The sequence below is a fragment of the Pongo pygmaeus genome, chromosome 4 (genome assembly GCF_028885625.2).
Source record: "Pongo pygmaeus isolate AG05252 chromosome 4, NHGRI_mPonPyg2-v2.0_pri, whole genome shotgun sequence".
Lineage (NCBI taxonomy): Eukaryota > Metazoa > Chordata > Mammalia > Primates > Hominidae > Pongo > Pongo pygmaeus.
Genome location: NC_072377.2, coordinates 140,628,761 through 140,750,656, shown reverse-complemented (window position 1 = coordinate 140,750,656; position 121,896 = coordinate 140,628,761). Strand labels below are relative to the sequence as shown.

At 41.9% G+C, this 121,896-nt stretch overlaps 2 protein-coding genes and 1 long non-coding RNA gene across 5 annotated transcripts; 2 read left to right on the top strand and 1 right to left on the bottom strand.

Annotated features, from left to right (window-relative positions):
- The first annotated feature begins 8,813 nt into the window (after positions 1 to 8,813).
- SMIM32 (small integral membrane protein 32) lies at positions 8,814 to 9,896 on the top strand. Its single transcript, XM_054488182.1, has one exon. The coding sequence runs from the start codon at positions 8,834 to 8,836 to the stop codon at positions 9,143 to 9,145; it is 312 nt and encodes a 103-aa protein (XP_054344157.1). The 5' UTR covers positions 8,814 to 8,833; the 3' UTR covers positions 9,146 to 9,896.
- An 8,772-nt stretch (positions 9,897 to 18,668) lies between these two features.
- Positions 18,669 to 69,165, bottom strand: SMAD5 (SMAD family member 5). Of its 3 annotated transcripts, XM_054488179.2 has the most exons (8): positions 68,413 to 68,521; positions 48,600 to 48,683; positions 47,191 to 47,762; positions 40,247 to 40,498; positions 37,964 to 38,083; positions 28,708 to 28,929; positions 26,726 to 26,982; positions 18,669 to 24,050 (listed from the first exon to the last, which is right to left on the bottom strand). In XM_054488179.2, the coding sequence occupies exons 3-8, from the start codon at positions 47,591 to 47,593 to the stop codon at positions 23,907 to 23,909; spliced, it is 1,398 nt and encodes a 465-aa protein (XP_054344154.1). In that variant the 5' UTR covers positions 47,594 to 47,762; positions 48,600 to 48,683; positions 68,413 to 68,521; the 3' UTR covers positions 18,669 to 23,906. The 3 variants fall into 3 exon arrangements, with proteins under 3 accessions (XP_054344154.1, XP_054344155.1, XP_063521289.1); XM_054488180.2 differs by lacking the exon at positions 48,600 to 48,683 and having other exon boundaries at positions 68,413 to 69,165; XM_063665219.1 differs by lacking the exons at positions 48,600 to 48,683; positions 68,413 to 68,521 and adding an exon at positions 67,412 to 67,623.
- On the top strand, positions 66,482 to 71,869 carry LOC129036683 (uncharacterized). The gene is made up of 2 exons (XR_008502622.1): positions 66,482 to 68,021; positions 71,601 to 71,869. It is a non-coding gene; the product is annotated as an uncharacterized LOC129036683 (long non-coding RNA).
- The last annotated feature ends 50,027 nt before the right edge of the window (positions 71,870 to 121,896 follow it).

Below are 121,896 nucleotides of genomic sequence, written 5' to 3'. Positions count from 1 at the left end.
GTCCTCCCTTCCCTGAAGCAATTAATATTGAGCAGTCTGGCTGCTGTCTGGCTGCAAGGAAGGACCACAGGAGTTAGGAAATGCAGGGGGATGCCTTGGTTAATACTTGACAATAGCATGCCCAAATGTATATGCCCATTCGCAGCTCCAAATGCTAGGTTCAAATCTTTGGGGTTGGGGGGCAAAACTTGAATTTTTAAAAGCATGCCAGGTAATTCCAAAGGGGTTGGGGGAGAATTCCCATGAAAAGAAATCGAGACCAGTCCCTGGAGAACTGCTGTCCCCAGCCCTTCAGCTCCCATTGGGGAGCTGTGGGTGAGGCTGCTTTTCTCGCCTGGATGGGTGAATTCAGGGGTGGGAGGCCCAGGCTGGATGGCGGCTTTTCATATCTTAAAATGCCCTGAGCAACCTCGAGTATCTTCTTGTTTTCCCTGTTTGGTTCCAGCTGAGATGTTGAGACCATCCACTTACTAGTGAAGCCCAGCACCACTTCTGGAGGAGTGTCATCTTAAAGGCTTTCTCCAAGAAGTGGCCAGATGACTCCAAGCCATCCAGTCCACTTCTCCCATCCACAGGCAGCCCAAAAGCAGCCTCCTAGCGGGAGGGGGTGGGAGAAGCCCCTTCCCCAGCAGAACTGGGGTACAGAGAACCCCATATGCCTCCCCAAAGGAAGCCTTCAGGATGGAGGCTTCATGTCTGACCTGGGAGCCTGAGAGGGGCATGTTGAATTTCTATTGCCTCAGCATAAAATGGCAATGCTAATGTAGTTTCCAATTTAGGTTTTAAAATGCCACTTTAAAGGACAGCTTCAGTTCTCTCACTTAAAACTTTTTCAAAATAATCACATTTCCTCATGAATCAGGACATGTGCGTATTCGTCCCTTCCTCCCCATCAAGGACTCACAGAGCATAAGGCATCCTCTTCCACAGAACTTTGATGACCACTGTGCGCCTCTTCTTTGGACAGAGGGCTTTCTCTGCCCCAACCCCACATCCATAGCCCCTTCTGCCTGGGTCCACTGAGCAACCAGTGACACTTCTGCCACACTGCATGAGAGAAGACTTGCTGCCCAGTGACAAAGCGGGAGGGAGGACTGGGAAAGAAATAAGAGCTGCCCGGGCAGCGGCCAAGGGCAACGTTTGAAGCAGGGGGTGCTTGGTGGTAGTGAGGGACTTATCCAGACAAGAGAATGGAGATCCCTCATAGTTTTATCAAAAAGAAACCAGGTAGTTGGGTTTTCTTTTAGAACTTTGGGAGGAAAAGAAAACATAATTTCACACCCTGAAGAAATATGTGCCTGAATTTTGTAAACTTGGATTTTCTTCCTCTAATTAAGGGTAGAAATCCTCCCTACCCTTTCAGTGCATGTGGGGGGCAGGGATGGGCATAAAGAGTGAATGTTGTCCAAAGGATGTCTCTCCTACCCCAGGCTCCCATTAATCTGGGAAGCAACCTCAGGATTTGTGCCCAGGAAGACAGAGCCCCTCATAGGAAAGAGCTTTCTCTAGAGAACTGGATTTGTAGGGTTGACCTGGTGTTTGGGGAGGGATGGGGTGAGGAGGAGGGGGTGCCTGTCCTTGCAGGGCCAGGAGTAATCCCCTGAGAGGGAAGTCAGGCTTCTAGCTGCCCACCTAGGTCCCCAGCTCAGGAGCAGAATCTACAGGCAAAGAGCTCAAGCCTGCACGACCTGCTGCCGGCTCTCCCAGCCCCAGTCCCTCATGGGCTGGCCCAAACTGCTGACTCCTGAGGATGCAGAGAGCTCAAGCCTGCACCTCCTGCTGCCTGCTCTCCCAGCTTCAGCCCGCCGCAGGATGGCCCAGACCGCTGACTCCTGAGGATGCAGAGAGAAGGCAGGTTCCCAGTCCTAGAGCTTATTGCTGACTCAGACCAAGTCTTTCTAGCTGGTCCTGCCCTCAGCCATGGGTGGGGGTTACAAGTCAATGGGGCCATTCCCTGGCCTCCCAACTGGCCTGTTCCTGAACCCTAGGAAGGTAGATCACAATGGCCCTTTCCAGTCCTTCCTTTGTGGCCAAAAGCCAATCTGGATAGTTTTGTTTTGTTTCATATTTTGAATCTTTGTCAGATTTTTAAACTTTTCAATTCATTTAGATTCCATTTTTCATTCTAAATAAATATTCACTTTAAAACCTAATTATTTGCTCTTGTTCTCAGAGAGTGCCCCCAAGATGTACAAGTTCCAGATTCCAAAAAACCTAGAACCGCCCCTAAGGATGGACCACGGGGTGAGTGAAAGGCAAGAGGCTGCTATAGTCTCAGTGTCCAGCAATGGGGCTCTGAGCCTGGGCAGTAGCCAGCCCTGTGGAAATATTGATGGCAAGGAGAGGTAGAAGGCCCAACAGAGACGACAGCCCAGCACACACATGGGCCTGACATTGCTGACCACAGACATGAAGCTCTAGTCACAAGGGGGGTCTGCTTGACACCCTGGGCTCCGACTTCAGCCCAGACTCAGAGGCCTAACCCCAAGAATGAGGTTCACTCATTCACTCTCACCCTGGGAAGACTGAATATGAGGCACACTTAAGACCAGCAGTAATCAGGTGGGGACTGCCTGGGTCTCATCCACTAAAGAGAGAGCAAAAAGGCAGGGTTAGTTGGGACCAAAGGCTGGGAGAGGGGGCTCCCTCAGAGGGCTGAGTCACTGGGACTTCAACCCTGGCACCCACCCCTTCCTCTAGGATCTGACAGCCTTTTGCAAAGGCTCACCAGCCCCAACCTCAGCAGAGGAAAGATGACTCCATGCTTGGCTAGCAAGGGCAACAGTGCCACCAGCTTCATACGTCCCACCTGGCAGGGGGCTCCTAACAGGTGGGGTTTGCTTAGGAATTCCTTACGGCCTGACGGAGACACTTTCAGCTTGAGGCTTTTCTTACCGAATCCTTTCTTCCCTCTCTCCTCTCAGGGGTCAAAGCAGTACTGTGACCTGAAGCTCTCCCTGCTGCCTCTTGTTCGTGCCCCTTTTTTACCCATCACAGCTGTTTCCCCTAATACATCTTCTGCATGTGCTTCTTGGAGGACCTGAGATGACACTGAGCCAGACTGAATTTTTCTTCTTGCCACAATCAGAATAATTAAATAAGATTAAAAGACAGAAACTTTGTCGTTGTGTGATTCATGATGTTTAATGCTGTACCCATGCACTACTTAAAGTAATATGGCATCCCACTTGAAGTATTCTTGCCAAATTTTAGAAAATGCAATCCTAGACAAAACCAAACTTTTTCTGAAGGAGCTCTTTTGCCCTGGCCTCACTACCAAGTCCCAGACCTTTCCATGAAGCAGTCCTGCATCAGTGCCACAGATGAGTCGGGGCCTCTGAAGTGACTAAACACACCTGCCTTGCTACCTGTCTCCATTTCTGGGTCTAAGGCACTCCTTCTGGCTCCCAATCTCTCCATAAGTGTAACCACAAAGGCCAGGCCCCGTATCCTGGAAGCCTAGGGACAGGGACGTGAGGATGCTAGCCAGACCACCAGGGGCCCCTGAGCCTGGCAACTGATCCCAAACAACAGTCCTGTTTCCAGTCTTTGGCCATATACTGGCTCTATCCCAGCTTTAGCCTCCTTGCCAGTCCTTGGCCAGAGTGATGGCTCATCCCTTAGCAAGCAGTGACCCCGCCCGTGACCCCATCCAACACACCTAGTTGGGCCCAGGCAGCAGGAGGAATGTGGTTTCACCACCATGCAAACCTCTGCCCTTCCCAGAGAAAGCAAGATGATTGGGTCCGGGGGGTGAAAATCAGTCTATCAGTCCCAGAATCCTGCAAGCCTTGGGTCTCCGTAACCTACTTGGCTTGAGGTTACACCGCTAAAGGGACCTGGAGAGGCAGATGAAGTCACATGTCATTGGGACCATAGAAAAAAATGTTGAGGTGCTAACCAATGAGTGGTGAGACCTGATTCAAAAATAAATGGCACAACATTCACCTGCCTGGTGAATCTTGAAACTGACTCCATCCCATCATCTGATCTGACCAGAGACCAGCAGGCTGACAGGACCACGGGACAGAACTGGAGACACCCTTTCTGGGATAGGAGACAAAGCCCTTTCAGAGCTCTCTCCTTGCAGAATCCTTTCTCCCTCACACCCCATCCTCTCTCCAGTTACCCCACTCCACTAACCAAACTGCAGCCACTTTGAAAGCCCTGGCAAGACCATTCTCCAAGCCTCCTACAGATTATTCTCATTAGGAAAGCTGCTTCATTCTAGAGTCTGGGCTTGGGCTACTTGCTATTTAGTTCTTAAAATGGTTATTGTAGGCTGGGCGTGGTGGCTCACACCTGTAATCCTAGCACTTATAGAGGCAGAGGCAGGCGGATCACCTGAGGTCAGGAGTTCAAGACTAGCCTGACAAATATGGTGAAACCCCATCTCTACTAAAAATACAAAAAAATTAGCTGGGTATGGTGGCTGGTGCCTGTAATCCCGGCTACTTGGGAGGCTGAGGCAGGAGAATCGCTTTGAACCCGGGAGGCGAAGGTTGCAGTGAGCCGAGATCGTGCCACTGCACTCTAGCCTGGGCGACAGAGCGGGATTCCATCTCCAAAAAACAAAAAATGGTCATTCTAAAATGTAACCTTAAAGTCACCAACCACTATGGTTGCCAAAGTCATCTAAAACAAACAAACAGAAAGCCACTAACAGGGGCAATGATTTAAAATACAAACAAAACAGTTTTGCAAGCAAGGGCATCATCAGCATTCACAGAGGAAGTGGCCATTCCATTCTCCAGCAGACTAACACCCACACAGGGAAAACCCACACCAGCAGCAACGAACTCCAATCTTCAGACAGCAATTTTTCACCTTTGATCTTCACCCCCAGCTTCTGCGTGACGCTGAGTAGTTTAATAATAATTCCCTTGGCGTGTGGAAGAAACAGAAATAGCTCCACCAGGCACCACAGGCCTGCGCGGCACAGTTTATGAAATCCTGGGGCTCTAATGCTCCCAGTCTCCCAAGTTTCCATTAAACAGCTGCCAAATGGCTCTGGCTGGCAGGAAAGGCACCCTTGCCTCGCCTCCCTTGGTTTCTCCGTAGACAGGTCAGCAGGGAAGAAACGTGTGTCACTTAACAACTACGTAATGGGAAAGAGGTTGCCCTGAGGTCTCACCCCTGTGATCTCTGCCTGTCAAAGCCAACCTCTAAGCCCCTTTTTATAATCTTTTCCAAAGACTTAAATGTATGGGTACACAAAGCTCCCTTAATGGAAGGTCGCTTTGGCTTGTATAAAGAGCTGTGTAAACTTCATCTCTGCATTTACTCAGTACCAGCCTTGTTTAATTTCCTGCCCGGGGATGTGCAGGGAACGTGACTGCCCTCTCAGGGCCCTGAACATCTTTCAGAAAAGAAACAGTACCCTCCCTACTTCAGGGCCCCCCAAAAAGCAAGATACCTCCTCCAACTGTACTAAAAGGGAAGGCAGTTTGACCACATGCTCTCTGTTGAGTTTCTCTTTAGAAAAGGCAGCTTCAGACTGAGTGGACAAGCACAGACCACAGCCGGAGGGTCCCCTGCACCATGACCAGCTATGTGATCTTGCAAGTGACACCACTTCCTGGGGTTCTGGCTTTCTCCTTGAGAAAATGAGGGTGATAGAAGTGCCTATCACAGGTTGCTGTGGGGAGAAAGATGAATGCTAAGCCCCCGCCTAGTGCTCAGCTTGTGGTAAGAGGGCCAGGAATGGTAGCTACTAGACTCACTCTGCCATGGCAGATGGTTCATTATAGTGGCTAAGTGCACGGACTCTGGAGCCCCACTTCCCACATCTGAGCCCCAGCTTCTTCATTCACAGGTGGGAGACCTTGCATGTGTCATTTCTATAAAATGTCACATGGGAACAGCAGCAGCTGTGGGGAAGGAATGAGCAGTGTTGGGGACATCAGGTTCAAAGATTTCCCTGCCCACCACCATCACCATCCCTGTTTCACCACCATCCCCGTCCTGCCACCATGACCAGCGGAGCTGCAGGGACCTTCCATCCACACCAAACCCTTTGCAGACACCCTGCTCCACACCATTTCCTGGATAATCACAGTCTGTTTCCAGAGAAGGACCAGAAAACACTTATTTACCATCACCCCTCATTTTATAGCCCAAAGGGCTGAGGCCTGCCCCAGATTCCACTTAGAGCCTCCCAAATGAGCTGCCTTGCGTCAGTAAGCCCCCCTCCTGGGTTCATACCTGCGGTTATGGTGGACCTGAGAGAAAGTGGGGAAGGTAGGCCATGCCACTTCCCATATAGACCCCAAGAGGAAATTCCAGGCCAAACCCCAAACTGAGCTACCCAAGTCCTACATTCATGCCTTCCCAGGACCCAGGAAGTTACTGACAGCAGGAGCGTCACCTCCATCCCAACCCCCTCCATCCAACTCATGAGCTGAGTCTCCCCCTGGCTGAAAGTCCTGGTGAGGAGGCCTGTTCTGGCTTCACATAATGTTCTCTACCATGCTGCTGGCTGAGAAAAATGCTGTCTGAAACAGGTCAGGTCTTCAGAGAAAGGGACTTCTCCCATCTCCTGAGTGGCCCACTGCCACTGCTGCTGCTATATCACTGATACACAGTGGCTGTCCTGTGCTAACACGGATAAGCCCTGGCCCCCCTCAGAGCCAACTTTGCCATCTGGAAAATGCGGCATTGACGGCAGCCATGTGGAGGGGCTCAGCATCCTGCGCCCTGGAAGCAGACCGGGCAGCCCCCCAGGACCAAGGGGGGCTCTGTCTGGGATGGTGATTGGTAGATGGGGCAGTGCTGAATCCTGTCAAGCCCTGCTGAAACCCCCACAGGTCCATCTATGGGACTAAGTGAAAAACACCAAAGAGGGCATTTTTGTACCTCATTTGGCAAACACTGTAGAGTCAGGACTTGGAACCACAGTTTCAACTTCGACAAAGAGCTCACGGAGGTGATTCTGCCAGGCTGGGCAGGGATTTGCGGGTATGAGCTCTGGCCAAGGTCTGCCTTGCACACCCTGATTGTTATTGTTATGCTGGTGGCCAGGCATGAGGTGCAGTGGGAAGAGAGAATAACTAACTCATCTTTCTATTGGCTCTCTCACCCAGTGTCACCAAGCTCTCCCCATGTATTGCACCCCTGAATGGGAGATGAGGAAAAGAGGAGAAAGACACAGATGTGAACTTGGTTGACCCTTTGAGGGTCTCTGACAAATGAGCAGACAACAGGGCTGGGACTAGGGTGAGGGGTGAGGCATCTAGGGGCAAAACTGAAGGAGAAACCTACTCCCAACCCTGCACTTGCAGACTCTGAGAGCAAGTGTCTCATTCAGTATTGTGCCCTAGGCTTCTCACCTACCTCCCCCTAATTCTGGCCCTGAAAGAAAATGACAGGCCAGAGGTGAGGGGTAGGTGCTTGTTGAGAAGTGCAGGGGCTGTGGTGGTCCAGGGTGTTTGTTCCCACTCTAGTCTAGGGGTCCTGGAAGACTTCGCAGAGAAAGTGAGCAGTTCAGACTCCTGGGAAAGGAGACACCTCCCCACTCAATCCAACAGATTGCACACCTCTGTCCTGGCTACCTCGCCTTTCCAGGGCTGCCAAGGGCAGGGGGGCAACTGCCAGCGCCATGTCCTCCTTTTGCCCCTCTGTGCCCAGGCAGAATAGGCAAAAGGGAGCTGAACATTCTTGCACACGGTGCGAGATGCACACAGACCGGCAGGACGCAGCCGGAGAGGACATGGGGCCCATGGAATCAGTCCCGGCTTGAACATGCTTGTCTGGGAGCGCGTCTGCACACCCTTGGAGGTGGTGTGCCCGGCTTGCGCTACCCAGCAGCCAGTGGGCACTCGGAACAAACCAGGCCATGCCTGGAGGGAGCCTGTCAAGGAGGATAATGAACGCAGGTGTGCACGCTCGGCTGAGCTTTGTCTCTGAGTTGGTTTGCTTACCTCAACGGTTTGTCCCTGTTTGGCGTGTGGCTCTGTTCATAGGTCTGTAACTGTGTCTTTGCCAGTCAGTCTTCCTGTGACCCTGTGCTTTTCTCTCTTTCTCTCTCTGTCCCTGTCTCTGTCCCTCTGTCCCTGAGTGATGTGAGGCCTGGCCGGGGGCAGTCGCAGCCGCGTTCTCTCTTGCCCTCATTGGTTCGCAGCCGCTCCCCCAGGCAGCAGCCGCCAGTCCCGCCCCTCCCCCGCACCCCCGCCCGGGACACGAGCGCGCTCAGAGCCGCCAGAAAGCTCAGTCTCCTGCTCAAAACAGGAGCGCAGCAGCCGGAGCGAGTGGGGACAAGCTCGCTGAACACCGGGCGTCTCGACAGGGACCCGAGGCTGCAGGACTGCTCCGAGACGCTGCGGTGGCGGCGGCGCCGGAGGACGCGGAGGACTCCCTGGCCACCCGCCCTCCGTGCGCTCTGCCACCGGGCACTCAGCAGAGACCCCGGGCTCCGGCTGCACTCGCTGAGTGCGTCTCCCCACCGCCGCAGCCCAGAGGCGCCCAGCACCTGGAGCTCACTGGAGCTGAGGTTCCGAGCTGAGCGGGCTGTTGTAAAGCCGAAAGGCGAGTCAGTGACTGGGACCTCTGTGCTGGTGGCGACGGCGAGAAACGGTGAGCCCGAGGGGAGCGCGCACAGAACTGTCCAGCTCCGAGCACTGGGGTCCGCCAGCCGGCGGGGAAGGCAGCTGAGCGCGGAGGCGAGTGAGCGGACACGTCCCGGGGTCTTTGCAATCCCCGCCGGCCCCAAGGCACCGACTCTCGGTCAGTTGCGCGCGGCAGGGCGGGAGGGGCGCGCCATGGAGGCGCCGGGTCGCGCCAGTATGCTCCAGGCCAAGTGAAGCGGTCCGGCTGGGGTCGGCGGGACCCGCGGGCCATGTACGGCGACATATTCAACGCCACGGGCGGCCCCGAGGCGGCGGTAGGCAGCGCGCTGGCCCCAGGAGCCACGGTCAAGGCAGAAGGCGCTTTGCCGCTGGAGCTGGCCACTGCGCGCGGTATGAGGGACGGCGCGGCCACAAAGCCCGACTTGCCCACCTACCTGCTGCTCTTCTTCCTGCTGCTGCTCTCGGTGGCGCTCGTCGTCCTCTTCATCGGTTGCCAGCTGCGCCATTCGGCCTTCGCCGCGCTGCCCCACGACCGCTCGCTGCGCGACGCCCGCGCGCCCTGGAAGACGCGGCCGGTGTAGCCAGGGACTGAGCCACGGTCGCCGGACGCCCCGTCCCGACCTAGCCAATAGCAGCCAGCTTAAGCCTGGTAGGGAGGGCATAACGCCGGGGATCGCTGGCCCCTGGGAACACTGCGCCCTGACCCAAAGACCCTTCCTGAACTAGAGTGGCAACTCGAGAGGAAAGGGAGACCGAGGCGTCGGGAGCCTGTGTAGGGTCTCGATCCCAGTACCCGTAGGTACCGTGATTCTGATCCCCTGGCCAAATCTTTCTTCCTCTGGACAGAGGGTCCAGTCGGGAAACCTTCCCGAAAGACGGCGGTCGAGTCGGGAAACCTTCCTGAAACGCGCGCCAGCCCCGGGCGCAGGAGGCTTGCTCGCCGCCTGCTGACTTCCCTACTTTGCACACGGAAGGGGCAGGAACCGCGAGCGTGCAACTAGCCTGGAGCTACCTGTCTGGACTCGCAGGCCCTGTGGCTGTTTCCCCACAGCTGCTACTGCCTCTCTTGCTCCTTGACACCGAGGAGGTCCCCACTAGGATCCGAGCGTCGTGAACTCACCTGAACTTTGGAAGGTTGGCACTCGGGGGCCGCATCCCCCTGGGAAATGACTGAACGCGGGGTTTCCGTGGGTCCCGCCTGGGTCTAAGGACCCAGTTTCTTCTGTGGGCACGGGCAGTGGGAGGCCGGTGGAAAGGCGCAGGGGCCCATCTACGTGTCTCACATCTTCAGGGGCCACATTTCTACAATAAAAACTCACCCAATTAGACCTAATGCTGAGAACGTGCTGGTAATTGTTTGCGCCGCTTTGGAAAAGGGGATAAGGGTAGATCGATCCCGAGCAGCAGACCCAAGCGAGAGCCACCTCCCCGCCCAGGACATTTTGATGATACTACCTCCTGTCTTCAGCTTTTTCCCAGGGTCGGTCAATTACTTCCTTGGGGAAGTTTTTTTTTTTCAGGATGGTCTCCAGGGAAAATTGCTGCCTGACCTGCTGAATAAATTCCCATTAACAGGGCTCCTGGGGACCCTTTCTGCAGGGCAGTTCCTTCCACCTGGCATCTTCCCTTTTGCTCTGAGCTTCCCTGGGCCTGAAACCCCTGAAGAGCCATATCTGGACCAGAACCATCTGGTGAAGGAAGAGCCCTGAAGGTCAGGTGGTGGGGCAGCTGCCCAGCACTTCCTCCCAAAGGAGATAGGGGCCTGCCCTGGAGAACCTGGCAGGAGGGAAATGGATGCATAAACCCAGTTAAGGGGAAATCAACTTCAAAGAACTTGAGAGGGACTAGAAAGGCTTGTAATAACCTTAACCAAAGTTAACCCAATTCTAGGGAGTCTTTTTATGGGGCTTTAAAATAGTTTCAGGAGTCACCTGGCTCAATGGAGCACTAGAGCTTAGAGAAGGTTTGACTGAAAAAGAATTTGACAGACTGTCTAATCCAGTCATTCTAACACATGCCAGGGTCACTTGGGCTTTGGCAATCTTTAGAAAACTAAGGACTCTTGGCCCTGGCCAAACGCATACAGGCACAAAATTCTGCAACAATTCAAAGTTGTGACACTGAAACTGGTTCCTGAGGCCAGATTAAGGTTGAGGAAGAGAGACTGGCCAGGGCTCCTGAGGCCCAGCGCAGCCCAGCCCAGCCCAGGCCAGCCCAGCCCACCACTTCTCCTCAGTCAGTGTCCAAGATTCCCTCCTGGCTCCTATCCCAGGAAGCACTGGAGAGGAAGCATAGAAACCAGAAAAGCCCCCCTAGGCTTGATTCTTCACGCCTTCCAGAACTAATACCCGCCAGGTCTTAATGATGCCAATTCTACGATCACCTCACACAGCATTTCAGTTTAGTCTTCAGAAAGGTAGCCAAACCTCTGCAGCCTATAATAAAGGCAACCCAAGCTAATCTGCATGAACCTTGGACTAGATGGAAATAAATGTGAGAGATATGAGGGCCCCTGGCTGGCATACAAAATCACATGCTGCTGAAATGGGGGACCCTTCAGCCTTGGTCTGATGGCTTCTGAGGGGGTAGGGGGACCCTTCAGCCTTGGCCTAAGGGCTTCTGACGGGTAGGAGACTAACGTAGAAGCAGAGTATCCCTCCACCACATGTCCTGATGGCCAGATCTGAAGGTAGTATGCAGAGTGGTCAAACGTACAGGCTCTGGAGTTCAAATGCCTGGCTTTAAATCCCAGCTCCACCTCTCACTAGCTGTATGGCCTTGTGCAAATAACCTATCTGAGCCTATTTCCTCATCTGCAAAATGGGCATTATATCACCTAGCTCTACAAGTTTGAATAATACAGTATAACCAAAGTTATTATAACCAATAACAACATGCTAGCATAATGCTTGCACCAAAATGAGCATCCAAACTATAGCTATTTGTAGAACTGAGCTATAGGCTTGAAGCAGCACTGCTGCTGGGAGGAGACCCCACCAACAGGATGTGCTCTCACTAGGGCCCACTGTCTTCTGTGACCACAAACAAATGCAAGGACTGGTTCCTTCATGGGAGAACATGAGTAGATGACTGGCTTAGGATTCACCTGTAGTTCCTGGGCCAGAATCAGCTCAAGCCAGAGTAATCCAGGAGGCTTTTGGGCTCTCTCTGATGTCTCTACAGGATTGCAGTGGCCTCAGCCACCTAAGCCGCCGCTTCAAATGAGTAGACACTTTGGGAATAAGTTTCTGGGTAATCGAGCCTGCATAGACCTGGAATCTAGAAAGCACACAGGGTCAGTAAAGGTATTATCTGCCAGCACTGTGAACCCGAGTAACTTGGTTCTCTTTTCTAGGATAGTTATTAGACTGAGGGGTAATGGGTTCTTCCTCATGTTGAACCCAGCCCCAGACTCTCTTCTGGGAAGCAGGGATGTGGCTGAATTCAAATCTGCCCTCTACAATATTTAGAATAAGTGGACTACAACATGGTGATTGGATATTTAGGTGGTGCTAAAATTGAATGCATATGTCTTCCCAAAATTCATATGTTGAAGCCCTAACCCCCAGAGTGGCTGTATTTAGAGTAAGAAAGTAAAGTTATATGAAATAATAAGGGTGGAGCCCTGTTCTGATAGGATTAGTGTCCTTCTGGGACCACAGATTGCTCTCAACTCTGGCCAGGCGCAGGCACAGAGAAAAGGCCATGTGAGGACACAGTGAGAAGATGGTTATCTGCAAACTAGGAAGAGGGCCCTCACTAGAAACCGACTCAGCTGGAACTCTAATCTTGGAGGACTTCTAGCTGACGGAACTGTGAGAAAATAAATTTCTGTTTAAGCCACCCAGTCTATGGTATTTTATTGAAGCAGCCCAAGCTAAGAGAGATGACTGTCTGGGAGTAGACCTGTGCATACACATCCTCCTGCCCTTTGCCCTCCCACCAGTTCCAAGATGTCTTGAAACCACCTTTGGAGAGCAGGGCACGGCAGGCTAAAAATAGGAATAGGGCCCATGTCACAGGTGTTTGGGTTCCTCTGCTATAACCAGCCACAGTGAGCAGCCAAAAGGGTGGAGGTAAAGACATTTTTGTTGGTGGGGGTTGGGGGAGAGGCTGGAGATCACGGTGGGGAGGTAGTTGCACATGCTAGGAGCCAAGGAGAGGTAGCATAGTGGTGACCAAGAGTCTGAGTCCTGGAGCCAATGACCTGAGCTTGATCATCCACTCCATGCCTTCATTGTTATTTTTGTATTTCTGATAGCCCGTTTCATCATCTGTAGAATAGAGATGACAATACCTGCTTCAAAGGATTTTCAATATGGAGTGAAACATTATCAGTAAAGTGTTCAGCTCATGTTTGATATGTAGTAAATGCCCTGAATGTGAGCTATCATTATTAACCAAGATGGCCATTTCAGAAGCGCATGCAGCAGTACAAACTACTTTCTGTCAGTGACCTGTCCTTTTTCAGCCACGTGCTATCAGGAAACAGTAAAGAGTTCTGTACTTCCCAACAGGTATGCCCAGAGTTGGAGGACAGCTACTCTGGGTCTTTTCTCACTTTGCACTTTCCCCCAAACTATCTCATCCGCTCTCATGGCTTCAGTTGCTTTTCAGATGACTCTCTCCACATTATCCCTGAGCCCACTCAACACCTCCATTTGGGTATCTCATGGGAAACTTCGAACTCAACAAGCCTCAAACTCATCTGTCTAAATTAGACCCTCCTTCAGTCTTCATCTGAATAGACTGCACCAGCGTATGGCTGCCCAAAGTAAAAAATGCATGGTGGTCATTCTTTACCCTAAACTCTTCCTCATCCTCCAATATGTAACTCATCACCCCCTAGGCACCACTCTACTCCATCTACTCCTGTCTATGTCCACCATCACAACCCTAACTCAAAGCCCTACTTCCATTTTTGTCTCTCCTCACTCAATAAACACATCTGCCTCCAGCCCCAGCATCTACACCAATGGCTTCTCTTTGCTCTCAGGATTAAACACAAAAGCCTAATAAGGACCAGAATCATCTGGTCCCACCAGCCTCGTCTTCTCTCACTCCTCTTACATTCCAGTGGCCTTTCAAACCCTAAGGCCCCTCTGCCTAAGCTGTTTGTCTCTCCTCCTTCCTCTGGCTGATGCCTTCTCATCCTTCAGGTCTCCAGTTACATGTTTCTTCCTCAAAAAGGACTTGCCTAAATCCTCGGGTAAGATTATATCCTCTCATAACCCCATATCGCCCCCCCAATCACAGCTACTAAATAACTGCATAATTAGTAGCCCAATGCTTCTTCCCACTAGTAACATGTAAGTTGTATGAACAGAGAACAGGGACAACATGTGTCCTGTTCACTGCTGTTTCCCAATGCCTAGCATAGTTTTAAACAGAAAATAGGCAATAAATATTTATTGAATGAAATATAGTGGGAAAACAGAGCTAAAGTAAATTTGAAAGGTGTATTTACATCTGAGCACATATCCTTTGAGTTTCCACCTTAAACTAACCTTGTATCAGGTGAAATATTGAGTTGAACACTCCTTTATTGATTGGTCTTCCAAGTGGCTGGTTTCCTAGGGGTGGTAATCCAAAGTTGTTAGCAACTAACATTTTCCGTCTCCATCTGTGTAACACTTCAGTTATTACTGTATCTCCTGCAGAGACTAAAGAACAAGCAACTTAAAAGTTTGTACCTTTAGCTATTTCTGCTTGAATTACTCCTTTTCTGCAGAAAAGCACAGATCATTGCAGTAACATTCACATGCCTTCTGAATTGCCTTGAATAAGAACTGGTTAAATCACTGCTTCACATAACAACTTCCTCGTCTTCCTGGACTTTGATCAAAGATTATTTACTCAATGAAACCTTCCCTGGCTGCTATATCTAAAATTATAATTCCACCTTGTTCCCCAATGCTGGTAACTTCCTTTCCTGCTTTATTTTTTTTCTCTTTGGAGCTTACTAGTAAACACACCATATATTTTATTTACCTTGTTTGGTGTCTTCATTAACCAGAATGAAGATCCTTAAGGGAAAGAATTTTTGTTTTAACCGTTCTTATTCCTCAGCCTGACATCTAACAAGCCCTCAAATATTAGTCAAATGAATGAACAAGCTCATACGGCTCAGGGCCAGAAAAAACAAAAATATTCAGAAACACAGAAGTAGAGTCTATAGTTTAAAATATCCCTCATTTGTGGGTCCTGCTTCTCCACCCTCCAAAACTGATTAACCTAATGAACTCGGAACTACTCTGTTATAGCTTCACTTCCCATGACGACAAGAACTATGATTCCAGCCCTACTGCCTACCATAAAGCTGGACCTGTAGTAATCACTGAATTGGCAAGTTATTATTAATTAGGTTACAGTCCAAGCTGCTATAACAAAGCCATCCGCCACTCAAGTTTCTTTCTCACAGTACTCTTTCAGGGGTAGCACAACTGCCATCCTCATCCCTCGGCTTCCATGTCCACTTCAAGGTATCTATTCTAGATCCTGCCTTCATATCTGCATTCCAGCCACTGAGAAGGAGAAAAGAGCAAGGGGTGCATTCCTCTTCCAGATATAATGCAGAAGTGGTGCCTATCACTTCTGCTAATATCCTACTGGCCAAGCTTAGTCACATGACCATACCTAGCCAAAAAAAGCTAGGAAATGTGGTATCCAGCTGGACACAGGTGTTCTGCAATGAAAGGGCAAATGGGCATTGGTAAGCTTACAGCAGTTTATTAAACAGACAATAAAAGGAAAGGACCTTCTTTTCAAATGAACATCATCTCTCCAGCCTTACTAGTTACACATTACTAGTTTGTGCCTGCATTCTTCACCTTCACTGAATTCACTAACTTGATCTAAACAATTCTAAGTTAATGAAAACCATATTTCACACAATTTTATGTAAACAAAAGGCAATTAGGGAAAGTTTACTGTTAATTACACTTCTGAACTGATGTTGGCAAAACTGTAAAGTGGACAAAATCTAAAAAGCCCTCCAGACCCTTTGTTGTTTCTTCTTCCTGAACTTCTCCCCCTACATCACCCACACACACTCTTCAGCAAAATTAATCTTTTATTCTGAAGCACAAATATGGTTCACGTATTTGTTTTATCATACGTTCTCTCTCTCAAAGGTATTCGTTGTTCCCACTCCCACCTGAGTGCAATGAAAGGCTTGCCCCTTATGTACAACAGTTACGGAAGGATATTATGGGGTCTAAACCAGGGTACTAAAATCACACTACAAAATTTTTAACACCCCAGCTTCTGTAAGCTCTGAAATTAAAAGTACACTTTTTGGGGTTATTTTCTCTTGTCAAGTGTATCAAGGAAACTATGCTCTTCCTACTTTATTTGGGAAAATATTAAATGTAAACAGGTTAAAGCTCTAACTTGACTATTAATTTTGCAGGTTCTACAAGCAACAATTCCAAGAATTTGATAACTTTGGAGCAAAAGTCCAAAAGTTCAAAGAGAAAAGATATGAGTGCTTTCTTAGCTGAATTTCCCCTTCTTCTCAATTATACTTTAGCCAGCCCCCTCAATATCCCACCCCACATCAAACCACTTCTCAGACATAAAGAGAGCTAATAAAACATTGAGCTAGAAGCAATTCAACTAAGAAGTAAATATTACATTATTTAAAAGGTAAATTCTAATACTTAAAAAATTCACATCTTGCTTCAGTACTCTCATTCATTCAACAAATATTGGCATGCTTACTTATAACATATCAAGAACTGTTCTAGCAGTGGCAACACAGGTCTGTCCTCACAGATCTTACATTCCCATGAGGTAAGACGGTCAATAAACAGGGTAAAGAAATACATAATATGTTGGATGGTGATAAACGCTATGCAGAATGAAAAGCTTTCTTAGGTACAAAAGAACTCAAGAAACACTTTGGAACCAAACCAATTTCTCTGAGAACCCTTTCAAAAAAGGACCTAGAGCTCCATCTATAATCAGCAAAGTATCTGTCAAAGAAAGCCAAGGATCAATGTACAGTGACTACCAGGAACAGGTTAGAAGGGCACACTCATAAACCTTTGCTACTGGTTTTGGGGTTTCAGTTTTTACTTTTCTCACTGTTAAAATTCTCAGCATTTATCTCAAATGAAAGTATTATTTAAAATGAAATAATGGAGGAGGTTTATTAGATGGAGAAGGGGTAAGTGATTAAGACAAAGTATAAGGATCTTTTCAAAATCCATCTCTAAACATCAATAAACTGCCTCAGAAAATCTCTCACTAGGAATTATACACACACCCATTTGATACAATATGGATAAGTCTTCACACCACCAGTCTAAATCCCTCTTCCCACTTCCCATCCAACATACTTTAACATGGAGATGGTTAAGCAAGCCACCCATAGTTCTTCTTTGAATTTTCCCTATAGCCTCATTACCCTTTTTTTCAACAGAAAAACTGATTTAGATAGAAAGAACAAGTTATTTTTGTTTTTGTAAAGTTTATTACAGACTTACAAATTCAATGACAAAAATCAGTAATATTTAAAATGTTAAATGGGAGGGGTGTTTTAAAAATGCTTCCTTCTTTCAATCATAAATACTACACAGCTCTAAATAAATCTTCCTTATAAGCATTGCTGCAGTCTACTGACAATCTTAAAAATGTTTATAAAACAATACCTGCATCAAAACTGCTGTAATACAAAATAGTATTAGCCACTGTCCCACCCCCTCATCACCTGAACTGTTTTGGCTACAGCAACCTGAAAACTAATTATCTTAAACCCAAGAGAAGCCAACATCCTCTTAGTGCTCACTGAACCTTCTTCCGCCAGGACAAGTGTGCTTTTTAAAAAAATACACTTCTAAACCAACCAGTGATGTTGCTACAAAATACCTTACAAAATGCCTTTTAAGTAAAAAGACATAGGAAGGAACTGATTCTCAGAAATTGGTAGGAATATCCAATCTTTTGGCTTCCCTAGGCCACAGTGAAGTATAATTATCTTGGGCCACACATAAAATACACTAACACTAACGATAGCTGATGAGCTAAAAAAAAGAAAAAAAAAACTCGCAAAACAATCTCATGATGTTTTAAGAAAATTTACTGATTTGTGTTGGGCCGTATTCAAAGCTGTCCTGGACCACATGCAGCCCATGGGTGCAGGCTGGACAAGCTTGAATAGAGAGTCTTTTTTTTTTCTGGAAAAAAAAAAAAAAAAGAACAAGTGCTTTTATATTTATCCTCTAGGGTTAATATGTAGTTAGGGTTTTTCTACATTTCTGGCAAGGGCACATGATTTTTCACCATTCCATTATTTTATTTTATTTTATTTTTTTTGAGATGCAGTATCGCTCGTTGCCCAGGCTGCAGTACAATGGCAAGATCTTGGCTCAGTGCAACCTCCGCCTCCTGGGTTTGAGCGATTCTCCTATCTTCAGCCTCCCAAGTAGCTGGGATTATAGGCACGCGCCACCACCCCCGGCTAATTTTTGTATTTTTAGTAGAGACGGGGTTTCACCATGTCGGCCAGGCTTGTCTTGAACTCCTGACCTGAGGTGATCCACCTGCCTCAGCCTCCCAAAATGCTGGGATTACAGGCATGAGCCACTGTGCCTCGCTCACCATTCTTTTCTAATTAGAATGAGTTCGCATGTCTTGTATATGTAATTCAGAGGTTGGTAAAAGTGTGCACCATAGTGACAATGATGCAAAGTCAGTCTGTGATTTAAAATTTTTTCAAAAAAGAAGAAGACAAAAGAAAATAAAAAATTGTAAATTCTCAAAGTGGATAACCAAAGGTTGATACACCGGGGTCAAGCAACATAAGAAGTAATTATTCTGAATCAAAGAACTAGTGGAAATGTAAAAGACAGTAAAAATTTTAAGATTTGAGTTCTTATGTTCTAAGTACTGTTCTAAATACTGTATTTGTATTACACTTCAATTAATCTTCCCTCAAATCCTTCCTATGAAGTAGACTTTTCCTTTACAGGTCAGGAAAGTGAGGCATAGAGTGGTTAAGCAACTTGTCTAAGCTATGAGGCCCATGACTCAAACGCAGGCAGGCCAACTCCAGAGCCAAAACAAAACAAAACAAAACAAAACAAAAAAAGACACATTAAGCAGGTTTTGAGGTTTATTAAAACAAAGAATTAGCAAACAATATGCAAAAACAAAGTTCTTAAGAGTTATGGCTTTGAAAAGCACAATATAGTAAAACCTAATACATTTTTATAAGTATCAAAATAACAGAATTGAAGCATGTTGCTAGAATTTCAGCTTCTACAACGTAAACAGAAGCAAAACAAATACAAATAAGCAGCAGACCTACAGTGCAGCCATCAGCTTGGTCTTCATTATCTGCATATGAAATATCTTTTTAAGAAAATGTGGGCAGGTAGATAGAAACATTCTATTTCCATGATTACAATCCTCTTCGATTTTAAAATAAGTGAATTTCAAAATACAACTTACGCCAACCATGTTAAAAAAAAAAAATCACTTGCCTAACCATTATCTTCTAGAGTTCCTATAGTTAAAATACTTTATGAATAAATCAATGCAACATCGTCTTCAATGATATTAGAAGGGAAAATCTGACCCTAAAAGATTTTTTTTTCCCCACAAAGAACTTGGGATTCTTTGGCCTTACTGGAGTTTTGTTATAGCTAACACCAGTCTGTTTAATTAAGAAGGCACTATTAATGAGGGGTGGAAAAATCTACCTGTACACAAAATTCTGTACTTTAACAGCATCTTCAAATAAAACTTTAAAGGATAATGGTTTATGATCATTTTAAGAATTTTAAGAACTGAGTTATTTGGACAAGAACCATACAAACCTTTTTCACTCTGCCATGAATGATCGAAGAATCCTGCTCTAGGACTGGATCTTTTCAGAGAAAATAACTTATCACCTGTTTTACTGCAATTGCTACTAGCAATTATTATATAGCATGTGCTCTTCAAAACAGAAATAAAAATTGATGTGTGAAATCCCTTTCATTGGTTTTGGTAAACCATCCAATTTTGGGCTGTCGTTTCAATTATAATACAGTTGTATTTCAGGAGATAAGATAATCCAATATGACAAAGGCTTGATAAATATTGTCACTCTGTAATCAGGACATACTAAACTGCAATTCAGCGAACTCCAAAGAACTTTCCAGGTTTCTGTCCAGCAGGTAGAATTCTTTGTTTATGCAGAAGAAATGCCTTCAATTCTCACGTTCGATTCATGCATCTTGTGTGATAAGAAAAGCTCCTAAGAATCTTACTTTTATCAATGAGAAAAATGCTGCTGCTCTGGGAGACCTGAGATTACTCCCCAAAAAGCTGCCCTAATAATATCTGATACCACCTATAAACCACCACTTAGGAAAACTCTCTCCATAAAAATTACCAAACACTTCTAAAACCACCAGGCTACCTACTACCCTAAGATACTTGCTCATCCAGCTGAACAATATAACGATGACACACATTTACATTCATACCCAAGAGATTAGGTGAGGATTTAACTAGTAAGACAAAGAAGGGATCTGACATTCTTTAAAGTTAAAATATAAGTCCAAAATACAAGTCATCACAAAAGACTGAACTCAGTAATTATCAAAAAATTCTTCCTTCCTCATGAAGTAAAAAGGATATTTATATATTTTAAGTGGCAAAGGTGATAATGATCCAAAGTACTATTAAGCAATTGACTAGAAAAAGTATAAAGAAATAGATCTAAATTGGTACATCAGATGTTCTCTATCACAGAAGTACAGCACTTTGATAGGTACTATCAAACTTTTTAGAGTTTCTCTGCTGTTGGAAGAATTTCATTTTTCGTATAAACTTTCTCTTCCAACAAAATGCTACCACACAGGGGAAGGAACTGTTCCCCACAGGTACCCTCAGGTAATATGGAAGGTTTTTAACATGAACCCCAGTTCTAATCTTGACAACAGATTTCAGGTATGAGTACTTAATAATCACTTCACATCCTGAAGGATATCTTACTCTCAAATGTTATGAAAGGTATAAAATAGCTACATCCTCTATCTGTGCCATTAGATGTGGCTTGTTGAACTGTCTAGTACTCTCACTCTGGATTTCACCTCAGAAACCCAACCAATTCTATTTTTTTAATATAGCAACAATACAATGTGAAAAATTATTTATATTCTGACACACATATCTGACATTTTGATTGACGTCTTCCTTAAATTTCGTCTTTAAAAAAGGGTTAGTTTTAGCAGATCAATAACGTGCCTACTAGTTTACATTTCATGTCAGCCAGGCAATACTGACCAGACCAATACTGACCAGACCATAAATATTATGTAGAGATGTTAAGCAAATGCATCTCTTATATCTTGCTTTTTGCCAATCAATATCTTTTTGTTGCTTTAATTCATTACTGAGATTTCATTCTATTCTGCTTTTTGCATTACCAAACTGGTTGCAATTGTATTATTCCCAGATTCTGTCTTTTCAGCCAGCATAAATATATTGTACATGTTATGTGATTATTCTAGTGGTGCTAGAATTTTACTATAAAACATTCTGTAGATTAAATTAAAACATATAACCGTAATTTGCTAAAATGGTTTCCTTCAGAGGTACTTTCCTTTCACTAGCCAGTTTTTAAAAATCTTACTAGCAAATTTTATTTCCTATATATAGATACATGAAAATCCTTAGGGACTGTAAGAATAGCAGGACTGAATAAAGTTTTCATTTAAAGTCCAAGGGTGGGGAGTTGACAACTTTTAGGAGATACAACAGGCTTATAGTTCTCTGTCAAAATCTTTAGTTGTCAATAGCTTTAGTACTGTCATTCATGAGACACAACTCCTAAGAGAAAACAAAGAAAAGGCCAATCACATAAATCTTGTTAACTCAAGACCGTGACATAATGACCCCAAATAAAAACAATTTTTAATTAACTCACAGTAGAAAACACCAATAAAACAACTCTCTAATTTCCACTAGTTTACTGCAGCCCAATGAAGTTGATTACATACATCCGTCATTCAATTGGAGTAATTTTTTCCTACAAATTTGTTCCAGAGATCATGCTTATCATAAGCCTGGTAAGTAAAAGAATGATGAAAATGCCAAAGTTCTATCAAGTAAGCAAATATTCTCCTTCGTGTGGCCAACAGAACTCTGGAAGAAACAGAATGCATGTCATGTAATACTTACATTTAAGGCTCAGGTGACTGTCAGAAAGTATTTCTTTTACCCAGCAAAAAACTGTGAGCTGAAACACAAATGGCAGTTCATCTGAAAGAACTAAAACCATCCACTGGCTGCACATTGAAAAAGCAATAAATAATGACACAGAAAACAAAAGAAATTGCATAATTCTTTCCTCGAAAATGCTTTTTTTTTTTCTTCACAAGAGCAGAAAGGACAAAGTGGAAAGTCAAACCAAACTAACATTTTAAACAGAAGAATGATATGACTCCATATACTTTCAAAAGGCACCAGAAAATAAAGCTTTCACTGATAGGTAAATTAGGTCATTTTTTTTTCCAAAATAATTTCTTCATTCTCATGTCATAACTAAGTGTCCATTTGACAGCTCCCGAGAAAAACACTGGTTCAAAGTTCTTTATCCAAAGCCAAAAACATGATTGATTAAATGGATATTTTAGAGTTTTTGTTCATGTCTTTTCTCTTTAAAGATTGTGTTTTGGGAGACTAGCTTCCACATAAGTACTTAAAAAATGGAAAAAGAGCATCATCGATAAATGAGAGAAGAGTCTATATTCGTTGATGGGTGAGTGTTTTGTTTTGTTTTGTTTTTTGAGATGGAGTCTCGCTCTGTCGCCCAGGCTGGAGTGCAGTGGTGCAATCTCGGCTCACCACAACCTCCGCCTCCCAGGTTCAAGTGATTCTTCTGCCTCAGCCTCCTGAGTAGCTGGGACTACAGGCACGCACCACCATGCCCAGCTAATTTTTGTATTTTTAGTAGAGACAGGGTTTCACCATATTGGCCAGGCTGGTCTCGAACTCCTGACATCGTGATCTGCCTGTCTCAGCCTCCCAAAGTGCTGGGATTACAGGCATGAGCCACTGTGCCCAGCCGAGTGTTTTAAAATCAGCTATCCCTACATCCACTGCTGATTCATTTAGTATCAAATCAGTAGCCTCATCCTTGGGGCCCAACTGAAGAGCCTCCTATGGCTCCAGTGCATAGGTCCTTGCATAGGGAGGCTGATGCAAGTAAGAGCAATGGGATTAACTACATGATTCTCCAGCACTGATAACACCCATAAAACTGTAGGGAATTAAAAAGGCACCGTAAGTTGGAGCTATAGAATAAGTCTTATAACCTAGGTTGAAAATAAAACAAAAACCAGAAAAAAGCATAACTTCCTACAAATGTAATCTATAAATTGCAGTGTTTGTTAATACAAAAAAGGTACCAAGGACGTAAGGATAAGCATCTAAGTCCAAGTCACTTGAGTGTATTTTATCAAAGGTTACGCTAAAAACTGTCACCCATAAAAGTGCAAAATAAAAGATTAATGCATGTCAAAAATAGAGTTCTTGCAACATTGTCCAAAAGCAGCAAACATAGTTGAACAAGGCTGTGCATGCACTGTCACTAGCTATAGTAATGCTTATGACAGATTTTGAGTAAATGACATATACTTGAGATCAGTTATTTGCAATAATTTTTTTAAAAAAGGAAATGTCTTACAAAAGATATATAGCATGAAGTCACATTACACTGAAGAACACTTATCTGTATTAAATGTAAATTTTATGTCATCTAGAAAACTATCATTTTGCTTTTACTGAACACTACCAGTTACAGCAGTGCATAGTGTTCCTTCAAATAAAACTTTATAGTTTCTTTTAAGCCCCTACCATACACTTTTGCAAAACAATGAATTGTACTTTTTTTTTTTTTTAAGTTGGTGGGACAAAGAAACTGGTAAAAGTACACCTTCTGGAAGATCGAGAGTAGGAGGGAAAACTTACTCTTCACTGTATATACCCTCTTATAAGCTACTATAACTTGTCATCATGTGATGCATTTTCAAATAAATTTAATTAAAAATTGTTAGGGCAATAAAGTAAAAGCATGTTCCAGTTTAAGATCAATGCCAAATTCCTGAACTGGGGCATAATACTTACTCTGCATCTTTTACAACACTTCTGAGAGTTAATCACATGAACATGAATACGAACAAATGTAGACTCATCACAAAATACAAATGTATTGGTCACAATTATGTAGAAAAAAAATAAGCTGTAATATCTGTTTTCAATGTAAGCTCACAGTATCTGTACTCAAAGTTTCTCTAAAATTAAAACAAGTCCACTAACAATATAATTGAAAAGAATACTTCTGCATTATGAAACAGAAGATATGGGGTTCAGAGGGGAGCCCATCTGAGTAAGGACTTTATCCAGCCACTGAAGAGGCCCATGAAGATGAATCTCAATCCAACATGGGGTGCTGGTTACATCCTGCCGGTGATATTCTGCTCCCCAACCCTATGAAAATGAATAGATATCATCACAAATCCCTCTTTAAACTGTCAACCACTCTAAACCAATTTTACCATCACAAAAAGATAGCTTTTAACAGTAGAGATATGTAGAATTTACGTAAAGAGAATAACTATCACAAAACCAGTCTTAGTATTCACCATGAAATTAAAAGCAAGACAACAGCTACATTATTTAAAGATTCATGAATTCTAAAATAATATATAATTCCCTTAAAAGAAACCCTTGGAGCCAGTTATAGTTCATAATTTTTTTAAATCTTAGAAACGTAACACAGTACAGTATCTCATAATTAAAACAAATATTTCTGATCTGAGATACATTCTCCCTTAATGGGATAAATGCAAAATAGAAAATCACCACTAGAACACCACAGTAATAATTACTGTAGACAAGATATATTGAAGAATGCAAAAACTGTGGGTAAAATATAAAGGAGAAACAGTGTATTTACATAGCCCCAAAGAATCTGCCTGCAAATATTTATAAATACCATTTTCTCTTAATTTCTTTGTAAGACTTAATGACTATTTAAAGGAAAAATTTTAACTGTATTATAAGATATATAATGTGCAGATGTAAAATTTATGAATAGCGCAAAGAATAAAAGAAGGTAATTAAAACTCTTCAACAGCAAGGTTTTCATATTTTACATTTTAAAAATAGTACAATATTAACTCTACATAGATAGGGGTATGTTAAAGATAACGTGGTAATTCCTGGAGAAACCACTAAAAAATGTAAAGAGATGTCACTTAAATGCTAATAAAGGAATCATATATAAAAAATAAAAATAAAAATCATAAATAGCCTCATGTAAGATCATGTCAGAGTTTCTTTTCTTTTCTTTTTTTTTTTTTTTTTTTGAGACAGAGTTTCTCTCTTGTTGCCCAAGCTGGAGTGCAATGGCGCAATCTCGGCTAACTGCAACCTCCGCCTCCCAGGTTCAAATGATTCTCCTGTCTCAGCCTCCCGAGTAGCTGGGATTACAGGCACCCACCACCATGCTCGGCTAATTTTTATTTTTTAGTAGAGACAGGGTTTCACCATGTTGGCCAGGCTGGTCTCGAACTCCTGATCTCTGGTGATCCGCCTGCCTTGGCCTCCCAAAGTGCTGGGATTGCAGGTGTGAGCCACCGCACCCGGCCCAGGTTTTTTTTTTTAACCGAAAATTTTTTATTTTCTAGTTGTTTGAATATCAGATAAGGCATCATAGATATTGATCAATACATGCATGTATAATTTAATGTGGCAGTCACATAGTGATTATCCTTTAAGGTGGGAAATTACTGGGATGAACTGAGCTGAAACCTTTAGCCTAAAACTCCAGATAAAAATTAAAATAGAAATTTTTCACTTTTATTTTCCTGGATTTATCAAGTTCTCTGGTTTACTGCTTATGGTAGTCCTGGCCCAGGAAAACTGGGTGGGAGAGGGAGGGCGGTCAGGGGAGTGAAGAAGATTGGGGAGTGGAGATTAAAATAAATATGCAAAAGTCACATTACTGTACAAGAAGGGAGAAATGCCTTCAGGGTAACCAGTAAACTGATGTATACAATAATCTACAGCAAAGTATCATGAAAACACTGGACTGGGGCTGAATACCAAAAAGAAAAAAACCCATGCACAGCGTGTGACAGGTGCTCTTCTTGTGCTAAATTCTTAAGAACCATGTAGATATAGTACAGATTGCTTAAATACATGACTAAAATTATCTTCAAATTTTAAGCACAAATCTTTGGAATGTCAATACAGTCAGGTGAAGAGAGTAGATGAAAAACTTGAAAAGTTCCTTTGAACTTTGCAAATCCTTAATATTAAGGTTGGTGGAAAAGTAATTGTGGCTTCTGCCATTACTTTTAATAACAGTACTTAGCTAGAAATCAAACAATTTTAGTATTCTAAAGAATTCTGCCAAGTCACCCTAATGAAATCTAGTAATAATAATCAAAACTGTTGAAGCTAAGAGACTCAAATAGCAATTTTAATATTAAATGCTGATATGGTTTGGCTGTGTCCTCACCCAAATCTCATCTTAAATTGTAGCTCCCATAATTCCCACATGTTGTGGGAAGGATCCAGTGGGAGATAACTGAATCATGGGGGCAGTTTCCCCCATACTGTCCTCATAGTAGTGAATAAAGTCTCATAATATCTGATCGTTTTGTAAGGGGTTTCCCCTTTCATTTGGCTCTCATTCTCTCTTGCCTGCCGACATGTAAGACACCACTTTGCTCCTCCTTCGCCTTCCGCCATGATTGTGAGGCTTCCCCAGCCACGTGGAACTGTGAGTTCATTAAACCTCTTTTTCTTCATAAATTACCCAGTCTTGAGTATGTCTATTAGCAGCATGAAAATGGACTAATACAAATGCTTTCTAGAAATTTAGTCTTTTAACTAAAATTTTCTTATAATCTCAGCCCCTATTCAATATCAAAATCAATATCAATCATGCATTTTATGTCTAGATTACAAAATGAAATCTTAGATCTATTATGTAGTTAAAATTACAAACTCAATAATTTTATTTAAAAATCTGTTAAATCAGGCCAAAAGCAATTATCAACTTTCATTTAACAAATAATTTTTAAAAATTATAACCTAAAGTCATAATATACATATTTATAGTAACTCAAATTATGTTAGAGGTCACAACTCACCTTGACAAAACTCATCCGAATGGTACACATTTTGGTGAGCTCATATACTGCCTCAAACCCATGGTTGACAGACTGAGCCAGAAGCTGAGCAAACTCCTGATTGTTAAAAATTTTGAGGCTGCAGCTGCTGGGAATCTTACAGACAGTGGTGGGATGAAAGCCATGATGAAAGTTGCAGTTCCTACTCTGTACAAATATGCTGCTGTCACTGAGGCATTCCGCATACACCTCCCCACCAACATAGTACAGATGAACACCTTAAAAAGACAAACATCACAAGAGTCAGCTTAAAGAATCATTATAATGAAACCAAATAGATTGTATGGTGCAACGAAAGTACTCATTAATCCACAGCAAACTTCCAGCAGTCTTTAGACAGAAGTTACCACTAGATGGCCTTCTGCTGCCAAAGATAATCAAGAGGTTAATGTCTGCCTGCATCTGCAAGAGTGAAGCCTCAAATAGGCAGCATATTAAGTTATCCATTTTTAGGTTGTTCTCTCTTTCCTTTCCCAACAATCATTTATCATCTCTATGAGAGAAAGAGAGGGCTAAAAAAAAAAAACCCAAATCATCTTTTGATGAGTCCTTTCAAATAAATGCTCAGTGCTATCAACTATCATAAACAGTCATTTGACAGACTTTTGCACTCTTTGTGCTAACAAAGAGGACAGCAACACTAAAAAAAACCCAAAGTTACATATATAATTTCAGGTCACAAGAAGAGCTTTGAAATGGCAGATTTATCTTACTTAAAATTTTTTTATATTTAAAAATATATATGTTCCTTTGCAAGATGTGAGGGCAAAAAAAAGAAAAATTTTAAAAATACATAAATATGTGGAAATAGTTTTAACATTAAATATTCAAATTATATAACTAAAGCTAGTCACCTAGTATTTTCCCAACATATCCCTCCACCACCCCAAAACTAACCCATGAAAGAAAAGGTCCTAGAACTATATGCTGGGGAAAAAGAAAAAACTGATTCCAGAATTTCAAAATTCACAAAATAGATTTCCCTTAAATTACTTCTACTGTGATGGAAGAAAAAAAACAATCAATGCCTAGAAGTGAGGCAATTCACCGAAAAAACTAAGGCAAGTTGGCAGTAAACTCAAAAGACAATGAAAACTTTGTTTCGCAACTTATTTTTGGCCATAGGATTTTTTTGAATCACTGCTATAAGAAATCCTATCACAATTATATTTATTTACCTTTTATTCCTACTTTGGACCAAGATGCCCTCAAGTTAAAGCAGCAAAATGCAGCAAGGGGTAAAAACAAAATGTCTCAAGAAACAGGCAATACACTTTACCTGGGATGGGTTTCCTTCCTGATCACTTGATGCATGAGACTTTGACATTTTATTGCAGTATGAAAAGGGCCCGGTTTATTATGGCAACTATCTTGCAGGATGAATTATTAATAAAACCTTATTGTCTAAATTTAAAAGATGGGAGCAGTGGTGGTGAAGCCACTGGAGTATCATTCACACTAGATTTCCCATTTCTAATTCCGCTCCTCTCACATCATGGTAACACTTACGAGTCATCTCAACCCAAAATACTCCACAAATACCTTAATTATAAAATTCTAATCCTTCACTAGCATTCATACACAATATTCCATAAATATGTGTCATGTATTTACAATGAGGCACTCTTCTAGCTACTGGGGATACTGTTGTGAACAAAGCAAGTTCCTGTACAGCTTATGTTCCAGTCAGGGTAACACTCAAAAAACAAAGTGGTATTATGATTTCAGATCCTTAGCACTGGGAAGAAACACTAAGCAGGACAAAAAAATGAGGGAAGATCATGTCTTTATTTGATTAATATATTCTTCAATATCGGCAACTTAAGGCAGAGGCCATGTATCAAACTTCTTTGTATGTTTCTAGCACCTTTCACAATGCATGGTTCATGGCAAGTACAACAAATGATTGAATTCGATTAAATGTAGGAAAATGACAAGATTACCTTTTCCAATATGTCGCCTAGTGTTTTCAATTGTCGAATTACGATTAACGTTTGACAACAAACCCAAGCAGAATCTACTTTTGTTATTTGAAGGATCTGTGAATCCATCTACTAACACACTAGTAGAAGATGCATGAAAAGCTTCTCCAACACGATTGTTTAATTCATAGTAGACTATTGAACACCAATGTTTAGGCTCTTCATAGGCAACAGGCTGAACATCTGTGAACAAACCAGACAAAGAGTTTAATAAATATCAGAAACTCAGATTGTCCATGTGTTTATCTTTTAACCCAAGTATTACATGAAAAAGAAAATTTTCAGATATTTCACAAGTCTCACTGTCCTTCCTAGCTGTGAATCTATATCAGAAAACAGGCACTAGAAATCAGCTTGAATATGACAATTTAAAAAATTATAGAAATACCAGGATCGGCAATAGTCGTAGCTTGCTCAGGCTATAAAATACCATAAGGCTGACTGGCTTAAACAACAGAAATTTATTTCTCACAGGTCTAGGGGCTGGGAAGTCCAAGATCAAGGTGCCAGAAGATTTGGTAACTAGTGAGGACCTGCTTCCTGGCTTGCAGACAGCTGCTTTCTCACTGTGTGCTCATATGGCCCCTCCTCAGTGCATGCTCTTAGAGAAAGATCTGTTTCTTTTCCTCTTCTTATAAGGGAACTAATCTCATTATGACAATCCCACTCTCAAGCCTAATTATTTCCATCTTAAAATACCATCACACTGGTAGTTAGGACTTCAACATATGAATTTTAGGGAGATTCAATATGGTCCATTAGCATTCCACCCCAGCAACCCAAAATTCACATCCTTCTTACATGTAAAATACACACATATATTCTATCCCAACAGCCCCTGAAGTCTTAACTCATTTCCGCATCAACTCTAATGTTGTAAGCCCAGTATCATCCAAATATCATCTACATATGATATATGAGACTTGAGGCAAAATTCCTCTCCAGCTGTAAACCTATGAAACCAGGTAAGTTACGTGCTTATGGTGAGATAGACACAGGATAGACGTTCCCATTCCAAAATGGAAAAACAAAAAATAAGTGAGTGATGATGGGTCAAGGAAGTTGAAAACCTAGCAAAGCAAATTGCATTAGGCCTTAAGGCTGGAGAATAAACCTCTTTGGTTTGATGTTCTACCCTCCCAACCCTCTGGGTGGAGTGAGGGGGTGCCCAGGCCTTGGTTCAATATATGAATTTTGGGAGGACACAATTCAGAACATAGCAGCAACAACACATTTTTAATTGTTTTTCTAACATAAACTAATTCAGGTTTAAATTTGAGACAAAAAATTCTTTTTCAGAGACATGAAGGATTTAACTATAATCAATATCTGTAAAATTATTTTAAACAAAAAAGTTAAACTAAAAAACTAAGTGAGACTCAGCAAATTAGGAATAGAGGGGAACTTCCTCAGCTTGATACGGAACATCTACAGCTAACATCATACTTAATGGTAGGAAACTAGAAGGTTTTCTGCTAAGATCAAAAACAAAGCAAAGATGCCTCCTCTCCCACTTTTCAACATCATACTGGAAGTCCTTGCTAATGCCGTAAATAAATAAAAGGTACACAGATAGGAAAGGAGGAAATTGTCTTTGTTTGCAAATTACATGATTGTCTATGTAAATATAAGAAAGAACTGACCAAAAAATTCCTGGAACTAGTAAGCATTATAGCAAGGTTGCAGGATACAATGTTAATATGCAAAAGTTGATTGATCTCCTATACAGCAGCAATAAACAAATGAAATTTAAAATAAAAAAATTATAATTTACATTAGCATCCCCCAAAATTAAATACTTAGGCATAAATATAAAAAAATAGGAACATGCTCTGTGAGGAAGACTACAAAACTCTGATGAAAGAAATCAAAGAACTAAATAAATGGAGAAATACTGCACATTCAAGAATAAGACTCAATATCATCAAATAGCAGTGTTTCCCAGCTTAATCTATAGAGTAATAATACCAATCAAAATCCCTGCAAGCTATTTTTTGGATATAGACAAAATGATTCTGTACTTTATATGGAGAGGTAAAAGAATCAAAACAGCCAACACAATATCAAAGGAGAAGAACAAAGTCGGAGGACTGACACTACTTGACTTTAAGACTTACTATAAAGATCCAGTAATCAAGATCATGATAAAATAAAAGAACAGACAAACAGATCAAAGGAGCAGAATAGAGTTTAGAAATAGACCCAAGTAAATACAGTCAACTGGTCTTTGACAAAGGAGCAAAGACAATACAATGGAAGAAAAAAATAATCTTTTCAAAAAATGATACAGGAAACAACTGGACAGCTACATCAAAAAAGTAAATCTAGACTAGACCTTACACTCTTCACAAAATTGACCCAAGATGGATTACAGACCTAAATGTAAAATGCAAAACTATAAAACTCCTAGAAAATAATATAGGAGAAAATCTAGATGACTTTTGGTATGATGATGCCTTTTTTTAGGTACAATTCATGAAAGAAATAATTGATAAGCTGGCCTTCATTAAAATTTAAAACTTTTGCTCTGAGAAAGACACTGTCTAGAGAACGAGGAGACAAGCCACAGATTAGGAAAAAAAAATCTGAAAAAGTTCTATCTGATAAAAGACTATAATTCAAAATATACAAAGAACTCAAAAACAATCTGATTAAAGTATGGCAAAAGATATGAGTAGGGAGCCCACCGCAGACTTACAGATCGGTCAAGTAAGCATGTGAAAAGATGTTCAACATGTTATATCATTAAGGAACTGCAAATTAAAACAACAATGAGATACTACTACACATCTATTAGAACGGCCAAAATCCAAAACAATGACAACATCGAATGTTGGTAAGGATGAGGAGCATCAGGAATTCTCATTCGTAGTTGGGAATGCAAAATGATACAGCCATTTTAGAAGGCACTTTGGCCGTTTCTTACAAACCTAAACATACTCTTACCATAAAATTTAGCAATCATGCTTCTTGTTATTCAAATGAGATGAAAACTATATCCACATAAAAAATCTGCACATGAATGTTTATACCAGCTTTACTCATAATTGTTCAAACTTAGAAGCAACCAAAAGGTTCTTCAGCAGGTGAACAGATAAACAAACTGTGGTACAACCAAGACAATGAAATAGTATTTGGTGCTGTGATGGTTAGTACTGAGTGTCAAACTGATTGGATTGAAGGATGCAAAGTACTGTTTCTTGGATGTGTCTGTGGGTGTGTTGCCAAAGGAGATTAACATTTGAGTGTGGACTGGGAGAGGCAGGGCCACCCTCAATCTGGGTAGGCACCATCTAATCAGCTGCCAGCATGGCTAGAATGAAGCAGGCAGGCAGAAGATGGAAGAGCAGACTTGCTGAGTCTTCCGGCCTTCATCTTTCTCCTGTGCTGGATGCTTCCTGTCCTCAAACATCAGACTCAAATTCTTCAGCTTCTGGACTCTTGTACTTACACCAGTGGTTTGCCAGGGGCTCTTGAGCCTTTGGCCACAGACTGAAGGCTGCACTGTCGGCTTCCCTACTTTTGAGGTTTTGGGCTTAGACTGATCCACCCCTGGCTTCCTTGTTCCTCAACTTTCAGATGGCCTATTGTGGGACCTTACCTTGTGATCACATGAGTCAATTCTCCTTAATAAACTCCCTTTCATATATATTACATATATCCTATTAGTTCTGTCCCTCTAGAGAACCCTAATAGAGATGCTAAAAAGAAATGAGCTATCAAGCCATAAAAAGACACGGAGAAACTCAAATGCATATTACTAAGTGAAAGAAGCCAGTCTGAAAAAGCTACATACTGTATGATTCTAACTACGACATTTTGCAGAAGGCAAAACTATAGAGACAGTAAAAAGATCAGTGGTTGCAAGGGGTTATGGGGAAGGAGAGGTGAACAGGCAGAGCACAGAGAATTTTTAAGAGGTAAAAAATGATTCTGTATCATATCATAAGGGTGGATACATGTGTTAAAAACCCACAGAATGTACAAAACCAAGAATGAACCCCACTGGATAATAATCATGTGTCAATGGAAGCTCACTGACCATAACAAATGTACCACTCTGGTGAGAGATGCTGATAATGGAGAAGGCTGTGCCTGTGTGGGAGAAAAGAGTGTGTGAGAACTTTCTGTACCTTCCACTTAATTTTGCTGTGAACCAAAAACTGAACTAAAAAATAAAGTCTATTTATAAAGAAAAATAAAAAAACAACTAAATGAACATTATCTTTGGGTAAATAGAGGTATATGTTTAAATTTTACATGCCAGAACTGCCTACAGAAAAAGGTTTATACACAATATAAAATACTGGCCAAACTCATTAATATAAAAGTCAGTAACTCATAATTGACACAAAGCGTAGAAGAGATACATGGAAGCTCTACATCCCAGCACCTTTCCTGGAGCTGAAATCAAGCAAAGAAATCATGGATCCTCAATTCTCTTTCAAAAAAGGCAGGAATATGGCCAGGTGTGGTAGCTCACACCTGTAATCCCAGCACTTTGGGAGGCCAAGGTGGGCAGATCATCTGAGGTCAGGAGTTCAAGACCAACCTGGCCAACATGGTGAAATCCCGTCTCTATTAAAAATACAAAAATTAGCCGGGTGTGTTGGCGCATGCGTATGATAATCCCAGCTATTTGGAGGCTGAGGCAGGAGAATTGTGAGCCGAGATTGTGCTGCTGCATTCAATCCCGGGTGGTAGAGTGAGATTCCGTCTCAAAAAAAAGGGGGCAGGAATAAAATAACACCAAGGAAAATGTAAGAGTAATCACATGGTCTATGTAGGCTATTTAAAATAATTGGTTAACTTTTTTTTTTTTTTGAGATGGAATCTCGCTCTGTCATCCATGATTGAGAAAGGTGGCATGATCTTGGCTCACTGCAACCTCCACCTCCCAAGTTCAAGTGATTCTCCAGCCTCAACCTCCTGAGCAGGTAGGATTACAAACACCCACCAGCACGCCCGGCTAATTTTTGTATTTTAGTAGAGATGGGATTTCACTATGTTGGCCAGGCTGGTCTCCAACTCCTGAGCCTCAGGTGATCTGCCTGCCTCAGCCTCCCAAAGTGCTGGGATTATAGGAGTGAGCCACTGTGCCCAGCCAACTTTTTTTTTTTAATAGAATAGTTTAACTTTTAAAACTCAATTCTGAGTTTTATATGGCAAAGAATTCAGATGAGAAGAAAGAGAGGAAAATAAATCAATTCTGAGTATTCAATGGCAAAGAATGCAGATGAGAAGGAAGAAAGGAAAATAAACCACTGTAAGCCCAAAGAAGTCTTAAGAGCTCAGATTTTAAAGTTTATACAAAATTTATACATGTAGAGGCCCATAACCAAAGACAGGTACAAATGAGTCGCATGAAGTTATAAGAGTAACATCAGGAATATTAGAGCTAAGAACGAGCAGAAGCTTACAGAAAAAAAAAAATGCTAGGCAAAACTAAAAAGGCAATTTTGGTTAAAAGGAAAAGAAGAACCAGAAAAGCACTGCCTCTGCTCAAGGCAGAAGACATATTGTTGCTAACAGGTGGTTCCAGGCATTGCCGTTTAACTTTGATTTTCTTTTTGTCACTTTGTCAAAAATAAAGGAGAAAATACACATAATCTGACTGAAATGAGAAGAAATTCTAGTGAAAAAAGTATCTACAAGGGTGAGAAAATGTGAGTGATCAAGTGCCTCTAAAGGGGCTCAGTTGTTTGGCTGAGACAAATTACATTCAATGGACATCTAACATATAACACTATTAAATGGCACTATGATCTCTGGAAAATCAGGAGAAAAGAAAAGGAGGTTAAGTGGAGTAAATACAGTCCATATTTTCAAAAGGAGAATAAAGTGGAGTAAATACAGTCCATATTTTCAAAAGGAGAAAAATAATACTATTTATTGTGTACGGCCTAATGTTGTGTGCTAAGATCATTACATGTATTGTCTAATTTAATCAACATATTAATAATTCCAGCATATCATCCCTATTTATTTTGTAAATGGGGAACCTCAGGCTTAGAGATTTAAAAACTATCTATATTGCAAAGCAAATAAGTAGAGAAACAGGAATTCAAATCCAGAAATTCATGTTCCATTTTTATGGTAAATGAAGGTAGATTTTATGAATTATAGGCAAATTAATATAATGAGATTTCTTGATAAATTCTAGACATTATATAAACATTAACAAAACTATTAGGGGTCTGGAAATTTAACTGCTCTTAGGAATACAGAGCACTCAATATAACACACATTCAGTATTATCACAAACATAGAAAACACATAAAAACACATTGTTTTAAGAGACGTAAAAAATAGCAGTACATATTTCTAAACTTGGGACAAACTAAGGAGGTTAAGGTCTCAAACCAAAGTGGAATTAAAGCCACAATGACACCATAAAGATATACAATTTTTCATTTGTCAATTATAAAAAAAAAAAAAAGACAAAAAAAAATACAGAACAACCCACAGTGAGATATCTCTTCATACCCATTAAAATGGTCAATATCTAAAAAACAGAAAACAAGTGCTGGTGAGGATGTGAAGAATATGGAATCCGTGTGCACTGTTGCTGAGAATATAAAATGGTACATCCACTGTGGAAAACAGTATGGCTATTCCTCAAAAAAGTATAAATATAATTACCATGTAATCCAGTAATTGTACTTCTGGTATATACTCAAAAGAAATGAAAGCAGGGATCTCGAAGAGATATGTGTATGCCCATGTCCATAGTAGTATTATTCACAACAGCCAAAAAGTGAAAGCAATCCAAGTGTCTATCAATGGATGAATAGATAAACAAAATTTGGTATATACATACAACGAAATATTACTCAACCTTAAAAAGAAATGAAATTCTGACATTGCTACAATATGGATGAGCCCTGAGGAAAAATAAGCCAGTCACCAAAAAAAAAAAAAAAAAAAAAAAAAAAAAAAAAAAATCTCGTATGATTCCATTTATATGAAGTACTTAGAGTGGTCAAAATCATAGAGATTAGAAAGCAGAGTGGTCGTTGCCAAGGGCTGGGAGAAAGGGAGAATAGGAACTTTTTATTTAATAGGTATAGTTTCAATATTACAAGGTGAAAAGAGCTATAGAAATGGATGGTGGTGATGGTCACACAACATTATAAATGGATTTAATGCCACTGAACTGTACACTTAAAAATAGTTAAGATGGTAAACTTTATGTTATATATAGTTTGCCATAAAAAAACAAACAAACAACATAAAAAAAAACAGGGCCAGCCTGGGCAACACGGTAAGACTCCATCTCAACAACAACAAAAAAATTGGCCAAGCATGGTGATACATGCCTGTAGTCCCAGCTACTCAGGATGCTAAGGTGGAGGAGCACTTCAGCCCAGGAGTCTGAGGCTCCAGCGAGCTATGATCACACCGCTGCACTCCAGTCTGGACATGACAGAGCAAGACTCTGTCTCTAAAATAAATAAATAATTTAAAAATTAAAAATAAAACAAAACAACAAAAAAATAGGGGGAAAAACCTTTATAGGAAAGCTTTAGTAATCAACACTATGAGGTATAGATATGTAAGTCAACAGAGTCCTGAAATAAACCCTGGCACTTACAGTCAATTGATTTCTGACAAAGATGTTAATTCAACAAAGAAATGATACTCTTTTCAACAAATGGCAAAGCCAACTGGATTTCTGTATGCAAAAAACTTAATGTAGACATTTACCATATACCACATACAAACTTAACTCAAAAGGAACCACTGACCTAATGTAACAGCTAAAACTATAGAACTTCTAAAATAAAACATAAAATAATATTTTCATGACCTTGGGATAGACAAAAATTTCTTGAATCCAACACCAAAAGCATAATCTAGAAATGAAAAAACTGACAAAATGGATTTCATCAAAATTTAAAGCTATTACCCTCAAAAAGACATCATTAAGAAAATGAAAAGAAATCCACAGACTGAAAGAAAATATTTGCAAATCATGTATCTGATAAAGGATTCATATCCAGAATATACAAAAAATTCTCACAACTCAGTAAGACAACCCAATGGGCAAAAGATTTAAAATAAACACATCAAAGAAGATACATAAATGGCCAACAAGTACATTTAAAAAATGCTCATCATTACTCATTAGTGAAATGCAAATTAAAACCACAATAAGCACTGTACACCCACTAGAATGGCTATAATTAAAAAGCCAGACAATAACAGGTGTTAGGAGGATGCACAGAAAATAAAACCCTCATACTCTGCTGGTGAGAATGTAAAATGGTACTGCCACTTCAGAGAAGTTTTACAGTTTTCTTAAGTAGTTAAACTTACCATGTTATTCAGCAATTGCACTCCTAGATATCTATCCAAGAGAAATAAAACCATATCCACAAAAAGACTTACATGCGATTTTTTTTGTTTGTTTTTTTGAGATGGAGCCTCGCTCTGTTGCTCAGACTGGAGTGCAGTGGCACTCCACTCTCGGCTCACTGCAACCTCAGCCTCCTGGGTTCAAGTGATTCTCCTGTCTCAGCTTCCTGAGTAGCTGGGATTACAGGCATCTGCCACCATGCCCAGGTAATTTTTTATTTTTATTGTATTTTTAGTAGAGATGGGGTTTCACCATATTGGCCAGGCTGGTTTTGAACTCCGGATCTCAAGTGATCCATCCACCTTGGCCTCCCAAAGTGCTAGGATTACAGGGGTGAGCCACTGTGCCTAGCCGCAAATGTTTATAATAATAAAAATATGGAAGCAATTCAAATGCCCACGGACTGGTGAATAAATGTGATATATTCATATAAAGGAGTACTGTTAAGCAATAAAAAGGAACAAACTATTAATACATGCTACAACACGGATGAACCTTGAAAACATGCTAAGTGAAAGAAGACTACATTATTACATGATTCCAATTATCTAAAATGTTCAGAAAAGATAAAATCTACAGGTACAGAAAACAGATTAGAGGGTATGTGGAGCTGAGGATAGGAGTGAGGATAGACTGCAAATATGCAGAGAAACCTTTTTAAAGAGTTATGGAAATGGTCTAAACCTAGACTGTGGTGCAAAACTTGGTGTATTTACCAAAATCTTTGAACCATACACTTAAAACAAAAAAATTTTATAGCATATAAATTATACCTCAATAAAGCTGTTTTTAAAAAAGTAGCCAATAAGTTAAAAACAACTACTACTACAAAATAAATGAAGTGAGTACTTCTCTTACCCCTGCTGGATATACTGGGCATAATCTGAGGAATCATATTATTGCTTGTATCCATAGGCTGGGAATTATCTTGACCCATCTGATCATCAGGTGGCATATAGGCAGGAGGAGGCGTATCAGCTAAGAGGAAAAAAATAATAGTTAAAATCTTCATTCTGCTCAAAATTATTACTCTAAAAGCTTTAGAAAATTCTTAAGATTACCAGCAAGCTTCATTACTGAACATCACACACAAAAAAATGTAGGATACTATCCTAGGGCAAGGGAAAAGGAGAACAGACAGCACACCTAATAGCAATTGAAAACCTACTACAAATCCACGTTTATTTAGGCCAGATCCCTGGTAATCCAGGATACAAGGATCAGTCCTAAAATTCACTAAAACAGAATTCAAGGTCGAGAATTTTGCCTTTATTTTTATGTGTTCAGAGAAACTGCAGCTATTACATATCAATCTGAAGGACGGATTATCCTCATTTGGGTATATATATACTACAGAGACACTTTTAAATTATTAAGATCAGCACATACTGTATACTGTCATTTAAAACTGGAAAGTAAAACTACGTCCCTTCAAAATTTGCCATCAACACTAACAGCAATCGTCTAACGCTTGTGCAACATCCAAACATGGCTGTTGTGTCCTATTAAATGGTTAGGTAATTCACTTAGGAAACTAAATGTTAATCAGAAAATCTTTTGAGTTTCAACACTCATAGTTGAAAATTTTGCAAAAGCTACAGCTATACTTTTTTGTCTCAGTAACTATAAATAAGAACTGAATTTGTCTTTCATCCCAATGTTTTGTACAGGATGTATTTTGAGACAGAACTACAATCAGCACTGAATCTAAGACAAACTATGAAATTTGTTTTTGAGCAAATTCCTAATAGCAAGTTAAACAGCTGGCACTTAATTTCTCTTCAAAAGAAAAAACTAAACCAATTGATATTTTGCTGCAGTAGAGAAATCACAAAGAATATACTGTAGGTCCTTGAATAATGTTTTGTTCAATGTTGTTTTGTTCAGCATCATTTTGTTATGACGCTGATGAGAAAAAATAATCCATTCCCAGCCAGGGCCACATCTGTGTGAGTCTGAACATTCTCCCCATGTTTGTTTGAGTTTTCTCTGGTTACCCAAGTTTCCTCTCACATCCCAAAGATGTGCACATTAGATGAACTGGCATGCATGTCTAAACGGTCCCAGTGTGAGTGCAGGGGTACGTGTGAGTGCACTCTGTGATTTAATCATGTCCCATTCAGGATTGGTTTCCACCTTGTGCCCTGAGTTGCTGGAATGGGCTCTGGCTACCCATGACCGTGAATTAGAATAATTAAGTAAATAACAGTCTTGTTTTTATTGATCTTTCTTAAAGATATGCACAGCTCACATTTATTTCAATGTTTAATATTAGAAGAGTTTTGGGTATTTATAAATTTAGTGATATTTTTGTGACCAGAAATATACCACAAGAACTTAACTCTTGTTTATATCAACTAGCCTATGATAAAACTGGCTTTGTAATATGCTGTTTCAGCTAAAGTCATAGTTTCCAAGAAGTTATCAATAACATTAAGTGAGGACTTACTGTACTTACGTATGACTCTGCCTGACAACAGCAGGTGTTCAAATATTTCTTGACAGTGACATAATGATATGTCCATACATGACATGCCATTAACAAAATTTAGAACTTTACAAAATCTACTTATCTTTCTCCAGTGAAATCAGTTCATCAGTTATCTAACTAAAGATAACCAGGATTCATTTTAACTTCTAAAGTCTTAAATAATTTGAAAAGCCACACAGTAAAGTTGAAAGAACACAGACTTCAGAGTTAGACAAACCTGGGTCTGAACCTCTAGTTCTTAGCCCTACCCTAGGTAAGGTACTTAAAAGTTTAAAATTTACTTTAGAATTTCTTTTTCCATCTGTAAAACAGGAATATCTATCTCACATAGTCATTCTGAAGATTAAATTTAATGCCATAGCTTTCATCACAGTATCAGTTATATAAAAGACAATAAATGGTACTGAGTGTCATAAAATATAAGAAAATATTTAAGTCAAATAGGGCTACTTCCATTTTTTAAACATATGGTAATTGGCAAAATAAAATCTAAACTCTTCTGGAAATCAAACAATTACCCAAAGAATAAAGAGTCAGAAACAGCTATACCTTGGCATGTAACAGTTCACCCAGAGGGCCTACAGTAAGAACAATTGTGATTCTTAGGATTTTTTTTTTTTTTTTTTGGTATCAATAAAATAAAGTCTTACCTGGGAGCTGAAATGGACTTCCTGGTCCAGAACTTGCTGGGGAGTTGGGATATGTGCTGCTAGCAGGAGAAGGGGGATAAGGGCTGTTTGGAGACAAGGGAAAAGGAGTGTTGTTGGGCTGGTGGAAAGAATCTGGAAACGTGGCATTTTGTGGCATGTGTGGTTCATTGTGGCTCAGGTTCCTAAACTGAACCAGAAGACTGTGTTGTGGATTGAATTCATTATGACGAGGCACTAATACTGGAGGTAAGACTGAAAAACAAAAATCAAAAGTCATTTGTCAGGAATGACTAAACAAATGCCCCATCCACACTAAGGGGTTGGTAGAAAGGATTCATTTAAGACTGTAAACCTATTAAAACAATTTACTTTTAGAAAGGGCTGTTTTATAGAGCCCTGAATCTCTATTTATATAATAACTGAATCCAAAACTCTGTAAGCATTTAGCCTGCATAAGGTACCCTGGAAGACAGAAAATCCAGAGAAAGATACCACTCCTGTTCTATGAGATAAAGGATATTTAAAAACAACCATAAAACAGAGAATTTAACACAATAGGAGTTAAACAGATGTGAGTGCTCCCAGCTAGCAGAGAATCAAACAAAATACTGTAAGAAAAAAACATACCTGACTGAACCTTAAAGATACAGAAGGATTTCACATGGGAGTACTAGGACTGGGAAGAGGTAGAAGGGGAAGGTGGCAGAGGAGATGAGAAAGTCAGTTGGCCTATGCACTGAACAAGGAGTTAAGACTACAGAGTGAAGTTGGAACCTGTTATGTGAATGCCCTAAAAACGTCCACATTTCCAATTATGAACACTTTGATCTTTCTTAGTTTGAAAGATCTCATGTTTTACGTTGTACAGTACAGTTTTCCATATTGAAAATGGTAATATTCTCTAGGTAAAAGCCTTCCAATCAAAATCAGTCTTCTAAATATGACCATAATGAAAATATACACAACAAAGTCTAAACATTTTTAACAGATACATTTTTAAGAGATAAACTTTATTCAAATATTCACTTTCTCTAAAGACCCAAGTGACCAATCACATTCAAATATCTGATTACCTTTCCCTGCAGGAAACTGAAACAAACCTGATTCTTCAAACATATACAACTCATCTCATTAACAATTGTCCTATATCTGTCAATGTAATTTCACTTAGAAAAATCTCAACTTGATTCTGATATCATTCAGCATCAACAAAATGAGTTTGTTTTTAAGCTACCTAAGTCACACTTCACCTCCCTGAAGTAGGGATGTACACAACAATCCAGTGTTTCTGTTAAGTCACTATTTGTGCTATTTTTGTCTATTGTTTCATTTCATTCTACTGCATTAGTATACTAAATATGTGGTTAACATCTGACTACAATTGTTTTGTTCTACTGTGTGTTAACAACTGCTATTCCCCTTACAGAACAGTGAGGCAGCTGCCATTGGAGAGAAGGGCATTAGGCAGCAAGAATTTCTACATTTAGCAGGCTAGCAATCTGAGAGACTTAGTGAAATAACTACTCAGAAATTCAGTTCAGTAAGAATTTCTTTGCTTTTTTTTTTCTCTAGAGGTATGCTAAAATCACTGGCTTCTCTTTCACTTGTACATTATCTATGCACATGATTTTTTAAAAATTATTTTATATCATCCAAAATAATGTTAATATGTGGACAGTTTAAAAAAAGACATGCTATTAGAGATTATAACAAAAACTGCAATTCCTAGCCCCCTCCCATATACTGTTTCTAGAGAAAACAAATTTAAACTCTTAGCCATCTCTTATAACATTTACTTTGTGTACTGCTAAATAATATGCTTATATTGCTATTATTAGTCAAGATATTATTTGTAGACTTGCTCTTAGGGCAAATGAGGCAGCTTTCTTTTATTATTCTATCCCACTCCCATCCCCAAAATAGAGTTAAATATAACATTTTGCTTAAATCAATATCCAGTATTCATATATACATACATGTAATTCATTGCTGAATCAAGTGTACTATGAGTCTACTTTTTCTTGAACAGTGTTTTTACTAAAGTTAACCATTGCCTTGTTTCTTCAGTTGTTTAATTTTAAGTACATTCCACTAATATTTCCAGAATTCCAACAGATCTGTTAAATGCCGATCATTACTACTTCTTGGATACAAGAAATAATCAAATAATTTATTCACTCCATGTCTTCCCTTGGATCTTCCATCTTTTTTTTTTTTTTTGAGATGGAGTCTCGCTCTGTTGCCCAGGCTGGAGTCCAGTGGCGTGATCTCAGCTCACTGCAAGTTCCGCCTCCCGGGTTCACGCCATTCTCCTGCCTCAGCCTCCCGAGTAGCTGGGACTACAGGCGCCCGCCACCACGCCCGGCTAGTTTTTTGTATTTTTAGTAGAGACGGGGTTTCACCGTATTAGCCAGGATTGTCTCGATCTCCTGACCTTGTGATCTGCCCGCCTCAGCCTCCCAAAGTGCTGGGATTACAGGCGTGAGCCACCACACCAGGCCTGGATCTTCCATCTTTTTGTTCCAACCTATATTGGTTACTGCTCAAGTCTCCTACAAGTCTGAAGTCCTTGGACTTCCCTTCTCTACTGCTGGATCACATTTCCTGGACCTCATCCTCTATTAGTGTCCTAAGAGAAAGTAAAAAGTTGAATTTTCTTGACTTCCTGCATGTATAAAAATTTATTTTTTTTGCTTGTCGGCAGGCAGATAACATTTCCTTCTGAATTTTGAGGGTACTACTTTACTTTCTTCTAGAATCCAGAACTGCATTGAGAAATCCAGTATTCTGATTTCCAGTCCTTTATATGTTTCCTGTCTTTTTTTTCTGGAAGTTTTCAGAATCTTTTTTTTTTAATCTATGATATACAAAAATTTCATGTGGGGCTTTTTTTATCCTTTGTTCTGATTACTTGGTCACTAAGCCCTTTCAATTTTCAGTTTGGGGAATTGTTTGATATTATCTCTTGGAAAATTTTCTCTCTGCCATCTTCATCAATGCTCTATTTCCAGAATATATTATTCTATTAGAATTGATATTTAATTTGAAACTGATTCCAGGCCACTTAATGTTTTAACAAGTACTTTTTAATGCACCAACTCATCTAATGCTCATAACAACCTATTAGGTAGGTAGTATTATTACCATTTTACAATGAGGAAACTAAATCTCAGAAAGGTTAAGGCCTGAGGTAGTATTTGGTAAAACCAGGATTCAAATCCAGAAAGCCTGGCTCCAGAACCCACAGTCTTAATCACTAGACAATACTGTCTATTAGATCGGGGTCCCTAACCCCCGCAGTTCATGACCTCTTATGAACCAGGCCATACAGCAGGAGGTGATGGTGAGAGAGAGTGAGCGAAGCTTCATCTGTATTTCCAGCCACTCCCCATTGCTCTCATTACCGCCTGAACTCTGCCTCCTGTCAGATCAGTGGCAGCATCAGATTCTCATAGGAAAGCAAATCCTATCGCCAGCTGCACATATGAGGGATCCAGGTTGTGCGCTCCGCTCCTTATGAGAATCTAATGCCTGATAATCTGTCACTGTCTCCCATCATGCCTGGATGAGACAACCTAGCTGCAGGTAAACAAGCTCAGGGTTCTCACTATTTTGACATTATGGTGAACTGTATAATTATTTCATTACATATTACAATGTAATAATAGAAATAAAGTGCACAATAAATACAATGTGCTTGAATCATCCCAAAACCATCCCCCAACCAATTCTATTGGAAAGATTGTCTTCCATGAAACTAGACACTGGTGCCAAAAAGCTTAGGGTGCACTGTATTCAACACCTAGGACCACCTAGGTTGGCCCTCTATTTTTCTTATGTTCATTATCTCTTTCTAACTATCCTCCATTTTTTTATCTTTTTGCAAAACTTACTCCACTATATTCTGTGTGAGCGTGCCTAAGTTACTTCCCTTTTAAGTCTTTGTTTCCTTATCTATAAACCCATAAGTAAACTGAAAGGGTTGTAAAATGTCAGTACCCTTTCTAACCCCATGAAGGAATCACTATTCCATCAGTGCTCAATAAATATTAATTGCTATCACTGCTACTACTACCACTACCACCACCTTCTACTACTTTATTAATACTGGTAATATGAAGTGATCCATTCTGTGTCATAGCTGCTTAATCATGGGGGGTCAGCAAGCTAATCTAGCTGGGTAATCTGCCCCTTCCCCCAAGAGTTTGGGCTCAGGGCGAAACATGAGGTCTCTATAGTCTCTTTCCAATAGTTGAACTAGTAAGACATGAAATTTTCAGTTATTTAAAAGTATCAGAGCTATGCCCCAGTCTTTTCTATAGAATGAATCATAGCTGAGAAAAATGTATACAAAAAATAAGACACTTCTATTGGCTAGCTGATTACTAGTCACACTTTGGCTATAGGGGAATACATAAAATTCCTAGACTCACTCCTAGCAAATAGCAAGCTTGGGAGTTTTTCAGCCTATACTTCTGTATTAAATCCTCTTATCTTCCTTTCTTCATTAATTCCTTCAGATATCAGCTTTCCTTGGACTCAGTAAGAAACTGAGAATCATATCATACCAACTGTCTAAAGACACTCTAAAGCTCTTAAGTTGAACTTTCACAGACAGCATAATCACTGCTATCTGCTATCCTTTCTACTAGTCTCCACATTCAATGTTATTTTCAGTCTTTTTACCACACATCTCCACGTGAAACCCAGATAGACTCTAAACCACTATGATTCCCACCTCCAGGTATTCAAACCATTGGGTAATTCTCCCTGCTTGAGTATGAGTATGACCTATCACTTCCTTCTAACCAACAGAATATGGCAAAGGTGACAGGGTGTGTACGATTACATTCCACAAGAATATAATGCCCTTCTTGCCAGAAGACCCTCTCTTCCTTACTGGCTTTGAAGAAGCTGTCATGAATGTGAACTACCTATAAAGAAGGCTATGTGAAAGCAACTGAATCTGTCAACAATCACATGGGCTTGGAAGCAGATGCTTCCCTAATTGAGCTTCTGATAAGACCTTGGCCGTAAACAACACCTTGATTACAGCGCCTTGCAAAGGACCCAGCTAAATGTGACTGGACTCTTCACCCAAAGAAACTATGAGGTAATAAACATGCATTGTGCTAAGCCACTAAGTTTGTGTCAATTTGTCATGCAGCAATAGATGACTAATGCACTCACCTAGCAGCTCAGCTTATATCATTCATTACAAAAAAAATTTACTGAGCATCACCTACCAAGTGCCAGACAACAATATACTATTCTAAGCACTAAGGATACAGTAATGAATGAAACAGAGGAATACTCTGCTCATGTCAGTCAATCAACAAAATAAATATCTAATATAGAGTCAATTAGTGATGCAGATATTTGAGCAAGGACTGAATGGAATGAGAAAATGTGCCATGGAAAGATCCTGGGGGAGAATAAGTAGAAAGCAAGAGTTAAAGCCTGGAAACAGGAGTATGGCAGGTCCAAGGAACAGAGAACTCTGAGGATAGGTCATACAGAGTCTTACAGAAATCTCTTAAGTGTGACAGCCTTGAAAGTGTTTTCAGTAGGAACTGACATGATTTAGTATGTTTTTAAAAAATCATTCTGGCTGTTGTGTGGAAAACACAATGGATTAAGGGGAAGAAGAGACGCAGAAAGACCAATTAGAACACTACTTAAGGTAAGTGATGATGATGATGTACTGTACTAAAGTAGTGGTGTCACAAATGATGAGAGGTGACATTATTAAGACATATTTTGAAGGTGCAGCAAACAGCATTTGCTCATATTTTAAATATAGGATTTAAGTAAGAAGAATAAAAGATGACCTTGCAGTTTAGGGCATTAGCAATTACATGAATGCTGTTGCCATTCACTTCAATAGGGGAAACCAGAGAAAAAAACTGCGCTTAGACATATTACATTTGGTATGTTTAATAAATAAATATTCAAGTGGAAATGTCAAATAAGCAACTGGATACACAAGTCTAAAACTCAAGGGAGAAGTTGACTTGAGTTCAAAATGTGAGCATCAGCTTATAGACAATCTTAAGACATGTGACAGCATGAAAGCACATAAAGAAATAATATAAATGGAGAAAAGGTCCATGGACCGACTCCTGTGAAAACAACAGAATACACCAGCAAAGAGGGACAAGAACAGTCAGTGAGGTAGGAGAACCAGGGTAGCATACTGTCTTAGGGGCCAAACAGAGAAAAAGTTTTGAGTAGGATGGAAGGAGATCAACTGTATCAAATGCAGTTGAGCGGACAGTAAGATAAGACTCAAAAATGACCCCTTGACCTATAAAAAGGCAGTCAACTAGTGATCTTGACAAGTTAAATGGTAGGAAAGAAAGACTAACTAGAGAAGTCACAAGAAAAAAATGAAACATAAAGATAATAAAAATGGAGAATCCTCTAAAAGGACCAGTGGAAACAGTGCAGTGATAGGGGTTGGGTTATGTGAATGAAGTGAAAAGCAGAATTTTTTTTTTAAGTTTTATTTTAGGATGGGTAGTATCATGGCATGCTTGCATGCTATCAGAAATACTCTGGTAGAAAGGGAAAATACAGTGCTGGAGAGAAGGATGATAACTGTAGGAACAAAGTTCTTCATTTGACAAAAAGGAATGGGATATAGTACACACTTGGAGCTTAGGCTTTAAATAAAACAGAGACAGGTCATCCACAGGAAAAGGCAGAGCAGATATATGGGTGCTTACAGTGAATAATGAATTAGAGTAAGCCACCTGAGAACTGTATCACCTACATATAAAAAGCTAAACTCAAAATCCAATAGTCCTTCCAAGATTAGAATATTTAAGATGGAAACACAAAGCTAATACAACCTTTTCATTACTAAATCTAGTTACATGCATATCAGGAAAAGAGGTTTTTTGTTTTTGTTTTTCCAAATTCTTCTCAGGAATAAGACCTACCTGGACTCTCCACTCTCTTATAGTGGTATGGGTTGATACAAACTTCTTTTTGCTTAGATCCAAAAGGAAATTCACAAATATCCAACGGCTTTAGCTCATGATGACTCTGCAAATCCGGCCAGCGCCAAACACGACAATATATAACATGGGGTAAGCCTTTTCTGTGAGAAACCTGCAGGCGTCCATCTAAAGATCTGGGAATAGTGACACATTTACTCGGCTGTCCTGGACTGCTCAAGGCTTTCTCCAGTTCCTCCATGGCACCCTTTTTCTTTTTTAGCTTCTTCACCAAAGCATCAACTGCTTTTTCTGCCCATTTCTCCTCCTCATCACCTTGTTTCCAGCCCAACAATCGCTTTACTGCTGGACTAGTAAAAGAAAACAAGCTGGCCATTGACGTCATTTGACACAAATCTTCAGAGACCTTCCTGTAACTCAAAGTCAGTGGCTACTGAAAGAACAGATCACAGCTGAAACGTCATACACAGGTCCTAAGCGGAAGTTCCAATTAAAAAGGGAGGAGTAACATTTATCTTCACAAGTGCCATATGCTTCTTTCATTGGGTCAAGTCCTGAAAGAGAAAGGGGGAAAGGATCCTAGTTTAAATCAATTCAATTTATATAAATTTAAATTAATATAATCGAAAGGTATATTTTATTAAATAAGAACAGAAAAGCATTACAAAGTAAACAAAAAATTGATAAATTTTCTCCAAAAGTTCTGTGACCACTCAATTCCTTCTCCATAATATGAACAAGTAAGACACTGGCAATGTCAAATGATACCCAGAAGCAAAACCAGGTTGCTCTACCTCCTATGTATTATCTAAAAATAGCTTCTGGACTCCCTTTGATTAGGCCACTAAACCCTAAAACACTCTTCTAAAATTTGATTCTGAAGTACTTTTCTTCACTGAAATCCATGTTACATGCTATGTCAGTTTTGAACGTGATTATGTCCTGATCTGAACAGAAGTCTTAAAAGAAATCCAGCTCTTCTCTAAGGTCATTATTCTCTTTAAATGTTTCCCAGACTGAGAAGGTTTGGACAAAAACCATGATACTACTGAAGTCACATTATTAGATGCAAATTGTATTCACGGTTGTATAAGATGTACCAAACCCTCAAATAAATCATTATAACTGCCAGTAAAATGGCAAGTATCTATTTGTAAAACTAAGTATGTTGAATAAATTTAAAGAGAATAAATTCATTTTAAAAGGGTCAGTTTCTAATTTTATAATTCCTATTGGCTTATTTTAAGTGACATTTTAAGCATATTGGTTAATGAGCCTGCTCCAGGTAAACCACTGTTCTGCACCATTAAGAAGCTCCTGATGATGACAGGAGGAAGTGACAGGCACTCCACTGATAAGAGCTGGTAAAAGCCAGGCTCAGTGGCACACACCTGTAATCCCAGTTACTCAGGAGAATCACTTGAGCCCAGGAGTTCAATCACGTCCAGTCTGAGCAACATAGTGAGATCCTATTTCTAAATAAAGAATAAAAAGAATGTGTAAGATCTCCTGCAGATCGCTACACAGCCAACCACAGATGATAAATACCTACTGAAGTAACAAGAATAACGTTTGGAAAAACGGTGTAACCAAAGATGCTTCCTTTCTTGTGTCTACAATTGCCAAATGCTATAGCTTTGTCTTTGAAAAATTCTAGCATCAATATTATTCTGGACTGGGTTGCATCTTTCCAGAAAAGAATGTATGTGCTCAGCTAAAGCCCAGACAATAACATAAAGTAAATAAACATAATGTAAACACAGAGTAAAGTAAAACTGACATACACTCAACAAATAATTATTGATTCTTCGTTACGTCCCATGTATTGTGAATAGCCATGATGGGGCTTTTTAAAAAAGTTATGCCAAGTAGGGTTTAATCTTAACAGTCAATAAATTGATTCATTCAAAATATACTTACTGAGAGCCTATTAAAGTACCAGATACAGTTCTGGATACTGATCAACTACTGGTAGCTATCCAGTCTGCTATGCTGGAACCATGGTGGGGAAGGGTACAGGGAAGTAAAGATATCCTCCTTATGTATGGATATGCCTTGTGTCTTGTCTTGCCCCAGCCCTATGTAGGATGATTTTTGCTAGGCAAACAAAACTGGCCACATTAAAACAGAGAAATATAACAAAGTGAATGAAAGCATAATTGTCACTAACAGGTCACAGAGTATAAAGTGTTATGTACTAAATGAACTGTAAGAAGGGCTGACCTCAGTTGCATCTACATCAAGGATGTATGATAAAATCCATGTGGGTCAGGAAGTAAAACCATGGTTTGGTTGTCTGAGATGAGATGGGAAATGTCAAAGGCAAAGGGACACAAACAAAAAAATATATATATAGGCAGACATGAACAGAGCATTTCCTAGGCTAGATAAGAGACAGGCCTGGCTGACTGATACCTTATTCATGAACACTAGAATACAATGAAGGGCTAGATAGGGTGGTGTACATATGTGTGAGAGAGTATGTGTATGAGCAACAGAGAGACAGTTAAGGAAGAGGGAGGCAAAAAGAAAGGAGCTTCAAGACCAGAATTCAGAATACAATATCATACATGATCAGGCCCTTGGCTTCTCCTTACTCATTTCTTAACCATTATCCTACCTAATTGCATTTAACCACACTTGACTTCTTTCCATTTCTCAAGTATTCTAAGGTTATTTCTACATGAGGCCTTTGCATCTGATGTTCCCTCCCCTAAATTCTCTTCTCCCGTAACTTAACGCAGCATACTCACTCAAATTAATTCAGTTGTTCAAAGGTCACCTCCTGAAAGAGGAATTCCCTGACCACTTGATTGAAAATAGCATGACAGCCCATTCTCACAACATTCTCTATCCCCTGACCCTGCTCATTTTATATAGCATTTACCCTAATCTGATATTACATTATCAACTTTGTTTATCTACTTTATGTTTTCCCCAATGAAATGTTAGTATGCAGGTAGTCTCATCTGCCCTCAAAACCACTGGATGCCCTGGACCTAGAACAGTGTCCATTTATCAAATAAATGAGTAAGAAAAACAATTTGTAAAAATATATATACCTTTCTAAGGATGTCTATATCAAACTTAAAACAAAAAAAAAGCTATTTATGGATATCTATGATATCAGAGAATAAAAATATGCCTGGAAATGAAACACACCAGACTCAGCCTCCCAAGTTGATGGCATTATAGGCTTGAGCCACTGTGCCCACCAGATTCTGTTCTTTACTAGTATCACTTTTTCAAAGCCTATTAACTTTTCTGTAAAATAGAGATGATGGTTCCTAAGTCACAGAAATGTTGAAGTAATAAATAATGTCTATCTAACACAAGCTTTACAAACTCAACAGTACTATTCAAACATGAATTATAATCATTAGTATTCAGAAGAAAGAAGAACCAAGATTTAAGAGACTGGCTAGATCTAGTCCTAATCTAATCTTGCCCACTACTCTTCCACTATACACACCTTCTGATCCAATCCAAATCCCTGCCCCTCTGCCCATCTGTGTCTTCCAAGAGAAATCTTAGTCATTCTTAATGATGAGCTCCAATCTATCCCCTTTTGTGAAGACTTCCTTTACCACCCAATGCTGAAGAGGCTACGGTCACTGAATATTTATAATCAAAACTAATTAATAAGATATAAATAATACCATAACTTCCCAAATATAGTACAAAATCCTTCTAAGAAGTAGTCTTCAGCACCTGGACCATTCCATGTGCCATACCACACACTATGATACTTAATGAATGGTCACTGATTTTTCTATTAACTGTACCTTGAAATTAAGAGATAATTTCAAATTTTAAACCCACGTTGACTAAGATAATGATAAAATGAGGATTCTACCCACAGAATTAAAAACATTCAGAAGGTAGCTTTGTCAGTAGAGATGGTGGTAAACTCCACTGGGAAAAGGTCATGACTGGAGATACAAGTTTAGCCAGGTAAAGATGAGAAACAGATTTAAGACTTTGCACAAAGAGCTACAACAACAACAACAAAAAAATAGGTTTTCAACAGAGTGAAAAGAACAGTAAGTAAACACCTAAATATTAGGAAACATTCACTGTTAGGAAAGAGTTTCCTGATAGCGAGTTACTGATAATGCACTATTAAAAAGACAGAACTAGATACAATGGTACTGCGGAATATTAAACATATGGGAGAGTTTAAGGAGAATGTAAACAAAGAAAAGGCCAGTGACTTTGGTGAATGGGTATGCCACTAAACTTCAAGAGATTAGTTTCAAAAAGAACAATAGGTGTCAGTTTTAAAAACCTAGAACTCTTACTAGTAAAACTAGCACAGGGAGAGGAGCAAATCTCACATTCAACTCTTTAAATATGGAATGACTAAAAAATTTAGCACTTTTGATGAAATTACTTCTAAAAATGTTTTCTATACTTCCCAAACTGGTAAAGCGGTATGTGCAAGCTACCCGAGTACTTGTTATCTACGTCTCAACTTACAACGTTACAAAAGGAAGAAAAATTCATCATAAAAATTAGTAAATAGTCAAAAGATCTGAATGGATCCTTCACAAAAGAGGACATTAAAATAGCCACTGGATGAGAAAATGGGCTCAATAGCATTAGTTATCACATGAATGCAAAAAGAAAACAAAAACTACCACAGTAAAATCTCACTCGGTACCTACCAGAATGGCTACACTTAAAAAAAAAAAAAAGATTAACTGTTCATGATAATACAGAACAACTGGAACTCTCATATATTGATAGTGGGAATATACATTAGTCCAGTCACTTTAGAAAACTGTTTAACAGTATCCACTAACACTAAACATAGATCCCTATGACCCAGCAATTACATTCCTAGGTATATATCCAACAGAAATGAGTGCTGTGTCCACCAAAAGACAAGTACATGTTCCTAACAACTTTATTTATAATAGTCCCAAACTGGAACCCAAATATTCATCAGCAGTAGAGTGGGTAAATACTGGTAATAAATTCATAAAATTGAATACTTCACAGCTACAGAAAGAACTAGTATATGTAAAACATGGAGAATTCTCATATATTCTGAGGGAAAGATTACACATTATTCCATCTATACAACATTCAAAAACAGGCAAAACTAACCTATGCCATCAAGGCCAGAAGAGTACTAAGAAGGGTCATGAGACAGCCTTCTAGGGAGCTAGAAATTTTCCATATTTTGATCTGGGTGATGATGACATGGATGTATACATATGCAGAAGTTCATTAAGCTATACACTTTAAATTTGTGTGCTTTACTAGATGATTATTACAATTTTTAAAAATATCTTTAAAACATACTTGTGACTGATCACTTACAAAATTAGTTTCTATTCACAAGTGTCTCCCTCACCATAATGGCTTATGAACCATGAGTGAGACTACAGATTTTGCAAAAATTCCAAGATTTCCAAAGTTTATAAAAATGATGGGAAACAATCTAGGATCTAGGATTTGATTTTACCCCACTTACAAGTTAGTCTGTTACTGTCTTCTGGATATTGCCAAAGGACATGAGACTCCTGGGTTAGAGACTCTGTTACTCAGGGGACAGCAAGCAGCATAAGCATTGACATATTTGAGGTTTTCTTTGTCCCCAAGACCCATGGGGATAATGTGATGTATTTTATAGTTCTGCCTTTTTGTGAATGTTGTATAGAAGAAATAACATGTAATCTTTCCTTCAGTATTATAAGATTCTCCATGTTTTATATGTATTAGTTTGTGCTTTTTTGTAGTCTTGATGTATGGATGAGGAATACTGAGCTTGGGGAATCTACCACTTTTATAGTAATCAGTAAGCAAGACATTCTTTGTTGGGGGGGAGGGTAAGAATAACTTGACTATCAAAGAATTAACAGAGGTCCTTGAAAAAATGTATATATATTTTTATCAATATTTTTGCAAAAAAAAACAACTTAAAGCTAACGCCACAAATGTCAAATTGAAGGCTGTCATATCATGATACTGAATTATTTTGTGGGAAAAATTGTTTATCCATTCACACTTGATCCATTATTTGTTCATTATAACAATTCATGCATGTTTACAGTTACTATAAGCTAATGTTTTCCCAGAATTTTAGTTTCATTCTTCAAGATAAAATCAGACCTTTTACTCACCATTTAGTATAAAATGGTGGTCTACATTTTTCAGGGGTTTCATTTTAAATGAAATTCTCTAAAGAAGGCATAGAACATGGGCTGCATTATTACTGACTAAAGAAACAGAGGGGCATGAATGATCTTAAAAGGTTACTTACAGAGGCAGATTTCTGGACATTTTACTTTCTTAGAATATAGCAACAGGTACTTCAATAACTTCAACAGCTTCCTTTCTTAAAAAAAATCAATTGCTTAAGCAAAGGAATCATAATACTCCTTTGATAATGGTAATAATAATAATAAACCACTAACATTTATTGAGCACTCACTATGCCAAGTACTGTTAAGGACTTTACATTTAGAAACCAAAAATCATTAAATTTCAAAACAGCCATATAAAGTAAATTCCATTATTCTCATTTTACAGATGAGAAAACAGGCAAAGGGAAATTAAATGTAACTTGCTTAATTATACAGATAGCAAGAAACAGAGCTGAGAATTGAACCCTGGCAGTACAGCTGCAGAATCCATATTCCAAACCACTGTACACACTGCCTCCTAGAAAGAAACCCTCCTGCCAAGGAATTTTCTTCCCTTAAAGGTCTATAATTGTTCTCCATATTCCTTTGACTTCTCCAAAACATTCAAATTGTCAAATATTATCATAAGACTGTATAGTTTAAGAGATCAAGAATAATCCAGCTTAATTTGCTCATTTTCAAACTTATTTTTATACCACTTAATGTATGTCATCACCCTATCAACTTTAACCCAACCTTCTCTCATTTGTGCTAGGTCAATCAGCAGGAATGAAAGGTTTAGCTATATGCTTACTACCACTGCATAAAAATGTATTTTTTTTATGGTGGTCTTACTCCAAAGCCTTTCTAATTATCATTAGGACATTTTTAGCACACTTATCACTGGAACACAATGATCTCAGAAATGATGAGACAATGTACCACTTTTTAAAAAATATTTTTCCTAAGTATACTCACCTATAATCATACCATTAACATATGGTTATGCTTATATTTGTTTCCTCTGCACATATATAGTCTTGCCCACAACTGCCCATAACAGGATATACCATGATACTACTTGGTATTCTGCATTTTCTATTTTAACACCACAAGCATTTGCTCTTCCCTCACCCCAATATATAGATTTTTTTTAATGCCTTTAATGGTGCAATCATATTTTACTCATCTATTTTCTTAATATTTAACATCTAGGTTTCTAAAGGAACTAAACCACCTATAGTAAAAGTAAAATTGTTAAACTGAGATTAAAACTTCTTTATAGTACCCATATAATGGATGCATTTTGTCCTATAATCTTTTCTGCAGACTATACCATATTCAAAATAACACCTTGGTTCAAAATTTGAAATAAAATGATCAGAGAGCTTGGGTTACAGCAATAGATTTACTTTAGTATCCTCACATAAGTACTCGGTTATGAAAAAATTTCTCATTATGTATACAAAAAAATACGTTCTGATTTGCATATATTAGCATATGCTACATGAGCCAAAAGTGAACCTGTAATACCTCTGAAAATTTTATGAGTCTCTTTCCTGAAAAGTTGATTCAATTTTTCATGCCCCCTTTGCCTTTCACTAAATAAAATGAATTTAGAAACACTGAGAGCACCTATCTTCAATTTAAATCAGCTGTGTGTCTAACACCCCATAATACTCTTCTACATCATCTCTACACTTATTCCAGTAATAGAGAAAATCCCAAAAGACTGTATTTAGCAACTGCAACAGTCTTCACACATTACAGATTACTGGACAGCTAAATTTTGGTCCTCTATAACTCCTTTTCTAAATGCTTTCAGAGTCTACTGAGACACAAATATACATAATAACCAGTGCTAAACTTAAGCTCACACTCATAGCCTTATTTATACAACACATATTTACTGAGTGCCTATAAATCCAAGGCACTAAGCTAGATAATAAAGAGTTGAAATATAAATCAGCTCCAGACTAACTCTAAATAGTTACAAATTAATAGAACAACTGAAATGTGCCCATAACTATCTACGATACACAGTGGAGAATGGAGTTGCCCTAAAGATACAAAGGTTGCTAAAAGTCAGGATATGACCCTTTGGGGAGAAGGATGAAGGAAGACAATTTTATCTTAAGCATAAAAGCTTCTATGTCTTTCACAAAGTGATACTTTATATAACAGGATGAGGAGCTACAGCACCGGATTTGAAGCCTAATAAACTTGGGTTCAAATTCTGGATCTAACACTTAAACCCAAAATCTCCATTTTTTCCTATTTTGTATCGTGAATACCATGGCCCTAAAAGGTTCTGAGAATTAAGTGAGAAACACTTAACTCAGTACACAGTGCATACTCAATAAAGGACAGCTGTAGTTATTATTGTTGTAATAATCATGAACATTGCTGCTATCAGGCTGAGGATTTTAAATAAATGGTTGGACTCCTTTATTTCAACAAACATACAGTCATGTACTTTAAGAGTCCGCATTATTTTACGAACCCTGAAGGAAGAAAAAGCTGCAAATTAAATGGCATAATGCTTTCTTATAACTTAAAATTTTTCTTCACAGTATCATCCTTCTGCCATCAAGAATGTAAGTACGAAGAATGTTCCGACACTGCTCCAGGACTGTCTTTCAAGCTACTGACAACCATCCTGCAAATTTTGATAATGGTGCCTGTTTGGTGTTCCTAGAGGATGTAAATGAAGATGCGAAAACAACAACTAAGAAAATATTTTAAATGGCAATTACTCAACACGAGAAGTTAAAACAATGTGCACACTGAGACTGAAACGACAGCAACAGAAACAGCAAGTCAGAGCCATGCCTGTACAATGACAACTAGATCAAAACTGCCACCTGGCCAAAAGCAATACTCAGATGCCATTAACTGTAAGACAGTTAATGTTATGTTACGAGGTGAAAAAAAAAAATTACATCTTAGAAGAAATATGGCAGCTTTTTCTTTTTTCCTCTCTCAAAGTCCTTTCTGATGTTCCCCATCACTTGCCACCAGTATCTATCATTCTACCCCCTTCTTTGTTCTCATTCTTTTAACTCTTTTTTTTTCTTTTCTCTTTCTGCATTTCTCATAGCTTCTCCTATATTCCTCAGTGTTGCTTTTGGAGAAACTTGATAAACTACCTAACGAAAATGAACTTTCCTTCTGTCTCAAAAAGAATCCAATTAGCATGGAATGCATGATTTGTATCCTTGGTACTTTCAGGTGCTCCAGGGTTTGCTTACTTCTGAGTTCTCTAGTAAGTCAAGGGAAGATGCATTTGACAGTCCACACAGGTGAAATAATGACCTAGACAATCTGGCTTCTGAGCAGATTCTATTTGCACCTCTGTAATCCTCATCCTGAGCCACCTAACATACCTATCCTAAAGTACACCAGTGGGAATAATATATATCAATATATACCAATATAATAAGATATATTAATATATATCTAAACATATTAAGAGGTAATATATTTAGTTCCTAAGAAAACCAAAAAGTCAATAGGCTTCAAGGAACTTAAATCGTCAAGCTATTTTCTTTTGCAATAAACCTCCATAGAAACCTATTGTAAAACAGTTGTTTATAAATGTTAATCTTATTTCAATAACATAATCAGGGATAGAAGACAAATTCTGCTTTCTCTTTTTTGCTCTTACTAGGGCCGTATTAAACCAAACTTTTAGAATGCTAAGTGTCGAACAGCCTTTTCTTTAAAAGCTAAGTCTTGTTACAATAATTCAGAATAGGCTAACCATGAGCATCATAAAAGAAAAACACAAACTAAACTGAACAGTGTCCATGAAACCTTTCAGAGAATTTCTACTGCTAGCTTGAAAACCAGAGAATCCTCCAAAATCTGAATCTAAAATCTCATTAGGAAACCCACGGGACAATTTGTGTTAGGTGAGACAGTCAATTTTCATCAAAACTGCCGTATGAATGAATGGAATTAAATCTGAGTGATCAAACACTTTCAGACTCAGATAAGGAACCCATTATCTGCTATTATCTTGGCCTTTCATAGTACACCTCTGGTTTATGAGGTATTTAGAGTACATACATGCAACAGAAAGAACAGTATAACTGGAAAGTGGAAGAAGAAAAAAGTGAAAAGATTATATACTGGTGAATATGACTGATTAAGAAGGAATTAACTGTGTTGCAAATGGCCAGTAACAGACAAGAAGTTGGTTGAGGGGGTTTAGCAACTGTGCAAAAAAACACCTGGTTTGGACAGATCCTACCCCTCCCCTGCAAACTCAAACACACTGCACCTAAGTGAATAGAAGCTTAAGGATGAGGCAAGAATAACTGCTTGTCATATAAGCACAAATTTTGAGAGTGACTACCAAAATACTGAATACGAGATAGAAATATAACAATCTATCATTCGCAGTCCACTTGGCAAGAAAGTACAAGGACGAGGAAAACCAAATCACTCAGCCAAATGAGGAAGGGAGGCTAGCAGGTGACAATCAGGTAGTCTGACTGTGAAGCAAAAGGGAAAGGCACAACCACAGAATGAAGGTCAAACAGGGAAAGACTGTGAATACAAGGCTAAGGAGTCAGACTGCTAGAAGTAATTCTATGTGCAGTGTAGAGTTCTATCTAAGCTGAAAGACATGTTCGAAGAGGTATTTCAAGAAGACAAAAATTCCAACAACACAGGACCAAGTAAGAGACTAACTAGGGGGACAAAGGGTAGATGAAAACCATGGTAGTAAACTAACTGAGAGGAACACACACACACCGTGATAAAAAAAAAAAAAAAAAAGAGAGAGATACGAGGGATGTCACAAATAAACAGAAGCCTAACTAGAAAAGTTAAGGTTTAAACCCTGAATAATGAAAACATCACTTACCAAAGGGAAACTCTAGTTATGGCCAAAACAAGGCAAGAAGGTGACAGTGGAGGGACATAAGGAAACAAATACTGGCATGCATCCAGGAAGATGTAAAATTAAAGCTCAAGGAGAAAAGGAATAAATATGTAGATATTGAGGATCATATGAATTGGAGAGATGAATTATGATATTAGACAGGAGATATTTGATTTATTCAAAATTTACTGGGTGCCCACTAGTGTATGTCAGGAATACTCCATGCTAGGAACTCAGGCTTAAAAGACACTAACCGTAATCTCTGCAAGATCTTAGAGAGTAATGGAAAAAAGAACAGGTGCTATAAAGAGTTTCATATGCCATTTAGCCTATCACTTAGTTTTATCCTAGATTTATTTCCATATGATAGCCAACAGAAATAGGGCATTAAAATTAAGTTTAAAAAAATGTACACCAAGCACAGAGAGCCAATAATTGAGCAGACAGGAATGTATACTCCTTCTTACACTAGAAACTGGAGAGACTTAACAGCTATGAACCCATTATCTGCTATTATCTTGGCCTTTCCTAGCATACCTTTGGTTTATGAAGACTTGACTTGATAATACCCTTTTATTGATGTATTTTGTCATTTCTTAGAGAAATGACCTCAAAGCTAGAAAGAAAACCAAGGTAATAATAATATTTAGAAATTCCTGTGTATGTGAGGTTCCCTGATTCTTCTGAAAAACTGCAACCACTGACTGAACACAGAACGTTACTAGCATATCAAAAGAGATGCAGTGGTACCTCAGCCATAAATGAAAACCTTATAAAATTACGGTATATCATGAATTACAAAAGAAGCTATCACATTACAAAACACACACACACCTCACCTCTCTTTCAGCTCAAGCATCCCTTCTTCAGGGAAGTCTTCCCAAACCGTCCTGGCTAGAAGTCCCCCCCTTATATGCTTACCGCATCACATACTCCTACTTTGTAGCACTTACCACACCTATGTTTTTACATTTACCTTTCCAATCTGTCCCCACAAGAATGTAAATTCCACGAGAAGAGCTGTATCTGTTTTCACTCATCACTGTAAGCCTAGTGATACATATGCTCAATAAATATTTGTTTAATGAAAGAAAGGGGATGTGATATTAGCCCTGGTGGTGGGGTTAGATGTACTTTTCACTTTCTGCTTCATCCAATTCTATATTTTTTAAAATAAACATATTTCTTGTAGAGTCAGAGGAAAAACAGGTTTCAAAACTAAAGTGCAGCTATACCTCAGCCATATTACGAACCCTTACTAAAGAGAGGATTTACATTATCATGAGTCATTCCTGCTTCAAAACAATTCTCTCTAATATACTTGCGGTTATACAAATTTGGAGGTTGAAACTAAGAAAAATCAAATCAGAAACTAGGTACAAATACTTCCATAACTATAGTACTCTAGGTAAATCAACAGAAATACAGAAATGATTATCATAAAGTACACCTACTTCTTTAAGTACATGTGCATTAACTGACTCAGCAGCTATAACAGCCATGAATCATTAAACACTTATTGAGCACCTACTATCTAGCAGACATTGTAGGACATGCAGGGGTTTATCAGCACTAGGCAAGGGTGAAGGAACAAATGAGAAGGCCTTTTTCTAAGTCCCATACAAAGGTACTATATGAGTGAACAGTGGGAATAGCAAAAATGCAAACAGGACAGAATCTCCCTTCACAGAATAACGTAGCACAACAGACATCAAACTATACCCCTATATGTAAGTACAATGAGATACACTCAAGTTATTACAGGAACACAGAGAGACAGAGAAAGGGCATGTAATCCAGGTATCTAGCACTTTTCACAGTGTGTCCTCTTACTACAAATGAGCTGTTGCTCCTCAAAACAATGAAATAAAACTCCAGAAGCATTATTCCTGCTCCCAATAAATATTAGTAAGAATTCATTCTTCAAAAGCATTTATCTTCCTATACTGGAATGTCTTTTGAACCTCAGATATTACAAATGCCATTTTCTGCTTATACCACTTCTCTTAATCCCTGGCCACTAATTTTTAGCTCTATCGTTATTTAAGTCTCAGCTTTAGCTCTCATCCCAGATACCTTCCCTGATCGCCCCATAATCCTATATAAAGTAGATTTTCCCTAATCTCTAATCCAATACTATGTTCATTTTCTTCACTGTATTAACTGATTCATAATAATTTGTTTATTTACTTTATTTCTGTCTCTCGCACTAGAATATAATCTTTAAAAAACAGTACCACATACATTACAATAACTTGTCAAATTCATCCAAGTCATTCATCCAAAAGAATATTTATTAATGTAGCATTTTAGGAGCTGGGAATACAGAAGTGAATAAAAGGGACCAAAACACTTGTCCTCATTTAGCTTATATTCCAGCAGGAGGAGGCCAACGAGATATAGTAAATGATATGTTTGTCAGGTGAAAAGTGCTACAGAGAAAAATTAAAACCGGGAAAGGTGGACAAGAAGTCCTGGAAGAGAGGTATAATTTTAAACAGGGTGGCTGGGCTGGGTCTCACCAAGAAGGTGCCAAATGAGTTAAAATTTTAAGGAAATAAAAGAGTGAGCCAACAGGCATATATCTGGGGGAAAACCATTACAGGTAAAGGCAAGAGGCAATGCAAAGATCCTAAGGCAGGAGCATGTCTGGCATGCTCCTGGCATGAAGAGCATATACTGGCTAGAAGACCAGTATAGCCTGAGAATACAGTGTACAAAGGGGAAAAGGTAAGGAGTGGGGTCAAAGAGATACCAGAGAGCCAGAATGGCCATGCTGGATATAAAGGCTTTAGCTTTTACAGTACTCCAAGGAAACTGTGAACTCAGTGGAGAGCTCTGAGCACAGACATGATAGTTCTCGACTTACACTATTAAAGAATTATCCTGGTCCGAGGTGGGCAGATTACTTGAGGTCAGGAGTTCAAGACCAGCCTGGTGAACATGGTGAAACCCCATCTCTACGAAAAGTACAAAAATTAGCTGGGTGTGGTGGCACGCGCCTGTAATCCCAGCTACTTGGAAGGCTGAGGAAGGAGAATTGCTTGAGCCCGGGAGGCAGAGGTTGCAGTGAGCCGAGATCATGCCACTGCACTCTAGCCTGGCCGACAGAGCTAGACTTCACCTCAAAAAAAAAAAAAAAAAGAGTTATCCTGGGCCAGGCGTGGTGGCTCATGCCTGTAATCCCAACACTTTGGAAGGCCAAGGCAGGAGAATCACTTGAGCTCAGCGGTTCAAGCCTAGCATGGGCAACATAGTTTTTAAAACTCCGTTTCTACAAAAAAAAAATTTTTTTTAATTAAAAAACTAGCCAGGTGCAGTGGCACATGCCTGTGATCCCACCTACTTAGGAGGCTTAGGTGGGAGGATCACTTGAGCCCAAGAGGTCAAGGTAGCAGTGAGCCAAGATCATGCCACTGCACTCCAGCCTGGGTGACAGCACAAGTCTCTGTCACAAAATAAACAAATAAATAAATAAATCCTGGCTGGTATGTTGAGAATAAGCAGGAGGAGGGGTGGACAGCAATGATAAAAGCAGGGAGACCAGTTTAGAGACGCAGTAATCTAAGGTAGCGGGGAAAGATGACGATGGCTTACACCAGGGTGATAGCAGTGGGGTGGTGAACAGCAGACATACGAAAGACAGTAAGCTTCCTGATGAAGGAGATCATGGGGTGTATGAGAACAAATGAGTTAACAATGATTCCAAGGTATCAGCCTGGACAACTGGAAGAATGGGGTTTGACATCAACTGATTTGGAAAATGCAAACAAGAAAGCTAAAGGAAGATTCAGGGTTAAGTTTTATACACATTAACCATACGAATAAAATGTTGCTAAGCTTCACAAGGCTTCTATTTCAAATGAATTCATGTTGAATCAATAACCCAAAGGTCCTGTTCTTACCTCAGGTTATGGAAGTACTACATCCTGACCAACTTTCATAATAAACACACACACAAACCGACTTCAATACCCACCCCGAGACACACATACATACAGACACACATACACAAAGACACACACACACACACACACACAGATAGCTCATAGCCAGATTTCTAAAGTAAACTCACAGAAACAACTTTCACTTTCTGCTCCAACATCTCTATGACTGCTGCAATCTGAAATAAAAAGGCAAGCAAACCAATCCCCCAAATTTTCCTCAACACTATCGGCCAAAACAAAATCTCCTGAGCACATCATCCCATGAAAATAAATGCCCATATGGGTCACAACCCATTGTATTGTAATTCAAACCTGTACAAAATAATTGGACATGGGGTTTTTAAATCATCAAATTCCTTAGAACCATCCCTCAAAATTCAGATTCACTAAGCTTGGCAGAAGGGCCTTACCGCCCACATTTTTAACAAGAATCTCGGACCATGCAGGAGGCTTGGGAACCAAGGTGCTCAGGATCCCCTGCAATGGAAGAAAGACACTTCCGTACATACAACCTAAGGGTAACTTTTGGGGGCAGGGGGGAAGTGGGGGTAAAGCTTTAAAAATCTCTTACCCTTGTGGTTCTAATTATCAATAGTAGTCACCAAGTGTCAGCAAATAGACAACCACCACCACCACTCTCAAACCATCCCTAGATCCAGGTATACAACTGCTATAAAACTTGTAAGCCACATTCACAACTGCACGCAGAGAGGAGAAGGAAACCAAAAGCATGTTTGCTCACAGCTCTTCTAGATTCAGAAATCCTATTCTTTATAAGAACATCTACAAGAAAGACAGGATACAATTACATGGGCGCCAAAATTATTTTCACAGAGAAACATTTAAATCACCACTTTCCTCAACTGTGGCTCCCGATTTCCAAAGACATCAGAAGTTCTCATAGCAGATTTCAAAGCCCTTCAGGAGCTGAACTCATGATTCCCAACACTTCTCACTGCATAATCTTGCCTATTCTATGCCCACAGAATTCTCTACTTTATTATCTCCCACAGCCAGACTTTTGTTTCCCAGTTTTTAATCACTCTTTAAGCTTCACCTGCTCCTCTAAGTCCCCTAATTAAACAGAGCCTGATCTAAATGTATCACTCACCCCCACAGAGCCTGCAAGATTTCCTACATTGCTACCAGATGTGTTTGAGTATGCTTGTACAGGCGTGTAGGCACAGGAACAGACACAGAGCTGGTCAATCTTTGTAGCAATTCCTTTAAATTATAAAATCATCAAGTGCAGATACCAAATCATGACTGTAAAATGTGTCTCTGGAGCACAAAGAGCTAACCTGTGTACACGACATATATTACAGTGCATTATGAAGATGTTCTCCAGAGAGCTCATGTGCACCCAGAGTTCAAGTTCCCTGCTTAGAAGAAAAGGGAATAAACATGGCTCTGGGTACCTTTTCAGCTCTAGTGTCATCATTCACTTAATTTACACTTCCAACTCCAAAGAATGAGAAATGGTCAATGAGTAAAGTAGACAGAAGATGTAACTAAGAAGAAAACAGAAGAAGACTGGCTTTTAAATATTTTTACAGAACCCCCTCTTCCTGGGAACACACAAACCAGAATAACTAGAACTCAAGTTGTACAGCCTACCAGATAGGATACTAGGCAGATCCTAACACATCATGAAAACAAACCTGAACAAAACAAAACTTGCCTTGAAAGCACCAGCCATATTCTGAGATCACAGTTAAATTTGAAAAATGTAAGCCTCCTCCCAAGACTCCAGTTGCTATGCTCAGAGAAAAGGTGGGAATGGGACACTAGTTTTTTTCTGTTATTTTCGGTATAACAAAACAACATATGTAGATATCAAAAGAAAAAAACCCTGCTAAAATCTTAACAGGTCAAATCATTTTCAAACTTCTATATTGTACCAGTTCATAAATTACATATACGCTATAGGAAGAGATGGGAGGGGGGGTCCCAAAAAATTCAAGAGCAAAACCTATTTACAAAATGTATGTTAATAACTTGCTTCCAAAAGTGAATTACAATTATAGTATTGCACATACAGAACTGACTTAATAAAGAACTCTTTCTTGCAAAATATCATCTCAACCAAGTTAGGATACAGTAAAAGGAGGAAGAAAAGTCACTGAAAACACCACTCTACTAGAATTGGGCCAAAAACTTCCCCATCTAGCTGTCCAAGACAAAAAAAAAAAAAAAAAAATCAAAACTAAATAAAGAGCCCAGCCAGGCACGGTGGCTCACACCTGTAATCCCAGCACTTTGGGAGGCCATGGTGGGCCGATCACTTGAGGTCAGAAGTTCGAGACCACCCTGGCCAACAAGGTGAAACTCCATCTCTACTAAAAATTCAAAAAATTAGCTGGATGTGGTGGTGGGTGCTTGTAATCCCAGCTACTCAGGAGGCTGAGGCAGGAGAATCGCTTGAACCCGGGAGGCAGAATTACAGTGAGTCAAGATCGCATCACTGAACCCCAGCCTGGGCGACACAGAGAGACACTCTCAAATAGCCCAGAACTAGCTGATTATTTATGAAAAACCTAAGAACTCTGTAATTACCCCATCTTTCCAGGTTGGAAAACAACAAAGGCTGTTAGAATATTAAGGTGGCCTATGAGATTAGTCCTAACAACAATCTAGTTTTTAACAATTCTTCCAAAAGAGTTCTAAATCTTTACCTTCCATTTAGTAAACAAACTTCTCAGATTCAGAGCTCTGGTTAGAGGTAACGGGTATGTGACAACACCAATGAACTGCAAATTCCAGTGACTATTATTCTATTAACTTCAGAAGTGGAAAAACAAAGTATGTTAGGAGTTCAAGACCAGCCTGGCGAACATGGTGAAACCCCGTCTCTACTAAAAATACAAAAATTAGCTGGGCATGGTGGTGGGTGCCTGTAATCCCAGCTATTTGGGAGGCTGAGGCAGGAGAATTGCTTCAACCCGGGAGGCGGAGGTTGCAGTGAGCCAGGATTGCGCCACTGGACTTCAGACTGGGCGACAGAGCTAGACTCCATTGGCCGGGGGAAGACATGGGTCAGCTTCCAAGGGTCCTTCATCATCTGTTTTGATGGGAAAGCACCCTATATTGCACCCCAGCTTCCTTGGGCCCTACCTTCCCAGGTATTCTTTTCACTAGAATATCCAGACTGGTGGAGATAAGAATCATTCCTCAGGCTACTAGTATCCCTTATAAAAGGGAATCTTACTCAATGTCTTTGACCTTATGAGTAGACTGGCAAACCACAGGCTATAAGCTGCTTGTAACATTTGAAGAAATAAACTATTTGCCTTCTTTGTGGTTAGTGTACAGAGAGACAGAGAGAGACAGACAGACAGACAGATACAAGGAATATAGACCCTCTAGAAATAAAAATAGGGAAGACTGATAAACCAAGAGAATAGACACCTATATCCTCAAGCGTACTCAAGTCAGCTCTGAAATTCACCCAGATGTGTGGCTCATTGCCTAGACCAACATATACATCTGGTAATAATAAACACTGATATGTCATAAACAAAAAGAGTTTCCTTAACTCTACAAAGTACTAGTAATATTAAAATTTACATAAAGACGAAGAATATATACGAAATAGATTTTTTTAGATGGTATTTCAACTTAAGTAACTGTATTAAGAAATGAAAAACTGGTATTTTACTGCCTAGTTTTCAAAACACTAAAATCTTTAATTTGACCAAGTTACAAATCTGTTTTCAGCAGACGGAGAAAACACACTGCCTCCGTTCAATGCAAAGGACAAAAAAGATCATCACTGCAAATCATAATGTTTGGGTTCATGATGAAAACAGGAAACAGACAGGCTGCCCAGGTATAATTATGGTTGTAGTCTAATGTGCCTTCAGGTTCAGCCAAGAATTAAAACCCAGTGAAGAGGGTAAGCAGAATTTACTTGCCTCTACTTTGCTACAGAATGCAACTTTTAATAATACTCCCAGCAACATGTTACATAACCAACAGTAAACAACAATCTGATTCAAACCTCATTAGTAACAACATTCTGCCACTGTCTCCCACTGAAATTAATAGCTGACTTTGCCAGAGGGGAAAGAAATGCAACACATTATCAATCTACCCATTTCTGTGGCGCCTACCACAGTGAACCAGACACGCAGATAATACTACCAGATCTGTACAGAACCTACGAAAATATTTTATTCTTTTTTTCCAGTTTGCTGCTCTCTTCCTCCTTTTAACTAGCCCATATCATGTGGATGCCTTTAAAACCTGAGAGTAAAGTCAATTGAGAAGGTTCATCTAACTTTTCTTGCTTATTTCAGCTATGAGCTGAAAGGAATGGAAGCACAAAATGATGAATGAGGTATTTTTAACAAAGATACATGGGTAAATTAACAGCAGTAATGTAAAAAAGACTGAGGGAGCAGCAACGTGGAGAGGGAAGGAAAGGAAGATGTATAGGAACAATCATACAAATAATCATCAAAATTAAACTTTATAAATCTAAACATAATATCTACAACCTTTATGAAGGTTAAGTTTTGTTAAACTGTCTCTTCTAAGTTTTGTATTTTTACAATTTGCACCGTAGAGAAAAAAATATTAATAGTTACCAAAGGAATAAAAGACAAAATAATTTGCTATACATCTGCAAATAGCTCCTTAAATTTGGAACACTAATTTCATAACGACATTTGGATCAATAAATGTGAAACTGTCACACTGAGCGTAGGTACTGTTTTCCCCACGACGGACACTACTGCACTGGCATCTAGCAGAAACTGTAAGCTATTTGGAATGTTACTAAACCTACTGGGACTAAGGTTTTCAACCTTTTGTCTTTCAAATTAAAATTAAAAACCAATTCACTCTGGGCAATTCAGGTACTCTAAGGAAATTCAAGTACTCTAGTTTTAAATACGAATTTTCAAAAACGCAACCCAAGTACCCTTTCCTCTCAACTTCTGTGAGGCCAAGCCACGACCTCCACCTATTCAATCTTTGCTGCTAGATAAGAACCCTTTTGGTAGTGCTAGGCAACAGGCATGATATGACAAACCTAGACATCAAAACTTTTCCACAGAAAGATAAGGTAAACAAGATATACTTAGCGCCACACCCATTTAAATGCACAAGCAGCCAAAATTGCTCCCTCCCCCCGCAACACCCCCCGCCCCAAAGCTCCAGCAGGTCAGGAAACATTGTCTTTACAATCAAGATAAAGATCTGGCTCAGGGTGTTCAGCCATTCCTCACCTACAGGCTGGCCTAAGCTCCATTCTCCAATGCCATCACCACCAGAATCGGAACATTCTGTTAGGAAGCCGGCAAACGTCCAAATACCCCGAGTATCCTCGCCCGAGTTCTGCAACCAAAAATCTGTTTTGGCTACTGAGCATGCTCAGACTTAAGACGGGCGCGCCACATGGGAGTTTTCAAAGCTTAGGCTCCAAACTCCACGTAGTAACAGCAGCTGAAAGGGGGAGAGGGGAAAAGGGGAGGGGAAGAGACTGGAATATTAATTTGAGCCCTGATATTGAAGTATAGGATCCGGCCAGCGGCTGAATATGGTGAAGGCAAAAAGACGCTGCTTTGGCATTCTCTTTGCAGCACAGAGAAGTTTACATGAAGTAGAAGAAATCCTTGCAGTGGTGAAAACTGACATGGCAAGTGGCGGAAACCAGGTCTAACTACCAGCTGATTGCAGTAGCCGGTCACAACTGCCCAGAGTGTAATTCCCACCGATAAGCGAGGATCCTTATCTTTGAAACACAAAGCGACGGCGGCACAGATTCATCAAGCAATTGGACAGCTTCGCAGTGCAGCAGCCCAGGCTGCCCGGCCGAGCACCGCAGTTCTATCAGGGGTGTGTATCCAGGGTGGTACATCAGATGAGTTAGGAAAGCAAACCGCTCCCCAGGACAGCGCGGGGTCAGGGGGTCCCCTCCAGGGTGTCCCAGACGCCTCCCTCCAAAGTCTGGGCGGTAACGGCGGGGCTGGGACCAGGGCCAGCCCCGGCCCCGCCTCAGGACGCCCCGGGCAGCCGGCGAGGCCTCCGCAGCCGCTGGGCCGCACCGTGTCCGCCGGCCGGGACCCCGGCAGGCCAGGACTCGGCCTACCTCCCGCCCGACAGGCCCCGGGTCGTTTCCGCTCCGTCCGCGGCCGAACGCCCCCGCCTCGGCCCGAGTCCGCCGGGGCAGAGCCTGCAACCCCGGGTTCACCTAGCCCGCGCGCGCCGGGGACCCTCACTCACTCACCGGCCAGCTAGGCGCGCTCTCCCGACGCCGTCGCTGCGCTTCTCCTCGCTGCAACTTTATTAGCAGCTCGGCCGCGGGACACGCGCACGGCGCCCGTTCGCCCAGGACCCGGATGAGGGAGGGAGGGAGAGGGAGCCCGGGAGGACGCCCGCTGGGTTCGGCGCATGCGCGCCAGAGGCCGGGTCACAGCTGCGGGACCGAGGGAGGGGTGTCTTGCCCGGGCGGCTGAAAGAAGCCTCCGCGCCGGGCTCCTCGCCGGCCAACGCCAATTCCAATCAGCTGGAGACCTTCGAGTCGATGGCCAGGCCTGGGAATGGGAATCAGATAGCTCCCACCACCACCACAGTAGGCGCTAGTAGCTTCCACTAACCAAATCAGCATACGTTGTAATAAAATTAAGTAATTGTCCTTGACACAGACAACTGGAGATTTTCTGTCATATACAAAGTGTAAACAAAAACATCTTCAGATACGACTTAGCTACTTTTATTGATTTGTAATACATATCTGAATGAAGAGTCTTCTTACTGTGCAAAGTAGCTTCAAAACATGTTTCTGAGCATCTTACAGCTTCTTACTAGATGCAGCACTAAAACCCCTCCCACGGGGCAATCCTGGAACCCTTGAGGGCCTGTGGAAATGGAGCGAGTGCCCACCCTGGAGTTCCAGGAGTGGGACTGTCCATACACTGGATCGCAACCCCAGTTGTTCAAGACACATACCCTCTCCACCTCCTTGTGGGGAGGGAGATCCCGTCGGGACCCAGCCCCTGGACAGGCGGGGCCACTGAGGTGCAGAGATGCCATCCATAGGCTTATATACACCACCCCATCTCCTGGACTCTCTTTTCTTAGTAATTGGAGCTCTTCTCAATGCTTTTTCCTCCAAATTTCCGAAACTGTCAGTATTTCCCAGAATATAATATTGGTACCACATAGGGTACCCGATTTGAAGGGTACTAGTAAGAAAAAGCTTTTGAATAATTTTGTTTTTATTTTAAAAGGTCAGTACTGGCTCTCCAATGTTCTATTGTAGGTTTTCTTTTTAAAATAAGTAAAAATCAAAATCGGGGTCATTTTGGAATGCTCTTTCACACCCTAATCCAATCCATCAGAAATTCTACTAACTCTTTCTTCAAAATTTATCTTAAATCTGACCATTTCTCACACCTCAATTGCCACCTCCATGGCCTGAGCCAGGGTAATCTCATCTGACACACAAATGGTGCAGCCGCTGTTTTGCTCCAGGCTCTAGAAGTTTATTTCTGTGGAGAAGAAACTAAATAAATGTTTCAGAAGTCTCTGCATTAGGGGTGGCCATCTCAAATGGTGACAGAGGCCTAGTAAAGGAGTGAAGGGGAAGTGGGGGAAGAGACCAGAGAGTGAGCGTCTAGTTCCAGAGACCAAAGGGGTCACTGCTATTTCATTCCAGCCAACTGTTACCATAGGGAAATGTGGGAATAAGGACCCAGTGTTGGCAGATATTCTGATTTTTCAAGCAAAGCTGGAAATTTAGATTTTTATGCGAAAATCTCAATTATATCTGTTTAGCAACTTCTTTCTAGTTTTCTCTCTGTCTGTCTACATCCCGCCCCCCACCCCCCCCCACCCCCCCCACCCTGCTCCCTTCCTCTCACTCTGTTAGACATTCTGGAGGCCAACTACATGCAAGCCAAACAAAACAAATCCATGGTCCCGATTTAGCCTACTGGCCACCAGTTTGCAATTTCAGGTCTCCATCTTAAACTTCTTTACTACATCATAAACTTTGAGAAAGTAAAGTCTGTGTACTTTAACTCTTTGTCACACTCACTGATTATTTGTTGTTAATTCAGAAGTTTCCAGCCCTTGGAAGGCAAATATTTCTGGAGCCTGCATGGGTTTACAACTCCCAGAAGTGCATGTAATCCTGCCTTAGAGGATACGTTTTTTTTCCAGAACTGATGTTTGCAGAGTGCTTTGTTGAACATTGTAGGACATAACAATTTGGTTTAAATATTTTGTATAGTAGAGATACTCCTCACTTTAAACAGCCAATAAAATCCTTCCCAAAACAAATTATTTGCTGTTTTGCAGTCACTGTACATGTGTCAGAAGAATTTGTGATTACAAGATTCCTTTTCATAATCACATATGTAATCTCATAGCCAACAGTTTTGCTTCCTAAGTTATGTGTCCACATACTGATCAAATCAACCAGAGACTCCAACCTCTCCAACTTGCTGTTTGAGCTCAGTTTAGGTCTAAAGTTGGAAGAGATAACATAGAAGAGAGGACTGGAGATTTTAGTACCACACCAGCAGCCTTCCGAAGGTCTAAGAAATTACCTAGACCTCAAAGGCTATAGAAAATCAGAGGGATCACTAAATATCTGTACAGTCAAAAACATTATAAAATAGCAAATGAACAGTCATCCCAGAACCATAAGAATGAAGTAAGGAGGTCCCTGTTTTTGGCAATCAAATGGGATCTAAGAACAAATGTAGAACAGGATGATCTGAACAGATAGACATAGTCAGTGGGGCATCAAAACAGACAAACTGCTTTTTTCATTTAGCCATTCACCTGATCAAGAAGACCAGATAAAAGCAACTCCAATACTCAATTTTACTTTACTTGTAGAGAAACCTATTTCTGGACAATTTAGTCCTATAATTCTCAACCAGGGGTGACTGCACCCCCAGGAAACATTTGGCAATGTTTGAAGATGTTCTCGGTTGTCACAACTAGGAGGGTGGTGCTACTAGCATCTAGGCGGTGGAGGCCAGAGACACTGCTGAACATGCTACAATGCACAGGACAGCCTCCTTCTGCCAAAAATTAGTCAACCCAAAATGTCAGTTGTGCTGTGGTTGAGAAACCCTGATTTAAATCCCAAATAGTTTTTCTTGGGTTGGGTTGATGTTTACGGAAGAAATGATCCTTTCTTTTGAATTTTTTCAATAATCGTTTATATTATCAATTTGATGTAGAGAATTAGCCCAAATGTTTAGCCCATGACCTACTCCCACCTTGAGTTTTTCAGGTCTAAGAAGGAGGCAACTTTCGGGAAAGGTGAAACAATATATGGAAGATGAAGAACTGGAATAATTTAGAAATATTTCTGTATTTTTTAATTTTAAAATGTCTGGTAATTGAGACAAATTGTTTTTGGTTTGAAAATCATTAATAAATATCTTAATTTCATAGTTTACTGTAGCTCAGAAGGCTCTGCCTACGTGACTACTGCATACCCTACTGGGAGAACTGGAAGAATGTGATGATGGTAGGAGTCACCCAGCATAGAAGCATGAGTGAATGACATCCCAGAGATCTGCAAAGGATCCTGGTAGTCACTTCAAAGACTTTTTCTCCCTTCCTCAGACAATCATGAGACATGGACATCAGAGGAAGAAATGGCGAAGTTTGTATGACTCCTCCAGCAGAGTCCTTGGAAACAATAAAGCTTCCTTTCCAAATTCTGAGAATTCTGTGTTATTCTTTAATTGGCAGACTGCCCACTGCACCCAATTCTTAATATTGGAAACAGTGCAGAAGCCAGAACTCAACTGAGGAGTTCTGAGATGAGTGAGGGTTCAAGGAAATGATGTGCAGAGGCACACCCCACAATCCAGTAAGAAAAAGTTCATCATGTTTGTCAGAAGAGCTTTCATGTCAGTCTTTAACAGAATGAGCCAACCTTCCATGCTGACCAGAGAATATGCAAAAGTAATTTTATCCAATATTTGAAAGGAGTTTTTTCCAGTAAAATTTTGGTGTTCTGGTGTGAAATGCTTCCCTTATAATCCACAGACCCTTTATTTTCATAGCTCAGAAGTTGAGATCATAATGTATTGAAAAATGAAAAAGTAAAAGAATGACAGCTGCCTCCACTCAAAGCACAGGAATCTGGCAGCCACAGACTCCTTGAAGCTTCAGGGATGGATATCAGAGAATCCGTGACCCCACCCCTGGGAATTAATGTGCACATTTTTGTGTATCTACCTACATACAAATTTTCTGCAGAAAAAGCCTATAGCTTTCATCAGATTCTCAAAGGTTTCCTGACCTCCACATGTTTTCAGATGCTTAAGACAGTGGTTACTTTACACGTGGTATAAGTTTAATGTGTCCATTTTAAGGTATCTTTTCTTCTCTTTTTCAGAGCAACATAATTAGGAGACTCCTCTCTAGGGAAGGCAGCTTAATGTAGAGTCTAGAAACCTGGCTTGCCTGTCTCCAGCCATCTGCCACATTAAAGAAGGCCTCCTATGGCTGGAATCCAAGACACAAAATTAAAAGGGTTGCTTGCACCCAGAGTCATAAAACAAAGAGGCTTTCTGAAGCAGGCCTTGGAGCGAACACTCATTTCTTCCTGACTTAAACAGCATCTGTTTCTCCTGATGGCAAACACCCCCCAAGTTAACTTGAATAACCTCTGGGGTTCTACCTTCTCAGTTTTCATCCTCAGAGACATAGTCTCAGATGAGCCAAACCATGTGTGTACCCCACCACAAATCCAGAGCAGCAGGTGAAAATCTGAAAGTGTTATGGAATTGAGGAGAGGGGAAAGAGATGAAAACTTCATGTTCTCTAGGAAGCTCTTTAACTACATGAAGTCTTAATCATGAGAACTCTGATGCCAGACTTCTTCATTTGAACACAGACTATCTCACTACCTGTATGACTATGCACAAGTTTCTTAACCCAATCTCTGCCTCAGGTTCCTCATCTGTAAAATGGGGATAACTGTAGTATCAACTTAATAGAATCATGAGGATTACATGCATAGAGACTTGCAGAGTTCTTAGAACAGTTCCTGACACAAAGTAAGTGCTATACAGGTGTTTATTTTAAAAACACATGTATTCTCCTGATATGCCAGCAATTTCTAAGAATGAATTAGCAAATCTATTTGTCAAATAAAATGTGTATTCATTTTACAGTACAATAGACCCTCTTCTCTTCTTACTCCAATAGGTAATCTCATTCACTCCCAGGCCTCTAGTACCATCTGTTATAGACAATTCCCAAATTTCTAGTCCCATCTTGAACTTGGCTAATGAACGCCAGACCCATAAGTTCAACTACCCTCTTACTATCTCTACCAGACTGCAGTAGTTTTGGATTTTGTCTGCCCCAATACCTTCCAATCATCTTTTTCCTGCTTCCTTTGTGATATCATTTCCTTACTATATTAACTACAGTACCAGACACCTTACCCCAGAGATGGGCACATGACCAGGGAGGTTATCATAGTGCCCCAGCTACCCAGGCCAGTGTGATTGGTTGATAAATGGACATATGACCTAAGCAAAATAACAATATCATCTTTTAGACTGATGTATGGATGTTGAGAAAGAAAAGCCCTTCTTTTTACTATCATTGCTAAGCTAAGGGTGACTCTGAGGCTGCCTGGAGCCATCTTACCACCATGTGGAGGGAGTTTGCTTGGAAATGAAGCCAAAAGAGAGAAACAGATCAGATAAATGGACATATGACCTAAGCAAAATTAACAATATCATCTCTTAGACTGATGTATGGATAAGAGAGAAAAGTCCTTCTTTTTACTGTCATTGCTAAGCTAAGGGTGACTCTGAGGCTTCCAGGATCCATCTCACCACCATGTGGAGGGAGTTTGCTTGGAAGTGAAGCCAAAAGGGAGAAACAGATCAAAGAAACAGAAGCTAAGTCAAATCCCTGATGAAATTTTTTGAGTTCCTGGATCCAGCTGTACCTGAAGCTCTGAAGATCCTCCTTAGACTTCCCAATTACATTCACCAGTATATTCTGCTTTTGCTTAAGCCAGTTACATTTCTACCACTTGTGATTCCTGTCATTGGCAGTCTCACTGGATTTATCAGGTCAAAATTTGAACTCCTAATTTTCATACTCTCTCCCCAACCTGTTCCTGCTCCAGTCTTCCCCATATCAATAAATGGCAGTTCCATCCATGTAGTTGTTCAAGCCATACCTAGCCGTCATATTGGAAGATTGGATTACAGGTCTTTAACCCTCAATCTCCCCCTGTTGTGGAATTATACATTCATACCCTTTGCCATGCAGTATGTTCCACTAGAGAAGGTGAAATATTCTTCCTTGCTCCTTTGAAATTTAATTTGGTCTTTTGTGCTTTTGCCATCTACCATTTAGAAGAACAGACTCCAGGTAGCCATTGATCCAAGGAAGATGAAAACACACATGGAGCAGAGTGGATCCCAACCCACAGTCCAGAGCCTAGCTCAACAGACCTGCAAGCCTGAAGCACAGGTACCCAAGCTGATTCACAGACCCAAGAGTGAGAAAAAGTAATGTCTGTTGTTGTATACCACTGAGATTCTAGGTTTGTTTGTTATGAAGGAATAGCCAACTAAAAACATTCTTCACTTACCTTGTCTCTCACCCTCATTTACTTATTCATTTATTAAATTAATGCCCTTATTCAATAAGGCAATAAATATTTATTGAATACCTAATATGTGCCAAGATGTTTGGGGCATGAGGAATAAGACATTAAACAAAACAGACAAAAGTTAAAGCTGTAATAAACAGATAATTATTAATGGTGAGAAAACAAATAAAACTTAATATGTCCCATGGTAACAAGTACCTGGTAGAAAAATAAAACCATGAATGGAGGTTGGGGGAGAGAGTGCTGGGATGAAAAAGGATGGCTGCTGTTAGACAAAGCAGCCAGAGTTAAATAGGGCTGCCCTTCAACTTTCAATCCAGTGCCAAGTCTTATCAGTTTTACCTTCAAACCATAGCTCAAATCCATCCACTTCTCTCCATGTCTACTATCTACAGATAGACCCAGGTCATAGTCCGGGTCACCCTTATTTCTCGCCTGGACTATCTTCTGCCTCCACTCAGTCTCACTCTACCCCCTCTATCACCCAACAGGTATTCCATGTTGAAAATATAAATAAGATTATGGTTACTGTCACAGGAAAGCTCTTCAAGATCTTCCCATTGCACTTCATATCAAATCCCAACTTCCTCCCATGGCCCTGACCTGAGTGATATGATCCCTGCCATGGTGCACTTCTCACAGGTCCCTTGCTCACACTGACCTTCTTTCTGTTCCTCACATATCACAAACTCTTCCCCAGATTAGGATCTTTGTACTTGTGGTCCCCTAGCTTGTTCTCTGTCTCCACCTTGGAAGCTTCTGAAATGTTTTGCCTGCCACTCTTGACTTTTCTTGCTCCTTCTCATCAACCTTGGGTCTCAACTTCAATGCCAATTTCTTATAAAGGCCTTCCCTGGCCATGTCTGCTTTCCCCACTGCACCCTACCTAGACTGGGTGCCCTCATCATATGCTGCCAAAGCATCCAGCTCTTTCCCTGCTGGGACTCACCTCCCACATGTCATGGCTTGATCAAAGTCTGTATTCCCCACTGTAATTAAGCTCCTCTTCACAACTGTCCTCAACATGTAGATCAGGGCCTGGTGTGCTGTAGGCCTTCAATAAAGGGGCATTGAATTTTCTGCTTCAATTTTGGTCTTATGTGTGCTCCTAGTTAAAATCACTTTGCTCCCATTTAATTTTTTTAAATTTCCTATTCAAATATTAGTATGTAAGAGGGTGTGACTCTCTCCATCTCCCAAGCAGAAACTCAGCCCTTAAACTTACCATTCATTCATTCAATTATTCATTTAACATAAAAATGTTTATATGGTACCTACTCCGTGCCTGGCACTGTGTCAAGTCCTGGGAATACAAAGGTGAATTATACTTTCCCTGCGCTAGTGAAGCTAACAGTCTTCTGGGGGATGTTTGGTTGTCTTCTGTCTTCAAAATCCTTAAACGCTAGATGGAAGACTCTCACACTAAAAATCAAAAACCTATCCTTTCAAAGCTGGAAGCCTACATATTCTCAGTGGAGGAGACTCTTCTTACCTTTAAGGAACTCCTTGTTTTGTAAAAGGCTCCCACCTGTAATAGACCATTTAATTATGAAAATGGAAAACAAGGACCTTTTTCTGAAATAGAATTTTTAGCACTGAGGGGTTAACTATTCAGTCTGATCATTGGAAAGGCTGTTATAAGCAAAGCTGTATCCCCCTCAACTACATTATCTGAAATGTTTCATTGCTAAGTATGGATTTTTTAAAAATTGCTTAATAGTTTTTACACAAATAATGCATGTTTATTGGGAAAATTCAAATTATAGCAAAAAGGCCCAAAAAGGTAAAAATTACTTAAAATCCCATGAATCAGAAATGACCATGGTCAATACATTGATGGAACATCTTACAAGACATCTCTTTATGCACACACACACACACACACACACACACACACACATAAATAGCTGATATTGATTAAGGACTTACTTTATGCAAAGTACAGAGCAACACGCCTTTTATATTTGATGAAATGCTACAATAATCTACAATGTAGTCATGGTTACCAACGTTACCATTCTCCTTTTTATAAAGGAAGAAACTAAGGCACAAGCCATTAAAGAACTAGCTGTTGTGAATGCACACATTCCTATAGCCTGTGTGGATTTACAACTCTCAGAAGTGTTTTTAACCTGCCTTGGAACCTGCCTTTTTTTAGAAACTGGTATTTGCAAAATGCTTTGTTAATCATTAAAGGATATAAGAGAATTTGTTTGAAATATTTTGTACATGAAGCCCGTTTCTTACTTTGTTATAGTCTGTAAAATCTTGCATTCTCTGCTTTCTACAGCTCAGTCCCTTCCAACCTCTCCTAGCATCTCCTATACCTCCTTCCTTTTCCTTGTCATTAAACTGGTGTTTTTGCTGTCCTTACTCTTCCCACCTCCCACCTGGCCATCACGTTGCCATCAACACACCTTTGCTTTTATAGTAATCACTAAAGGAGATGTCCCTTCCTGTAGCCAGTGCTACCTTTCCTTCCCAGGCCACCTTACACTTCTCCTCCTCCTTCACGACCTGGCTGATCCTCAAGGATCTTTTATTGATGCTTGACATTCTGGGAGGTGCATAAAAAGGAAATGAGATGTGCAGTGTTGAAATGGAGAGAGGTGAGGGGTTTCACAACCATTTTACAGATAAGAAAATGGAGGTTCAGAAAAATGAAGTCACTTCCTGAGTTTATACACATAGCGATGAAACTAGAATTCAAATCCAAGTGAACCTAACTCTCAAGCTCTTGCTCTAACCATGACACAATACTGCCTGCTCTCTTGACTCACTCTTTTTGAGATGCAGAACCATTCTAAACTTTTTCACTCTAACAAAAATGGTACTTATGAATCCTGTGATCAATGTCAGGGAACCACAATACTCTGTAAACCAAGCTGAGAAAACAATAGGTTACTAAGTAAGAGAATGAACAAATAAATGTGTCAATGTGCACAACTGCAATTTCTAACCTGAATTTGTATTGGGTGATGGTGAAGTCATACAGAGAAAGTAAGCCATAAAACTTTGTATTTATTCTAACAGCCAGGTAAGGGCCCTGAGCAAGCTCAAAAGGCCCTGAGTGAATGGAGTTAGTGTTTCGACATGTTTATCTTGAAGTGTAGTGAAACCTATTCATTCTATTTGTATAATGACTAATGCTTCTGTGGATGTATCATTTACAATATGGTGGCATTACTAATGTGCCACATTAGGGTGATTTAAAGTGTTGAATCAAATCAGTTAAGCTCTTCTAAGTCAACTCTAGCTACCCAGCTCATGTGGTGTAAGGTTTCCACTGCAGAGAGGGACCATGCTAAGCAGTCCAGGGATGTTGATCTCATCTGTGTTGCCTCCACAGACCTGCTTTTATAGAGAACTGTTGCATTGTGTACTGAAAACTAAATTTCAAACGTTTTAAAAAGAGGGTAGAAAGTCAACAAAGTCCTTTGCTTCAAATGTGTCACAGATGGAGCAGAAAGAGCCCCCTGCCAGGTCATTCTGTCAGAAATGAGAATTTGTACGACTTCTGAGCTCCAAAGTGGTCTTGGCTATAATGTCTCTGAGATCAGAGCAAAAACCATCTGGGGACTGCTTCTGGCTTCTAGGACCATTGGAAAGAAGTCTGTTCTCATATAAGAGTGAATATTTACTTTACCTGCTTAAGATTGCTAGATGAGTTTCCATTATATGCTAGGAACTATAAGGTAAGAAATTATTCTATACATTTCTCTATTTATTCATGAAAAATAAGGATATTCAAAGACAAAGATATCAGTGGAAAAGAATACGCACCGGCCGGGCGCAGTAGCTCATGCCTGTAATCCCAGCACTTTGGGAGGCTGAGGCGGGCGGATCATGAGGTCAGGAGATCGAGACCATCCTGGCTAACATGGTGAAACTCTGCCTCTATTAAAAATACAAAAAATTAGCCGGGCGTGGTGGCGGGCACCTGTAGTCCCAGTAACTCAGGAGGCTGAGGCAGGAGAATGGCGTGAACCTGGGAGGCTGAGTTTGCAGAGAGCTGAGATTGTGCCACTGCATTCCAGCCTGGGTGACAGAGCAAGACTCCGTCTCAAAAAAAAAAAAAAAAAAAGAATACGCACCTCTCCCAGTGAACCTCTTTCCCTATCTCTTCCTTCAGTCAGTTCTCTGTCCTGATCTCTAGTATCATGATTACAACTCTTTTTTGATTCATTTATTCATGCAACAAACATTTGCTGAGTGCTTGTTATGTGCCCAGCCCTGGGGAATGCCCTATAGAGTAAAAACAGGCAAAGGCTCTGCTCTCAGGGAATAAAATCAAGTCAGGGAGACAGACATAAATCGCTTAATCTCTGGTTTGCCTAAATAAGATGATCCCAAAACACTCTATTTTTCTGATCATCGTTGGCTGAGCTAATTTTTAAACTCTATTTTTTTTCTCTCTTTCTACTCCTCTCATCATCAATACCAGGAGTTCATTTTTTGAGGCCTACAGCAAGCCTCAGAGAAACAGATATTCTCATGGCTTTCTTGTTGTCTTTGTAACATTGACATAGCCACAGACAAATTGGAGTAACGAGGCAGCCAGACACCCAAACACCTACATCTACATTGACTCTTGAAGGATTTAGCACCTGGGGTGCTGATGATTACCATGATTCATAAGCAAGTCATGTCGTCATTGAGCTGTGATATTTCACTTTGAAGACCCCAACAGTTCTAGAACTACCAGGATGCGATAAACAATTTAGTCAGCAGGCTAATGCCCTGTAGCTAAATTACATAGGAAAACTGACACTAGACACAGGTTGTATGCTGAGCAGTTTGTGGCTGCTACCTTTATTTTATTTTAATTTTTTTGAGAGGCAGGGTCTTTCTGCGTCACCCAGGCGGGAGTGCAGTGGAGCAATCACAGCTCACTGCAACCTCAACCTCCCAGGCTGGAGCGATCCTCACACCTCAACCTCCCAAACTGCTGGGATTACAGGCGTGAGCCATTGTGCCTGGCCTGGCTGCTACCTTCAAAGACTCTTAGCACCCTTAAGTAGGAAGCCTTAAAAAGTACCTTAATGAAGTCCTTTTCTCCACAGCACACATGAAGGCAAACATACCAAAAGAAACTCATTCCTTATCCTTATACTTGTTTTCTTCTTACTCCTTATAATGGAAAGGAAGGGGTGAACACAAGTTAGCAGTAGTAGAAGAGGCATTTTGCAAGGACACATGAGAGTTTGAGGTGACAAGGAATATGGTTTCCTTGACCATAAAGACATACTTTATGGCATCAGTCTACTGAGGCTGGGTTGTCCAGCAGTTGGGGATCCAGTCAGCCCTAGAGTGGCCCTTCTTCTCTTTTTTGAACTTTTACAGAGTTCTTTGTAGTTAGTTGTGTCAAAAGAAACTCCTAAGTTTGACATTACCCAAAATGAAGCACCCCTATTGGTTAGAAGTTCATGCCAAGCCTCCTTAGAAAGCATTGGTTTATCTCACGCCCAGCCCTTTTACAGTTTGGTAGGGACATCAGTCCTCATCTAGGCCATTATGGACAGAGCTACAGGGATGCTACCACTTGAACCACATGGCATAAGCCAAAACCACTGATCCAGGAATGAAGTGGCTCAGGTCACTTTCCTGATAAGATGACTATGGGCATGGTAGACACCATGGACTTCCTGGACTCCAACACTGCCAGCCCAGCACACAAAGTGAGGTCTGGGGATCTGCTTGGCATGCCTACCTTACCCCATAGAAGACATTCCATGATTCACGTATCCACCCAAACACTCATACTCTTATAGACAGTTTAGTATGTGGCAGACTTTGTGACAGGTGCCAGACACAGTGGTGAACAGCAGGCCTCCTGTCCCTGCTCACACAGATCATATAACCTAGTGGGAGGAATGGGTAATAATTGGATAACCACACTGTATGAAAAGGAGCATGGGCTGCGAGCGAACCAAAGGACGATGAGGGCTGCTCTGACACGTAGGTGCTTGAGGTGAGACCTAGTGGGTGAACAGGAGCTCATGAAATAATGGAAAAGTCTGGGTGGGGATGAGAGTGGAGGAAGCCTTGTAGACAGAGGGAATAGTGTACATGGAGACCCCAGCAACATGGGGAACATGGTGGTGACAATGAGAACTGAGGAAAAACTGATATGTTGGACAGAGAAAGCCAGGGGGAGATGGGCCTGGAGAGGTGGGCAGGATAACCCATGTAGGCCATGGGTGGCGTTTTGAAATTATCCTAATGGTGCCTTACATGTCAGGGCTGTTTGCTGGATTCTTCTGGGCCTCAGGCAGTTGCCTTCATAGTGAGGAGGAAGGCTGGAGGTATCAAGGAAGAGCTGGAGGTGCAGAGGGGAAGTAGATAGGAAAATGGAGTTGCTCAAAGGACAAGCTCTCCCCCAGCATTTCAGCAGCATCAGCCCTATCTCACTTGTGACTCCGACCCCAGGCCAGCCTGGGACCATTCTGCCACCCCAGATTTACCACAGCTGATACTCCCAAAACCTTGCACAGCTCCCTGTTGTGCCACAGGCTAATAACTCTAGGGACCAAGGTCCCAGTCCACATGCACACCTGCTGCCAGGAAGGGCAAGAGTGAGAAGGAAGGTCAGAGGCACTGAGAAGCCATGTCTGGGGCACACAGACCCCACAGGAGGATGGAGACCCACACGCTACTTTTACCTTCCAGCAGATGTTAGATGTTACTTCCCCTCGGGGGGCCCTTCCATGACTCCTGGATGAGAAGACAGCCAAAGCACCTGTGGGAAGACTCACTGCACCTGGAATTATTTCTGTAATGTGGGATAGGGGTTGGGATGTGTCTGTCCGATTGTTTGCTGTGGTGCCTGGCACATACTAGCACATAGTCTACCCACAGTAAATGTTTGTTAATTGAATTATAAAAGCAAAACATATAAAAGACCCTTTTATTTTCTCTTATTACCTTGAGAGAAAAACCTGGGAAGAACACTCCAAATTAACAGTGAAAACCATCCTACTTCTTGTGCCCCGAGTTAGGTAGATGAGTCCATTATAAATGCTTTAAATGGGTAGAGAAGTTCTGGACTAAACTGGGGCTCGTGCAGACTTTGCTCTCAGTTGCCTATAAGACATTGATTTTTGTATTGGTTTGGATTTTTTCTTGTTGTTTTAACTATGGAGACTTCATTTATTTTGCCCTGGCCGGTGCTTCAGTAAAGGTTAGAGTCCAGAGAAGTTTTCACTGTGCAGATACATCTCTTGGCTCTTTGTGTTTATACATTTGTGTGTATGTGCGTGTATACGTGTGTGTCTGTGCACGTGTGTGTCTGTGCACCAGTGTGTATGTCTAGGGTGTCTTCTCCTCTCTAGTAACCTAGGAAGGCCCCCAGGTCTGGCTCACCAGTCAAGAGTAACAGATTTGGTCCAAGGCCATAGGGAGAGTTATGTAGATGTTCCCTTATGAAACACTGTGAAGAGCATTTTACTCACCTCTGGACCTAGAGGAAAATCCTGGCTCTGGAGCCCCAATTTAAATAACAGTAGGGATGAAGGGCCCCTGTTTAATTGGGCTGTCCCCCAAAAAGAAAAGAAAGAAATGTGCTCATTCGCCTGCTCTTTTCATGCGACCAGGACCTGGAGACTGAACCTAGGATGGGGCCAGGTTTCCCTCACCTTCTCTGCATGGGGAAGGGGGCCTTGGTGCTCTGCCTACCTGCCAACTGCTCTCTCCTGGCCCTCGAGAGGGTGGGGCCCTGTTGTTGTGTGCAGAGCCTTGGGTGCTTTTGCACATGTACATTTTTCTGGTGAGAGAGTCCTTTGTCTTGGGGATTATGATCCCCAAGAAGCTAAGAACCTCTTATCTTTATAAAGAGTATTCTTTACATTTTATCTCATCTTCCCGAACTCCAGCTGAGCATGGCCTCATTTCTCTTTGATCATCTCAGTACCCCCACAAAGACAGCTGTCACACAGTGGCCCACCAAATCTGTGAATGGAGGTGACAAAGTAGGAAACTCCCCGTAGGGATAAAAGGTGGCTCTGCCTGGGAGAATACCTGTCCCTCTTTGAAGCAGAACTCGCAACTAGTTCTGCTAGGCCCTTTCCACATCCAAGCCGAAGCTCTGCACTGTTAGGCCAAAACGCTGCAGGATTCTAGTACCGGGAGAGCATCTTCAGATATCCACGGCATCCTTCCTTGTCCCAGGCAGCACAATGGATGCTGGTTCTGCTGGGAGATTGGCAATTGAGGAAGAAGTGGAGAGGAAAGGGGGCAGGGCGTGAGGTGGGGAGTTGAGGGTCTGCTGCTCCTCTTCCAGGGCTGGGGAAATTGAGAGAGTCCTTCCCATTTCTCTCCCATGTACTCACAGCCTCCAGCCTGGGGAGTCTGATCAGAGGGGCCTTTGAATTTGATGTCAGACAAAGAAAATAAAATGGCGACGTGAAGCACTGAGCCAAGAAGGAGGACCGTGTGAGGAAAGGAAAAGTTAGGGATTCATGCGACGAGTGTGAGGAGGGCCCTGCCTGGTAAACAGGAGGCTGCATGTTGGGAGGGAGTGGAATCAGAAAGGGGTGTTCGGAGTCAACAAGCAGGAAGGAGTTGGGGTCTGTGAGAGTGGCAGGAAGGCTGGTTACCTGGCAGAGAGAGAGAGAAATCTCCAGACTGTGAGCTTAGAGCTCTTTGGGTTGAAGAGGGAAAGGGTCTCGGTGTCTGAGCCCATGGGCAATGACCTAGGTTTCCTGAGGAAGGAAGAGGGCCCAGGAGTCCGGATGAAGAGTATGCAGTATTGAACCAGACGCTGGCATTTTAGATTCCCGTCCAGTAAAAATGACAAAGATTAAACCAGATGACCCAGTGTGTACTTCTGTCATGTTCACTTCAAATCCTTAATTTCTCATCATTTTTTAATGAGCAGGCATTTGAGTCACTCCAACTCTTAGTTTCTCCCTCAGAAAAGAACTGAATAGTTTAGTAAAGGAAATGTTCCAGCCCTCTGAGGAATCCTTTGGTCTTGATAAGTTCACCCTCCATCTGTTTCCAAGTAAGATATACAGAAGCTGTGTGTGTGTGTGTGTGTGTGTGTGTGTGTGTGTGCGCGCGCGCGTGTGTGTGCAGGGGGTAGTGGTCATGGTAGTCACACCTATTTTCTTTTTTTGAGATGGAGTCTCACTCTGTCACCCAGGCTGGAGTGCAGTGGTGCGATCTCGGCTCACTGCAACCTCTGCCTCCTAGGTTCAAGTGATTCTTCTGCCTCAGCCTCCCAAGTAGCTTACAGGTTCCCAGGATTACAGGTACTTGCAACCTCACCCATCTAATTTTTGTATTTTTAGTAGAGATGGGGTCACCATGTTTGCCAGGCTGGTCTTAAACTCCTGACCTCAAGGGATCTTTCTGCCTCGGCCTCCCAATGTGCTAGGATTACAGGCATGAGCCACCGCACCCGGCCCTGGTAGTCATACCTATTTTCATAAAAATAATTCATTTCTCTTTCTCATTATCCCCTTCCCTCCTCTTCTCTCCATTCTTCCTACTGCCCCTAACTCACAGTACCATCCTCTCTGGCTGGAGGGTCTACAAGAGTCTCCTCCATCTCTTCCTGACCCTTTCCATTCATCTTCCACACAGGAGGCAGAACGACATTTTCTTTTTTTTTTTTTCTTTTGAGACGGAGTCTCACTTTGTCTCCCAGGCTGAAGTGCAGTGGCATGATCTTGGCTCACTGCAACCTCCACCTCCCAGGTTCAAGCAATTTGCCTGTCTCAGCCTCCCAAGTAGCTGGGATTACAGTTGCATGTCACCACGCCCAGCTAATTTTTGTATTTTTAGTAGAGATGGGGTTTCACCATATTGGTCAGGCTGGTCTCAAACGCCTGACCTCAGGTGATCCACCCACCTTGGCCTCCCAAAGTGCTAGGATTGCAGGCGTGAGCCACCACAACTGGCCCAGAGTGATGTTTTCAAACTGCTAATACAATCCTGTCAAATCCCCAACCCCTCCCAGATTCAAACCCTTCAAAAGTCTTCACTTGGCTTTTAGGACAAAGGGCATCCTTCACTGCTCCCCAGCTTTCAAGCCTCAATTCTTCCTCCCTCCTCCATGCTCTGCATCCCTCCACACTGGCCTTCTTTTGGCTCCTTACAGGGCACATTCTCCCTCCCTCACCTTGGACTATATACTTCCCCCACCATCCACTCCTACTCACCTTTCAGATCTCCACATAGCTTCCTTAAGAAAAAGCCTTTCAGGATTTCTCAGTCTCAAGTGGCTCCTTCCTTCTAGGTTCCCAGATAACTATTTTTTTCAGACCGCATCTCTCCCTTCACTATTGTACATTCTGCTTGGGGATTATGTGATCACAGGTTGCCTCCCTTAGTAAACTGTAAGCTTTATGAAGTTGGATATTCCTGCTGATGCTCATCAGTGTACTTCTGGAAGCTAGCACGGGGCTTGGTCCCCGGCAGGTACTCAAGAAATATATATCAAGCAAATAAGTGAATGAGGGCATTCAGCAACTACTTATTTATTCATTTATTTATGCAACAAAAATTTTATTGAGGGCCTACTCTGTGTCAGACTCTGGGCTAGGTGCTATGTATTCCATAGTGCTCTTAACAGACAAGATCCCTCTCTTCAAGGAACATACAGTCTAGTCAGAAAAATATGTATGTCTTCTTTAAAGAAGTAGTATTTGAGGTGACAACCAAAGCAAGAGTAAAATTAGCCAGGCCAAGAAAGGAGGGGAAAGAATTTCAGGAAAAGGGACAGCATATAGGCAGGCTGAAGGTCTTGAAAAGTTTGAAGAGTTCAAAGAAATGAAAGAAGGTTGACATGGCTGAAAAGAAAGGGTGAGCAAAGGGGAACACAGTGGGAGATGAGTCCAGAGAGTTAGAACCACACTCTTGCAGGTCTCAGAGAATGTGGAGAGGAGTTTGAACTTGCTCCTACATGCAATGGGAAAAAACTGGAAGGTGCAAGTGAGCTGGGGGTGGGGTGACATGATCTGTTCATGCTGGCTGTTGGGCTGAGAATGGATTGCTAAGGGAAAGAAGGGAAGTGGGTGACTAGTTAGGAGGCTATTGGAGTTGTCCAGGCAAGAGAATCGTCACTTGCTTTGAACCAGGATGGTGACAGTGGAGATAGACAGGAAGGCAAATTAAAGAAGAATTTTCAAAGTAGGGTTGGTTGAAAGTACTAAGTGACAAACTAGATGTAGGGTGGTGGTGAAGAATAATGAGGTGTCAGGAATGACTCCCAGGTTCCTAGTTTGAGTAACTATGTGATTAAAGTGCCATGTACAGATGAGAGTAACCAGAGGAAGGGCAGATTCCTTCTGAGAAAAGATCAAGAGCTCTCTTTTGGATATGTTAAATTAGAAATGCCTATGAGATATTCACATGGTTGTAAGTAAATAGTATACATCTTGAGCTCAGGCAGTGGTCTGTAATAGAGAGGCAAATTTTAGAAATTCTCAGTATAAAGATATTGTTTAAAGCCATGAGTATCAAGTAGCCTTTGGTGTATAACAAACTACCTAAAAATTTAGTGACACAAAACAACAGTTATTTACTAGCTCACAATTCTGTAAGTTGGCAGTTTCGTCTGGGATTAGCTGGGTGGTTCATCTGCTGATCTCTCTTGGGTGAGAATGCTCTGCAGTAGCCTCACTCACAAGTTTGTTAGGCTGTTGGCTAGAGCATCTTGGCTATCCTCCACATGGCCACTCCTATGGGCTAGCTTAGGCTCATTTACAAGACAGTTTTTGCATCCAAAACACAGCAAGAGAGGGCAATCACCAACGTACAAATGCTTTTCAAGTCTTTGTTTTCATCACTTTTAAAAATTACCCATTGACCAAAGCAAGCCCAGTTCTAAAGACTGAGAAATGGATTCTACCTTATGATAAGAGGAATGGCAGTTACATTGCAAAGAGGCATGTGTGCAGGGAAGAGAGGGAGGGATTGTAGCTGCCTTGTAAGCCACTACACTATAATAGTATGACAAGCTCACTCGGGGAAGAGCGTAAACATGTAAGGGCAGAGCTCTGAGGAGTTTCTATCATTAAACAACAACTTGAGGAAGAGGGGTGGCTGAGTAGGTGAGGAGCAGAGAGTAGGATTGAGGGAAATCCAGGAGCGATGGCTTGTGTGCACTGAAGGAAGACAGTATTTCAAGGAGGGAATAGTCAACAGAATGGCAGGAGGTAAAGTTGGGTCAAGTTGGATGAGGACAGCAAACCCTGGGCATGGCTGATGGGATAGGATTTCTGAGGAGGAAGGCAAATCAGAGACAACAGGCTGTGTTCATGGAATAAGTGACTCAAGCTGCTTCTAGCTCCCCTAAGTCCCATTTTCCTGTCCCTCAGATTCCTAAAATAGCTAGGGAGACAGAGATTGGCAGCACCCTGTTATGCCCTCTTTTCCTCCTGCTCCTGCCTCTTCCCCTACAGTGGCCTTGTGGGCAGGACTTTGGGGATGGTTTTTGGCATCAATGAGTTACTTCCCACACATCCATGGAGCTCCTGCTGGGGCCCAGACACTATGCCAGGTGCTAAGGATGAAGGCAGGGATGGAGGGATCATGTCATGTTAGGGAAGAAGTGATCTCAGAATCTAATCCCTATTACTCCCCCAAATCCAGCACAGGCCTTGATTCTCTCACCTGGATAGCAGCTGCTACCCTCTGACATATTTGCCTCTCTGCTTCATCCTTTATGGTCTACAACCCACACAACAGCAGGAGGCCCCTTATAAACATCCAGTCTCAGCCTGTTGCTTCCTGAGTTAAAATCACTCAACAGCTCTTCCCTGGCTAAGGATCAGCTTTAACACCCTAGCAAGGCCCCCACAATCAGGCATCAAACCATATTTGTAGCCCCATCTCCTGCCACCGCCTCCCCAGGCCCCTCAAACTGGATCACCAGCCCCACCTGCAACATCCCTGTAACATGCCAGGCCCTTCTCTGCCTAGCCAAGGGGACCACCAACTTTGCCTTGGATCTCTGTCTTTGGAGAACCTCTCTGCCTCCATGCCTCCATACTGGCATTGTATACACACTGCTGCATTTGTGTGTCTGTCTGCCCCAACACTGTGAGCTCCCTGAGGGCAGAATATAGGCTCAGGTTTATCTTTGTTCCCAGCATCATACAATGCATTCAATGTGTGCTTACAGGAGGAACGAAGTCACTTGTCTTTGTGTCCTCAAACTGAGCACAGCACATAGTACAGAGCCTATCAGTCCCACTCACAATTCGCTGACCAAGTGAATAAATGAGTGTCTTTGCTCTCCTTTGTATCCCCCAGATTTACCACCAGGCCTGGAACAGAGTGAATGACAGTAAATATTTCCAGAATCAAATGAATAAGCCCCCATCACCACAGGACCTCAGAGCTTTCTGGGTGTCCCCTGGGAGGGCAGGAATTAAAGAGAACAGACAGTGCCCAGAAATCAGCTAACCTGGGTGCTGGTCTTGGCTGTAGTTCATGGTGATGGTAACACTGAAGACATTTGAGCCTTCCTAATCCCAGAGCTGGGATTATGGACTGAACCCTAGCTGGCAGAAGGCAGCAGATTCCAAGGACTATTTCCCCCCTAGCTGCTTCCTTCCTGGTACTCTCCATACCCTCAGCAGGCCCCTCAACTCCCACTAAACCATACTGCTCCTCTAGGGGCTTCCCTTGCCTGCTGGTTCACAGACGCTACTGCCCCCCTCCACTCCCTCTTTCCCTTAGCTGTGAGTTAAGAGTCCTGGGACACTTCCCCATACTGACAATCTCTGGCACCACCTCTCATAGAAAAACATGCTCCTTTTGCAAGGGCCCATGTGAAATTCTGAGCATGACAGCTTTCCCTCCCAACTCTCTGATGTATAAAGGAAACTGAAGACAAGAAGGCACTTTGTTTTTGTCCCTAGCGAGCTTCCTAAAATGTTTACAGGTGTGTATTAGGCCATTCTTGCATTGCTATAAAGAAATACCTGAGACTAGGTAATTTATAAAGAAAAGAGGTCACGAAATGACCTCATGGTTCCACAAACAGTACAGGAGACATGATGCTGGCAGCTGGTCAGCTTCTGGAGAGGCCTCAGGAAACTTACAGTCATGGCAAAAGGTGAAGTGGGAGCAGGCATGTCACATAGCCAGAGCAGGAGCAAGAGAGGGAAGGTGTCACACACTTTTAAATAACCAGATCTTATGAGAACTCACAATCATGAGGACAGCACCAAGAGGATGGTGCTAAACCATTAATAAGAAATTTGCCCCCTTGGCCGGGTGTGGTGGCTCACACCTGTAATCCTAGCACTTTGGGAGGCCGAGGCAGGCAGATCACCTGAGCTCAGGAGTTCAAGACCAGCCTGGGCAATGTGGTAAAATCCCATCTCTACCAAAAACACAAAAAATTAGCTGGGCATGGTGGTGCATGCCTGTAATCCCAGCTACTTAGAAGGCTAAGACAGGAAAATTGCTTGAACCCAGGAGGCGGAGGTTTCATTGAGTCGACATCATGCCACTGCACCCCAGCCTGGGTGACAGAATGAGACTCTGTCTCAAAAAAAAAAAAAAGAAAGAAATTCACTCCCATGATCAAATCACTTCCTACCAGCACCTCCCCACCTGCCCCCAACACTGGGGATTACATTTGGACATGAGACTTGGGCAAGGACACACATCCAAACTATATCAAGGTGGGTGACAGTCTTGTTCTCTACTCGCTGATCTTCACTTCCTGACAACTGCCTGATGAGCCCTGAGTCTCTTCCCAAACTGTTTTTCTAGGTCTGCAATTTGAGCTGCCACCAAGCTCTGAGCCTGGGACTAACAGCTTAGGGGTGATTAGCAGCTTAAAATGGAGATCCTTCCCTCATGTGGCTGTGAGACAGGCATATGAAATAGTAATTTTAACAGTAATTTGAGTGTATTGTTATTGCCCCTATTTCACAGGTGAGAAAACTGAGGTTGAAAGCAACATGAGAAGGCCATTTGCTCAAAGTCATATTATTATTATTATTATTATTATTATTATTGTTATTATTTATTTGAGACAGAGTCTCACTCTGATGCCCAGGCTAGAGTGCAGCGGCTCAGTCATATAGCTCACTGCAGCCTCGACCACCCAGACACAAGTGATCCTCCAACCTCAGCCTCCCCAGTAGCCGGGACCACAGGCAGATGCTACCATGCCTGGGTTATTTGTTTTTATTTTTTGTAGGGATGGAGTCTCCCTACATTGCCCAGGATGGTCTCAAACTCCTGGGCTCAAGTGATTCTCCTGCCTTAGGCTCCCAAAGTGCTGGGATTACAGGTGTGAACCACCATACCCAGCCAAAGTCACACTTTTAAGTGATAGAGTCAAGTCTGTGTGAATCCAAAGCCCAAAACTTTGATGCCTTGCTATGCTGCTATGTGTTCTGAGAACAGCCCAAATCTGAATGTTTTAAAGCCTAATTCATCTATAATGTTGAGTAGTCATTTCTGAAACTCAGATTTGAATGATGCTGAAGATCATAGAGCATCCAGGTTTCCAGATGATAGGACTATTAATTTGGATTTGTGGAAAAAGAAGAGAATTCTAAGGATCCAAGTAGACACCCTGAGAGGCAAGTTTCTGTTGCTATGCAGTAAGCTGTGTGCTAGGCAAAGATGACATGGAGCTTCAGTTTCCTCTCTTCAATCATTCTTTTACTCCCCTGTTCAAAAATACACACCAAACATCCTCTACACAAGCATTGCTCATGTAATTGGTGTACAACCATGGACAAGCAGATGCAGTCGTTATTCTCATAAATCTCACACTAGAATGAAATTCTAGAAGGGAAAAACATTCCCTCCTTGTTGAAGCATCTTAGTCATCCTCTAACAAGCCTGACAATGGCCATCAGCTCTCTGCTTACACTCTTCCTGTGACAGGGAACTCACTGCTGCTGTAGGAAATGGCTCATTCCTTTCTATACTCAGTTTCTTAGGTAATTCCTTACAGCGAGTCAAAAATGCCCCACTTCCCCTATAACCCATACCCATTTTATTATCATTATTATTCTTTTTGAGATAGGGTCTTGCTCTGCCACCCAGGCTAGAGTGCAGTGGCACAATCATAACTCACTTGCAGCCTCAAACTCCTGGGCTCAAAAGATCCTCCTGCCTCAGCCTCCCAAATGACTGGGACTACAAGCACATACCACTGTGCCCAGCTAATTTTTACATTTTTTTGTAGACATGGGACCTTGCTTTGTTGCCCAGGTTGGTCATTCCCACTATTGACAAGGATACATATCCTCTGGAAACCCACAGAATAGGTCTAAGGCCTTCTATCATGAGTTAGCTTTTAAATATTTCAGGGTAGTTGACAAGACTTGTATAAATCTTCTCACTGTTAAAAAGCCTCAGAGACAGTTCTGGGCCTCTCCCCAGAAACAACATTAAAATTGGAAGCAGATCTCCGATGAGGTGGGATTAAGGGAAGCAAAGACTTCTCACCCCATGCCACCTTTCCAACAGGTCCAGCTGACTTTACTGAATCAAAAGAGGAACACGTGCTGTTCCTCAGACTCAGGTTCTAGAGCAGTTGATAATGTCTTGCTAGGGAGGAGGACTCTGTCCTGGTCTGCTTATCTGCAAGAAATGATTCTATGGTCTGAATGTTTGTGTTGTTTGTAAATTCATATGTTGAAACCTAGCTCCCAGGGTAATGGGAAGGTAGGGCCTTTGGGAGTGAATAAGTCACGAGGGCAGAGCCCTCATGAAGGGGATTAGTGCCCTTATCAAAGAAGCCTGGGGCAGCTTGTTTGTCCTTCCATCACAGAAGGACACAGAAGATACCACCTGTGAGGAACCTCACCCAACACTGAATCTGCCGGCACATTGATCTTGAACTTGCCCAGCCTCTAGAACTGTGAGCAATAAATTCCTGTTGTTTATAACTTACCCAGTCCAGGTTATTTTGTTACAGCAGCTGAATAGACTAAGACAGCAACAGAACATAAGAAGCTGTCAGCAGAGTCTGCTCAGCCATCTGGATCCCAGAATTGACCGTCCCGCAGTGTGTAATCCAATCTTTCTCATCCGGCTCACCCTGAATCAAAACTTGAAGAATTAGGGAGCCATAAAGGGAAACATGAAAGTTTTTTGGGGGTCTCTGGGAGGAAGGAAAGAATGGAAAATCATCTGTTCAGAGTTTCCAGCCTGGGTGATGGATGGAGCTATAAGGAAACCCTTCCCTGTTGGCTCAGACCCAGGTCTGCTCTCAAGGGGCAACCAGGCTTTGACCACTTCCTCTGTACCCCAGCTCCATGGGAAGAAAAAGAAGGGGGCTGCCCCTGCATTCAGGTGGCCAGACAACCACCCCTCTGCTCTGATTCTCAGAGTTCCCCTATCAGTGAGTGACTCAGAAGGTGCTGGTTGGTTGGTGTTTGCTCCCTTCAATGGGAAACAGGTCCTTGAGCTGCCTATGTCCCAGGTTCTAGCAAAACTTGACCACTGCCTACTAAAATCCCACAAAACAGCCCAAATCAAACCGCCTCTCTGCATCTTTGAAACTGTGCTCTAACCCAGCTGTTGCACATATGCTGCTATAACCTCTGCTCTGGGATTTATTTAGCCTCAGTTTTGCTTACGTGTAGTTCCTTAATCATTCTGACTGTTTTAAAATTCAAAATTAATGTATCCTCATCATGAAGAAGTCAAGCCCTGTAGAAATAAATAATGTAGAAAGTACAAGTTTCCTGTTACCTCCCTACCCTCCCCCACCAAGATAACAACTGTTAATACTTCTCCATACATTCATTCAGATCTTGTTTCCATATGTATACTATCAAAAAGGATTTTACTGCATTTAATGCTTTGCAATCTACTTTTTCCACTTAATATATATTTGGAGCCTTTCCATGCCACTGTAGACTACATACTAAATCACCTCCATTTTATAAAAGCTCCTACAAAAGAGTTTGCACCGCCTTGCTTTTTTTGTTGCTATTATAAACCTGATGTAGCAAGCATCCTTGCATCTTTGTGCACTTGGATGAGTACCTGGGTTGTTTCCAGTTGTCTCCTATTACTGGCATACTGTGATAAACAGGCTTGTGCCTATGCCTCTGTGCATGCATGGGCATGTTTCTTCTGAAGAACTGAGGTTTTGAAGTAAAACCTGAGTTAAAGAGTAGGTAAATCTTTAGTTTTGAAAAATACTGCCAAATTGTGCTCTAAAAAGTTGTGCCAGTTTTCACTCCTACTGGCAGCGTGTGAATTACGCAGTTGTGCTTTAATATCGCCCTTGGCTTTTACTGAAGGACATGCCAACACACAGCCCCACAGACTCATTCCTGCACTTGCTGTGGGATTTATGCTCAGCTCAGTATGGTTGACATCCCTTAGCACCTGCCAAAAAGTCCCACTTGAGGTTGCTAATGAACAATGGCATGATCTAAGGGGACTTTCTCAGAAGGACATTCTGAGATACTCTAAGAGACAAGCAGAGGCAGGAGAAGTGGGCAGATAGATACCCAGGAAGACCCTGGTGTGAAGTATCCTCTGTCTTATCCAAGGAGCATATTATTTTTTTCTTGGTGGCTGTTCCACATCTCTCATCCAACAAACACACACAAGCACAATCACACTTCCCAGGTTCTTGTGCTCTGGATTCCATCAGTGGTTCAAATAAAAGGCTCCCTGGAGATTCCATGACACTGCTCCATGGCCCAGCAGGTGGAGAAGACTGCAATGAGTTCACAGTGTAGTGTAATTTTCTGGTCTTGGAAAGACATGACATCTCAATTGGTTAGATCTCAACTGTGTTGTGAATCATTTTGTCTTTAAAACCATCTACTGCTCTGTCTACTCAGCCTAGCCCTCTTTGTATGATGCAGGACTACTGTGGGCAGAGTGGATATTTGACCCATGTGGCCAGAAATGATTAGAAAATGAAGCAAAGTGCATAGAAACCCAAACTGGGCATCTGACTTAAGCTTGGCTTAGTCACTACAAGCTGAGGCTGTCCTGAAAATAATAACCCATAATCAATATTAGTTAACATTTATTTAGGGCTTACCATATGTGCTAAACATCAGTGTTTACCTTTCCAAATGCTTTGTTTGTATGTTTATACACACACACACACACACACACAATTTTATCAAATTCCCTCATCAATCTCATGAGGTATGCATTAGTTTCTGAGTCTCATCTGAGTTAACCAGGTAGTCTGACCCCTCAGTTCACTCTGTTGGGATTTTCTATTTTCACAACACATCTCTTATTTTACAGAGCATTCCAAATATGTCATCTCATTTGATGTTCAGATAAAGAAATGCTGGGAGGCTGGGAGGACAGGTATTGTGACAGGTGGGGAAACTGAGGTATGGTGGCATGCCTTGCCTCAGGCCCCACCCCACAGGAGTGATAGAGCTGGAATGTGAAGCAAGTCCTTTGACTTTGGGGCTTCTCACATGACTCGCCAGTTGGGTGTCCATCGTGGGTGTGTGTCCTTAGTCTCAGGTAAGTCTTTAAAGCACAGTTTTCTCAAGACTTGAAGGTCTGGGTGCTGGGGCCATCACAGGTGGCCCCCAGCCAGGTGATAGGACTTGTAGACAGGCTCAGTCCTTGCTGGTGGCTTGGTATTCCTCGGGCAATTATTTTCAGAAGCAAATTGACATTTTGGTTGTCTAGAAAGCCTGGCTCTCACCTGCTGCCCAGGAATTGAACTGCTCATTGGCCCATGGGTTTACGAATGCCAGCTGCTTTTTCTCATTACCACTTTCAATTAACTCATTGTTCTGAGCCCAAAGCTAACAGGCTCCCCTTGGGATTCATTTGCATTAAGGCTGGGGCCCTGGTTTCTTTTCTTTCTTTCTTTTTTTTCCCTTCCTTTTTTTTAGAATAAAAATTCAAGTGTTGCGAAGTAAACAATTAGAAACATCAGGGCTGGAGCCCCTGGGTTGTGGGCCTGGGACAGAAAAGGCAAACGTTTTCCACCGTGACCCTGCCAGGATGAGGTGCCTGTGCTACCCAGGAGAATTGAACATATCCTTTAAGCCTCAGATTGGTCTTTCTTGTTGGCAGCCGAAGCTACAGGACAAAGATTCAGGTGTGTAGGAAGGCAGGATGTCATAAGACTTGCTAAAGAGGGCACCCTCCTGTTCTGTTGGGACCCACTGCTTAAGGGACATGTGTATAGTCTCCCATTACAGAAGGAAGAGAACTAAAGCTTATTGAACTTCTGCTATATGCTAAGTGTGATAGCCCTCATTTCACATCACCCCCAGGGCAATTGTATCCCTAAGAACTATTATTCCCCCATGCCTTTTTTCTTTTTTATAGAGCCAAGGCCTCACTCTGTCACTCAGGCTGGAGTGCAGTGTTATGATCATAACTCACTGTAACCTCAAACCCCTGGGCTCAAGTGATACTCCCACCTCAGCCTCCTGAGTATCTGTGATTACAGGCACATCCCACCACACCTGGTTAATTTTAAAATTTTTTTTTTTGTGGAAATGGGGTCTCGCTCTCTTGCCCAGGCTGGTCTCAAACTCCTGGGCTCAAGTGATCCTTGCACCTCAGCCTCTCAAATATTGGGCTTACAGGAGTGAGCTACTGTACCTGGCCCTATTATTCTCACTTCATAGGTGAGGAAACTGGGGCACAGAGAGGGGCAGAAACTTGCCCCAAGCTACACATCTGGGATTAGTGGAATGATGATTTACACCAGTGAAGACAGAGGTAAGCAGGGAAAGTCAGCCCGGGGAAGGAAGGGGATAAGGTAATAAGGACTTTGTGCAATTGAGTGATAATTCCTTAAAATTTCAAGGCTTCCTCTGACTCCCCACCTGCTTTTCATGCATTTCTTTGAGAAACACTTCCTCTGTACTGCCTACAGATGGTCAATAAGTGTTGACTTGACAACAGAGATGTTTATTGGTAGGTTTCTTATGTTAAAAAAAAAAAGGCTCGTGCTTCTCCCCTTTGGGGTGTGTATTAGATGGCTGGTGGACACAGGAAAAAAGCCCCATCACTGCTGCTGCTTCATGGCCGAGAGCCGCAGATTAGAGTGGATTCCTGAGATGGGGGACCAGCCAACCACCCCAAGAGCAGGAAGACAGGAGGCAGAGAGAGTCAGCAGATCAAGCCCAGGCCCGTGACCACCATCCTTCTCCAGAAATGTCTCAGTGTAGATATAAGCAGTGCCAGGGGCAGGCCCTTGAGCTGGGACACCCCACTCTGCCATCAAGCAAGGGACCTGGGGCAAGTCCTTCCCACTCAGGTAGGACTTCCCACTCAGTTTCCACACCTGGAAAGTGAAGAAACTGAATGAGGTCTAAGGTCTACCCCAGTCCCAAAGTCCTCTGCTGTGTCAAAGAAGATCTGGGTCTCTCATTATTCCTGAAGTTGAGAAAGCTACCTTACCTATTATTTTATCACACTCAAACACTTTGATGGTAACAGAATCTGTGTTTGTTTCCCTCAGTGTATTATTTTGTTAACTTCTTTTCATTATCTTTATCTTTGATCAAAGCCACCTATTCTTCATTGGATCTGAATTTACTGATAGACCAAATGAATCTAAAAGCTGAATTGCTACCCTCTCACCCCCATCCCCTCCGACATCCACCGACAACCAATTTGCTGGGTAGAGCATATAAATACTGTGCACGTTTGCGGCACTTTGCAGGCTACCTTTTGTTTCTCTTCTGGAGGGTTTTCATGCATCTGAGCTAAAGGAGACGGAGCGTGAAGAAGCTGAAAGATCTAACAGAGAGGAAAGGCCGGAAGTTTACAGGGAAGATGGCTGATCCTTGCCAATGGGGTGAAAAAGTCAGACATCTGGTTGCTAGTTGTGTTTCCTGCTAAAATTCAGGGCAAAAGGTCCCCTACAAGTTTGGGTCTGGGACAGAGGAAAAGAAAGGGAGTAGGAGGGTAGTTGTGAGACAGGAATCCTGCAGCCGGGGAAGGGGGAAGTGACAGGGAAAGACAACTGTTCTATGTGCTTTCAACTCAAATCTTCTTCTAAGAGTGGGAAGGAAATTTGGCAAAATATTCAAAGCAATCCAGCTTCCGGGGAGTGAGCAGTATCTGAGAGGCCCTTACAGGTTTGCTCTTGGCTCAAGTACGCATTTTCAGGAGGAGCTACAAGGCTGCAATCCAAAGTTCTGCCTGATAACAGGAGTTAACCTGGAATTCCTTATTACCACTGCAGATTAGCGAGAAGGGAAAAAACAGATATCCAGATGTTTTGTGTGTGCGTGCCTTATTGCTATAATCCTTAACAGCACTTTGTGTTTTATGCTTTTACAAAGGACAAGGCCCTACATCTGATTCCAACCACCCCATGTTGATGAAGGATGAGTTAATCTGGAGTTAAACTAGGCAGATTGGAACTATTAACCCCCATTTCGCAGGAGAAGAAACAGGCTCAGAAAAAAGAAGCAAGTCGACCCACATTGCAGAGCCTTATCAGGCCTTGATTAGGTCTCCAGGCCCAGACTTGTCCCCTAATAGCTCATGTCACCAGGAACTGTAAAGAAGCCTGAGCTCTATGTCTGGTCCCTGTAGCATTCAGTCCAAAGTGCTGCTTTTGAGCCACATGGTATAGAACTATTTCTTTGACCTTGATGACTCCTGTAGCATTTTGGAGTAATTTCTGATCCAATGAATATTTGTGTCACAACCAACCAACCTAACATTAAATTCGGTTTTCCTTGAAATGAACTCCAATTACTAGCTCTTATTTTATATTAACAATTGTTATATCAACACTACACAATTCTTTCAACATTCTAATGTTTAAGCATTAACATATTAATACAATATCCAGGAAAAGAGTTTATATTTTATATTTAAACCTTCAAATAAAAGTGATGCATTGGCCTTCCTTTCTTCTCTCCTTTCATTCATCATTCCACAGATATTTATGAAGCACTGAGCCTGGTGCTGGGGACACAGCAGTGAACGAAACAGGCAAGAACTTTGACTTCATGATGGTGAAGACTGACAATACACAAATAGACACATCTGAAATTACAATAAGTCTTCATAAGTGCCTAGAAGAAAAGAAGTGTGCTATGGCAGAAAAAAAATTAACCGAAGAGCCTATATTCAAGATGAAGAGGGAGGCAAAGAGGCCACAAAAGAGGAATAAACAAAAGGAGGATACCAGCAAAGGCCAAGACAGGCTGGTTTCAGGAGCTAGAGCTGAGGAACACCAGTGTGGCCTGAGTTCCTAAGAGGCTCCACGGGGGGTGGCTAAAGCAACAAGTGCATTCAGCACGACATTGTGGAGTCTGTTTGCACTATGAACCTCTGTTTTCTCTTCTGTAAAGTTAGGAGAGTGATACTAACCACACCAGATGTTTGAGAGAATGATTAGGCTCCAGCCCGGTAAAATGGAAATCCCAAGTCAAGATATGCAAGTGTGCCTTTGTAATACCAGCTTTGCTTCATTGCAATGTTTTCCTGATCTTCATCAGTGGTGCCTGGAGCACTTTGCTTTGGGTTATTCCTGCCCCTAAACTATTAAATGATCTATACACTAATCTTGCAGGGTTGCACCATGCAGGGATGCTGTAGAGCTTTGGTCCTGGGCACTGTGTCACCCTCTAATTTATGACTCAAAAACATTCCAGTACTAATTGTAGGGGTCTAGCATTATTAATATATAAGGCTGCTGTTTGTGTGTAGAAGAAAACATTCTTGGCCAAGTACAGTGGCTCACGCCTGTAATCCTAACACTTTGCAAGGCCAAGGCAGGAGAATTGCTTGAGGCCAGGAGTTGGAGACCAGCCTGGGCAACAAAGCAAGACCCTCTCTACAAAAAATTTTTAAAAAATTAGTCGGGTGTGATGGTGCACACCCGTAGGCCCAGCTACTCGGAAGGTGGGTAGGATGGCTTGAGGTGGAAGGATTGCTTGAGCCTGGAAGGTTGAGGCTGCAGTGAGCTGTGATTGCGCCACTGTACTCCAGCCTGGGTGACAGAGAGACTCTGTCTCAAAAAAACAAATTCTTTCTTTTCTCATATCACTCCTTGCCTCTGTGTTTGGGAGACATTTTGTAAGTTTAGAAGGCACACTGAGATAAATATGAGCAAAAGTGTTTTACCAACTGTAAAGCAGTGTTTCTCCACCCTGTGCCATCTGGGTGTCATTTCCCCTCTGATACACCACTCCTCCTTAGAGAATCACAGAATCTTGGGTCACTGATATTACAAATGTATGGGTATGTTATTGTCTTCTGAAAATTAAAGTATGTTCTATTTAACATATCATGTTTTACAGTCTTAAAAACTCTTTGACGAAACTTATTTAAAGGCCTAACAACCCTGGGAGATAGGCAACCTGCCATGTCAATCATACCAGCCTGTTTGTCTTTATAGCACTTATCTGATTGTGCCATTGGATATTAACTCATGGATATATTTTGTTGATCACCTCTTTTCCTACTTCTAGAATGTAAACTTGAGGAGACCTGTCTGTCTTGGTCACTGTTGCATGCACAGCATCTAGAAATATGCCAGGCCTATAGTAAGCAATCAGTAACTATGAGTTTAAGGAAGTAATGAATCCCATTTTACAGATGGGACAACTGAGGTTTCACAGGGTTCAGTAACTTTTCCAAGTTCTTACAGGAATTAAATGGTAGGGCTAGGCTAGAAATCAGATCCCTAGATTTCTCCTGTAGAACTCTCTCCGGGGTGCTACCTCTCTTTCCATGGCATAATCATAAGCTCAGAAATATCATATATAAGAAATATCTGAAATGGCTATCCATATAGCCCACTCTTATAATCAACGCGATTTTTAATTTCTCAAATAAAGGAGATTAGAAACTATAATGAGTACGGGAAGCAGCACTGGGGAAAAGCTGACCCATCTGCCACAAAGCTGACGTCAAGGGTCAGGCAAGAAGATAGAGAAGCAGGCCTGGGGCTTGCAGGGATTGGCTGGCCAGGCCATCCTGTGTAAGGGTGAATGGCCCCATGTATTGTCATAGCTCTAGATGAGAGCCTCTCTGCATCACAGCACTTGATGGAGCTTGTGGGAAAATTCAAAGTCAGGAAGGACTTTGCCATAACTGTTAAGGGTGGTTTCCTGGAGGATAGGAGCAGCCTGGGCAGACTTTCAGTCCTGACTGCATGGACTCTTGCATTGTTTATGTTTGTACAGCAAGGTATATTAACCATAACAAAAGCTGGACAAAAAATCATTCAGTGTGTTCTATTTAATAAGCCTGGAAAATATCCACTTCAGCTTAGAATGTTTCCATTAAAAATAATTAAGATATAAAGGAAAGGGTCCTTTTCATTGGCAGGTCAAGTTTCCTCTATGAAATATGCTTAATGCCTATTGAAAACTTATACCAGGCTCTAGGCAAAGCACTTTTCTTACCTATCTCATATACTTCTCATGACAATCATATGAAGTGGTCTTTTTTATTATCCTAATTTTATGGGAGAGTTGGGCTCAATAAGGCTAAGAAACTTGCTCACAGGCACACAGGAAAGCTACAGAGCTGACTCAAACTCAGACCTTTCCAGCAATGAAGGTCTGCTTCTTAAACAATTGCCCTAGCTGCTTTGTTTTTTGTATGACTCTTGCATTAAAGGAGTTGTGGCAGATTAGAGGTGCATAGAAGCATTTCCATCCCATAAAATAATGTGCCTTCCTCTGCTCCTGTCAGTTACAGATGTTCACTGGACAACCCCTCTCTCTTTTCCAACTGCCCACTCACCTCTCTCCTCCAAAATCGAAGCCCCTCGCACTAGCCCATACCGTGGTGGAGGCTCATGTCTGTCTCCTTGTGAACAAAGGGACATAACCCTGTCTTCACTTGACTTTTCCTTGAGTCATTCTAATGTGTCCTGTATCCTAAAAAAATGTTGCTTCTCCTGTATCGATCTGGCATTTACAAAGCAGCCCATGAAAGTGGCAAGGTATTTTCTTTTGGAGACCTGAGGAAGGATCTGGACACTTGAATCACGCAGTGGCCCCAGTTTTGCTTTGTATCTTTATGGCAGAATGTGACATCTTGGAATATGGAGATGATTGCCAGGGGCAAAAGTTTTGCTTCCTGAAATAAACAAACACATGAAGGTAAATCGATTTTGAGTATTTCCTAGTTCAGCTACTTGCTTTACATCTTTGAGAAGTAACCTTGGTCTGCTAGTGTAGCCTCAGAAGAAGGTGTTATGGAGCTGTCTGAAGCTCAGGAAAGGAAAGATCCAGTTTCTTCCTGGAGGCAGGGAGATTTGCTTCTGTGTGATCAATTACACGGAGTAGGTATCAGACCTGTTACCTAGAACAAGGTACTGAACCTCTCTAAGCTTCAGGTAAGTCCTTTTAGCATAAGGTTATTGAGAGGATTAAATGAAATGAAAGCTTTTAAAATTGCCTAGCACAAAGGAAATTCTCAATATAAGCATTATTACAGTCTCATTGGGATGCCAAACATTGAATAAATAAATCATACACATTATCAGAATATGATTGAGATAAATGCCACATAGTATAAAGTACAGTGAAAAATCTCAGTAAGAGGACAGAATCTAGCCTGGGTGGTCAGAGAAAACTCCCAGGAGAAAGTGAAGGTAATACTGAAATCTGAACGGTGAGAGGAGTCTGTCAAATGGGAGGGGGGCAGTACTATTCAAATTATGCTTTTCAAAAACCAACTGTATCAGAATCACCTTGAATGCTCAAGTATTGTAACTTTAGAAAAATCCACAAACGTAAAAAGCAAAAACGTATATGTCAGTACTGTTTTGTATTTGCATGTCTTTGATTATTAATGAGGTTAAATCTGTTTTCAGACATATAAATATTTGTGATAGTCATTTGAGCCTTTAATTATTATTATTATTATTTGAGATGCAGCCTCATTCTGTTGCCCAGGCTGGAGTGCAGTGGCACGATCTCAGCTCACTGCAACCTCCGCTTCCCAGGTTCAAGTGATTCTCCTGCCTCAGCCTCCCAAGTAGCTGGAATTACAGGCCCCTGTCACCATGCCTGGCTAATTTTTTTTGTGTGTTTTTAGTAGAGACAGGGTTTCACCATGTTGGCTAGGCTGGTTTCGAACTCCTGATCTCGAGTGATCCACCTGCCTCGGCCTCCCAAAGTTCTTAAGTTTTTTATTGGTAGTATCTTTCCTGTTTATTTTTAAAAAGTTCTTTATATAGTCAGTATAGTAATTGTCTGTCACATTTATCATAGACATTTTTCCAAATTTGTTATTTAGCTCAATTTTGGGATGCTCTTTAAACTTTAAAAAGTGTGTATATCCAAGCCTCCCCATATAAAAACAATTAATTAGTATATAATATACTGTTGTTGATGTTATCTGTTTAGAGAGTTAGTGCCCTTCGGACATCAGATAAATCCTCACCTGTATTTTCTTCTTTTTTTTTATGGTTTTGGTTTTGATTCACATACTCATAAATTTTAAAAACATCTTTGCAAGGTTTCATTCAATGATGCTTTATTGGTTCTACACCCACATATTTTGATTCTTACTTAGGATAACATAAACTTCTTGGAATTTGCCTCCATTATTTGCCCTCCAAGTAAATCATTTCCTTTCTCATAATCTTTATTGCTTTTCCCATTTCCTTTGCATTTTGTAAAGGCTGTTGAAATTTATCCTCCATGTGAATGATTTAATTTTCTGGCATTAATTATAGTTTTTATTGCCTCTAATTTGATGATTTTAATCTTATCATTAATATATGAGTTTCATTGCCCTTCTTATAGCCCTTTTCATCTCATCTAGTTTTCTTCTCATGGCTTTCTACTTCCATTTTATAAAAGCTATGTTTATTGAAAGTGCCGAACAGTTTTCTAAAATTTTCTTCTGGGATTTGCCATAAGTTATTTTCATTGTGATGCTCTTCTTGGGAATTTTCAGGATGTTGTTTCCTGTGGTGTTCCTGTCATCTTCACTAGGGTTTTTGTTGTTCCTTGTCAGGATTCCCCTGCTCCACTTGGCTCTGCACAAAGAAGGAACTGTAGGGACAGATGAGTGGATGTGTACACAGCCCCACTTCCCATTAATTCAGCAGTAGAGCAGGTGGCTGGAATAGCTCATGACCCAATTTCTAATGTCCAGGAGGAATAACTATCCTGGCTTTCAGTAAAACTTTTTTTTTTTTTTTTTTTTTTAAGAAAAATACCTTACTTAGAACCTCAAGATAAAAAATCTATGCAATCATAAAAGCTTGAGTGAAGTGAGAGATAAGAGCTCAGAATAGCATTCCTGTCCTGTGCCTTTCTTGCCCTAAGGCATGTTTTCTCCTGCTTCCCAGTTCTTGGCTCTCTGAAAGGTTGAAAGGATGGAATACCTGAGAGTTGTGAACCTTTATCAGGTGCTGCTACAAAGATTTCCTCTCTCTTTAAGGCTTTGACCTTGGGACTCTGCCACTCTAAAATGCTCCATCCCCCCTCTTTCTCTCTTGCCTACCCCCAATCTCCCTGCTCCCTCCTTTCTGGGATTTGTACTCTGAATGGAGGTAGAAACGTGGTGTCCACAGGGAGTGGGAAGTGATAGTTTTCAGAGCACCTCAAAAGGCAGCCTGCTGTTCTGAAATGCCTATCTTATTGTATGGCTGTTGCAGAAACTTCCAGAGGGTAAAAATGGAAATTGCTGAAGATTCTTTCTGCCTTCTTTTGGGGAAGCAGGAATGCCCTGCTTCGTGGGTGAGCACAGCTGGCATTGTTTTTTCCCTTCGTCCTACTCCATTTGCCCTGTATTTGGTAGAAATTCTCCCCAAATTCAATTTATAGGCTATTTGCTAGGCGTTGTGAGCCTTGGGACCTTTTCTGTATCTTCAGGGGTATTTTGGTGGGAAATTTGGGATAGGAGTTAGTATGAAGCTGCTTGCTCGTATTTAAAAGTTCAAGTTCCAAGGATTATTTCATGACTGAGTAGACATCACGGGGACCATGGGCACTGCTCCTGCCTCATCTATAGAAGTGGTCTTTATATTTAAATTGTATCCTTTAAATTTTTGACAATATTTGGTTTATAAGATATTCAATATATCATTACACTATACATTAGAAGTATATGCTTAGACATTTTTAGCAATAGAAGTAGTTGTGATCAAACAGCCTGGAGAAAAATAAAACAGTGTGAAGACCACCAGTCTGGAAGATCCTCTGGCACTTCTGGCTCAGGAGGTACAAATGCCACTCTCCTTCCCTCCATCAGTGCTCCCTCTGGGCCCAGGCGTTTTGAGGCCTCACCATAGAGAGGAGGAGGAGAATACCTGGGCAGCATCCCTCCTGCCCTAGACCAGTCAGCCTGGCTCCTTCCCTATCAGGGCTCAGACACAGGTGCCTTGGTCCCCTTTCTTCCCAGATTGCTACAGTCATGACCTTGCTTTAGGATATTTTGTTCTATTCCAGAGCCCAACAAATTCAGCATTTAACTAATGAGCACCATACTACTGGGAATATAAAAGACCCCATTGTTTCCCCCCATTTATGGAGGAACATGGCTTCCTGAGGTAAATTAATTTGCGGAAGGAGTTAGAATAACCAATAGCTTTACAATGAGCAATTCCTTACGCCAGTCATGCACAGGGTGTGGCTTAGGAAATTATTTCAGCGTATGTTTTTCTTCAACTCAAGACTTTTATGAAGAAAAACATTTCTTAAAGCTATTATTAAGGTATTCAAGCTAGGAACTCAGACGATTCTAAAACGCTCCTCTATATTCTTCCTCATCTTCTTGGGATGTCTTTGGAAGAGATAGAATTGTTAGGGTCCCGGAAAAAGAAAACCAACAGATCAGGTGGTTGAATATGGCTCCCTGGCGGGGCAGACAGTTCAAAGGAGACCTTAAGGCATCTGGCAGTGCACAAGAAAGGGCAAAGCTTCCAGAGAGTAGCAAGTCACTGAAGACAGAGTTCTGTTATAGAGAAAAACTATGTGTGTGTGTGTGTGTGTGTGTGTGTGTGTGTGTGTGTGTGTGTGTGTGAAGCTTTTTTAATGAACTAGTTTGTTTTTGTTTTTGAGACAGTCTCACTCTTCCACCCAGGCTGGAGTGCAGTGGCACAATCTTGGCTCACTGCAGCCTTGGCCTCCTGGGTTCAAGCCATTCTCCTGCTGCAGCCTCCAGAGCAGCTGAGATTACAGACACGCACCAGCACACCCGGCTAATTTTTGTGCTTTTGGTAGAGACAGGGTTTCGCAATGATGGCCAGGCTGGTCTCAAACTCCTAACCTCAAGTGATCCACCCACCTTGGCCTCCCAAAGTGCTGGGATTACAGGTGTGAGCCACTGCACCTGGCCTGAACTGGTATGTTTTTTGTATTATGAAAGTAATTTATCCTCAGGGTGAAATTCAAATAGTACAGAAGGCACAAGGTGATTTAAGTTTTATTACAGTCAGAAAATCTATCTCTCCACCAGTGCCCCCCAACTACACACACACACACACACACACACACACACACACACACACACACATATTCAATGTTTATCTTCAAATTAGGTCATTTATGAAAAAATGGAGAAAAATGCTTCTATAAGATATTCACACTGTTAACTGTAAGCAGTTTTCAAAAGCTACCATCAAGCATACTCTCCTTTTCTTTGAATACTTTTGGAAGAGACATAATTTTTCAGACAAAACACAGTTCAGGCAATAGGATAGATGAAATTTTTACAAACAGGACAGTGAAAGCCTGGCACATAGTAGACACTCAGGAAATATGTATTGAAATATCTGTTGGCGAAATAAAACTGTAATGCTCCTTTGTGATATGGTTTTCTCTCTTAACAATATATTTTGGGCCTCATTCCCTATTAGTTCCTAGAAATCGGTAGCATCATTGTTAATTGCTGCTTTGTATTACCTTGTAAGGATGCACCGTAATTGATTTAACTTCACTGATGGACAGTTAGGTGCATCCAATTTATTTTCTGTCATGACCAAAGCCACAAAGAACATCATTTTGTGTTACTTTTGCACATGAGTGTAAGTCCTTTTGTAGGATAAATAACTAGGAGGGAAAAGACTGGGTCAAAGGGCTTACGCAGGGTAGAATTTCAGGATAATCCACTTCTTCAAAAACTTTAAGTGGGAAGTGAGAATAAGATCAGGAACTCTTCTGCCTTGTCCTTTTATTCCAAGTACTCTTGACTACTCAACAGGGCTTCACCAACTGTGTTAGTCTGAACAAATCTAAGAGCAGACCCTAAGGCAAGTATTCAAGTGCCAGTAGCTTAGTTGGCAGGAGATCTCCAGGCCTACAAGTAGGGGTGTGCACAAGTGAGACAGGTAAGAAAGGGTGTCTTATCATGCCACTTCTCACTGTGGACAGCTGGGACTAATCTTGCTGGGAAACAGTGTAGTACACACCCCAGAGTTACCCCAGCTGTGGGACATGGAAGTTGTGGTATTCATTCATCATGGCCATATCGAATTGTTGGATGAGAGCTCAATCAAGGGGCATCAGGTATCTGGCTCTTCCTGCTTGTCCTGGGGAGAGGTCAAGTGTGCTTCTGCAGCTGGCAGAGAGCTGCAGGTGTTGGAAAGAATCACCTCTGCTGGTAGGGGTGAGTGCAGAGAGGATGAGTGGGGCAGCGACAACCTCTGCCTCATCATCCTTTGGGAAGTATCACCATCTCCAGCAGAAGTGAAGGCTGCTACTTAGTGATAGAAATCAGAAGTCTACTGATGTTTGCCTAGATGACACATGCCAATTTTTAGCTGCCCAGGATATAAAACCCCCTTCTTTGGGGGAGACTTCTTTATTCGGCATGTCTTTGAGAGAAACTGAGCACCCTTGCCACTGAGAAAGCCCAAATGGGGAATAATTATACTCTGCCTGCTGCATATGAGGCCAGACAGTGGCACAAAGATTCAGGTACAGTCAGTGACTATTTATGGTGGCAGTAGCCAAGTTCAAAGTCCAGCAGCAGCACGGTGAGTGTCTGGGAACAGCAGAACTGGCAACATGTCATAATCAGACTGTTTCCGTAGTGGAGTTCCCCACCATCCCACCTCCATTGGTTCCTACCCATTTTCCAAGCCTGCTTCTCTAATTTGTCCAGCCCTTCTTGGAGCTTCCCAATAACTATCAATAAAATAACAGAGTTTATATTGTTTGCAATTAAGTAGTTTAACTATTATACTGAATCATTTCTCCTCCCCCAAAACCACTTTCTCACAGACATATCCATGCAAACATATAACAAAATATGACATTTCATTAGAACATTAGACACCAGACTGTTGGGCAATGATTCTGGACATCAGGGGGACTCTCCATCTGTGACAGCCTGGATAAAGTCCAAAGGCTGATTGTCTGGGCTGCAGGGAGAAAATGGGGACATAAATGAGATAATGGGGAGTTTCCAACTGATCTCAGTGGAGGCAACCACTTGTAAGATATCTCTTTTTCTAATAAAGAGAGAAGCTGCCCCATGAGCCACCCCATCATAGGCACTGCTTTCTGAGTGCTTGCTAGGCACTGGGGAAAAAAACTGGATCCCCCCCCCAAAAAAAAACAAAAATCAGGCCTGTGTTAGACTTTTCCTCAACAATACTAAATAGCAGGAGACAATTTAACAGGAGACGAAACTCTCAATGTTTTGGAGAAACAAAAGTTCACAGGCTATTTTAAGGAGGGAGGCCATGTCCCCAACAGGCGCTGATTACACCTGTGGAGGCAGTTCTAATGGAAGAACGACAAGAGGTCTCTAAAATGGAATATATTAAGGAAGTTATGATGTAAAAACTGCATTTTTTTTTTTGATTAACCAAGGAACAGGAAATGAACAATTACTGATTAAAATGGAATTTGTCTCTCCCTCTCCCTCTCCCTCTCCCTCTCCCTCTCCCTCTCCCTCTCCCTCTCCCTCTCCCTCTCCCTCTCCCTCTCCCTCTCCCTCTCCCTCTCCCTCTCCCTCTCCCTCTCCCTCTCCCTCTCCCTCTCCCTCTCCCTCTCCCTCTCCCTCTCCCTCTCCCTCTCCCTCTCCCTCTCCCTCTCCCTCTCCCTCTCCCTCTCCCTCTCCCTCTCCCTCTCCCTCTCCCTCTCCCTCTCCCTCTCCCTCTCCCTCTCCCTCTCCCTCTCCCTCTCCCTCTCCCTCGTCTCCCGCTGTTACCGAAGCTGGACTGTACTGCCATGATCCGGCTCGCTGCAACCTCCCTGCCTCGGGCTCCGGTGACTCTCCTGCCTCGGCCTGCCGAGTGCCTGGGATTGCAGGCGCGCGCCGCCACGCCTGAATGGTTTTTGTATTTTTGGTGGAGACGGGGTTTCGCCGTGTTGACCGGGCTGGTCTCCAGCTCCTGGCCTCGAGTGATCTGCCTGCCTCGGCCTCCCGAGGTGCTGGGATTGTGGACGGAGTCTCGCTAACTCAATGCTCAATGATGCTCAGGCTGGAGTGCAGTGGTGTGATCTCGGCTCGCTGCAACCTCCACCTACCAGCCTCCTGCCTTGGCCTCTTAAAGTGCTAAGATTACAGCCTCTGCCCCGCCGCCACCCCGTCTAGAAAGTGAGGAGCATCTCTGCCTGGCCGCCCATCGTCTGGGATGTGAGGAACCCCTCTGCCCGGCCGCCCTATCTGGGAAGTGAGGAGCGCCTCTGCCCGGCCGCCCATCGTCTGGGATGTGAGGAGCGCCTCTGCCCGGCTGCCACCCCGTCTGGGAGGAAGGGAGGAGCGCCTCTGCCCGGCTGCCCCGTCTGGGAGATGAGGAGCACCTCTGCCCGGCCGCCCCGTCTGGGAGGTGAGGAGCGCCTCTGCCTGGCCACCCCTTCTGGGAGGTGAGGAGCGCCTCTGCCCGGCCGCCACCCCGTCTGGGAGGAAGTGAGGAGCGCCTCTGCCCGGCCGCCCCGTCTGGGAGGTGAGGAGTGCCTCTGCCCGGCCGCCACCCCGTCTGGGAGGAAGTGTGGAGCACCTCTACCCGGCTGCCCCGTCTGGGAGATGAGGAGCACCTCTGCCCGGCCGCCCCGTCTGGGAGGTGAGGAGCGCCTCTGCCTGGCCGCCACCCCGTCTGGGAGGAAGTGAGGAGCGCCTCTGCCCGGTTGCCCCATCTGGGAGGTGAGGAGCGCCTCTGCCTGGCCGCCACCCTGTCTGGGAAGTGAGGAGCACCTCTGCCCGGCTGCCACCCCATATGGGAAGTGAGGAGCGCCTCTGCCCAGCCGCCCCTTCTGGGAGGTGAGGAGCGCCTCTGCCCAGCCGCCCCGTCTGGGAGGTGAGGAGCGCCTCTGCCCGGCCGCCCCGTCTGGGAGGTGAGGAGCGCCTCTGCCTGGCCGCCACCCCGTCTGGGAGGAAGTGAGGAGCACCTCTGCCCAGCTGCCACATCTGGGAAGTGAGGAGCGCCTCTGCCTGGCTGCCACCCCCTATGGGAAGTGAGGAGCGCCTCTGCCCGGCCGCCCACTCTGGGAAGTGAGGAGCGCCTCTGCCTGGCCGCCCACTCTGGGAGGTGAGGAGCGCCTCTGCCTGGCCACTCCCTCTGGGAAGGGAGGAGCGCCTCTGCCCGGCCACCCCGTCTGGGAGGTGAGGAGCGCCTCTGCCCGGCCGCCACCCCGTCTGGGAGGAAGTGAGGAGCACCTCTGCCCGGCCGCCCCGTCTGGGAAGTGAGGAGCGCCTCTGCCCGGCCGCCACCCCATCTGGGAGGAAGTGAGGAGCGCCTCTGCCCGGCTGCCCCATCTGGGAAGTGAGGAGCGCCTCTGCCCGGCTGCCACCCCGTATGGGAAGTGAGGAGCGCCTCTGTCCGGCCGCCCCGTCTGGGAGGTGAGGAGTGCCTCTGCCCGGCCGTCACCCCGTCTGGGGGGAAGTGAGGAGCACCTCTGTCCGGCCGCCCCGTCTGGGAGATGAGGAGCACCTCTGCCCGGCCACCCCGTCTGGGAGGTGAGGAGTGCCTCTGCCCAGCCGCCACCCCGTCTGGGAGGAAGTGAGGAGCACCTCTGCCCGGCCGCCCCCTCTGGGAAGTGAGGAGCGCCTCTGCCTGGCCGCCACCCCGTCTGGGGGGAAGTGAGGAGCGCCTCTGCCTGGCTGCCCCATCTGGGAAGGGAGGAGCGCCTCTGCCCAGCCGCCACACCGTCTGGGAAGTGAGGAGCGCCTCTGCCTGGCCACCCCGTCTAGGAGGTGAGGAGCGCCTCTGCCCGGCCGCCCAGTCTGGGAAGTGAGGAGCGCCTCTGCCCGGCCGCCCAGTCTGGGAAGTGAGGAGCGCCTCTGCCTGGCCGCCACCCCGTCTGGGAGGAAGTGAGAAGCACCTCTGCCCAGCTGCCCCATCTGGGAAGTGAGGAGCGCCTCTGCCCGGCTGCCACCCCGTATGGGAAGTGAGGAGCGCCTCTGTCTGGCCGCCCCGTCTGGGAGGTGAGGAGTGCCTCTGCCCGGCCGTCACCCCGTCTGGGGGGAAGTGAGGAGCACCTCTGCCCGGCCGCCCCGTCTGGGAGATGAGGAGCACCTCTGCCCGGCCGCCCCGTCTGGGAGGTGAGGAGTGCCTCTGCCCAGCCGCCACCCCGTCTGGGAGGAAGTGAGGAGCACCTCTGCCCGGCCGCCCCCTCTGGGAAGTGAGGAGCGCCTCTGCCTGGCCGCCACCCCGTCTGGGAGGAAGTGAGGAGCGCCTCTGCCTGGCTGCCCCATCTGGGAAGGGAGGAGCGCCTCTGCCCAGCCGCCACACCGTCTGGGAAGTGAGGAGCGCCTCTGCCTGGCCACCCCGTCTAGGAGGTGAGGAGCGCCTCTGCCCGGCCGCCCAGTCTGGGAAGTGAGGAGCGCCTCTGCCCGGCCGCCCAGTCTGGGAAGTGAGGAGCGCCTCTGCCCGGCCGCCCAGTCTGGGAAGTGAGGAGCGCCTCTGCCCGGCCGCCCTGTCTGGGAGGTGAGGAGCGCCTCTGCCCGGCCGCCACCCCGTCTGGGAGGAAGTGAGGAGCGTCTCTGCCCGGCCGCCCCATCTGGGAAGTGAGGAGCGCCTCTGCCCGGCCGCCCGGTCTGGGAAGTGAGGAGCGCCTCTGCCCGGCCGCCCCCTCTGGGAAGTGAGGAGCGCCTCTGCCCGGCCGCCCCATCTGGGAGGTGAGGAGCGCCTCTGCCCGGCCGCCCTGTCTGGGAGGTGTACCCAACAGCTCCGAAGAGACAGCGACCATCGGGAGCCGGCCATGAGGACGATGGCGGTTTTGTTGAAAGGAAGGGGGGGGGAAGTGTGGGGAAAGGAAGGAGAGATCAGATTGTTGCTGTGTCTGTGTAGAAAGGGGTGGGCATAGGAGATTCCATTTTGTTCTGACTAGGAGAAATTCTTCTGCCTTGGGATGCTGTTGATCTATGGCCTTTCCCCCAGCCCCATGCTCTCTGAAACATATGCTGTGTCAACTCAGGGTTAAATGGATTAAGGGCGGTGCAAGATGTACTTTGTTAAACAGATGCTTGAAGGCAGCATGCTCTTTAAGAGTCATCACCACTCCCTAATCTCCAGTACCCAGGGGCACAAACACTGCAGAAGGCCGCAGGGTCCTCTGCCTAGGAAAACCAGAGACCTTTGTTCATGTGTTTATCTCCTGACCTTCTCTCCACTATTATCCTATGACCCTCCCATATCCCCCTCTCCGAGAAACACCCAAGAATCATCAATAAATACTTCATAAATTTAAAAAAAAAAAAAAAAATTTACTCATTTATTCATAACAGCATGAACTCACAGGTATTTATTTTATTCTTCGGATTATAATTCAATAATATTTTAGTTATTCTGTTGCTTAACTTGTTTAAGATTTGGCCACTGGGAGCTGTTTTCATTGGTTCTTGTGCTCTTCTAATATAACCCCATAAATGTTCTAACACAACCTCATCAATACTTTTGTTTGTTTTGTGTTTACCACATTCTTATTTTCCAATGCTCCAAGATGGCTATAGGCTCTTTCTATATTTCCTGCACAGGTCTAGAAACTTTATTTCTTCATAAGTATTGCCACACCTTTTTTTTTTTTTTAACATAATCAGATTGCAGTTTTATTAATCATCTTTAGTCTAGATTGCCTTTTGTTTATTTATAATTCTATTATTGTTTTAATATTTTATGTTGTTTGTTTTTATTTACTAATTGCTGGATTTCAACACAAAGATTTATAGATTTTTAGAAAATATGGATATTAATTTTCAAATAAATATAGTCAGATTCAGTTTTTAAAAAAAATAAAAAATAAAAAAAAATAAAAAAAAAAAAATAAAATGGAATTTGTGTCCTGGAAAATCAAATAAAGGAAGCATCTCTCAGCCACACACTTACAAAAGGCAAAAAATATCCACAAAAACCAAAAGCAAATACACAAATAAATGCAAATAATGAGTACAAGATAAGATTCATAACAAGTAGATCTGGGAGATCTGATAAATAAATAATAGGAGATCCTTAAGGCAAAAGGCACAGAAAAAGAAAAATATTAAAGAAACAATGCAAGATAACTCTAAATGTAGAAAAGTTTACATTTTAAGAACTAAATGGCTGCAAATCAAATTCCAAGCTGCACAAATGCCCCAAACTCGTCATCTCCTGGTGAAATTTCTTAAATCTGAGATTAAAGAGAAAGTTCAACACTTTTCCAGGTGAAGAGAAAGTTTACTTATGAAGGAAAATGAATCAGATTGGTACGAAACTTCTCATCAACAACAGTGAAAATTAGAAGACAGTGAAACAATGATACCAGACATCAAGAAAAGAGAACTACATTCCAAGAATTGAATGTCCAGCCAAGTTATCATTCATATGTAAAAACCATGTTTCTCGCTGTACCAGGACTTAGAAAGTACACTAGTGTTTTCTAGGTAAAAAGTACTAAGTATCTACTTTTCTAGGTAAAAGTACTAAGTACTAAGTTCCCCAGTGCCTAGCAAGCACTCAGAAAGCAGTGCCTATGATGGGATGGCTCATGGGGCAGCTTCTCTCTTTATTAGAAAAAGAGATATCTTACAAGTGGTTGCCTCTACTGAGATCAGTTGGAAACTCCCCATTATCTCATTTACTTCCCCATTTTCTCCCTGCAGCCCAAACAATCAGCCTTTGGACTTTAACCCACCACATAGGTGGGTTAAATTTAAATTACAAAATGAAGCATGCAAATTAAAGTAAGACGAGGAGTTAAAAAACATTGGGAACATGAACACTGTAAGGTGTATGATTAAATCTCAAACCAATGATAATAATGTGACTGGGGATAGTGGTAATAGTCGTTAAGTACTAAGAAAGTTAGGAGGGAGTGAAAGCTTTTGAATGATGTTTACATAGAGGAGTGCCAACAAAAGTTTCATTTAGGACATTACTGATTACAGGAATATAGGTTTAAGCTTCTTTGGAAAAATTAAATATTAATACTATTGGAATTAAATTATCCTACAAATGACTACTTTAAAAAAAGGAACCATTTGAGACCAGCCTGGCCAACATGGTGAAACCCTGTCTCTACTAAAAATACAAAAATTAGCCAGGCATGGTGGTGCACGCCTGTAATCCCAGCTACTCAGGAGGGTGAGGCAGGAAAATTGCTTGAACTTGGGAGATGGAGGTTGTAGTGAGCCAAGATTGTGCCACTGCACTCCAGCCTGGGCACCAGAGTGAGACTCCATCTCAAAAAAGAAAAAAAAAGGAATAAACCAATAAAATACATGTATGTCTGTGTGTGTGTGTGTGTGCGTGTGTGTGTGTGTATAACTGATAGGATGTACAGAAAAATATTAACAAGAAATGACAGAATTATGGGTAATTTATTTCTTCTTTTTTACTTATAAAAATAATAGAACAGGCCGGGCATGGTGGCTCAAGCCTGTAATCCCAGCACTTTGGGAGGCCGAGGCGGGTGGATCACTTGAGATCACGAGTTTGAGACCAGCCTGGCCAACATGGTGAAACCCTTTCTCTACTAAAAATACAAAAATTAGCCAGGCATGGTGGTACACGCCTATAATCCAAGCTACTTGGGAGGCTGAGGCAGGAGGATTGCTTGAACCTGGGAGGTGGAGGTTGTAGTGAGCTGTGATTGCACCACTGCACTCCAGCCTGGGCACCAGAGGAAGACTCCATCTCAGAAAAAAAAAGGAACAAACCAGTAAAATATGTGTATGTCTGTGTGTGTGTGTGTGTGCGTGTGTGTGTGTGTATAACTGATAGGATGTACAGAAAAATATTAACAAAAAATGGTAGAATTACGGGTAATTTATTTCTTCTTTTTTACTTATAAAAATAATAGAACAGGCCGGGCATGGTGGCTCAAGCCTGTAATCCCAGCACTTTGGGAGGCTGAGGCAGGTGGATCACTTGAGGTCACAAGTTTGAGACCAGTCTGGCCAACATGGTGAAACCCCATCTCTACTAAAAATACAAAAATTATCCAGGCATGATGGCAGGTGCCTGTAATCCCAGCCACTCAGGAGGCTGAGGCACGAGAATCGCTTGAACCCAGGAGGCAGAGGTTGCAGTGAGCTAAGATCGTGCCACTGGCACTCCAGCCTGGGTGATACAGCGAGACTCAGTCTCTCTCTCTCTCTCCATATATATATATATATATATATATATATATATATATATATATATATATACACACACACACACACACACACACACATATACATACACACACATATACATATGAACAATATATATAGAACTATATATGTTCTATATATACAGAACAATATAATATATATAGAACCCAGGAGGTGGAGGTTGCAGTGAGCTGAGATTGCACCACTGCACTCCAGCCTGGGCAACAGAGCAAGACTCAGTCTCAGAAAAAATAAATGTGTGTATATATACACATGTATATATGAACAATATACATAGAACTATATATGTTCTATATATAGAATATATAGAGAACAATATAATATATATATAGAGTAAGACTCAGTCTCTATATACATAATAGAACAACATATATACAGAACTCTCTCTGTCTATATATATATATATAATAGAACAATAAAATTCTACATGTGGAAGCAAGGACAAATTTTCTTTGATACTGGGTGGTCTATTTTTGTCTGCCAGTATGCCTTTGGGGAATGACCCCTCTTACATTTCATACTCCTGGCATTCCAGTCTGATCCACTTGGTTTGGGTGGGACTGATCTAGAGCCACCAGACTGCTCTGTTCTCCTGGCAATTGGCTCAAGGACGGGCATAGGATCCAAGCCAAACACTCAGAATTCAGATGACAATCCAGCTCTTTTATCTGAAGTAGCATGACATTCATCTTTACCTGTGCAGGAATGAAGGCATGTAAGGGTAAATCGGCAAGGAGAGAGAAGGGAAGGGAGAGGAAAAACACAGAGAAAGACAACTAAGAACAAGGTGAACCTTTCTACTCTGCTAGTTTACTCCTTAGAGTCCTCTGTTGTCATAGCGAATACATTTATCTTTTCACTTAAGCTAATTGAGTTGGTTTCCATCACTTAACTAAAAGAATCCTGACTCAGGCAATGTCCCAGTCCCTAAAAGTCAGGAACACATTTCTATCACGGCTTCTTTGGGTTTACTTTAATCAAGAATGCTTTCCCTTGCCAGTATGTTATGATTTTAGCCTGAGATAAGTTTTTCTATGAAATCAACTGCCCATTCTCACTCTACTTGTGGGCAGAGAGAGCCTTTTTTGGCTCCTCCCCTTACCATCATCAAGTGGGTTATCTGTTCCCACAAGTGTTGCTTTGGGAAGGTTCCCCCCTCTCCACAGGTCTTAAATCCTCATCTGCGCCTCCTAAGAGATCCCCATCCACAGGAGATCTGCCCCACCCCATTCCGGCCTCATTCTTTTTCACTTTCACCCCTGCTCACTAAACTCCAGACACCATGGTTTCTTTTCTTGACTTCAACAATGCCAAACTTTTACCTCACCCCGGGGCCTTCACCATGCTGTTCCTACTGCCTGGAACTTACTTTCTTCTGAGATCCTTTCTTTCTTTCCCTTGGCTGACTTTTCATATGTCAGCCCGAATATTATTGTAATCTTCCTTCTTCCTACTTTCTTACACTCCAATCTAAGATCTGACATCAGCTCTCATTTCACTCTTCACTGTTCTTTCATAGCACTTACCACAAAACATAATTACACAGTTACCTGTATTTCCGTAATCATGTGCCTAATATCTACTTCCTTCCCTCGACTATAAGCCCCATGAGCTCATGAACAGGGTCTATTTGGCCCATGGCCCGATCCCCAGTGCCAACACATGGTTGACCTTCTCTAGATGGTTGAGGAATGGATGAGTGCATGCTCATGGCTAGCCATTAATACTCTGGACAGTTCCTGGAACAGTCAGCAAGAGGGCTGCTTTCAGGAACAGGGCATCTTTTATGAGGCTTGCCAAGGAGACACTGCAGAGATTAATGGCCTTTGCGTTGACTTCAGCACAACAATAAAAAAAAGAATCCGGAAACAGAGTTTCCAGGAAACCTCTAGCATCTAAAGAGCAAATAAATGGCATGAAACTAGGGAAGGCTCGGTGTTCCTATCAGTCCCTTGCAGACAGTGGCCAGGACTCACGTACATCGCCTATATAGAGTGTTACAGGCCACTGTTAAATCAGATTAACTGGGAAACTCTTGGTCCAATCAAATTTATTTTCACAGCATGCAAATGGTGTCCACCAAATTCAGAAAATGTACTAGGAACGTTAAGCAGTAAAGTTGGAGGAATGGCTTAATGAAGGTGCTAAACTCTCAGATCAGAAGAGAAGGGAGTGCTTTTAATATTAGAACTATGGTTTTCAAGACAATTTTATGAGCATTTGCAGATTATTTCTTGCAGCATAGAGTAATTGCAGAACAAGGGCTTTGGAGTCAGCAAGGCCTGGATTTGGATCAGGCCCTGCCGCTTACTACCTATGTGCAAGTTACTTAACCTTTTCAGGCTTTGAGCGTTTTTTTCTTCTGAAAATGGTGGATAATATCAGAACCTACCATTTAGGGTTATAGTGAATGAGTGGGCATTAATGATCATAATCAATGCCAAACACAGAACAGTACCTGACATCTAATGAGCACCCAATACTTGTTAGCTATTGTTGTTGTCTTATTGTTATTGCTGTTGTTGTTAATTTAGGTAAACCCCCTGGAATGGTACCTGGCACATAGCGAGTATAAATGACTGCTGTTGCTCTTTGGGGTCCAGCAAAAGTGATATTGAAGTATTTAGCAACCCTGGCACTGGCCAATCAGAGGGAGGCTAGGCATTAACCTTCTGGTGGTTGGATTTTGTGGGAAGTGAAGAGGAGGATCCCATGGGTTGAAGGGGGAGGACAAGGTTGGCCGTCATGGTGAGGGGTCATTTTGGGGGATCTGGGAATTGGCTAGTTACCACCCAGTTATTTCTACATTTAACTACCAGAATGGCTGTACCAGTGCAAACCAACTCACCACCAACTACTAAGTTGGATCCTACAGAGGATCTAAACCCAAGGGTGCTGCTGGTGCTCACCCAGTTAGAAAACCACCTCTGAATGCTCGCTCACACCGTCAGGGTCATTATCCAGCCTCTGCTTCCTTATCCAGACCCTTCTTTAGTCACTTCCTGCACAGGAACCATCAATTCCTCCACACCCAGCCACTGGCAGCCTCAACACCACCTCCACTCTCACACTTTTGCAGGGACTAGTCTCTCCCTGGATATTCTTCCCTGCGAGCCAGCTTGACTCAAGCCTCAAGGCTCACTCCATGCTCCCTTCCTCTTCAACCCACCCAAACCAGAGGTGGGAGCCACATCCGGCACCTTCTGCAATATAGCAACTATCCCATTGGCCTTGTGTGTCATCCCCCAACCCCAGCCCCAGAGCCTCAGGGCTCTGAGTATTCACCTCATTTCTCACTCCCCACCAGGGCTGTAGGGATGGGGCTGCCGCCCCACACTCAGCTGACTCCCACTCAGGAAATGGCCAGTCTCTATTTCGAGCAGAGGAACGTGTCATACCTCCTGGGCCAGGACACCTCCCCCCTGCCAAGAAACCACACTCCAACTGTGCTTAGACAATGACCTTTCGGTTCTGTCCTGCAAAGGCCTTCAAGTTGCCCAAATCCTCTGAGCCTCCAAAAAGTAAATCTTATTTTCTCTTTCCTCCCAACAATCAGCTATATATAGCTCTGCACACAATATCTAACCTTGGAGAGCTGAGCACTTGGACAGGCTTGGCCCATTGTCTCAGCACCCGCCCACGTGCAGTGGCTTGGAGCCGCCCAACTGGGAGCTATCTGCAGGGAGGGGCCGGAGAAAGGGAGAGGAAACAAGTCCACCCTGTCACTCCAGAAGGTCTTGCCCCTGTCATTTCCTTGCGGTTCAACTTTGGACAGCTGACTCGAGGTTTCTGAGCCTCAGTTTTCTAAACTACCAAAATAGTGTAAATTTGTTGGGAGAATCAAAAGGATTAGTGTACAAGTTTGTCAAGAATCTGACACAAGCCTGGAGATGTGGTGGTAGCTAAATAAATACTTGCTGTTAATTATATTATCTGATGACTTTTTGAAACCTCTGGGTATTTGGGCGATTGAGAAAAACATCCTTTCTCTGTCTCTCACAAACACAGCACACTCACACAGACACACTCACAAAAGGCTCTTTGCTCCTCATCTTTCTGAATGTTTAACTCTTTTCCACTGATGTCCTATCACCAAGCTGGTTCCTTACATTTGTGCAGCCCCAGACTAGAGTACATAAGGAGACTCATATACTATATAGTCTTTTAATAGCTTTAGTGAAGTGAAATTGATTACACAATAAACTGTCCGTGATTGATTTTGACATTGTATATACCCATGTATACCTCCATGAAAACATCGTCACAATCAAGATAGGGAACATATCAAATACACTCCAAAGATCCCCATCTGCCCCTTTGTGAGTCCACCCTCCCACCTTCCCACTGTACCCACCCCCCAGCCCCAGGCAACCTTTGCTCTTCATCTACTTTTGTCAAAATAGATTAGTTTGCATTTTTAAGAGTTTTATATAAATGAAACAATATAGTATGTACTGTTTTCATTTGGTTTCTTTCTCTCAGCAAAATTGTTATGAGATTCATCCACGTTGATGCATATATCACTATTTCATTCCCTTTTGTTGCTGGGTAGTATCCCATCGTACGAATATAACACAGATTGTTTATCCATTGATCTGTTTAGGAACATTTGAGTCATTTCCAGTTTGGGGCTATAATAAATGAAGGTACTAGGAATATTCATGTACAAGATTCTGTTTCTATATATGCCTTCTTTTCCCTTGAGTAAATATCTTATAGAATGGTTGGACCACGTGATAGGTGTATGTTTAGCTTTTTAAGAAACTGCCAAACTCTTTCTCTTCCAAAGTAATGATATCATTCTACATCCCCATCAGCAGCATATGTGTTCACATCCTTGCCAACACTTAAAATGGCCTTTTGTTCCAATCATTCTAATAAATGTGGAGTAGTATCTTACTAAGGTTTTAACTTGCATTTCCCTAAAGACTAACAATGCTGAAATTTTTTTTTTCATGTGCTTATTTGCTATCATATATCTTCTTTGGTGAAATGTCTATTCACATCTTTGGCCCATGGAAAAAAATGAGCTGTTTGTTTTCTCACTATTGAGTTATTTTTTATTCTGTATACAAGCCCTTTATCAGGTATACCATTTACAAAGATTTTCTCTCAGTCTGTGGTTTGTCTTTTTATTCTCTTAACAGCATCTCTTAGAGAGCAGAGTTTTAAATTTTGATGTAATTCAGTTGATCAATTTTTTTCTTTTGTGATTCTTTTGATTTTTGATCTTTTATCTAATAAATCTTTGTCTAACTGAAGGTCAAAAAGATTTTCTCCTAGAAGTTGTGTGGTTTTTACTTTTAAAATATTTTTAATTAATTAATTTTTTCTTATAAGTAAGGTCTCACTGTGTTTCCCAGGCTAGTGTGGAACTCCTAGCCTCAAGCAATCCTCTCACCTTGGACTCTCAAAGTGTTGGGATTACAGGTGTGAGCCACCATGGCCAGCCAAAGCTTTATGCTTTTTAAGTTATATGTTTAAATCTATGATCCAGCATTACTTTTTATTTTTATTTAATGGTTTTATTTTGTGTATGGGAGGAAGTGTGGTTCAAACTTTATTTTTCTGCATATGGATAACCAGTTGATTCAGCCCCATTTGTTAAAAAGACTACACCTTCTCCATCTAATTGCCTTTGCAACTTTGTCAAGAATCAGTTATCTATATACGTGTGAGCCTATTCTGTTCCATTGAACTGTTTGTCCATCTTTATGCCAATACTACACTGTCTTGATTTCTGTAGTCTTAAAATTGAGTGGTGATAGCCTTCCATATTTATTCTTCTTTTCCAAAGTTGTTTGGCTAATATAGGTCCTTTACTTTGTATATAAATTTTAGAATCAACTCATCAACTTTTTACAAAAAAGCCTGCTGGGATTTGATCAGGAGTGTACTGAATCTACAGAACAATTTGGAGAGAATTGACAACTTGACAATATTGAGTCTTTTGGCCCATGAGCAAGATATATTTCTCCATTTATTTAGGTTTTAATTTCTCTTAGAAGTGTTTTGTAGTTTTCAGTTATGGATCTTGCACACATTTTGTCGTATCCATTCCTGAGTATTTCATAATGTTTTTGTGCTTTTATAAATGGTATTTAAAAAAATTTCAATGTCTAATTGCTTGTTGCTAATAAATGAAGATACAATTGATTTTTGTATGCTGATCTTGTATCTTGCAACTTTGCTAAACTCACTCACTAGTTCTAGCAGCTTTTTCTAGATTCCATCAGATTTTCTATATTCTGCCAACAATTCTACTTCTTTCTTTCTCAATTGGATAATCTTTATTTCTTTTACTTGATTTATCGCACTGGCTAAAACCTTCAATGTGATGTTAAAAAAAATGGTAAGAGCAGGCTTTCCTGTTTGGTTTGTGATCATAGGAGGAAAACAGTTAGTCTTTTCTATTTAAGTATGCTATTAGTGGTATCCCTTTGGTAGAGGCCATTATTATGTTAAGGAAGTTTCCTATCATTCCTAGTTTGCTGGGAGGTTTTTTTAAAAAATCAGGCATTCCCAATGTTAAAACGTTCAAATGCCTTTTCTGTATCTATTGTTATGATAATGTGAGTTTTCTTTTTTAGTTTGTTAATATAGTAAACTATGTTGATTGATTTTCAAATGTTTAACCAATCTTCCATTTCTGGGATAAACCCCACTTGGTCATGTTGTATTATCCTTTGTATAGATTGTTGGATTGTATTTGCTAAATTATTATTTAGAATTTTTGCATCTATGTTCATGAGGGACATTTTCTGCTGTTTTCTTATAAAGAATTTGTCTGGCTCATAAAGTGAGCTGGCTTCCCTGTTGGCATGCTCTGTCTTTGGAAGGATGCCCTGAGAAAAAGGCCCACATAGATGCTGAAAGCAGGCGGGCACAGTGCCATTCTGGCAGGTGATTTGAGTGTTCTGGTAATGTAGAGCATGATCTAAAAGAGTTCTGGGTTAGGTTATACATTTAAATCTATGCTCTATCATTACCTAAATTTAATTTTTTTAAATGGTTGCTTTTTGTATATGGCAGGAGATAGAGTTCAAACCTTTCCCTTGGTTCCTTCACAGTTCCTTATCACACTGTGGAGAGGGTTCCAGGGAGGGCTCTTTAAAGCATTAGGCTTAGGGCAGGGGCTCCTTTTGCCCAGGACTGAGGCATGCCACCTCCATGAAGCCTTCTGGAATCCTGACTAGCTATCATTTGGAATCCTTGCCTACTATGAATCCCACTTCTTCTGCAACCTTCCTATATGAATTATGCTAGTGAAAACATTCTCTAATGTATTTTGAACTTTTTTTTTTTTTTGCTACTGCTCCTTCTCAACAATGTTTAGACATGCTCCAGGCTCCCATCTGAAAAACCTACAAGAAGACAAAGCTCTCCCTAGTCCTGAATATCCTTACAACCCTTGCTCCCTCTCTCCTTTCACAGCCCAACTTCCAGAAAGAGCTGAACATGCTTACTGTGTCCCATGTCCCATTCATTACCCAACCATCAAAAAGCTGACTCTCAGTCTCACCACTCCTGCCAAGGTGAACAACAAACTCCCTGTTGCCACAGTCATTTGGGAGCTTGATTGTGTGCAGCCTCTGGCACTGCTGGCCTCACCTCCATCTTGGTCCCTGTTCTGTTGACTTCTCTAATGCCTTGGTTCTAAGCTTT

Excerpts from the sequence above, each read along its gene's own strand:
- SMIM32 (XM_054488182.1), top strand. The coding sequence starts at position 8,834 with ATGTACGGCGACATATTCAACGCCACGGGCGGCCCCGAGGCGGCGGTA.
- SMAD5 (XM_054488180.2), bottom strand. The coding sequence starts at position 47,593 with ATGACGTCAATGGCCAGCTTGTTTTCTTTTACTAGTCCAGCAGTAAAG. Across the intron at positions 38,084-40,246 it reads AAGTCCATTTCAGCTCCCAG|CTGATACGCCTCCTCCTGCC; the intron begins GTAAGACTTTAT and ends TTTTCCTCTTAG. Across the intron at positions 28,930-37,963 it reads GCCCAGTATATCCAGCAGGG|ATGTTCAGCCTGTTGCCTAT; the intron begins GTAAGAGAAGTA and ends GTTTGTTCACAG.